The sequence below is a fragment of the Spodoptera frugiperda genome, chromosome 25 (genome assembly GCF_023101765.2).
Source record: "Spodoptera frugiperda isolate SF20-4 chromosome 25, AGI-APGP_CSIRO_Sfru_2.0, whole genome shotgun sequence".
NCBI lineage: Eukaryota > Metazoa > Arthropoda > Insecta > Lepidoptera > Noctuidae > Spodoptera > Spodoptera frugiperda.
The window spans coordinates 16149016-16293194 of NC_064236.1; the positions used below are offsets into that span (position 1 = coordinate 16149016).

At 35.1% G+C, this 144179-nt stretch overlaps 5 protein-coding genes, 6 long non-coding RNA genes and 2 other non-coding genes across 18 annotated transcripts; 2 read left to right on the plus strand and 11 right to left on the minus strand.

Moving 5' to 3' along the window:
- Positions 1-11190: 11190 nt before the first annotated feature.
- On the minus strand, positions 11191-12474 carry LOC118275491 (uncharacterized). The gene is made up of 3 exons (XR_004783605.2): positions 12334-12474; positions 11929-11995; positions 11191-11352 (listed from the first exon to the last, which is right to left on the minus strand). It is a non-coding gene; the product is annotated as an uncharacterized LOC118275491 (long non-coding RNA).
- Positions 12475-18659: 6185 nt separating this feature from the next.
- LOC126912332 (uncharacterized) lies at positions 18660-20081 on the minus strand. Its single transcript, XR_007706964.1, has 3 exons — positions 19843-20081; positions 19435-19501; positions 18660-18861 (listed from the first exon to the last, which is right to left on the minus strand). It is a non-coding gene; the product is annotated as an uncharacterized LOC126912332 (long non-coding RNA).
- A 4990-nt stretch (positions 20082-25071) lies between these two features.
- LOC126912330 (uncharacterized) lies at positions 25072-39775 on the minus strand. The gene is made up of 3 exons (XR_007706956.1): positions 39627-39775; positions 39219-39285; positions 25072-25247 (listed from the first exon to the last, which is right to left on the minus strand). It is a non-coding gene; the product is annotated as an uncharacterized LOC126912330 (long non-coding RNA).
- Positions 39776-44866: 5091 nt separating this feature from the next.
- LOC118275384 (uncharacterized) lies at positions 44867-46281 on the minus strand. The gene is made up of 3 exons (XR_007706962.1): positions 46119-46281; positions 45738-45804; positions 44867-45031 (listed from the first exon to the last, which is right to left on the minus strand). It is a non-coding gene; the product is annotated as an uncharacterized LOC118275384 (long non-coding RNA).
- A 3371-nt stretch (positions 46282-49652) lies between these two features.
- On the minus strand, positions 49653-75509 carry LOC118275442 (uncharacterized). 2 transcript variants are annotated; one of them, XR_007706963.1, is made up of 3 exons: positions 75347-75509; positions 50520-50586; positions 49653-49817 (listed from the first exon to the last, which is right to left on the minus strand). It is a non-coding gene; the product is annotated as an uncharacterized LOC118275442 (long non-coding RNA). The 2 variants fall into 2 exon arrangements; XR_004783604.2 differs by lacking the exon at positions 75347-75509 and adding an exon at positions 50901-51082.
- On the minus strand, positions 55035-69150 carry LOC118275273 (uncharacterized). Of its 3 annotated transcripts, none has more exons than XR_007706953.1 (3): positions 68992-69150; positions 55788-55854; positions 55035-55198 (listed from the first exon to the last, which is right to left on the minus strand). It is a non-coding gene; the product is annotated as an uncharacterized LOC118275273 (long non-coding RNA). The 3 variants fall into 3 exon arrangements; XR_007706954.1 differs by lacking the exon at positions 55788-55854 and adding an exon at positions 68617-68683; XR_004783564.2 differs by lacking the exon at positions 68992-69150 and adding an exon at positions 56163-56321.
- Positions 57208-59860, plus strand: LOC118271329 (uncharacterized). The gene is made up of 2 exons (XM_050704008.1): positions 57208-57559; positions 57851-59860. The coding sequence occupies exons 1-2, from the start codon at positions 57374-57376 to the stop codon at positions 58907-58909; spliced, it is 1245 nt and encodes a 414-aa protein (XP_050559965.1). The 5' UTR covers positions 57208-57373; the 3' UTR covers positions 58910-59860.
- Positions 75510-78120: 2611 nt separating the features above from the next.
- LOC126912466 (uncharacterized) lies at positions 78121-79207 on the minus strand. The gene is made up of 2 exons (XM_050704610.1): positions 79062-79207; positions 78121-78661 (listed from the first exon to the last, which is right to left on the minus strand). Exons 1-2 carry the CDS (start codon positions 79205-79207, stop codon positions 78121-78123), a joined length of 687 nt encoding a protein of 228 aa, XP_050560567.1.
- Positions 79208-84890: 5683 nt separating this feature from the next.
- LOC126912326 (activity-regulated cytoskeleton associated protein 2-like) lies at positions 84891-86415 on the minus strand. 3 transcript variants are annotated; one of them, XM_050704018.1, is made up of 2 exons: positions 85947-86415; positions 84891-85131 (listed from the first exon to the last, which is right to left on the minus strand). In XM_050704018.1, the coding sequence occupies exons 1-2, from the start codon at positions 86084-86086 to the stop codon at positions 84891-84893; spliced, it is 381 nt and encodes a 126-aa protein (XP_050559975.1). In that variant the 5' UTR covers positions 86087-86415. The 3 variants fall into 3 exon arrangements, 1 of the variants encoding a protein (XP_050559975.1); XR_007706944.1 differs by having other exon boundaries at positions 84998-85131; positions 85784-86415; XR_007706943.1 differs by having other exon boundaries at positions 84998-85131; positions 85621-86415.
- An 8969-nt stretch (positions 86416-95384) lies between these two features.
- Positions 95385-95457, plus strand: Trnat-cgu (transfer RNA threonine (anticodon CGU)). The gene has a single exon. It is a non-coding gene; the product is annotated as a tRNA-Thr (tRNA).
- Positions 95458-96659: 1202 nt separating this feature from the next.
- Positions 96660-103894, minus strand: LOC118274533 (uncharacterized). Its single transcript, XM_035592119.2, has 3 exons — positions 103334-103894; positions 99624-99737; positions 96660-98504 (listed from the first exon to the last, which is right to left on the minus strand). Exons 1-3 carry the CDS (start codon positions 103592-103594, stop codon positions 98064-98066), a joined length of 816 nt encoding a protein of 271 aa, XP_035448012.1. The 5' UTR covers positions 103595-103894; the 3' UTR covers positions 96660-98063.
- Positions 103895-111411: 7517 nt separating this feature from the next.
- LOC118274209 (histone-lysine N-methyltransferase 2D) lies at positions 111412-118034 on the minus strand. Its single transcript, XM_035591677.2, has 2 exons — positions 117794-118034; positions 111412-111954 (listed from the first exon to the last, which is right to left on the minus strand). The coding sequence occupies exons 1-2, from the start codon at positions 117944-117946 to the stop codon at positions 111412-111414; spliced, it is 696 nt and encodes a 231-aa protein (XP_035447570.2). The 5' UTR covers positions 117947-118034.
- Positions 118035-130389: 12355 nt separating this feature from the next.
- Trnar-ucu (transfer RNA arginine (anticodon UCU)) lies at positions 130390-130462 on the minus strand. Its single transcript has one exon. It is a non-coding gene; the product is annotated as a tRNA-Arg (tRNA).
- Positions 130463-144179: the final 13717 nt, after the last annotated feature.

Genomic DNA, 144179 nt, shown 5'->3' on the forward strand with positions numbered 1-144179 from the left:
GCCTGATGGTAAGTGATGATGCGGCCTACGGTGGAGCACGTCTGCCTATAAGCAACCTATTCACTCGGGCTTTGAAGACACCCAGGTTGTACCCATCAGGAAACACAGACTCCGGCAAGGAGTTCCACTCCCTAGCAGTTCGCACAAAGAAGCTTGAAGCGAAGCGTTTCGTGCGAGTGGGTGGGATATCCACCATGAAACGGTGACGCCTCGCCGATTGTCTTGTGGTTCGTTGATGGAAAGGACTAGGGGGAATCAAGTTGTGCAGTTCCCCTGCACACTCTCCGAAATGTATCCGGTAAAAAACGGAAAGGCTTGCGACCTTGCGCCTGTGTTCAAGGCTTTGAAGCCGGGCCTCCACAAGCGCATCATCATTGATGAGCTTCTTGGCACGCCTTTCAATGCGCTCGAGCGCATCCAACTGGTGTCTAGCCGAGCCGTCCCAAAGGTGAGAACAGTACTCCATACATGACCGAACCTGCGCCTGGTACAGGCTCAGTAGTTGTTTCGGTGTGAAGTACCGTCTCACCTTCGAGAGGATACCCAACTTCCTACCAGCCAGATGCGCCTTCGACTCTATATAAGAACCGAAGTTTAGCGTTGGCGATAGAGTTACGCCCAGAAGCTCAAGATGATCCGATATTGGAACGGATACATTTCGGAAAGTAGGAGTCAGCGGAAATTGACTCCGTTTGGCAGAGAATAGACACGCCTGGGTTTTGGTAGCGTTGAACTTGACCAAGTTGGCGTCACCCCAATCGGAGACCGCCTTCAAGGACGAGTTCAACCGTTCGACCATTGATTCTCTTAGAGACTGGATCTGTGTTCCGCTAGTCCGCGCATCGGACACATACCTTTCAACAACTGTGCTGTCATCCGCATACCCAAAGATACCGGGCTTAAGCAGGTCGTTGATGTGCAGCAAAAAGAGCGTTGCTGAAAGTACTGACCCCTGAGGGACTCCGGCGTTGATGCCAAATTGGTCAGACGAGCAGCCATCGATGACTACTCGAATTGACCGATCCGTCAGGAAGTCTGCTAATACATATTAATGTTGTTATTTTTTCGTATTAAAATATGTATTTAAATAAAATTAACAGCTAACTACTAAGTGAGTAGAGTGGTGGTCATCCTGTATTCTCCTTCTCGATTCCATAAGTATTAAAAGGACACTTTTTGAAAATGATATTACTCATATGTAGTAAAAGTAATTTTATTTCAAAACCATTTACATCAAATATTATTACATTCAAGGCGCACAAGAGCCATTCAAGAAACTTTTTAAATAATCTACAATAAATTGCTGCCACATGTCGCAGTTGTTATTCCACTCGATCTGGTGCTGCAGGTTTGTTCGAAGGCTCGAGTTGTCGTCCAACCACAACGCCATGATGTCAACTGAAAACAATAATAAGACAGTCAGACGTTGTTCTACAATATGGTAGTCAAAATTAAGAGTGAGCACCAAATATCAGATCGATATATCACTAGTAAGGGGGTGAAATTCAGGGAGGAGGTCGTGATGGATTGTCAGTAATGACTCCATTCCGCCTCCTCCAGGCGAATATCAACCACTGCGCCGCCGCTCAGGACCTTCTACTCCAGAGCATGGCGCAGTGGTCAATAAATGTCGCTGTGGTCTCCGAGCCGTATTTCGTCCCGCCCAGGGATCACTGGGTTGCGGACTTGGACGGCTCGGTGACCATCATCTCGTCGGCCACCGCCGGTACCCCGACTCCCGAGAGCGCTCGGAGAGGCCGGGGTTGTGTCGCAGCACGGTTCGGAGAGATCGCTGTGGTGGGCGTGTATTTCTCTCCGAACCGAACTCTCGTCGAGTTCCACAACTCCCTGAGGGAGTTGGTTGACGTCGTCGTCGGGTTCCGTTCCCTCCCCGTGCTTGTCCTCGGGGACTTCAATGCCAAGAACTTGGCTTGGGGTTCCCGGTTGACCGACGTTCGGGGTAGGATGGTGGAAGACTGGGCTCTGGAGACAGGCCTAGTCGTCCTGAACCGGGGTTCTGTCCCCACGTGTGTGCGGATGCAGGGTGAGTCGGTGGTGGATATCTCGTTCGCCAGCCCCGCTCTGTCACCGCGTGTTGTTGACTGGCGCGTTATGGAGGAGGTGGAGACGTTTTCTGACCACCGGTACATCCGGTTCAACGTCTCCGCCGAGTCCGCGGACCCGCCAGTCAGACAGGCCCCATGTGGCCCGCGTTGGGCGCTAAGACAGCTGGACCGGGAGCTTTTCCTGGAAGCCGCAATCGTGCAGGCCTGGGTGATACCACCAGACAGGCCTGCCGACGTCGATGAGGAAGCAAGATGGCTCCAGGACGCCATGTCCAAAATATGTGACGTGGCGATGCCCCGGGTCCGGCCAGGTCAGCGCAAGCGCCAGGTGTACTGGTGGTCGCAAGAGTTGGCTGCTCTACGCAGTACGTGCGTTACTGCGCGACGCCGGTACACCAGGCACCGCAGGCTCCGTATCCGCGCTCCAGACGCGGAGATAAGAGAGGCGGAGTTGTACGAGGGGTACAAGGCGGCAAAGGCCGCCCTAAAAGCGGAGATTTGGCGGGCTAAAGAGGAAGCCCGCCGGGAGATGCTGGAGACTCTGAACAGAGATCCATGGGGGCGCCCCTATCGGATGGTGCGCGATAAGCTCCGCACCTGGGCTCCCCCGCTGACTCAGAGTCTCCGGCCAGAAATCGTGGAAGAGGTGGTCGGCGCCTTGTTCCCCCGACTATGGAGGGGCTTTACCCCTCCATCCATGACTCCGCCCCCTGCGGTGCCCAATGCGGGCCACAGCGACGACGACGACGACATCGTTCCGGAGGTGACCGAGGCAGAAATGAGAGCGGCGGTGCGCCGGATGGGCGCCAAGAACACCGCCCCAGGACCCGATGGCCTGCATGGCAAGGCGTGGGTCCTGGCCTCAGAGGCTCTCGGGCCTCGATTATTAGGTCTCTACAGCGCATGCTTGGAGAGGGGCCAGTTCCCACTTCAGTGGAAGACGGGAAAACTGGTCCTCGTGAAGAAGCCGGGGCGCCCTGCGGACTCTCCGTCTGCATACCGGCCCATTGTGCTGCTCGACGAGGTGGGAAAAGTCTTCGAAAGGATCATTTCAAACCGCCTCGTCGCGCACCTGTCTGGATTCGGGCCGGACGTCCTCACCTACCGCCTGACGCAGGTGCTTACCGGACATAGAAGCTTCGGTAGGTTCCTGTTTCTGATTGGGCGGGAGGAAACGCCCGGGTGTCATCACTGCGAAGACCGCCCGGAGGACACGGTGGAACATACGCTTGCGGTCTGCCCTGCGTGGGCTGAGCACCGCCGTGTCCTCAGGGATGTGGTCGGCGACGGCGCCCTCTCGCGTCCGGCACTGATACAAGCCATGGTGCGGAGCGAGGGGGACTGGGATGCCGTCTCCTCCTTCTGCGAAGCAGTCATGCTAGCTAAGGAGGAGGCGGGGCGCGTGAGAGAACGAACCTCCTCACGCCCCAGCCGTCGCGAGAGACACTCCGGGCGTCGGGGATCGCGCGACGATCTCCGGCCACCGTAAGTGCGGGTCTGCGGACGGTGAGCAAGGGTAGCTCGCCGCCCGACCAGAACCAGACCCGTGCGTGCGGCGCGTCGCGTTCTGCGCGCGCCTCAAAGAGCCATCAGACCACCACAGATGGGGCCCAGTAGGGCTGATGCCTAATCCGGAGCTGCGGACTACCTAGCGGGTTTACCGGGGCTCCGGCTCGACGGGCAGGAGTAGGAACGGGGTGGTTTTTAGTCAGTAAGAGTCTGACACTCCCTCTCGCCTCGCCCAAGGCGGGAGAGGCGGGGCGCGTGAGAGAACGAACCTCCTCACGCCCCAGTCATTGGATGATTTTCCACCCTCAAAAAAAAAAAAAAAAAAAAAAAAAAAAAAAAAAAAAATGGGTGAAATTAAATAAATATAAATTTTTCAAAACTTTTTTAGAAACCGTTTAGTAAAAAAAAACCCAGAAGATGGAACGAGTGTTTCAAGATCATAATCATTAACAAAAATACATGTGTCTATTACCTGTATATATTATTACACCCAGTTTCAAAACTCTCTGTAGTTGCTGCTATAATTTGCAGAAAATTTGGGCGCATAATATAAATACATTTAAAATAGTTTCGTAAAAAGTTTATGTTAAGGAGCAAATGTATACATACATGTAGTATAACCGCTACACTGGCCCGTCGCTACTGTGGCAGCCATCTAGGTCACGGACTACGTAAACTGTAAAAAAATACACAATATATGGTCGGTCGGTACCACGCTATATTTCCTTAGAAAATAGATAATTAACTTTATCTTGCTTCGCCTACATTTGTCCCATCAAACTAAAGTGTCATTCTCTCATTCTTCACACCTGATCTCTCCATCAAACACATCCTCTTACGGATGATAGCACAAATCTCTTTTCTGTTGATACCCTTCATAATTCTGATGTCATTCATTCACTTAATAACTTTATACGTATAATTAATTATTTACCTGTATAATCTCCCACCTTGGCTGTACTCGATACTTCGGCGTTAGCAATATTTAAATACAAAGAATAATCAATATCACAATTAATTTTGTCAAACACGTCTGTATCGCGGGCAGTACGTAATGAGACTGGTTAGATGTGCGCGAGACGACGTCTGTGTTGTAGGAATGTACACGAAGCAACATTATCTGGTATGCAGGCAACACATCGACACAACTATCGTTAATTCAATATACATGCGTGGGTAATTTCATAGTAGTATGCATAGATACAGCAGTGTTATCGACAAAGTATTAAAATTTTCTCGTAATTATCTTTAAAATCAAATTATACAAATCTTTATTAAGTACCTAATACGAATATCACTATTAATACAGGTTAAAGGAAAATATCTTCAAGCTGTCTGTCTATACGTATGCATAAAACGAGGCAGACAGTTTACAGCTACATGATTATATAGAGGATAAAAATGCTTGGTGGCAGGCTGGTCCACAGGGTAACGATAAAACGAAAAAAAAAACGAATTCCAATAATGTATTAATATAACCATGTTATTTCAATGTGTTCTGATAAACTTGATACAATCATTGTAAATATGAGAGCCCTGTAATTAGCTAAAACTGAATTAGACTAGTAGAATGCACTTGTGTCAGCTTGGAATAGTCATGCTCACTCAAAGGTCTCATTGGCAGTGGCACGGGCATTGGATCGCTAGATTCCCTGCAATATGGTTGAGTTGGGCGGTGCTGGTGTACGTGTCATGTTCGTGAACGGGCACTGTCAACTGGGACTGGTCAGCTTCAGACTGCATTGATTTTGTTGTCCTCAAGATTATTTTTTTACATGGTTCTCATATGTTGAAGCAATCGAAACAATGTAACCAAGAATTGTATTGTGAATCTGATTGAAAAAGAGTAAACTATTGAGTTTCTTGCTCGTTCTTCTCCATAGGAATCTACACTTTGGAACAAGCAAATAGCTTCACTTGAAGACTGACCGACAGACAGAAGTTGGGTGAATTTCAACAAATGCCATTTTTTTATCATATCGGTGCTTTTTTTGTTTATGTACATATTTTGCTTATTTTTTAGGTTTTATGTAATCTTTAGGATAGTATATATTCCCAAATTTAACATCATCAACATATCATGTAAAACTTAGAAGAAAAATCAGTTTGAATTCTGGTTTCCACCGATATGATAAACCGTCACCGATTTTTTTTATGTACACCGATATGAAAAGGTTATCCACCGATATGATAAATTTATCCACCGAAATGATAAACTTATCCACCGAAATGATAACATATCCAGCGATATGATAATCTATCTATCTTTGAAATATAGTTAGTATAGGTGCCTATACAATGTGATAGGGGCGAGACTTCTAACCCGTTAAGGCTGAATACTACATCTAATTTTAACGACAAAAGTCCTGGGTCGAAGGGGTCGAATCCCCTCCCCCTAAAAATTATGGCCATTTTAATATTTTTTTGACTTTTTTTGATATCAAAGGTTGTATGCGTCGTAGAAACAAAAAAAAGACGACAAACGGTAGCTAATAACCTTGGCTAACTAATTCATTACTTTTTTCATATGTTTGATAATGTTTTGGTGAGAAAAAAAATAATTTGTGAATTATTCTTACCGAAAAAATCACTATTTTCCTATATTTTCAATTAGGGGTTCAACCCCCCATATTATTTTTTTTGTCGATAAAATTAGTTGTAGTACTCAGCCTTAACGGGTTAGAAGTCCCACGCCTATCACATTGTATATTTTTACAAGGGTGAACGAACTGAAGACCTGAACTGTCTGGTCTCATGAAAGAAGAATACATCCAACGAGAATTGATTTAAAAATAAATTATACCTATTTTATTATATTTACTTTCTACTTTTTCTTTTTAATTATTTTACTATAGGTTCTTAGAGTTTTAATAAAGAATATACATTTGTATTACCAATGTCTTTATTAAAATGAAGCACAAAGATAAATAAAAAATCTCTTAAGGGATAAAATTGCAAAATACACATTTATTACTGTGGACGATCCAGCTAATTGTTTTACAATAATAACAATAAAAATAACTGTAAGTCTAAATACCTAATTAATCAGACTTTTCAGTTTAACATTAAACATAACCACACTACAATAATCACAGCTTTAATTATTATTTACCTTAAAAAAAAACTTTGTTTTCAGTACAAATCACAGATTACAGATCGTTTATATCTAACATCAACAATCAACATCTAGTAAACAATCTTAACGCTACTGCTAATAAGCAAATACTCTACATCTAGTCAAATATTTAGTAAAGTTAAGCATACATTAAATCTGCTAGTAAAATTATTTTGTTTTTTATATATAAATCAGCCTTTAAGTTAAACATTAATCACAACATAACTTGAATTGCCATCTTTTGTTTTACGACTTTTAATCATTTATCAGATTTTAATTCATCAAACTTTTATACAGTACACTAAGAATACATACCGAGTGACAGTGAACGGGAGTTGTAGGTACGACAAAACAAATTTAAAATGTGTTAGATAGAACAACGAAAACTTCAAATTTACTTTTTGTTATATTATTATGTATTAACGTTTTGTAAAAAGTCATAAAACAAAAGTTGTTGTTTATGGTGTCACTAATATAGTCCTGAGAGGTTGTTAGTGTTTTACCAATAACCCAATACTAATAAATCATTATTAGTATTATATAGTAAGTTTTTATAATAACCGCAGCCACATCAACATCGCTCCGGCGCTGGCGCCGCGACCGCACCGCACGAAATTACACAGGATCTACCGATATGATAAAAAGACACCGAGATGATAAAACAATCCACCGTTATGATAAAGCAATCCACCGACATGATAAAACAATCCACCGATATGATAAAGCATACACCGATGTGAAAGAAACTGTACGTCCATAACACCGATATGATAACCTAGGACACCGATTGAATTTTCTTATCATTTCGGTGTAAATTATCATATCGGTGGTAAAAAATGCCACCGATTACACCGATATGAGAACACCGACGTGAGAAAAAACACACGTTTTAGAAGATTAAAGAAAATGTATTATATTTAGGATAAATTGAGTAACAGCCAATGTAGTTAATTCACTTGCTGATGCTGTTAGAACCAAACAATAATAATAAAACTACTCATTACACTGAAAAAATGGAACCACCGATAACATAAAATAATTGTCCGGGAGCAACTGAAATGGCATACTTACGTTATTGGCGGGAAAATGCAGCGACTTGACACGCGTCCGTCTTCACTGCGCGCTAGCGCACACTAACGAGGGAAATAATATTGGGGTGGGGACGCTGTCGGACCCGCCGATGTAAAGTTAGGTTTAAATTACTTTTGGCCACCGATATGAGAGCATTTTTCGAGACAAGTATGTTTGTGCCTCTCAGTAATTATAAACGTCGGTTATGTATTAAAATATGCTCTATGTTAATAATAAAACTAATAGTCTATTAAATAAAATTAGTTACATACTTAACTTACTTATTTTTACAAGTGTATAAGCATTTTTGTCAGTAAAAAAAGTAGAGGGACAGCCACCGATATGAGAAAAATTGAGGTTTATGTATTTTTTTCTACCCTTATATATAGTCCTAGGCAAATTATATTTTTGCCACAACCCAATAACTGCCTATTGAATACAAAAAAAAATAATCCAGAACAATATTTCTTTTTTCAAATACGAATTTCACTAAAGACAAAAAAAAAAGTCATTTGGGAAATTCACCCAGTTATTATATTTGCTTTGACGTTCAAAAGTGCCTTCCTGGTCTATTTGAAATAAATAATTTTAACTTTAACTTTTGACTTTACGATTTATAGATTTGCTGTGTACGTTTTAATAGCGCGGTCATGGCATTTTTGTTTTCTGTCGAAAGTATCGACATCATGTCTTCCCTAAGGTTAAGGTGCAGCACCTGGTCTGCACACACATACAATTACGCCGCAATTATGCCGCACACATTCACAACCCAGACAGGTTTTGATCGATAACTTGTATACATAAATGTATAATGTACTTAAATACATGCGTTGCAACCCCAACCCCAAGGTAGCCAACGGCTGTATTGTTGTTTTTTAATTTCCGTTTAGCAAGTTTAAGCGAAAATATATTTTACTATACAAAAAATATTACGACTTTGAGTAACTAACTATTCTAGTAAGTTATTGTTTTGGTAGGTCTGGTTTGTCGGTTCATTAAATGTTTTAAAAAAGAAACCTAATATCGTGAGTAAAACAATAGGTGGTACGTGTATTAACTATGTACGTGTAATTTAAATGAAATCAGTCACGCACTTCTGATCTTAACAACACAGCGTAGTGACGAAGGGCGCCGATATCATAAATAAAAGACCGTATGCTAATACTACAATTGTTTGTGTTAATACAAGAGACAGATTAAAAAACAAACACACATAAATAATAATCACACACTTTTCCGAAGAGACAAGCAAAATCCATAAAATTAAAGTTATAATGCCACTTATCATAAACCTGTGGTGGCACGGAGGTTTAAGACACCCACTTCTCATGCATAGCAGTGCGGGTTCAAAACCTACTAACGGCAAGTACCAATGTTACTTTTCCCGAGTTCTATGTACTTTCTAAGATAATTTGTACATCACTGATAGATGTTGAAGGAAAAACATCGTGAGGAAACATGGGCTTATTATTCTAATTTATAAGTTTGAAATCACTACTCCGCATTGACCAAGCGTGGTGATTATTGCTGTAACTTTCTCCGTGTGAGAAGAGACCTTTCGCCATACTTAAAGACTGTTGATGTATTATGAATGTAACATATTATTATTTTTTAGCTTTCATCACATCTGGTTAGATAAGCGCGCCGGTTTCCGGTAATCTACATTTAGCCTTTTTCAGAAAATAAACAAGAAAAATAGATACAAAAATGCTTTAATAAACTCAAAAAGTGATTTAACTCTATTTTTATTAAATTGTCTTAAACAAAGAATACAAAAAAGGGTCAAATCGGCTACTGCTGTGGTGTTTATGATTCACCAGTAAGGTGAATCACGCGTTTCTTGATTCTGTTTGATTGTGGAAGATCACCGTGGATTTATGTCAAATGACATTCCATCGGTTTACAGAGTAGCCAAGGACCCTCCAAGAGAAGTTCTTCAAATTTACTACCCTATCGGAGTCGCAGGAAAACTTCGCTTGCGCGATGCAGGTTTTTGTGTTTTTCCAGCGTGGTAGATTATTTTTAACAAAAAGTGAAATGACATATTTATTAAATAATTAACGAAGAAACGTTCAGCTGTTTTTATATTTTAATAATTGTCAATATTGTTGTTTAAACTGATTTTTTTAGTATCGACTTTACGTTACGACCAAGAACTGCCATCTGTTGAAAACACCCTTCCCCCTTTTAACAATTAACCGTACTTCGAATGGAAAACGTCGGAGAGCGCTACTCTTATTTGCAATGGTGAAATGCTAATATAGTGACATCTAACAGAGGGTTGGTGAAGTAAGAAGTATTCACGATATAGTTAATTGAATCCTGAGCGTACTATCGTTGTGCCGGACTAGCTGCTTCGAATGGAAATCGTCAGAGAGCGCTGTACTAACACTACAAGTACGAACAAATATAAATCCTCTTCATGATGAAATAAAATCATCTGAAGCCATTTGTTTTTTTATTATTTAATGACTCTGTTCACTTTACTCCATCGATTCATGTTTAAATTATTATATGCAATCTGCAATAATCTCCCAGATTGTCGGTAAATCTATCTAGGTGACTGTGGCGAAAGTGTAACTTTATGCTAAAATGCGCCTAAATTCTTGAAGCTTCCCAACACCTGTTGCACAAGTTATATATAATTTGGTGCTTTAAACTTACCTCAAAAGTTTTTATTACTAACACAAAACCACTCTATTCTTTACGTTCAGCATCAGTCGTAACTTGAGCGAATGTTTTATGATTTTTTCTAAGATGTGTTCGTACATCATTTCTTAAATGTGTGTTAAAATGTTGTACGAGGTGATGTATATGTAACGAGATTGTAAACAACATCTTATTTATAGATTTGCTTGCTGTCTCTTATATAAGCCATAGTTAACCCAATTTACAAGGCGTATAAAAGTGTGTTAAAAGAAATTTCGTTTTAGGTGGCTACACCGTAGCTGGCTACGCCATAGCTGGCTACGCCGTAGCAAATTATTATCATGATGTGTCAACTACGCAAGTGAAGCGACGTTATTATTTCTTAGAGGTTTGTTACAATGTTGTACGAGGTTATGTATATATAACGAGATTGTAAACAATATCTTATTCACAGATTAGCTCATTGTCTCTTTTATAAGCCATGATTTAACCCAACACATAATGTGAAAAAACTTATTACAAATAATTAGATGACATTTGATTCTAATCAAGTTTATTGTCATTATCAACACCTTTATTGTCAAGAATTTATAAAATGCTATATATTTTATTATTTCTTTTTAGCATTAAGACAGCGTAGTTTGATTTTGAACACCATGGCAACTCACTGATTATGTGTGTTTAGTGGTTATTGATTTGACGAGCCTTTTAGAAACTGGGTGTTAATGTAAGGAATTGGTGAGATTTTGACTTACGAAAGCAGTAAATAAAAGCGTATTGTTATTCATTCAAATTGTTTACTTAATTTTCTGGCATTTTTGTGGCTGTAACCCGCTATCAAGAAACTCTTTAAATAATCTACAATAACTCCACTCGATCTGGTACCGCCGGTTTTTTTTTGCAGTCTCGAGTTGTCGACCAACCACACCGCCATCACGTCAACTGAAAACAATAATAAACACATATATTACTATTTTTGAATTCTTTGTTCGACAATGTGGTTGTCAAATAGGGCAAACTATTACTGTTGGGCTTTTTGTTTTATTCTGTAACCGAACTTTTGTAACAAAATGAATTACATAAAAATTATTACATAAACTAAATAATAATAATAACAACTATGGCTAAAATATAAACAACACAACATATAAAAATACAGTGCCCAAACACGGACCGCATTGCCACGTTGTATGGGATAGGTATTTAATAATTAAACAAGTAATATAAATGGAAACATCGCCAATAAAACCTTTTGAGAGTGTATATCAAATATCAGATCAATCTATGTCAAATAAAAACAAACAAACGGGTCAAACTAAATGAAATCGTTTAGTCACAAGTTAATTCCATAAGATCGAACTGGCGTTTTCAAATTCACAATAGTACACAAAAACACATGTTTCTGTTATGTATATTTACTATTTCGCCAACTTTGAATCGGAGAAAATTTAAAGAAATACAATACAAAATACATTTAAAATTATATTTAAGGCAGCAAAGGTATACAACTATACATACATGTAGTATAATCGCTACACCGGCCCGTTGCTACTGTGGCAGCCATCTTGGTGACGCACCACAGGAACTGTAAACAAATACAATTTATATGGTACCACGCTATATTCTTTTGATAAACAGATCATCATCACTAACTTTCTTTATCTTGCTTCACCCACATCAGTCCTATCAAACTAGAGTGTTATATCTTCGGTTCTTACCAAAGATTGCACTAATTTTCTTTGTATTGATATCTCTCATAATTCTGATGTCTTCATTCACTTGACAAAATTATTTTTTATTTATTTAATCTCATCACAAAAATTGTGAATGGCGATATTAATTAAAAACTATTACTTAATATCATCTAATACTATTTTTATTTCACTTATCCATCCTAAACGTATACTTAAATAAATTATTTACCTGTGTAATCTCCCACCTTCGCTGAACTCGATACCTCGGCGTTAGCAATATTTTACCACAAACAACAATCAGTATTACGATTAATTTTGCCAAATATGTCTATACCGCGGGCAGTGCGTAATGAGACTGGTTAGAATTGCGCGAGATGGCGTCTGTTTTATAGGGACCCAGGGATGTGTTGCCTGTATACCAGATAGTGTTGTACCGTGTAGCTACAGCAGTGTTATCGAGAAAGTATAAAATTTTTCTCGTAATTATCTTTAAAATCAAATTGTATTAACCACTCAGTTATAAATATTTATTAAGTAATACGAGTATCACTATTACTACAGGTTAAAGGAAAATGTCTTCAAGCTGTCTGTCTCTACGCATACATCGAGACGCTTACGCTTACGATTTATAGATTCGCTGTGTACGTTTTAATAGCGCGGTCATGGCATTTTTAGGGTTCCGTAGCAAAATGGCAAAAAAACGGAACCCATATAGATTCGTCATGTCTGTCTGGCAGGTATGTCACAGCCATTTATTTCCGAAACTGTTGGGCTACATAGTTAAAACTTTGTATGTTGATGTATTTTGGGAATAAATAAATTTAAAAATTAAAGGGGGTCACATCATACATGAAACTGAGTAATTTTTTTTTTTCAGCTAACCTACCCGTGATTGGTGTCTATAGATAGGATTTTAAAAAGTCCGATTCGCACTTGGCCGGTTTTGTTTTCTGTCGACAGTATCGACATCATGTCTTCCCTAAGGTTAAGGTGTAGCACCTGGTCTGCACACACATACACTTACGCCGCATGCACACATTCACAACCCAGACAGATTTTGATCGATAACTTGTATACATAAATGTATAATGTACGTAGCAACCTAAACCCTACGGTAGCCAACGGCTGTATTATTGTTGTGTAATTTCCGTTTAGCAAGTTTAGGCGAAGATACATATATTTTACTATACAAAAAATATTACGACTTTGAGTAACTAACTGTTCTCGTAAGTTATTGTTTTGGTTGGTCTTGGTTTGTCGATTCGTTAAATGTTTTAAAACAGAAGCCTAATATCGTAATTCAAACAATAGATGTTACGTGCATACGTACTCTTTGAACCTTCTGATCTTAACAATACGTTAGCGTAGCGACGAGGGGCGACGATATCATAAATAAAAGACCGTATGCTAACACTACAATTGTTTGTGTTAATACAATACAGATTGTAAAACAAACACACATAAATAATCACACGCTTTTCCGAGGAGACAAGCAAAATCTATAAAATTAAAAAGCTTGTTTGACACCCATATTAAGGTGACGAGTGCTTTCCTAGTGCGGAAATATAGTAAAATTATCAAGATAGAGAATTTGTATTACTTTGTAACTCTCAGGTTTTTTATACAGAGTCTATCGATACTATCGACATCATGTCTTCCCTAAGATTAAGCACCCTGTCTGCACACATGTACACTTCCGTCGCACGCACACATTCAGAACCCAGACAGAATTTGGATCGATAATTTGTATACAGAAATGTATAATATACTTATAAACATACTAAGTAACCCCAACCCCAATTTAGCGTACCCCTGCACTGTGTTTTATTTTATTTATTAAGTTCTCCTAAACTTTTTGCTGAACTGGTAATGATACCGGTTTAAAGTTGTAGTCCAGTATTCTAGTTTTATGTAAAAGCACGGCGCAGCATTGAAATATAGAATTCGTTTTATGGGGAAGCTGATACCACGTTTCAATAGTTTTTACTCGTTACAGTTACATTAATGAAATTCGTCGCTGCTGTGACTTGGTCGCATAAATAGTATTCATCTAGTTTGCAGCAGATCGGTACGCTATCAAACCGTACCTAAGGCCCTATGGATGGCGCAGCTACTACGTCAAGTTTCTGATATGTGGTAAACTACATTTAAAAGGAACAATTGCATTGCATTCAATTTATTGATACGCTTTTAAAATGTTTTAAAGACGGTTTGGTTGTGAATCACATACTTTACTTTAATTATATACGTGTAATTTATTAATGATTGGGGAAGGGGCTAATTAGGCCTCCGATAACCTCACTCACACGACGAAACACAACCCAATCGTTATTTTTCGCGTCGGTTTTCTGTAAGGCCGTGGTATCACTCTGGTCGAGCCGGCCCATTCGTGCCGAAGCATGGTTCTCCCACACTTGTAGTGTCCGTCCGTACATTCTTTGATACCATAAAAAGCACCCCAATAAACGTGATGGAAGCAGAGCTATTTTTGTTAGACGTCGTTTTTCAGCCGGAATTTTTTTGTTGAAAACTAAGAGTTCTGAGTCCCCTTTAGTTAAGATGATCGACAATTTACATACTCAAAGTAACAATTGTTTCTGGAGAATTAAAAAGTACCACTTCTGATAAATGATAAATGATAAATGATATTTATTTTGCAAATAGGTTATAAAATAACACTTTTACACGTCAATCTCTTAAATAACTAGATGAGGCCGGCTAGTAAGTACACATGATGCCTTGAAGCGAGAACACCATGTACACGAGTGGTAGTAGTCCATTGAAATGTTACATGAGCTTTACATTTTTTAGAGGACGCAATTTTATTTTTTGATCATGTGGGGGTGTCAATAGAAGCTTAACTTGAAGTTTGTGGGATCGCCACCCTTGTCCCCCGGCCGCCATCTTGGGAAAGGGGTGGAAACACTTTTTATGCTATATCTCTGAAACTATACATCGTACAAAAAATGTTTAAAATGATAATTTGTAGAAAATTATTTTGCCTACAAATATGTTTCATAACTTTTTGCTCTAAATTAACAATTAAAGAAGTTATAAGTAAACAAGTGAAAAAAATTATAAAAAATTTCTTTATTGCTCTATAACTTTTTTGTTACATTTTATAAATAAATGACTTCAGACCAATCCTGTAGAATATTTTTCAAGAAAAAATTTTCCCTACAACTTTTTTCAATTTCATTCATTAGAAACTCAGTTACAGCGCTCCGAAGTTAACCGGGTTCGTCAACGCTCATGAGAATCTGGTCAAAACGTTTAATTTTTTTTTACTTTTTTTATTGTTATTCATATTTTTACAAAATTTTCGTTTAATTTTTACAACTATATACATTAACTGTAAGGTAATTCTCGACATCATAATATTTTATATCACTTATTAACTAGTTACTCTAATCGATTCTACATTATCGTCAAATGTGAATCTTTGAGGAATTACAGGACTTAAAATTGGAGTCATAGTTGGAAGTTCATCTTCAAATTCATTTTCTTCTATTAACTTTGATATTTCCATAATGTTACTGCATGTTTCACCAGAACAATGTAGGCAAACTGTCGAGCATTTCAGACCTATGGTAAGTTCTAAGGTAAAGAAAAAAGTTAGAAATGAATAAGTAAAGATGTAAAAATTAAACAAAAATTTTGTAAAAATAATGAATGATAATAAAAAAAGTAAAAAACATAAACGTTTTGACCAGATTCTCATGAGCGTTGACGAACCCGGTTAACTTCGGAGCGCTGTAACTGAGTTTTTAATGAACGAAATTGAAAAAAGTTGTAGGGTAAAAAAATTCTCGAAAAATATTCTACAAGATTGGTCTGCAGGCATTTATTTATAAAATGTAAAAAAAGTTATAGAGCAAAAAATATTTTTTTTATAGTATTTGTTCACTTTTTTACTTATAACTTCTTTAATTGTTAATTTAGGGCAAAACATAGTGAAATCAAAAATATTTATTATTAAAAATATAAATAGATGCTTTCACGTACGTAAAAGTCGGTGAGTGCCGCAACTACAGTAGTAATAGTCGTCGCTATAGCAACTGCTAAATTTGTAACTCATGGTACCAATATTGTTTGAAAAGAATGAACGATCGTAACTAAACTACAGTCTTGTAGTATAGTAAACTATAACATTGATAGTTAGAAATGCTCATAATACCAATGTTGGTACTTAAACTATCCGCTAGAGGCGCTGTTCCAGTTTGCATACACTTTTTCAACTACAGTGTCTGCGGGAATGTTATAAGGCAAACTCATGGTATAGGTACAGCTCATGGTACGAACATTGCAGCCATCTATTGTAGTTGCGTTGTCACATTTACTACTGTACTAAGGGAAGATGTCATAACTACGTCAACTCATGGTAATGGTACTGTTCGCAAACGCATTCCCAGTGCGAAATATAGTAAAATTATCAAGATGGACAATTTCTATTTCTTTATAACTCAAGTTTTTGATACAGAGTCTATCGATATTATCGACATTATGTCATCCCTAAGATTAAGCACCCGTTTGCACACACGTACACTTGCTTCGCACGCACACATTCAAAACCCAGACAGATGTTGATCGATAACTTGTACACATAAATGTATAATGTACTACCCTACGGTAGCCAACGGCTGTATTGTTGTTAATTTCCGTTTAACAAGTTTAGGCTACAATATTTTTATTGTTTAAAAATTACAGACTTTAAGGAAATGTTCTATTTCTTATGCATAACATAAAAAAACCATTTTGTACTTAACAATTTATCCCTGGATGAGTCATACCGGGACAAACATATAATGAAGTACAAACATGTAATCTATATTTAGCCTTTTCCAGATAATAAATAAGAAAAAAAGATACTAAAATGCTTTAAAAAACTCAAAAAGTGATTTAAAACTATTTTCATTGAATTTTCTGAAACAAAAAGTACAAAAAAGGGTCAAATCGGCTACTGCTGTGGTGTTTATGATTCACCAGTAAGGTGAATCACGCGTTTCTTGATTCTGTTTGATTGTGGAAGATCACCGTGGATTTATGTCAAATGACATTCCATCGGTTTACAGAGTAGCCAAGGACCCTCCAAGAGAAGTCCTTCAAATTTACTACCCTATCGGAGTCGCAGGAAAACTTCGCTTGCGCGATGCAGGTTTTTGTGTTTTTCCAGCGTGGTAGATGATTTTTAACAAAAAGTGAAATGACATATTTATTAAATAATTAACGAAGAAACGTTCAGCTGTTTTTATATTTTAATAATTGTCAATATTGTTGTTTAAACTGATTTTTTTAGTATCGACTTTACGTTACAACCAAGAACTGCCATCTGTTGAAAACACCCTTCCCCCTTTTAACAATTTACGTACTTCGTATGGAAAACGTCGGAAAGCGCTACTCTTATTTGCAATGGTGAAATGCTAATATAGTGACATCTAACAGAGGGTTGGTGAATTAAGAAGTATTCACGATGTAGTAAATTGAATCCTGAGCGTACTATCGTTGTGCCGGACTAGCTGCTTCGAATGTAAATCGTCAGAGAGCGCTGTACTAACACTACAAGTACGAACAAATATAAATCCTCTTCATGATGAAATAAAATCATCTGAAGCCATTTGTTTTTTTATTATTTAATGACTCTGTTCACTTTACTCCATCGATTCATGTTTAAATTATTATATGCAATCTGCAATAATCTCCCAGATTGTCGGTAAATCTATCTAGGTGACTGTGGCGAAAGTGTAACTTTATGCTAAAATGCGCCTAAATTCTTGAAGCTTTCCAACACCTGTTGCACAAGTTATATATAATTTGGTGCTTTAAACTTACCTCAAAAGTTTTTATTACTAACACAAAACCACTCTATTCTTTACGTTCAGCATCAGTCGTAACTTGAGCGAATGTTTTATGATTTTTTCTAAGATGTGTTCGTACATCATTTCTTAAATGTGTGTTAAAATGTTGTACGAGGTGATGTATATGTAACGAGATTGTAAACAGTATCTTATTTATAGATTTGCTCGCTGTCTCTTATATAAGCCATAGTTAACCCAATTTACAAGGTGTATAAAAGTGTGTTAAAAGAAATTTCGTCTTAGGTGGCTACACCGTAGCTGGCTACGCCATAGCTGGCTACGCCGTAGCAAATTATTATCTTATGTCAACTACACAAGTGAAGCGACGTTATTATTTCTTAGAGGTTTGTTAAAATTTTGTACGAGGTTATGTATATATAACGAGATTGTAAACAATATCTTATTCATAGATTTGCTCATTGTCTCTTTTATAAGCCATGATTTAACCCAATACATAATGTGAAAAAAACTTAGTACAAATATTTAGATGACATTTGATTCTAATCAAGTTCATTGTCATTATCAACACCTTTATTGTAATGAATTTATAAAATGCTGTATATTTTATTATTTCTTTTTAGCATTAAGACAGCGTAGTGATTTTGAACACCATGGGAACTCACTGATTATGTGTGTTTATTGGTTATCGATTTGACGAGCCTTTGAGAAACTGGGTGTTAATGTAAGGAATTGGTAAGATTTGACTCATGAAAGCAGTAAATAAAAGCGTATTGTTATTCATTCAAATTGTTTACTTAATTTTCTGGCATTTTTGTGGCTGTAACCCGCTATCAAGAAACTCTTTAAATAATCTACAATAACTCCACTCGATCTGGTGCCGCCGGTTTTTTTTTGCAGTCTCGAGTTGTCGACTATCCTCACGTCAACTGCCATCACGTCAACTGAAAACAATAATAAAACACATATATTACTTTGTCTGAATTCTTTGTTCGACAATGTGGTTGTCAAATAGGGCAAACTATTGCTGTTGGGCATTTGTTTTATTCTGTAACCGAACTTTTTTAACAAAATAAATTACATAACAATTAATAAATAAACTATAATTATTTCACTTACAGACATATATAAACTAAATAATAATAATGATAACTATGGCTAAAATATTAACAACACAACATATAAAAATAGGATGCCCAAAAACTGACAACATTGCCACGTTGTATATGATAGGTATTTAATAATTAAACAAGTAATATAAATGGAAACATCACCAATAAAACCTTTTGAGAGTGTATATCAAATATCAGATCAATCAGTCTATGTCAAAAAAAAAAACAAACAAACGGGTCAAACTAAATGAAACCGTTTAGTCACAAATGAATTCCATAAGATCGAACAGGCGTTTTCAAATTCATAATAATACACAAAAGCACATGTTTCTGTTATGTATTTTGCAGAAATACAATACAAAATACGTTTAAAATAATATTTTAAGGCAGCAAAGGTATACATACATGTAGTATAATCGCTACACCGGCCCGTTGCTACTGTGGCAGCCATCTTGGTGACGCACCACAGGAACTGTAAACAAATACAATTTATATGGAACCACGCTATTTTCCCTTGATAAACAGATCATCATCATTAACCTTCTTTATCTTGTTTCACTTACATCAGTCCTATCAAACTAGAGTGTTATATCTTCGGTTCTTACCAAAGATTGCACTAATTTTCTTTGTATTGATATCTCTCATAATTCTGATGTCTTCATTCACTCGACAAAATTATTTTTTATTTATTTAATCTCATCACAAAAATTGTGAATGGCGATATTAATTAAAAACTATTACTTAATATCATCTTCGAATACTATTTTTATTTCACTTATCCATCCTAAACGTATACTTAAATAAATTATTTACCTGTGTAATCTCCCACCTTCGCTGAACTCGATACCTCGGCGTTAGCAATATTTTACCACAAACAACAATCAGTATTACGATTAATTTTGCCAAATATGTCTATACCGCGGGCAGTGCCTAATGAGACTGGTTAGAATTGCGCGAGACGGCGTCTGTTTTATAGGGACCCAGGGTTGTGTTGCCTGTATACCAGATAATGTTGTACCGTGTAGCTACAGCAGTGTTATCGATAAAGTATTAAAATCTTCTCGTAATTATCTTTAAAATCAAATTGTATTAACCACTCAGTTATAAATATTTATTAAGTAATATGAGTATCACTATTACTACAGGTTAAAGGAAAATGTCTTCAAGCTGTCTATCTCTACGCATACATCGAGACAGTCAGCTTACGATTTATAGATTCGCTGTGTGCGTTTTAATAGCGCGGTCATGGCATTTTTAGGGTTCCGTAGCCAAATGGCAAAAAACGGAACCCTTATAGATTCGTCATGTCTGTCTGGCCGTCCGTATGTCACAGCCATTTATTTCCGAAACTGTTGGGCTACATAGTTAAAACTTTGTATGTTGATGTATTTTGGGAATAAATAAATTTAAAAATTAAAGGGGGTCACATCATACATGGAACTGAATTAATTTTTTTTTCAGCTAACCTACCCGTGATTGGTGTCTATAGATAGGATTTTAAAAAGTCCGATTCGCACTTGGCCGGTTTTTTTTTCGACAGTATCGACATCATGTCTTCCCTAAGGTTAAGGTGTAGCACCTGGTCTGCACACACATACACTTACGCCGCATGCACACATTCACAACCCAGACAGATTTTGATCGATAACTTGTATACATAAATGTATAATGTACTTATATACATGCGTAGCAACCCCAACCCCAAGCTAGCCAACGGCTGTATTGTTGTTTTGTAGTTTCCGTTTAGCAAGTTTAGGCGAAAATATATTTTACTATATAAAAAATATTACGACTTTGAGTAACTAACTGTTCTAGTAAGTTATTGTTTTGGTAGGTCTTGGTTTGTCGGTTCGTTAAATGTTTTAAAACAGAAGCCTAATATCGTGATAATAACAAAAGGTGTTACATGCATTAACTACGTGTACTCTTTGAACCTTCTGATCTTAACAATACGTTAGCGTAGCGACGAGGGGCGTCGATATCATAAATAAAAGACCGTATGCTAACACTACAATTGTTTGTGTTAATACAATACAGATTGTAAAACAAACACACATAAATAATCACACACTTTTCCGAGGAGACAAGCAAAATCTATAAAATTAAAAAGCTTGCCAACAGTTTGACATCCATATCAAAAGTGACGAGTGCGTTCCGCGTGCGGAAATATAGTAAATTATCAAGATAGACAATTTCTATAACTCTCAGGTTTTTAATACAGAATCTATCGACACTATCGACATCATGTCTTCCCTAAGATTAAGCAACCGGTCTGCACACAGGGACACTTGCGTCGCACGCACACATTCAAAACCCAGACAGATGTTGATCGATTACTTGTATACACAAATATATAATGTACAGATACAGTTCCTGGCTACTTTAATAGACGCACCAAAATTGTTGTAGTAGGTAATTATTTAGATATTTTGTGGTTCTCATTGGACGTTGCGTAATGTTTACCTCTCACAATCTTTCTTGACTAATGGACTATCCTCGATACAAATGTTTTCAAATGGAACCTGTATTTATGGAGACGAGCGCGTTGGCACAAACAACATTTTAAATTTGACTATATTATGAAGTATAGATATGGGAATTAGTCAACACTGTAATTCTACATTTGTAAATAAGTACAATTCCAAAACACACAATAAAGTTTCAATAAATGTGTTTGACACTCATACGTTTAAACGTAAATGGACTGTAAATAAACATTTAGTACACATCACATCACGTATATATGTATTACAAATTCAAAAAATAAGAGTGCGTCTAATAATGCGGCCAGGGACTGTACATGCTATTCAACCCCAATTTAGCGTATCCCGGCACGGTGCTATAGTTTCATTTATTAAATTCAGACAAAAATTATTTACTGTATAAAAATAATCGACTTTAAGAAACCGTTATCTTGTACTTGTTGCTAAACAAGGAAGACTGATGCCAGTTTGAACTTGTGGTCAAGTGGTTTAATCCGTGTATAAATATAGCACGGCGCGGTAATAAAACATGGAATTATTTTTGTAGGGAAGATTATACCACACTTTTGAACTGTTTACTTACATGAATGAAATCCGTAGCTACTGTGAGTTAGTTACACAGGTAGTATTTATCTTGCTTGCAGCAGAACGGTACGCTACCGTACACAAAAAAATGTACCGTTTCGGTTGCTAAAGTAATATTTATCCCTTATTCCTCATGCCGTTAGGGTAATTTTAAAATAAATATTTTTTCTTTAGATACAATAAAGGAAAATATCTTCAAGTTGTCTGTCTGTTTGCATACATCGAGACTGACAGCTTACGATTTATAAATATGCTATGTACGTTTTAATAGCGCGGTCATGGCATTTTTATTTTCTGTCGACAGTATCGACATCAGGTCTTCCCTAAGGTTAAGGTGTAGCTCCTGGTCTGCACACACCTACACTTGCGTCGCACGCACACTTGCACAACCCAGACAGATTTTGATCGATAACTTATATACATAAATGTATAATGTACTTACATACATGCGTAGCAACTCCAACCCCAAGGTAGTCGACCGCTGTATTGTTGTTAATTTTCCTTTAGTAAGTTTAGACAAATATATATTTTACTGTACTGTAAAAATATTACGACTTTGAGTAACTAGTAAGTTATTGTCTTGATGGGTCTTGGTTTGTCGAATCGTTAAAAGTTTTAAAACAAAAGCCTAATATCGTGATTAAAACAAAATGTGTAACATGCATTAACTACGTGTACTCTTTGAACTTTCTGATCTTAACAACACAACACAGCGTAGCGACGAGGTGCGTCGATATCATAAATAAAAGACCGTATGCTAATACTACAATTGTTTGTGTTAATACAAGAGACATATTATAAAACAAACACACATAATTAATAGTCACACACTTTTTCGAAGAGACAAGCAAAATCTATAAAATTAAAGTTATATAGCCACTTATCATGAACCTGTGGCGGGTTCAAACCCTACTAACGGCAAGTACCAATGTTACTTTTCCCGAGTTCTATGTATTTTCTAAGATTATTTGTATATCACTGATAGATGTTGAAGGAAAAACATTTTGAGAAAACACGGGCTTATTATTCTAATTTATAAGTTTGAAATCACCACTCCGCATTGACCAAGCGTGGTGATTATTGCTGTAACTTTCTCCGTGTGAGAGACTTACTTACTTTTAGCCACACTTGAAGACTGTTGATGTATTATAATGTAACATATTATTATTTTTTAGCTTTCATCACATCTGGTTAGATAACCGCGCCGGTTTCCGATAATCTACATTTAGCCTTTTTCAGAAAATAATCAAGAAAAATAGATACAAAAATGCTTTAAAAAAACACAAAAAGTGATTTTAAACTATTTTCATTGAATTTTCTGAAACAAAAAGTACAAAAAAGGGTCAAATCGGCTACTGCTGTGGTGTTTATGATTCACAAGTAAGGTGAATCACGCGTTTCTTGATTCTGTTTGATTCTGGAAGATCACCGTGGATTTATGTCAAATGACATTCCATCGGTTTACAGAGTAGCCAAGGACCCTCCAAGAGAAGTTCTTCAAATTTACTACCCTATCGGAGTCGCAGGAAAACTTCGCTTGCGCGATGCAGGTTTTTGTGTTTTTCCAGCGTGGTAGATGATTTTTAACAAAAAGTGAAATGACATATTTATTAAATAATTAACGAAAAAACGTTCAACTGTTTTTATATTTTAATAATTGTCAATATTGTTGTTTAAACTGATTTTTTAAGTATCGACTTTACCTTATGACCACGAACTGCCATCTGTTGAAAACACCCTTCCCCCTTTTAACAATTTACGTACTTCGTATGGAAAACGTCGGAGAGCGCTACTCCTATTTGCAATGGTGAAATGCTAATATAGTGGCATCTAACAGAGGGTTGGTGAAGTAAGAAGTATTCACGATGTAGTAAATTGAATCCTGAGCGTACTATCGTTGTGCCGGACTAGCTGCTTCGAATGGAAATCGTCAGAGAGCGCTGTACTAACACTACAAGTACGAACAAATATAAATCCTCTTCATGATGAAATAAAATCATCTGAAGCCATTTGTTTTTTTATTATTTAATGACTCTGTTCACTTTACTCCATCGATTCATGTTTAAATTATTATATGCAATCTGCAATAATCTCCCAGATTGTCGGTAAATCTATCTAGGTGACTGTGGCGAAAGTGTAACTTTATGCTAAAATGCGCCTAAATTCTTGAAGCTTTCCAACATCTGTTGCACAAGTTATATATAATTTGGTGCTTTAAACTTACCTCAAAAGTTTTTATTACTAACACAAAACCACTCTATTCTTTACGTTCAGCATCAGTCGTAACTTGAGCGAATGTTTTATGATTTTTTCTAAGATGTGTTCGTACATCATTTCTTAAATGTGTGTTAAAATGTTGTACGAGGTGATGTATATGTAACGAGATTGTAAACAGTATCTTATTTATAGATTTGCTCGCTGTCTCTTATATAAGCCATAGTTAACCCAATTTACAATGGGTATAAAAGTGTGTTGAAAGAAATTTCGTCTTAGGTGGCTACACCGTAGCTGGCTACGCCATAGCTGGCTACGCCGTAGCAAATTATTATCTTATGTCAACTACGCAAGTGAAGCGACGTTATTATTTCTTAGAGGTTTGTTAAAATGTTGTACGAGGTTATGTATATATAACGAGATTGTAAACAATATCTTATTCATAGATTTGCTCATTGTCTCTTTTATAAGCCATGATTTAACCCAATACATAATGTGAAAAAACTTAGTACAAATATTTAGATGACATTTGATTCTAATCAAGTTCATTGTCATTATCAACACCTTTATTGTAATGAATTTATAAAATGCTGTATATTTTATTATTTCTTTTTAGCATTAAGACAGCGTAGTGATTTTGAACACCATGGGAACTCACTGATTATGTGTGTTTATTGGTTATCGATTTGACGAGCCTTTGAGAAACTGGGTGTTAATGTAAGGAATTGGTAAGATTTGACTCATGAAAGCAGTAAATAAAAGCGTATTGTTATTCATTCAAATTGTTTACTTAATTTTCTGGCATTTTTGTGGCTGTAACCCGCTATCAAGAAACTCTTTAAATAATCTACAATAACTCCACTCGATCTGGTGCCGCCGGTTTTTTTTGCAGTCTCGAGTTGTCGACTATCCTCACGTCAACTGCCATCACGTCAACTGAAAACAATAATAAAACACATATATTACTTTGTCTGAATTCTTTGTTCGACAATGTGGTTGTCAAATAGGGCAAACTATTGCTGTTGGGCATTTGTTTTATTCTGTAACCGAACTTTTTTAACAAAATAAATTACATAACAATTAATAAATAAACTATAATTATTTCACTTACAGACATATATAAACTAAATAATAATAATGATAACTATGGCTAAAATATTAACAACACAACATATAAAAATAGGATGCCCAAAAACTGACAACATTGCCACGTTGTATATGATAGGTATTTAATAATTAAACAAGTAATATAAATGGAAACATCACCAATAAAACCTTTTGAGAGTGTATATCAAATATCAGATCAATCAGTCTATGTCAAAAAAAAAAAACAAACAAACGGGTCAAACTAAATGAAACCGTTTAGTCACAAATGAATTCCATAAGATCGAACAGGCGTTTTCAAATTCATAATAATACACAAAAGCACATGTTTCTGTTATGTATTTTTGCAGAAATACAATACAAAATACGTTTAAAATAATATTTTAAGGCAGCAAAGGTATACATACATGTAGTATAATCGCTACACCGGCCCGTTGCTACTGTGGCAGCCATCTTGGTGACGCACCACGAGAACTGTAAACAAATACAATTTATATGGTACCACGCTATATTCCCTTGATAAACAGATCATCATCATTAACCTTCTTTATCTTGTTTCACTTACATCAGTCCTATCAAACTAGAGTGTTATATCTTCGGTTCTTACCAAAGATAGCACTAATTTTCTTTGTATTGATATCTCTCATAATTCTGATGTCTTCATTCACTCGACAAAATTATTTTTTATTTATTTAATCTCATCACAAAAATTGTGAATGGCGATATTAATTAAAAACTATTACTTAATATCATCTTCGAATACTATTTTTATTTCACTTATCCATCCTAAACGTATACTTAAATAAATTATTTACCTGTGTAATCTCCCACCTTCGCTGAACTCGATACCTCGGCGTTAGCAATATTTTACCACAAACAACAATCAGTATTACGATTAATTTTGCCAAATATGTCTATACCGCGGGCAGTGCCTAATGAGACTGGTTAGAATTGCGCGAGACGGCGTCTGTTTTATAGGGACCCAGGGTTGTGTTGCCTGTATACCAGATAATGTTGTACCGTGTAGCTACAGCAGTGTTATCGATAAAGTATTAAAATCTTCTCGTAATTATCTTTAAAATCAAATTGTATTAACCACTCAGTTATAAATATTTATTAAGTAATATGAGTATCACTATTACTACAGGTTAAAGGAAAATGTCTTCAAGCTGTCTATCTCTACGCATACATCGAGACAGTCAGCTTACGATTTATAGATTCGCTGTGTGCGTTTTAATAGCGCGGTCATGGCATTTTTAGGGTTCCGTAGCCAAATGGCAAAAAACGGAACCCTTATAGATTCGTCATGTCTGTCTGGCCGTCCGTATGTCACAGCCATTTATTTCCGAAACTGTTGGGCTACATAGTTAAAACTTTGTATGTTGATGTATTTTGGGAATAAATAAATTTAAAAATTAAAGGGGGTCACATCATACATGGAACTGAATTAATTTTTTTTTTTCAGCTAACCTACCCGTGATTGGTGTCTATAGATAGGATTTTAAAAAGTCCGATTCGCACTTGGCCGGTTTTTTTTTTCGACAGTATCGACATCATGTCTTCCCTAAGGTTAAGGTGTAGCACCTGGTCTGCACACACATACACTTACGCCGCATGCACACATTCACAACCCAGACAGATTTTGATCGATAACTTGTATACATAAATGTATAATGTACTTATATACATGCGTAGCAACCCCAACCCCAAGATAGCCAACGGCTGTATTGTTGTTTTGTAGTTTCCGTTTAGCAAGTTTAGGCGAAAATATATTTTACTATATAAAAAATATTACGACTTTGAGTAACTAACTGTTCTAGTAAGTTATTGTTTTGGTAGGTCTTGGTTTGTCGGTTCGTTAAATGTTTTAAAACAGAAGCCTAATATCGTGATAATAACAAAAGGTGTTACATGCATTAACTACGTGTACTCTTTGAACCTTCTGATCTTAACAATACGTTAGCGTAGCGACGAGGGGCGTCGATATCATAAATAAAAGACCGTATGCTAACACTACAATTGTTTGTGTTAATACAATACAGATTGTAAAACAAACACACATAAATAATCACACACTTTTCCGAGGAGACAAGCAAAATCTATAAAATTAAAAAGCTTGCCAACAGTTTGACATCCATATCAAAAGTGACGAGTGCGTTCCGCGTGCGGAAATATAGTAAATTATCAAGATAGACAATTTCTATTTCTTTGTAACTCTCAGGTTTTTAATACAGAATCTATCGACACTATCGACATCATGTCTTCCCTAAGATTAAGCAACCGGTCTGCACACAGGGACACTTGCGTCGCACGCACACATTCAAAACCCAGACAGATGTTGATCGATTACTTGTATACACAAATATATAATGTACAGATACAGTTCCTGGCTACTTTAATAGACGCACCAAAATTGTTGTAGTAGGTAATTATTTAGATATTTTGTGGTTCTCATTGGACGTTGCGTAATGTTTACCTCTCACAATCTTTCTTGACTAATGGACTATCCTCGATACAAATGTTTTCAAATGGAACCTGTATTTATGGAGACGAGCGCGTTGGCACAAACAACATTTTAAATTTGACTATATTATGAAGTATAGATATGGGAATTAGTCAACACTGTAATTCTACATTTGTAAATAAGTACAATTCCAAAACACACAATAAAGTTTCAATAAATGTGTTTGACACTCATACGTTTAAACGTAAATGGACTGTAAATAAACATTTAGTACACATCACATCACGTATATATGTATTACAAATTCAAAAAATAAGAGTGCGTCTAATAATGCGGCCAGGGACTGTACATGCTATTCAACCCCAATTTAGCGTATCCCGGCACGGTGCTATAGTTTCATTTATTAAATTCAGACAAAAATTATTTACTGTATAAAAATAATCGACTTTAAGAAACCGTTATCTTGTACTTGTTGCTAAACAAGGAAGACTGATGCCAGTTTGAACTTGTGGTCAAGTGGTTTAATCCGTGTATAAATATAGCACGGCGCGGTAATAAAACATGGAATTATTTTTGTAGGGAAGATTATACCACACTTTTGAACTGTTTACTTACATGAATGAAATCCGTAGCTACTGTGAGTTAGTTACACAGGTAGTATTTATCTTGCTTGCAGCAGAACGGTACGCTACCGTACACAAAAAAATGTACCGTTTCGGTTGCTAAAGTAATATTTATCCCTTATTCCTCATGCCGTTAGGGTAATTTTAAAATAAATATTTTTTCTTTAGATACAATAAAGGAAAATATCTTCAAGTTGTCTGTCTGTTTGCATACATCGAGACTGACAGCTTACGATTTATAAATATGCTATGTACGTTTTAATAGCGCGGTCATGGCATTTTTATTTTCTGTCGACAGTATCGACATCAGGTCTTCCCTAAGGTTAAGGTGTAGCTCCTGGTCTGCACACACCTACACTTGCGTCGCACGCACACTTGCACAACCCAGACAGATTTTGATCGATAACTTATATACATAAATGTATAATGTACTTACATACATGCGTAGCAACTCCAACCCCAAGGTAGTCGACCGCTGTATTGTTGTTAATTTTCCTTTAGTAAGTTTAGACAAATATATATTTTACTGTACTGTAAAAATATTACGACTTTGAGTAACTAGTAAGTTATTGTCTTGATGGGTCTTGGTTTGTCGAATCGTTAAAAGTTTTAAAACAAAAGCCTAATATCGTGATTAAAACAAAATGTGTAACATGCATTAACTACGTGTACTCTTTGAACTTTCTGATCTTAACAACACAACACAGCGTAGCGACGAGGTGCGTCGATATCATAAATAAAAGACCGTATGCTAATACTACAATTGTTTGTGTTAATACAAGAGACAGATTATAAAACAAACACACATAATTAAAAGTCACACACTTTTTCGAAGAGACAAGCAAAATCTATAAAATTAAAGTTATATAGCCACTTATCCACTTACCACTTTAGTTAAAGCTGACCACATAAAATATCTAGGTGTTACGATTGACACGAATCTAAATTTCCGTAAACACATCGAGTTACTATGCAAAAGAGTGCGTAAATTAATGTACATTTTTAAGAACCTACGCCACATAGCCGACTATAAGTTAATTAAACAGGTTTATTTGGCTCTGTGTCAGTCTGTTCTCACCTATTGTATTACATCATGGGGTGGAACTGCAAAGTCTATCTTGCTTCCTCTGGAACGCGCTCAAAGAGCAATTCTAAAGGTTGCTACCTTCCGCCCTTTTAGGTTTCCCACACACCAACTATACACTGCATGTAAAATACTAACAGTGCGCCAACTATTTATATTGCAAACCATACTTTATCAGCACTCTGAGCTTCCTTTCGACCCAGTATCCCAAACCAGGAGGAGGAAAGATTTGGTTTGCTTTGAACCACAGACAAGACATGCATTTGCACATAGATTTTACGTATTTTTAGGACCATTTTTGTACAACAAAGTCAACAAGATACTAAATATATATAGTGTAAATTATTATAAATGTAGTACATTGTTATCAGAGTATCTACTAAATCTTGATTACGCAGACACAGAAAAACTATTGGAAGTTTTAGTATGAATGTAAGATTAGTTTGTAAGTTGTTATTCTATTTCTGTACACATGCACCTAAATTGATAGTCTTGTAAGTGATGACCCGAAACACAGGTTTTTATAAACCTAGCTCGGGCAAGTCGCTAATTATACATAAGTCTAGGTTAAAAAGTAAATTTTCCTATAGTTCCTAAATATTGGTAAGTTACTTATTAAGTTATTCCTAGTGCACTAGCATAATTATTGATTAATACTTATTTGTGGCTGTTTCATGTAAATTATTTTGTGAAATAATGAAATAAAGGATTATTATTTTTTTTTTTTTTTTTTTTTATCATGAACCTGTGGCGGGCTCAAACCCTACTAACGGCAAGTACCAATGTTACTTTTCCCGAGTTCTATGTATTTTCTAAGATTATTTGTATATCACTGATAGATGTTGAAGGAAAAACATTTTGAGAAAACACGGGCTTATTATTCTAATTTATAAGTTTGAAATCACCACTCCGCATTGACCAAGCGTGGTGATTATTGCTGTAACTTTCTCCGTGTGAGAGACTTACTTACTTTTAGCCACACTTGAAGACTGTTGATGTATTATAATGTAACATATTATTATTTTTTAGCTTTCATCACATCTGGTTAGATAACCGCGCCGGTTTCCGATAATCTACATTTAGCCTTTTTCAGAAAATAATCAAGAAAAATAGATACAAAAATGCTTTAAAAAAACACAAAAAGTGATTTTAAACTATTTTCATTGAATTTTCTGAAACAAAAAGTACAAAAAAGGGTCAAATCGGCTACTGCTGTGGTGTTTATGATTCACAAGTAAGGTGAATCACGCGTTTCTTGATTCTGTTTGATTCTGGAAGATCACCGTGGATTTATGTCAAATGACATTCCATCGGTTTACAGAGTAGCCAAGGACCCTCCAAGAGAAGTTCTTCAAATTTACTACCCTATCGGAGTCGCAGGAAAACTTCGCTTGCGCGATGCAGGTTTTTGTGTTTTTCCAGCGTGGTAGATGATTTTTAACAAAAAGTGAAATGACATATTTATTAAATAATTAACGAAAAAACGTTCAACTGTTTTTATATTTTAATAATTGTCAATATTGTTGTTTAAACTGATTTTTTAAGTATCGACTTTACCTTATGACCACGAACTGCCATCTGTTGAAAACACCCTTCCCCCTTTTAACAATTTACGTACTTCGTATGGAAAACGTCGGAGAGCGCTACTCCTATTTGCAATGGTGAAATGCTAATATAGTGGCATCTAACAGAGGGTTGGTGAAGTAAGAAGTATTCACGATGTAGTAAATTGAATCCTGAGCGTACTATCGTTGTGCCGGACTAGCTGCTTCGAATGGAAATCGTCAGAGAGCGCTGTACTAACACTACAAGTACGAACAAATATAAATCCTCTTCATGATGAAATAAAATCATCTGAAGCCATTTGTTTTTTTATTATTTAATGACTCTGTTCACTTTACTCCATCGATTCATGTTTAAATTATTATATGCAATCTGCAATAATCTCCCAGATTGTCGGTAAATCTATCTAGGTGACTGTGGCGAAAGTGTAACTTTATGCTAAAATGCGCCTAAATTCTTGAAGCTTTCCAACACCTGTTGCACAAGTTATATATAATTTGGTGCTTTAAACTTACCTCAAAAGTTTTTATTACTAACACAAAACCACTCTATTCTTTACGTTCAGCATCAGTCGTAACTTGAGCGAATGTTTTATGATTTTTTCTGAGATGTGTTCGTACATCATTTCTTAAATGTGTGTTAAAATGTTGTACGAGGTGATGTATATGTAACGAGATTGTAAACAATATTTTATTTATAGATTTGCTTGCTGTCTCTTATATAAGCCATAGTTAACCCAATTTACAATGGGTATAAAAGTGTGTTGAAAGAAATTTCGTCTTAGGTGGCTACACCGTAGCTGGCTACGCCATAGCTGGCTACGCCGTAGCAAATTATTATCTTATGTCAACTACACAAGTGAAGCGACGTTATTATTTCTTAGAGGTTTGTTAAAATTTTGTACGAGGTTATGTATATATAACGAGATTGTAAACAATATCTTATTCATAGATTTGCTCATTGTCTCTTTTATAAGCCATGATTTAACCCAATACATAATGTGAAAAAAACTTAGTACAAATATTTAGATGACATTTGATTCTAATCAAGTTCATTGTCATTATCAACACCTTTATTGTAATGAATTTATAAAATGCTGTATATTTTATTATTTCTTTTTAGCATTAAGACAGCGTAGTGATTTTGAACACCATGGGAACTCACTGATTATGTGTGTTTATTGGTTATCGATTTGACGAGCCTTTGAGAAACTGGGTGTTAATGTTAGGAATTGGTAAGATTTGACTCATGAAAGCAGTAAATAAAAGCGTATTGTTATTCATTCAAATTGTTTACTTAATTTTCTGGCATTTTTGTGGCTGTAGAGAGAGAGACGAGAGAGCGAGACGCTTACGCTTACGATTTATAGATTCGCTGTGTACGTTTTAATAGCGCGGTCATGGCATTTTTAGGGTTCCGTAGCAAAATGGCAAAAAAACGGAACCCATATAGATTCGTCATGTCTGTCTGGCAGGTATGTCACAGCCATTTATTTCCGAAACTGTTGGGCTACATAGTTAAAACTTTGTATGTTGATGTATTTTGGGAATAAATAAATTTAAAAATTAAAGGGGGTCACATCATACATGAAACTGAGTAATTTTTTTTTTTCAGCTAACCTACCCGTGATTGGTGTCTATAGATAGGATTTTAAAAAGTCCGATTCGCACTTGGCCGGTTTTGTTTTCTGTCGACAGTATCGACATCATGTCTTCCCTAAGGTTAAGGTGTAGCACCTGGTCTGCACACACATACACTTACGCCGCATGCACACATTCACAACCCAGACAGATTTTGATCGATAACTTGTATACATAAATGTATAATGTACGTAGCAACCTAAACCCTACGGTAGCCAACGGCTGTATTATTGTTGTGTAATTTCCGTTTAGCAAGTTTAGGCGAAGATACATATATTTTACTATACAAAAAATATTACGACTTTGAGTAACTAACTGTTCTCGTAAGTTATTGTTTTGGTTGGTCTTGGTTTGTCGATTCGTTAAATGTTTTAAAACAGAAGCCTAATATCGTAATTCAAACAATAGATGTTACGTGCATACGTACTCTTTGAACCTTCTGATCTTAACAATACGTTAGCGTAGCGACGAGGGGCGACGATATCATAAATAAAAGACCGTATGCTAACACTACAATTGTTTGTGTTAATACAATACAGATTGTAAAACAAACACACATAAATAATCACACGCTTTTCCGAGGAGACAAGCAAAATCTATAAAATTAAAAAGCTTGTTTGACACCCATATTAAGGTGACGAGTGCTTTCCTAGTGCGGAAATATAGTAAAATTATCAAGATAGAGAATTTGTATTACTTTGTAACTCTCAGGTTTTTTATACAGAGTCTATCGATACTATCGACATCATGTCTTCCCTAAGATTAAGCGCCCTGTCTGCACACATGTACACTTCCGTCGCACGCACACATTCAGAACCCAGACAGAATTTGGATCGATAATTTGTATACAGAAATGTATAATATACTTATAAACATACTAAGTAACCCCAACCCCAATTTAGCGTACCCCTGCACTGTGTTTTATTTTATTTATTAAGTTCTCCTAAACTTTTTGCTGAACTGGTAATGATACCGGTTTAAAGTTGTAGTCCAGTATTCTAGTTTTATGTAAAAGCACGGCGCAGCATTGAAATATAGAATTCGTTTTATGGGGAAGCTGATACCACGTTTCAATAGTTTTTACTCGTTACAGTTACATTAATGAAATTCGTCGCTGCTGTGACTTGGTCGCATAAATAGTATTCATCTAGTTTGCAGCAGATCGGTACGCTATCAAACCGTACCTAAGGCCCTATGGATGGCGCAGCTACTACGTCAAGTTTCTGATATGTGGTAAACTACATTTAAAAGGAACAATTGCATTGCATTCAATTTATTGATACGCTTTTAAAATGTTTTAAAGACGGTTTGGTTGTGAATCACATACTTTACTTTAATTATATACGTGTAATTTATTAATGATTGGGGAAGGGGCTAATTAGGCCTCCGATAACCTCACTCACACGACGAAACACAACCCAATCGTTATTTTTCGCGTCGGTTTTCTGTAAGGCCGTGGTATCACTCTGGTCGAGCCGGCCCATTCGTGCCGAAGCATGGTTCTCCCACACTTGTAGTGTCCGTCCGTACATTCTTTGATACCATAAAAAGCACCCCAATAAACGTGATGGAAGCAGAGCTATTTTTGTTAGACGTCGTTTTTCAGCCGGAATTTTTTTGTTGAAAACTAAGAGTTCTGAGTCCCCTTTAGTTAAGATGATCGACAATTTACATACTCAAAGTAACAATTGTTTCTGGAGAATTAAAAAGTACCACTTCTGATAAATGATAAATGATAAATGATATTTATTTTGCAAATAGGTTATAAAATAACACTTTTACACGTCAATCTCTTAAATAACTAGATGAGGCCGGCTAGTAAGTACACATGATGCCTTGAAGCGAGAACACCATGTACACGAGTGGTAGTAGTCCATTGAAATGTTACATGAGCTTTACATTTTTTAGAGGACGCAATTTTATTTTTTGATCATGTGGGGGTGTCAATAGAAGCTTAACTTGAAGTTTGTGGGATCGCCACCCTTGTCCCCCGGCCGCCATCTTGGGAAAGGGGGTGGAAACACTTTTTTTGCTATATCTCTGAAACTATACATCGTACAAAAAATGTTTAAAATGATAATTTGTAGAAAATTATTTTGCCTACAAATATGTTTCATAACTTTTTGCTCTAAATTAACAATTAAAGAAGTTATAAGTAAACAAGTGAAAAAAATTATAAAAAATTTCTTTATTGCTCTATAACTTTTTTGTTACATTTTATAAATAAATGACTTCAGACCAATCCTGTAGAATATTTTTCAAGAAAAAATTTTCCCTACAACTTTTTTCAATTTCATTCATTAGAAACTCAGTTACAGCGCTCCGAAGTTAACCGGGTTCGTCAACGCTCATGAGAATCTGGTCAAAACGTTTAATTTTTTTTTACTTTTTTTATTGTTATTCATATTTTTACAAAATTTTCGTTTAATTTTTACAACTATATACATTAACTGTAAGGTAATTCTCGACATCATAATATTTTATATCACTTATTAACTAGTTACTCTAATCGATTCTACATTATCGTCAAATGTGAATCTTTGAGGAATTACAGGACTTAAAATTGGAGTCATAGTTGGAAGTTCATCTTCAAATTCATTTTCTTCTATTAACTTTGATATTTCCATAATGTTACTGCATGTTTCACCAGAACAATGTAGGCAAACTGTCGAGCATTTCAGACCTATGGTAAGTTCTAAGGTAAAGAAAAAAGTTAGAAATGAATAAGTAAAGATGTAAAAATTAAACAAAAATTTTGTAAAAATAATGAATGATAATAAAAAAGTAAAAAACATAAACGTTTTGACCAGATTCTCATGAGCGTTGACGAACCCGGTTAACTTCGGAGCGCTGTAACTGAGTTTTTAATGAACGAAATTGAAAAAAGTTGTAGGGTAAAAAAATTCTCGAAAAATATTCTACAAGATTGGTCTGCAGGCATTTATTTATAAAATGTAAAAAAAAGTTATAGAGCAAAAAATATTTTTTTTATAGTATTTGTTCACTTTTTTACTTATAACTTCTTTAATTGTTAATTTAGGGCAAAACATAGTGAAATCAAAAATATTTATTATTAAAAATATAAATAGATGCTTTCACGTACGTAAAAGTCGGTGAGTGCCGCAACTACAGTAGTAATAGTCGTCGCTATAGCAACTGCTAAATTTGTAACTCATGGTACCAATATTGTTTGAAAAGAATGAACGATCGTAACTAAACTACAGTCTTGTAGTATAGTAAACTATAACATTGATAGTTAGAAATGCTCATAATACCAATGTTGGTACTTAAACTATCCGCTAGAGGCGCTGTTCCAGTTTGCATACACTTTTTCAACTACAGTGTCTGCGGGAATGTTATAAGGCAAACTCATGGTATAGGTACAGCTCATGGTACGAACATTGCAGCCATCTATTGTAGTTGCGTTGTCACATTTACTACTGTACTAAGGGAAGATGTCATAACTACGTCAACTCATGGTAATGGTACTGTTCGCAAACGCATTCCCAGTGCGAAATATAGTAAAATTATCAAGATGGACAATTTCTATTTCTTTATAACTCAAGTTTTTGATACAGAGTCTATCGATATTATCGACATTATGTCATCCCTAAGATTAAGCACCCGTTTGCACACACGTACACTTGCTTCGCACGCACACATTCAAAACCCAGACAGATGTTGATCGATAACTTGTACACATAAATGTATAATGTACTACCCTACGGTAGCCAACGGCTGTATTGTTGTTAATTTCCGTTTAACAAGTTTAGGCTACAATATTTTTATTGTTTAAAAATTACAGACTTTAAGGAAATGTTCTATTTCTTATGCATAACATAAAAAAACCATTTTGTACTTAACAATTTATCCCTGGATGAGTCATACCGGGACAAACATATAATGAAGTACAAACATGTAATCTATATTTAGCCTTTTCCAGATAATAAATAAGAAAAAAAGATACTAAAATGCTTTAAAAAACTCAAAAAGTGATTTAAAACTATTTTCATTGAATTTTCTGAAACAAAAAGTACAAAAAAGGGTCAAATCGGCTACTGCTGTGGTGTTTATGATTCACCAGTAAGGTGAATCACGCGTTTCTTGATTCTGTTTGATTGTGGAAGATCACCGTGGATTTATGTCAAATGACATTCCATCGGTTTACAGAGTAGCCAAGGACCCTCCAAGAGAAGTCCTTCAAATTTACTACCCTATCGGAGTCGCAGGAAAACTTCGCTTGCGCGATGCAGGTTTTTGTGTTTTTCCAGCGTGGTAGATGATTTTTAACAAAAAGTGAAATGACATATTTATTAAATAATTAACGAAGAAACGTTCAGCTGTTTTTATATTTTAATAATTGTCAATATTGTTGTTTAAACTGATTTTTTTAGTATCGACTTTACGTTACAACCAAGAACTGCCATCTGTTGAAAACACCCTTCCCCCTTTTAACAATTTACGTACTTCGTATGGAAAACGTCGGAAAGCGCTACTCTTATTTGCAATGGTGAAATGCTAATATAGTGACATCTAACAGAGGGTTGGTGAATTAAGAAGTATTCACGATGTAGTAAATTGAATCCTGAGCGTACTATCGTTGTGCCGGACTAGCTGCTTCGAATGTAAATCGTCAGAGAGCGCTGTACTAACACTACAAGTACGAACAAATATAAATCCTCTTCATGATGAAATAAAATCATCTGAAGCCATTTGTTTTTTTATTATTTAATGACTCTGTTCACTTTACTCCATCGATTCATGTTTAAATTATTATATGCAATCTGCAATAATCTCCCAGATTGTCGGTAAATCTATCTAGGTGACTGTGGCGAAAGTGTAACTTTATGCTAAAATGCGCCTAAATTCTTGAAGCTTTCCAACATCTGTTGCACAAGTTATATATAATTTGGTGCTTTAAACTTACCTCAAAAGTTTTTATTACTAACACAAAACCACTCTATTCTTTACGTTCAGCATCAGTCGTAACTTGAGCGAATGTTTTATGATTTTTTCTAAGATGTGTTCGTACATCATTTCTTAAATGTGTGTTAAAATGTTGTACGAGGTGATGTATATGTAACGAGATTGTAAACAGTATCTTATTTATAGATTTGCTCGCTGTCTCTTATATAAGCCATAGTTAACCCAATTTACAATGGGTATAAAAGTGTGTTAAAAGAAATTTCGTCTTAGGTGGCTACACCGTAGCTGGCTACGCCATAGCTGGCTACGCCGTAGCAAATTATTATCTTATGTCAACTACACAAGTGAAGCGACGTTATTATTTCTTAGAGGTTTGTTAAAATTTTGTACGAGGTTATGTATATATAACGAGATTGTAAACAATATCTTATTCATAGATTTGCTCATTGTCTCTTTTATAAGCCATGATTTAACCCAATACATAATGTGAAAAAAACTTAGTACAAATATTTAGATGACATTTGATTCTAATCAAGTTCATTGTCATTATCAACACCTTTATTGTAATGAATTTATAAAATGCTGTATATTTTATTATTTCTTTTTAGCATTAAGACAGCGTAGTGATTTTGAACACCATGGGAACTCACTGATTATGTGTGTTTATTGGTTATCGATTTGACGAGCCTTTGAGAAACTGGGTGTTAATGTAAGGAATTGGTAAGATTTGACTCATGAAAGCAGTAAATAAAAGCGTATTGTTATTCATTCAAATTGTTTACTTAATTTTCTGGCATTTTTGTGGCTGTAACCCGCTATCAAGAAACTCTTTAAATAATCTACAATAACTCCACTCGATCTGGTGCCGCCGGTTTTTTTTTGCAGTCTCGAGTTGTCGACTATCCTCACGTCAACTGCCATCACGTCAACTGAAAACAATAATAAAACACATATATTACTTTGTCTGAATTCTTTGTTCGACAATGTGGTTGTCAAATAGGGCAAACTATTGCTGTTGGGCATTTGTTTTATTCTGTAACCGAACTTTTTTAACAAAATAAATTACATAACAATTAATAAATAAACTATAATTATTTCACTTACAGACATATATAAACTAAATAATAATAATGATAACTATGGCTAAAATATTAACAACACAACATATAAAAATAGGATGCCCAAAAACTGACAACATTGCCACGTTGTATATGATAGGTATTTAATAATTAAACAAGTAATATAAATGGAAACATCACCAATAAAACCTTTTGAGAGTGTATATCAAATATCAGATCAATCAGTCTATGTCAAAAAAAAAAACAAACAAACGGGTCAAACTAAATGAAACCGTTTAGTCACAAATGAATTCCATAAGATCGAACAGGCGTTTTCAAATTCATAATAATACACAAAAGCACATGTTTCTGTTATGTATTTTTGCAGAAATACAATACAAAATACGTTTAAAATAATATTTTAAGGCAGCAAAGGTATACATACATGTAGTATAATCGCTACACCGGCCCGTTGCTACTGTGGCAGCCATCTTGGTGACGCACCACAGGAACTGTAAAAAAATACAATTTATATGGAACCACGCTATTTTCCCTTGATAAACAGATCATCATCATTAACCTTCTTTATCTTGTTTCACTTACATCAGTCCTATCAAACTAGAGTGTTATATCTTCGGTTCTTACCAAAGATAGCACTAATTTTCTTTGTATTGATATCTCTCATAATTCTGATGTCTTCATTCACTCGACAAAATTATTTTTTATTTATTTAATCTCATCACAAAAATTGTGAATGGCGATATTAATTAAAAACTATTACTTAATATCATCTTCGAATACTATTTTTATTTCACTTATCCATCCTAAACGTATACTTAAATAAATTATTTACCTGTGTAATCTCCCACCTTCGCTGAACTCGATACCTCGGCGTTAGCAATATTTTACCACAAACAACAATCAGTATTACGATTAATTTTGCCAAATATGTCTATACCGCGGGCAGTGCCTAATGAGACTGGTTAGAATTGCGCGAGACGGCGTCTGTTTTATAGGGACCCAGGGTTGTGTTGCCTGTATACCAGATAATGTTGTACCGTGTAGCTACAGCAGTGTTATCGATAAAGTATTAAAATCTTCTCGTAATTATCTTTAAAATCAAATTGTATTAACCACTCAGTTATAAATATTTATTAAGTAATACGAGTATCACTATTACTACAGGTTAAAGGAAAATGTCTTCAAGCTGTCTGTCTCTATGCATAGATCGAGACAGTCAGCTTACAATTTATAGATTCGCTGTGTACGTTTCAATAGCGCGGTCATAACATTTTTAGAGTTCCGTAGCCAAATGGCAAAAAACGGAACCCTTATAGATTCGTCATGTCTGTCTGTCCGTTCGTCCGTCCGTCCATCCGTATGTTACTGCCATTTATTTCCGAAACTGTTCGGCCTACATAGTTAAAACTTTGTATGGTGATGTATTTTGGTAATAAATAAATTTAAAAATTAAATCACACCATACATAGAACAGATTTTAAAAATAAAAAATTTCAGCTAACCTACCCGTGATTGCATGTCTATGGATAGTGATTTTAAAAAGTCCGATTCGCACTTGGCCGGTTTTTTTTCTGTCGACAGTATCGACATCATGTCTTCCCTAAGGTTAAGGTGTAGCACCTGGTCTGCACACACATACACTTACGCCGCATGCACACATTCACAACCCAGACAGATTTTGATCGATAACTTGTATACATAAATGTATAATGTACTTATATACATGCGTAGCAACCCCAACCCCAAGCTAGCCAACGGCTGTATTGTTGTTTTGTAGTTTCCGTTTAGCAAGTTTAGGCGAAAATATATTTTACTATATAAAAAATATTACGACTTTGAGTAACTAACTGTTCTAGTAAGTTATTGTTTTGGTAGGTCTTGGTTTGTCGGTTCGTTAAATGTTTTAAAACAGAAGCCTAATATCGTGATAATAACAAAAGGTGTTACATGCATTAACTACGTGTACTCTTTGAACCTTCTGATCTTAACAATACGTTAGCGTAGCGACGAGGGGCGTCGATATCATAAATAAAAGACCGTATGCTAACACTACAATTGTTTGTGTTAATACAATACAGATTGTAAAACAAACACACATAAATAATCACACACTTTTCCGAGGAGACAAGCAAAATCTATAAAATTAAAAAGCTTGCCAACAGTTTGACATCCATATCAAAAGTGACGAGTGCGTTCCGCGTGCGGAAATATAGTAAATTATCAAGATAGACAATTTCTATTTCTATCGACACTATCGACATCATGTCTTCCCTAAGATTAAGCAACCGGTCTGCACACAGGGACACTTGCGTCGCACGCACACATTCAAAACCCAGACAGATGTTGATCGATTACTTGTATACACAAATATATAATGTACAGATACAGTTCCTGGCTACTTTAATAGACGCACCAAAATTGTTGTAGTAGGTAATTATTTAGATATTTTGTGGTTCTCATTGGACGTTGCGTAATGTTTACCTCTCACAATCTTTCTTGACTAATGGACTATCCTCGATACAAATGTTTTCAAATGGAACCTGTATTTATGGAGACGAGCGCGTTGGCACAAACAACATTTTAAATTTGACTATATTATGAAGTATAGATATGGGAATTAGTCAACACTGTAATTCTACATTTGTAAATAAGTACAATTCCAAAACACACAATAAAGTTTCAATAAATGTGTTTGACACTCATACGTTTAAACGTAAATGGACTGTAAATAAACATTTAGTACACATCACATCACGTATATATGTATTACAAATTCAAAAAATAAGAGTGCGTCTAATAATGCGGCCAGGGACTGTACATGCTATTCAACCCCAATTTAGCGTATCCCGGCACGGTGCTATAGTTTCATTTATTAAATTCAGACAAAAATTATTTACTGTATAAAAATAATCGACTTTAAGAAACCGTTGTCTTGTACTTGTTGCTAAACAAGGAAGACTGATGCCAGTTTGAACTTGTGGTCAAGTGGTTTAATCCGTGTATAAATATAGCACGGCGCGGTAATAAAACATGGAATTATTTTTGTAGGGAAGATTATACCACACTTTTGAACTGTTTACTTACATGAATGAAATCCGTAGCTACTGTGAGTTAGTTACACAGGTAGTATTTATCTTGCTTGCAGCAGAACGGTACGCTACCGTACACAAAAAAATGTACCGTTTCGGTTGCTAAAGTAATATTTATCCCTTATTCCTCATGCCGTTAGGGTAATTTTAAAATAAATATTTTTTCTTTAGATACAATAAAGGAAAATATCTTCAAGTTGTCTGTCTGTTTGCATACATCGAGACTGACAGCTTACGATTTATAAATATGCTATGTACGTTTTAATAGCGCGGTCATGGCATTTTTATTTTCTGTCGACAGTATCGACATCAGGTCTTCCCTAAGGTTAAGGTGTAGCTCCTGGTCTGCACACACCTACACTTGCGTCGCACGCACACTTGCACAACCCAGACAGATTTTGATCGATAACTTATATACATAAATGTATAATGTACTTACATACATGCGTAGCAACTCCAACCCCAAGGTAGTCGACCGCTGTATTGTTGTTAATTTTCCTTTAGTAAGTTTAGACAAATATATATTTTACTGTACTGTAAAAATATTACGACTTTGAGTAACTAGTAAGTTATTGTCTTGATGGGTCTTGGTTTGTCGAATCGTTAAAAGTTTTAAAACAAAAGCCTAATATCGTGATTAAAACAAAATGTGTAACATGCATTAACTACGTGTACTCTTTGAACTTTCTGATCTTAACAACACAACACAGCGTAGCGACGAGGTGCGTCGATATCATAAATAAAAGACCGTATGCTAATACTACAATTGTTTGTGTTAATACAAGAGACAGATTATAAAACAAACACACATAATTAAAAGTCACACACTTTTTCGAAGAGACAAGCAAAATCTATAAAATTAAAGTTATATAGCCACTTATCATGAACCTGTGGCGGGTTCAAACCCTACTAACGGCAAGTACCAATGTTACTTTTCCCGAGTTCTATGTATTTTCTAAGATTATTTGTATATCACTGATAGATGTTGAAGGAAAAACATTTTGAGAAAACACGGGCTTATTATTCTAATTTATAAGTTTGAAATCACCACTCCGCATTGACCAAGCGTGGTGATTATTGCTGTAACTTTCTCCGTGTGAGAGACTTACTTACTTTTAGCCACACTTGAAGACTGTTGATGTATTATAATGTAACATATTATTATTTTTTAGCTTTCATCACATCTGGTTAGATAACCGCGCCGGTTTCCGATAATCTACATTTAGCCTTTTTCAGAAAATAATCAAGAAAAATAGATACAAAAATGCTTTAAAAAAACACAAAAAGTGATTTTAAACTATTTTCATTGAATTTTCTGAAACAAAAAGTACAAAAAAGGGTCAAATCGGCTACTGCTGTGGTGTTTATGATTCACAAGTAAGGTGAATCACGCGTTTCTTGATTCTGTTTGATTCTGGAAGATCACCGTGGATTTATGTCAAATGACATTCCATCGGTTTACAGAGTAGCCAAGGACCCTCCAAGAGAAGTTCTTCAAATTTACTACCCTATCGGAGTCGCAGGAAAACTTCGCTTGCGCGATGCAGGTTTTTGTGTTTTTCCAGCGTGGTAGATGATTTTTAACAAAAAGTGAAATGACATATTTATTAAATAATTAACGAAGAAACGTTCAACTGTTTTTATATTTTAATAATTGTCAATATTGTTGTTTAAACTGATTTTTTAAGTATCGACTTTACCTTATGACCACGAACTGCCATCTGTTGAAAACACCCTTCCCCCTTTTAACAATTTACGTACTTCGTATGGAAAACGTCGGAGAGCGCTACTCCTATTTGCAATGGTGAAATGCTAATATAGTGGCATCTAACAGAGGGTTGGTGAAGTAAGAAGTATTCACGATGTAGTAAATTGAATCCTGAGCGTGCTATCGTTGTGCCGGACTAGCTGCTTCGAATGGAAATCGTCAGAGAGCGCTGTACTAACACTACAAGTACGAACAAATATAAATCCTCTTCATGATGAAATAAAATCATCTGAAGCCATTTGTTTTTTTATTATTTAAACGATTCTGTTCATTTTAGTCCATCGATTTATGTTTACATTATTATATGCAATCTGCAATAATCTCCCGGATTGTCGGTAAATCTATCTAGGTGACTGTGGCGAAAGTGTAACTTTATGCTAAAATGCGCCTAAATTCTTGAAGCTTTCCAACACCTGTTGCACAAGTTATATATAATTTGGTGCTTTAAACTTACCTCAAAAGTTTTTATTACTAACACAAAACCACTCTATTCTTTACGTTCAGCATCAGTCGTAACTTGAGCGAATGTTTTATGATTTTTTCTAAGATGTGTTCGTACATCATTTCTTAAATGTGTGTTAAAATGTTGTACGAGGTGATTTATATGTAACGAGATTGTAAACAGTATCTTATTTATAGATTTGCTTGCTGTCTCTTATATAAGCCATAGTTAACCCAATTTACAAGGCGTATAAAAGTGTGTTAAAAGAAATTTCGTTTTAGGTGGCTACACCGTAGCTGGCTACGCCATAGCTGGCTACGCCGTAGCAAATTATTATCATGATGTGTCAACTACGCAAGTGAAGCGACGTTATTATTTCTTAGAGGTTAGTTAAAATGTTGTACGAGGTTATGTATATATAACGAGATTGTAAACAATATCTTATTCACAGATTAGCCCATTGTCTCTTTTATAAGCCATGATTTAACCCAACACATAATGTGAAAAAACTTATTACAAATATTTAGATGACATTTGATTCTAATCAAGTTTATTGTCATTATCAACACCTTTATTGTCAAGAATTTATAAAATGCTATATATTTTATTATTTCTTTTTAGCATTAAGACAGCGTAGTTTGATTTTGAACATCATGGCAACTCACTGATTATGTGTGTTTGTTGGTTATTGATTTGACGAGTCTTTTAGAAACTGGGTGTTATTGTAAGGAATTGGTGAGATTTGACTCATGAAAGCAGTAAATAAAAGCGTATTGTTATTCATTCAAATTGTTTACTTAATTTTCTGGCATTTTTGTAGCTGTAACCCGTTATCAAGAAACTCTTTAAATAATCTACAATAACTCCACTCGATCTGGTGCCGCCGGTTTTTTTTCGCAGTCTCGAGTTGTCGACCAACCACACCACCATCACGTCAACTGAAAACAATAATAAAATACATATATTACTTTTTCTGAATTCTTTGTTCGACAATGTGGTTGTCAAATAGGGCAAACTATTGCTGTTGGGCATTTGTTTTATTCTGTAACCGAACTTTTTCAACAAAATGAATTACATAACAATTAATAAATAAACTAAAGATACAGGTATATAAACTAAATAATAATAATGATAACTATGGCTAAAATATTAACAACACAACATATAAAAATAGGGTGCCCAAAAACGGACCGCATTGCCACGTTGTATGTATAAATAAATAATAAATATAATAAATAAATAGTTTATTTCCAAAAACTTAGTCACAATGTACTTAAATATAGCATCTTCCTTAAAATGTGATATATTAATATGTGATAGGTATTTAATATTTTAACAAGTAATATAGTATTAGTAATAGAAACATGACCAATAAAACCTTTGGGAGTGTATATCAAATATCAGATTAATCAGTCTATGTCAAAAAAAAAAAAAAACAAACGGGTCAAACTAAATGAAACCGCTTAGTCACAAATGAATTCCATAAGATCGAACAGGCGTTTTCAAATTCACAATAATACACAAAAACACATGTTTCTGTTATGTATATTTACTATTTCGCCAACTTTGAATCAGAGAACATTTAAAGAAATGCCATACAAAATACATTTAAAATTATATTTAAAGCAGCAAAGGTATACATACATGTAGTATAATCGCTACACCGGCCCGTTGCTACTGTGGCAGCCATCTTGGTGACGCACCACGAGAACTGTAAACAAATACAATTTATATGGTACCACGCTATATTCCCTTGATAAACAGATCATCATCATTAACTTTCTTTATCTTGCTTTACTTGCTTCAATCCTATCAAACTAGAGTGTTATATATTTAGTTCTTACCAAAGATAGCACTAATTTTCTATGTATACCTCTCGTAATTCTGATGTCATTCGTTCATCCGATAAAATTTTCATCACAAAAATTATAGTGAATGGCGGACTTAATTAAAAAATATTAATATCATATTCGAATACTATTTTTATTTCACTTATTCATCGTAAACGTATAATCAATTATTTACCTGTGTAATCTCCCACCTTCGTTGTACTTGATACCTCGGCGTTAGCAATGTTTTAACACAAAGAACAATCAATATTCTATTAATTTAATATACGATTAATTTTGTCGAACACGTCTATATCGCGGGCAGTACGTAATGAGACTGGTTAGATGTGCGCGAGACGGCATCTGTTTTATAGGGACCCTTGTATATCGTATAACGATAGTGCCGATGTGTTGCCTATATACCAAATAATGTTGTACAGTTTTGATACAGCAGTGTTATCGATAAAATATTAAAGAATTCTCGTTATTATCTTTAACATCAAATTTTATTAACCACTCAGTTCTCTTTATCTTTATCAAGAAATACGAGTATAACTACAGGTTAAAGGAAAATATCTTCAAGTTGTCTGTCTCTTTGCATACATCGAGACTGACAGCTTTCGATTCATAAATATGCTGTGTACGATTTAATAGCACGGTCACGGCTTTTTGTGTTTTCTATCGACAGTATCGACATCAGGTCTTCCCTAAGGTCAAGGTGTAGCTCCTAGTCAGCACACACGTACACTTGCGTCGCACGCACACATGCACAACCCAGACAGATTTTGATCAATAACTTGTATACATAAATGTATAATGTACTTATATACATGCGTAGCAACCCCAACCCCAAGCTAGCCAACGGCTGTATTGTTGTTTTGTAATTTCCGTTTAGCAAGTTTAGGCGAAAATATATTTTACTATAAAAAAAATATTACGACTTTGAGTAACTAACTGTTCTAGTAAGTTATTGTTTTGGTAGGTCTTGGTTTGTCGGTTCGTTAAATGTTTTAAAACAGAAGCCTCATATCGTGATTATAACAAAAGGTGTTACATGCATTAACTATGTGTACTCTTTGAACCTTCTGATCTTAACAATACGTTAGCGTAGCGCCGAGGGGCGTCGATATCATAAATAAAAGACCGTATGCTAACACTACAATTGTTTGTGTTAATACAATACAGATTAATATTTTCATTGACAGCAATGCGCCAAGACTGTCTGTGAGTAGCATACCTCTCCCATTCTTTCGAAAGCGTACGAACACCAGTGCTTAGATACGTTAGACGTAAAGCGTCAATTACGTAAAGACCGACCCAAGCCCTCATATATTTACACATACAACGCTGCCGGCCAGCTTTATTGCTCTAATTGTGATCGCATTTTTAAAACCAAGTTCGGTCTGGCCAGTCACATCAGGGCCCACGACAGGAAATAGCTTATCTAAGGTCGCCGTTACCGAAATCGGTAAGGAGGACTATATACAATACAGAATATAAAACAAACATACATATGTAAATAATCTCACCCTTTTCCGAAGAGACAAGCAAAATCAATAAAAATAAACATTATATTGCCACTTATCATGAACCTGTGGTGGGCCGGAGGTTTAAGACGCCCGCTTCTCATGCATGACAGGGCGGGTTCAAACCCAACTAACGGCAAGTACCAATGTTACTTTTCCCGAGTTCAATGTATTTTCTAAGATTATTTGTATAAAACTGATAGATGTTGAAGGAAAAACATCGTGAGGAAACATGGGCTTATAATTCTAATTTATAAGTTTGAAATCACCACTCCGCATTGACCAAGCGTGGTGATTATTGCTGTAACTTTCTCCGTGTGAGAGACTTACTTACTTTTAGCCACACTTGAAGACTGTTGATGTATTATAATGTAACATATTATTATTTTTTAGCTTTCATCACATCTGGTTAGATAACCGCGCCGGTTTCCGGTAATCTACATTTAGCCTTTTTCAGAAAATAATCAAGAAAAATAGATACAAAAATGCTTTAAAAAAACACAAAAAGTGATTTTAAACTATTTTCATTGAATTTTCTGAAACAAAAAGTACAAAAAAGGGTCAAATCGGCTACTGCTGTGGTGTTTATGATTCACAAGTAAGGTGAATCACGCGTTTCTTGATTCTGTTTGATTCTGGAAGATCACCGTGGATTTATGTCAAATGACATTCCATCGGTTTACAGAGTAGCCAAGGACCCTCCAAGAGAAGTTCTTCAAATTTACTACCCTATCGGAGTCGCAGGAAAACTTCGCTTGCGCGATGCAGGTTTTTGTGTTTTTCCAGCGTGGTAGATGATTTTTAACAAAAAGTGAAATGACATATTTATTAAATAATTAACGAAGAAACGTTCAGCTGTTTTTATATTTTAATAATTGTCAATATTGTTGTTTAAACTGATTTTTTAAGTATCGACTTTACCTTATGACCACGAACTGCCATCTGTTGAAAACACCCTTCCCCCTTTTAACAATTTACGTACTTCGTATGGAAAACGTCGGAGAGCGCTACTCCTATTTGCAATGGTGAAATGCTAATATAGTGGCATCTAACAGAGGGTTGGTGAAGTAAGAAGTATTCACGATGTAGTAAATTGAATCCTGAGCGTGCTATCGTTGTGCCGGACTAGCTGCTTCGAATGGAAATCGTCAGAGAGCGCTGTACTAACACTACAAGTACGAACAAATATAAATCCTCTTCATGATGAAATAAAATCATCTGAAGCCATTTGTTTTTTTATTATTTAAACGATTCTGTTCATTTTAGTCCATCGATTTATGTTTACATTATTATATGCAATCTGCAATAATCTCCCGGATTGTCGGTAAATCTATCTAGGTGACTGTGGCGAAAGTGTAACTTTATGCTAAAATGCGCCTAAATTCTTGAAGCTTCCCAACACCTGTTGCACAAGTTATATATAATTTGGTGCTTTAAACTTACCTCAAAAGTTTTTATTACTAACACAAAACCACTCTATTCTTTACGTTCAGCATCAGTCGTAACTTGAGCGAATGTTTTATGATTTTTTCTAAGATGTGTTCGTACATCATTTCTTAAATGTGTGTTAAAATGTTGTACGAGGTGATTTATATGTAACGAGATTGTAAACAGTATCTTATTTATAGATTTGCTTGCTGTCTCTTATATAAGCCATAGTTAACCCAATTTACAAGGCGTATAAAAGTGTGTTAAAAGAAATTTCGTTTTAGGTGGCTACACCGTAGCTGGCTACGCCATAGCTGGCTACGCCGTAGCAAATTATTATCATGATGTGTCAACTACGCAAGTGAAGCGACGTTATTATTTCTTAGAGGTTAGTTAAAATGTTGTACGAGGTTATGTATATATAACGAGATTGTAAACAATATCTTATTCACAGATTAGCCCATTGTCTCTTTTATAAGCCATGATTTAACCCAACACATAATGTGAAAAAACTTATTACAAATATTTAGATGACATTTGATTCTAATCAAGTTTATTGTCATTATCAACACCTTTATTGTCAAGAATTTATAAAATGCTATATATTTTATTATTTCTTTTTAGCATTAAGACAGCGTAGTTTGATTTTGAACATCATGGCAACTCACTGATTATGTGTGTTTGTTGGTTATTGATTTGACGAGTCTTTTAGAAACTGGGTGTTATTGTAAGGAATTGGTGAGATTTGACTCATGAAAGCAGTAAATAAAAGCGTATTGTTATTCATTCAAATTGTTTACTTAATTTTCTGGCATTTTTGTAGCTGTAACCCGTTATCAAGAAACTCTTTAAATAATCTACAATAACTCCACTCGATCTGGTGCCGCCGGTTTTTTTTCGCAGTCTCGAGTTGTCGACCAACCACACCACCATCACGTCAACTGAAAACAATAATAAAATACATATATTACTTTTTCTGAATTCTTTGTTCGACAATGTGGTTGTCAAATAGGGCAAACTATTGCTGTTGGGCATTTGTTTTATTCTGTAACCGAACTTTTTCAACAAAATGAATTACATAACAATTAATAAATAAACTAAAGATACAGGTATATAAACTAAATAATAATAATGATAACTATGGCTAAAATATTAACAACACAACATATAAAAATAGGGTGCCCAAAAACGGACCGCATTGCCACGTTGTATGTATAAATAAATAATAAATATAATAAATAAATAGTTTATTTCCAAAAACTTAGTCACAATGTACTTAAATATAGCATCTTCCTTAAAATGTGATATATTAATATGTGATAGGTATTTAATATTTTAACAAGTAATATAGTATTAGTAATAGAAACATGACCAATAAAACCTTTGGGAGTGTATATCAAATATCAGATTAATCAGTCTATGTCAAAAAAAAAAACAAACGGGTCAAACTAAATGAAACCGCTTAGTCACAAATGAATTCCATAAGATCGAACAGGCGTTTTCAAATTCACAATAATACACAAAAACACATGTTTCTGTTATGTATATTTACTATTTCGCCAACTTTGAATCAGAGAACATTTAAAGAAATGCCATACAAAATACATTTAAAATTATATTTAAGGCAGCAAAGGTATACATACATGTAGTATAATCGCTACACCGGCCCGTTGCTACTGTGGCAGCCATCTTGGTGACGCACCACGAGAACTGTAAACAAATACAATTTATATGGTACCACGCTATATTCCCTTGATAAACAGATCATCATCATTAACTTTCTTTATCTTGCTTTACTTGCTTCAATCCTATCAAACTAGAGTGTTATATATTTAGTTCTTACCAAAGATAGCACTAATTTTCTATGTATACCTCTCGTAATTCTGATGTCATTCGTTCATCCGATAAAATTTTCATCACAAAAATTTTAGTGAATGGCGGACTTAATTAAAAAATATTAATATCATATTCGAATACTATTTTTATTTCACTTATTCATCGTAAACGTATAATCAATTATTTACCTGTGTAATCTCCCACCTTCGTTGTACTTGATACCTCGGCGTTAGCAATGTTTTAACACAAAGAACAATCAATATTCTATTAATTTAATATACGATTAATTTTGTCGAACACGTCTATATCGCGGGCAGTACGTAATGAGACTGGTTAGATGTGCGCGAGACGGCATCTGTTTTATAGGGACCCTTGTATATCGTATAACGATAGTGCCGATGTGTTGCCTATATACCAAATAATGTTGTACAGTTTTGATACAGCAGTGTTATCGATAAAATATTAAAGAATTCTCGTTATTATCTTTAACATCAAATTTTATTAACCACTCAGTTCTCTTTATCTTTATCAAGAAATACGAGTATAACTACAGGTTAAAGGAAAATATCTTCAAGTTGTCTGTCTCTTTGCATACATCGAGACTGACAGCTTTCGATTCATAAATATGCTGTGTACGATTTAATAGCACGGTCACGGCTTTTTGTGTTTTCTATCGACAGTATCGACATCAGGTCTTCCCTAAGGTCAAGGTGTAGCTCCTAGTCAGCACACACGTACACTTGCGTCGCACGCCCAAATTAACACATCCAGGATAATCATAATATGTCACAACAAAATCTTTCACTGGTCCGTGTTAAATAGCCTTTAAATCAGTCACCACTTTGAAAAAAACACATTAATTACATATTAATAGAGTTGACTCTTGTCTACAATAAAGAATCTTCTTTTTCAATGTATACATAAATCAGCTTACAATTTATAATTCGCTGTGTACGTTTCAATAGCGCGGTCATAACATTTTTAGAGTTCCGTAGCCAAATGGCAACGGAACCCATTCGTCATGTCTGTCTGTCCGTCCGTCCGTCCGTCCATCCGTATGTCACAGCCATTTATTTCCGAAACTGTTGGGCCTACATAGTGATAATTGTATGGTGATGTATTTTGGTAATAAATAAATTTCAAAAAAATTAAATACACCATACATAGAACAGATTTTAAAAATCAAAAAATTTCGTTTACCCGTGATGCATGTCTATGGATAGTGCTTTGAAAAATCCGATTCGCCCTTAGCATAAACGGTTTTGTTTTCTGTCGACAGTATCGACATCATGTCTTCCCTAAGGTTAAGGTGTAGCACCTGGTCTGCACACACATACACTTACGCCGCATGCACACATTCACAACCCAGACAGATTTTGATCAATAACTTGTATACATAAATGTATAATGTACTTATATACATGCGTAGCAACCCCAACCCCAAGCTAGCCAACGGCTGTATTGTTGTTTTGTAATTTCCGTTTAGCAAGTTTAGGCGAAAATATATTTTACTATAAAAAAAATATTACGACTTTGAGTAACTAACTGTTCTAGTAAGTTATTGTTTTGGTAGGTCTTGGTTTGTCGGTTCGTTAAATGTTTTAAAACAGAAGCCTCATATCGTGATTATAACAAAAGGTGTTACATGCATTAACTATGTGTACTCTTTGAACCTTCTGATCTTAACAATACGTTAGCGTAGCGCCGAGGGGCGTCGATATCATAAATAAAAGACCGTATGCTAACACTACAATTGTTTGTGTTAATACAATACAGATTAATATTTTCATTGACAGCAATGCGCCAAGACTGTCTGTGAGTAGCATACCTCTCCCATTCTTTCGAAAGCGTACGAACACCAGTGCTTAGATACGTTAGACGTAAAGCGTCAATTACGTAAAGACCGACCCAAGCCCTCCTATATTTACACATACAACGCTGCCGGCCAGCTTTACTGCTCCAATTGTGATCGCATTTTTAAAACCAAGTTCGGTCTGGCCAGTCACATCAGGGCCCACGACAGGAAATAGCTTATCTAAGGTCGCCGTTACCGAAATCGGTAAGGAGGACTATATACAATACAGAATATAAAACAAACATACATATGTAAATAATCTCACCCTTTTCCGAAGAGACAAGCAAAATCAATAAAAATAAACATTATATTGCCACTTATCATGAACCTGTGGTGGGCCGGAGGTTTAAGACGCCCGCTTCTCATGCATGACAGGGCTGGTTCAAACCCAACTAACGGCAAGTACCAATGTTACTTTTCCCGAGTTCAATGTATTTTCTAAGATTATTTGTATAAAACTGATAGATGTTGAAGGAAAAACATCGTGAGGAAACATGGGCTTATAATTCTAATTTATAAGTTTGAAATCACCACTCCGCATTGACCAAGCGTGATGATTATTGCTGTAACTTTCTCCGTGTGAGAGACTTACTTACTTTTAGCCACACTTGAAGACTGTTGATGTATTATAATGTAACATATTATTATTTTTTAGCTTTCATCACATCTGGTTAGATAACCGCGCCGGTTTCCGGTAATCTACATTTAGCCTTTTTCAGAAAATAATCAAGAAAAATAGATACAAAAATGCTTTAAAAAAACACAAAAAGTGATTTTAAACTATTTTCATTGAATTTTCTGAAACAAAAAGTACAAAAAAGGGTCAAATCGGCTACTGCTGTGGTGTTTATGATTCACAAGTAAGGTGAATCACGCGTTTCTTGATTCTGTTTGATTCTGGAAGATCACCGTGGATTTATGTCAAATGACATTCCATCGGTTTACAGAGTAGCCAAGGACCCTCCAAGAGAAGTTCTTCAAATTTACTACCCTATCGGAGTCGCAGGAAAACTTCGCTTGCGCGATGCAGGTTTTTGTGGTTTTCCAGCGTGGTAGATGATTTTTAACAAAAAGTGAAATGACATATTTATTAAATAATTAACGAAGAAACGTTCAGCTGTTTTTATATTTTAATAATTGTCAATATTGTTGTTTAAACTGATTTTTTAAGAATCGACTTTACCTTATGACCACGAACTGCCATCTGTTGAAAACACCCTTCCCCCTTTTAACAATTTACGTACTTCGTATGGAAAACGTCGGAGAGCGCTACTCCTATTTGCAATGGTGAAATGCTAATATAGTGGCATCTAACAGAGGGTTGGTGAAGTAAAAAGTATTCACAATGTAGTAAATTGAATCCTGAGCGTACTATCGTTGTGCCGGACTAGCTGCTTCGAATGGAAATCGTCAGAGAGCGCTGTACTAACACTACAAGTACGAACAAATATAAATCCTCTTCATGATGAAATAAAATCATCTGAAGCCATTTGTTTTTTTATTATTTAATGACTCTGTTCACTTTACTCCATCGATTCATGTTTAAATTATTATATGCAATCTGCAATAATCTCCCAGATTGTCGGTAAATCTATCTAGGTGACTGTGGCGAAAGTGTAACTTTATGCTAAAATGCGCCTAAATTCTTGAAGCTTTCCAACATCTGTTGCACAAGTTATATATAATTTGGTGCTTTAAACTTACCTCAAAAGTTTTTATTACTAACACAAAACCACTCTATTCTTTACGTTCAGCATCAGTCGTAACTTGAGCGAATGTTTTATGATTTTTTCTGAGATGTGTTCGTACATCATTTCTTAAATGTGTGTTAAAATGTTGTACGAGGTGATGTATATGTAACGAGATTGTAAACAATATCTTATTTATAGATTTGCTCGCTGTCTCTTATATAAGCCATAGTTAACCCAATTTACAATGGGTATAAAAGTGTGTTAAAAGAAATTTCGTCTTAGGTGGCTACACCGTAGCTGGCTACGCCATAGCTGGCTACGCCGTAGCAAATTATTATCTTATGTCAACTACGCAAGTGAAGCGACGTTATTATTTCTTAGAGGTTGGTTAAAATGTTGTACGAGGTTATGTATATATAACGAGATTGTAAACAATATCTATCTTATTCACAGATTTGCTCATTGTCTCTTTTATAAGCCATGATTTAACCCAATACATAATGTGAAAAAAACTTAGTACAAATATTTAGATAACATTTGATTCTAATCGAGTTCATTGTCATTATCAACACCTTTATTGTCAAGAATTTATAAAATGCTATATATTTTATTATTTCTTTTTAGCATTAAGACAGCGTAGTTTGAGTTTGAACATCATGGCAACTCACTGATTATGTGTGTTTGTTGGTTATTGATTTGACGAGTCTTTTAGAAACTGGGTGTTATTGTAAGGAATTGGTGAGATTTGACTCATGAAAGCAGTAAATAAAAGCGTATTGTTATTCATTCAAATTGTTTACTTAATTTTCTGGCATTTTTGTAGCTGTAACCCGTTATCAAGAAACTCTTTAAATAATCTACAATAACTCCACTCGATCTGGTGCCGCCGGTTTTTTTCGCAGTCTCGAGTTGTCGACCAACCACACCGCCATTACGTCAACTGAAAACAATAATAAAATACATATATTACTTTTTCTGAATTCTTTGTTCGACAATGTAGTTGTCAAATAGGGCAAACTATTGCTGTTGGGCATTTGTTTTATTCTGTAACCGAACTTTTGTAACAAAATGAATTACATAACAATTAATAAATAAACTAAAGATACAGGTATATAAACTTAATAATAATAATGATAACTATGGCTAAAATATTAACAACACAACATATAAAAATAGAGTGCCCAAAAACTGACAACATTGCCACGTTGTATGGGATAGGTATTTAATAATTAAACAAGTAATATAGATGGAAACATCGCCAATAAAACCTTTTGAGAGTGTATATCAAATATCAGATCAATCTATGTCAAATAAAAACAAACAAACGGGTCAAACTAAATGAAATCGTTTAGTCACAAGTTAATTCCATAAGATCGAACTGGCGTTTTTAAATTCACAAAAATACACAAAAACACATGTTTCTGTTATGTATATTTACTATTTCGCCAACTTTGAATCGGAGAAAATTTAAAGAAATACAATACAAAATACATTTAAAATAATATTTAAGGCAGCAAAGGTATACATACATGTAGTATAATCGCTACACCGGCCCGTTGCTACTGTGGCAGCCATCTTGGTGACGCACTACAGGAACTGTAAAAAAATACAATTTATATGGAACCACGCTATTTTCCCTTGATAAACAGATCATCATCATTAACTTTCTTTATCTTGCTTCACCCACATCAGTCCTATCAAACTAGAGTGTTATATCTTCGGTTCTTACTAAAGATAGCACTAATTTTCTTTGTATTGTTATCTCTCATAATTCTGATGTCTTCATTCACTCGACAAAATTATATTTAATTTATTTAATCTCATCAAAACTATTAATATCATCTTCGAATACTATTTTTATTTCACTTATGCATCCTAAACGTATACTTAAATAAATTATTTACCTGTGTAATCTCCCACCTTCGCTGAACTCGATACCTCGGCGTTAGCAATATTTTACCACAAACAACAATCAGTATTACGATTAATTTTGCCAAATATGTCTATACCGCGGGCAGTGCCTAATGAGACTGGTTAGAATTGCGCGAGACGGCGTCTGTTTTATAGGGACCCAGGGTTGTGTTGCCTGTATACCAGATAATGTTGTACCGTGTAGCTACAGCAGTGTTATCGATAAAGTATTAAAATTTTCTCGTAATTATCTTTAAAATCAAATTGTATTAACCACTCAGTTATAAATATTTATTAAGTAATACGAGTATCACTATTACTACAGGTTAAAGGAAAATGTCTTCAAGCTGTCTGTCTCTATGCATAGATCGAGACAGTCAGCTTACAATTTATAGATTCGCTGTGTACGTTTCAATAGCGCGGTCATAACATTTTTAGAGTTCCGTAGCCAAATGGCAAAAAAACGGAACCCTTATAGATTCGTCATGTCTGTCTGTCCGTCCGTCCGTCCGTCCATCCGTATGTCACAGCCATTTATTTCCGAAACTGTTGGGCCTACATAGTTAATTGTATGGTGATGTATTTTGGTAATAAATAAATTTAAAAATTAAATACACCATACATAGAACAGATTTTAAAAATAAAAAATTTCGTTTACCCGTGATGCATGTCTATGGATAGTGCTTTAAAAAATCCGATTCGCCCTTAGCCGGTTTTGTTTTCTGTCGACAGTATCGACATCATGTCTTCCCTAAGGTTAAGGTGTAGCACCTGGTCTGCACACACATACACTTACGCCGCATGCACACATTCACAACCCAGACAGATTTTGATCAATAACTTGTATACATAAATGTATAATGTACTTATATACATGCGTAGCAACCCCAACCCCAAGCTAGCCAACGGCTGTATTGTTGTTTTGTAATTTCCGTTTAGCAAGTTTAGGCGAAAATATATTTTACTATAAAAAAAATATTACGACTTTGAGTAACTAACTGTTCTAGTAAGTTATTGTTTTGGTAGGTCTTGGTATGCATGCACGATAACTTGAAACGTGACTGCGAGAAAAATATATTACTTAATACAGTCGAACTTCAACTCTTATCGTGGACGTGTAAAATATTTTTTTTGTTTTCTTAGTTAATCATTTCTTATGGTATGTGAGACCTACTAACACCGACTGTTTTGTTTTCAGCTCCCTATGGAAGTTGTAATATGTCATGCATGTTATTTATTCTTACAAAATGCTGATGTAAACACACCTAGAATATTAGGTCATACTAATATCTGTGCTGGCTGTGGCTGTTCTTTGAATGAAGCTAGACTTCATTCTCTCGAAGAAAATGGACCATTATATGATTTTTTTCCATGGATTAGATCAGTACAGGTATTTATCTAAATCCTTAAACACCTATTAAGTACTACTTACATTGAATATGATTAATGGTAATGACACATAATTATAACAATTTGGAAAATAATCCTTATAACTATATCAGTGGTAATAGTTTTTACAATGACAATCATTTTATGCATTTTTTTAATATATTCAAGTATGATAAATGTCAGAGCTCTCTTAATTTGCATTATATTGTTTATTCAACTTAGTAAATCAAGAGATTGTGTATTTTATATTTTTTAACACTGCTTTATTTTTAACAATCATAAATATTTTCAGAATGGAAGAGATAGCTATGCTGTTTGTCATAATTGCTGGCGGCGAGCTAGCCGACAATTTGAACAAGATTCTCAACGAGAAATGGCTATACCACAATTGCCACCTGTACCTGCCCCTGCTCCAGCACCTGCCCCTGCTCCGGCACCTGCCCCTGTCCCGGCACCTGCACCTGCTTCTGCCTCTCAGCTGGGCCAGAGATCAGTTGGAATGGTCAATTTACGTCATTACAAGAGAGCTGCTAGTACATCAAGACACTGCATTTATTCCGACTGCGGTTATGTACCTATGCATTTAATACCAACATTTATTAAAAATATGTTAATTGTAGATTACAACTATTATGTGCCCCGGTATTCACGTGTTTGCCATCACCATTTGTATTCTAATACTTGGCGTGAATTACCAGAACAATCATCTTCAATATCAAGTTTTAGTATAAATCAAATAGAAGATTTAGTTAATATGGCAAAACAAAAAACTGTCACATTTAATTTTGAATGTGTTGAAGAAATGCCCAACCACATATGCCATTATTGGACTGGACTGGAAGTGTCTGAATTCATTATTTTATTTAATGAGTTACCTTTAGCTAATCAGGTACCATCACCAAAATCTGCTTTGGCTATCTTTTTAATTAAAATGAGGACAGGGGACAGTAACAAGAGATTGTCTTCATTATTTAACATACCTCGATCAACTATGGAGAGGCACATGAACATTGTACGCTTATGTTTTATGGAACATTTTGTACCATTACATATTGGATTGCAGCATCTTAATAGAGAAGATGTCATAAGAAGAAATCTGAGTATTCCAAATGCTTTGTTTGGCAATCCAAATGGCTCTGATCAAACCAGACCTGCAATCACAATATGTGATGGCACTTACATATATATTGAAAAGAGTTCCAATTATTTCTATCAAAAGGAAACTTATAGTTTACACAAATATGTGAACCTCGTTAAACCATTTCTTTGTGTGTGTACAGACGGGCACATTATTGATGTGATCGGCCCTTATGCTGCCACTCAAACCGATGCAGAAATAATGAAAGATTAATTTACTGATGAATCTGGACCCATGCGATCATTTTACAGAGAGGGAGATGTATTTATACTCGACCGAGGATTCAGAGATGCGATCCCACTGTTGGAGGCCTGTAATTATAATGTGCAGAAGCCTGAGTCGTTAAACGAGGGAGAACGACAACTAACAACTATTCAGGCAAACAAAAGTCGATTAGTGACATTATGTCGATGGGTAGTGGAAGTAGTCAACGGACGATTTAAAAGGGACTTTAAATTATTTCGCCAGGATTTTTTTAATAGAGCTCATGCACATTTAATGAGTGATTTTAAAATTGCAGCTTCATTAATTAACAGATTTCACCCCACGCTTCAAGATCGGCCAGATGCTTCTCTTATTATAGAAAGAGCCTTGAGGTATCAACATACTCCTAATTACTTAGCAGAATTTGTAACAAATTATAATTTAAACAGGCGATCGGTTATGTTTAGACGCATAGACGGCAGGTTTCCTCAATTAAATATATTTCCCGTATTTAGTTACTCAGAATTGATTATTTTCGCATTGGGCCCATATCAGGTAAAACAAGCACGATCATATTATGGCGAACATGTTCGACAAAATGGCTTGTATGAAATTGAAATATGTCCTGAGCTGGAACACTCTGAAGAAATGGTTGCGGCCGTTGGAGGAAATAGACCTTATTTATTAAGGGGTCGAATCCAGTCGCGCCATGTTGGTCGGCGTAAATATTTTACGTATATTTTAATTGACACTCAGCCCTCGAGTAGTAATTGCTTAGATGCAATATTAGGTTACTGTTGCAACTGTCTCGTGGGTAACAGAACAGTGGGATGCTGTTGCCACGTTATGGCCATAATATGGTATTTGGGTTGGGCTAGACACCAAGACAATATATCGCCGCCAGCATCATTCTTAGACAATATATTACTTGTAATTGAAGAATAAAACATTTAACACTTATACTGCTTTTTTATTTTATTCGAAACTTGTACTCAATCGCCACAAACCTTGAATGCAGCAATAGATCAGTATTTTATCAGTCAGAGAACATTATTTTACCCCATTTAATTGAAACAACCTAAGTATTAGATCTGTTAATAAAATTATTATTGTAAATGCTTACAGATCAGACAGTACCTACCTAATACAAATGTTGGTATTTTTATTTGCCTTTAAGTCAAGCAGTTAATTGATGTCAAATATAAAAATATAGTTTAATACAACCCGTTCTATTTTATCACAATATGCTTTTATAATCTCATCAAAAATACCCATTTGTTGTGAGTCATTAGTCTCTTTCCATATTGAGTTCTGTTTACTCGGGTACAAGTTTTGCATCGAACCTAATCGTTTTCACATTTATATTGACACTATACTATGGAAACAAGACTAGTAGGTAGACGTAGGCCAGATCAGTGTCCTTTTATACTTAAATATAAGTGATGATCATGAAGTTCCTAATAAAAAACTAATAGCATTGCTGTCCGTAAACGATACAATGCATATAAAATATCAGTAGTAAGTTATCATGTTTAATATAGAATTACTTGTGAATCGGTGCTTTAAATGACATAAAATCTAGATATTATAAAAATACTATTAAAAGGCTATCATATGACATAGGGCTGCAATTTGGGCATCGCATGACAGTGCTGACTTTTAGCTCCATACTAATATGGGCATGGTCCTTTGACTATATTATGAAGTATAGATATGGGAATTAGTCAACACTGTAATTCTACATTTGTAAATAAGTACAATTCCAAAACACACAATAAAGTTTCAATAAATGTGTTTGACACTCATACGTTTAAACGTAAATGGACTGTAAATAAACATTTAGTACACATCACATCACGTATATATGTATTACAAATTCAAAAAATAAGAGTGCGTCTAATAATGCGGCCAGGGACTGTACATGCTATTCAACCCCAATTTAGCGTATCCCGGCACGGTGCTATAGTTTCATTTATTAAATTCAGACAAAAATTATTTACTGTATAAAAATAATCGACTTTAAGAAACCGTTGTCTTGTACTTGTTGCTAAACAAGGAAGACTGATGCCTGTTTGAACTTGTGGTCAAGTGGTTTAATCCGTGTATAAATATAGCACGGCGCGGTAATAAAACATGGAATTATTTTTGTAGGGAAGATTATACCACACTTTTGAACTGTTTACTTACATGAATGAAATCCGTAGCTACTGTGAGTTAGTTACACAGGTAGTATTTATCTTGCTTGCAGCAGAACGGTACGCTACCGTACACAAAAAAATGTACCGTTTCGGTTGCTAAAGTAATATTTATCCCTTATTCCTCATGCCGTTAGGGTAATTTTAAAATAAATATTTTTTCTTTAGATACAATAAAGGAAAATATCTTCAAGTTGTCTGTCTGTTTGCATACATCGAGACTGACAGCTTACGATTTATAAATATGCTATGTACGTTTTAATAGCGCGGTCATGGCATTTTTATTTTCTGTCGACAGTATCGACATCAGGTCTTCCCTAAGGTTAAGGTGTAGCTCCTGGTCTGCACACACCTACACTTGCGTCGCACGCACACTTGCACAACCCAGACAGATTTTGATCGATAACTTATATACATAAATGTATAATGTACTTACATACATGCGTAGCAACTCCAACCCCAAGGTAGTCGACCGCTGTATTGTTGTTAATTTTCCTTTAGTAAGTTTAGACAAATATATATTTTACTGTACTGTAAAAATATTACGACTTTGAGTAACTAGTAAGTTATTGTCTTGATGGGTCTTGGTTTGTCGAATCGTTAAAAGTTTTAAAACAAAAGCCTAATATCGTGATTAAAACAAAATGTGTAACATGCATTAACTACGTGTACTCTTTGAACTTTCTGATCTTAACAACACAACACAGCGTAGCGACGAGGTGCGTCGATATCATAAATAAAAGACCGTATGCTAATACTACAATTGTTTGTGTTTTAGATTATAAAACAAACACACATAATTAATAGTCACACACTTTTTCGAAGAGACAAGCAAAATCTATAAAATTAAAGTTATATAGCCACTTATCATGAACCTGTGGCGGGTTCAAACCCTACTAACGGCAAGTACCAATGTTACTTTTCCCGAGTTCTATGTATTTTCTAAGATTATTTGTATATCACTGATAGATGTTGAAGGAAAAACATTTTGAGAAAACACGGGCTTATTATTCTAATTTATAAGTTTGAAATCACCACTCCGCATTGACCAAGCGTGGTGATTATTGCTGTAACTTTCTCCGTGTGAGAGACTTACTTACTTTTAGCCACACTTGAAGACTGTTGATGTATTATAATGTAACATATTATTATTTTTTAGCTTTCATCACATCTGGTTAGACAACCGCGCCGGTTTCCGATAATCTACATTTAGCCTTTTTCAGAAAATAATCAAGAAAAATAGATACAAAAATGCTTTAAAAAAACACAAAAAGTGATTTTAAACTATTTTCATTGAATTTTCTGAAACAAAAAGTACAAAAAAGGGTCAAATCGGCTACTGCTGTGGTGTTTATGATTCACAAGTAAGGTGAATCACGCGTTTCTTGATTCTGTTTGATTCTGGAAGATCACCGTGGATTTATGTCAAATGACATTCCATCGGTTTACAGAGTAGCCAAGGACCCTCCAAGAGAAGTTCTTCAAATTTACTACCCTATCGGAGTCGCAGGAAAACTTCGCTTGCGCGATGCAGGTTTTTGTGTTTTTCCAGCGTGGTAGATGATTTTTAACAAAAAGTGAAATGACATATTTATTAAATAATTAACGAAGAAACGTTCAACTGTTTTTATATTTTAATAATTGTCAATATTGTTGTTTAAACTGATTTTTTAAGTATCGACTTTACCTTATGACCACGAACTGCCATCTGTTGAAAACACCCTTCCCCCTTTTAACAATTTACGTACTTCGTATGGAAAACGTCGGAGAGCGCTACTCCTATTTGCAATGGTGAAATGCTAATATAGTGGCATCTAACAGAGGGTTGGTGAAGTAAGAAGTATTCACGATGTAGTAAATTGAATCCTGAGCGTGCTATCGTTGTGCCGGACTAGCTGCTTCGAATGGAAATCGTCAGAGAGCGCTGTACTAACACTACAAGTACGAACAAATATAAATCCTCTTCATGATGAAATAAAATCATCTGAAGCCATTTGTTTTTTTTTATTATTTAAACGATTCTGTTCATTTTAGTCCATCGATTTATGTTTACATTATTATATGCAATCTGCAATAATCTCCCGGATTGTCGGTAAATCTATCTAGGTGACTGTGGCGAAAGTGTAACTTTATGCTAAAATGCGCCTAAATTCTTGAAGCTTCCCAACACCTGTTGCACAAGTTATATATAATTTGGTGCTTTAAACTTACCTCAAAAGTTTTTATTACTAACACAAAACCACTCTATTCTTTACGTTCAGCATCAGTCGTAACTTGAGCGAATGTTTTATGATTTTTTCTAAGATGTGTTCGTACATCATTTCTTAAATGTGTGTTAAAATGTTGTACGAGGTGATGTATATGTAACGAGATTGTAAACAGTATCTTATTTATAGATTTGCTTGCTGTCTCTTATATAAGCCATAGTTAACCCAATTTACAAGGCGTATAAAAGTGTGTTAAAAGAAATTTCGTTTTAGGTGGCTACACCGTAGCTGGCTACGCCATAGCTGGCTACGCCGTAGCAAATTATTATCATGATGTGTCAACTACGCAAGTGAAGCGACGTTATTATTTCTTAGAGGTTAGTTAAAATGTTGTACGAGGTTATGTACAGCCTTGGCCAAAAGTATTGAGCACCCATGAAATCTTTGAGTTTTATGCGAAATATCAAATAGAAACAAAACAAAATGTTTTTTATGTGTTTATTTTACTATTTATTAATTGAAAATGAATATTTTGTAAGTCCACCCTTTGCCTTAATTACGGCAGAATTTTTTTTGGTATAGAGCTAACAAGATTTTTACAGTCTTTAGCAGTAATCGCGTTCTATTCTAGGCATAGGTGGCGTTTCAAATCTTCTCTGTTGTTAATTGTGTGGCGCTTACCTCTGCGCTTTACTAAAACCCATAAATATTCTATGGGGTTTAGATCTGGCGACTAGGCAGGCCAGTCAAGAAGCTCTACGTTATTTTCCCGGAATCATGCCATAGTGCGGGCAGATTTGTGGCAAGGTGCGTTATCCTGCTGGAATTTACCAATATCCATGTTCCTGTCGCCGAAAAGTTTCGTGAATGAAGGCAGGAACGCAGTTTCTAGTAAATTTATGTACTTAGAAGAGTCCATGCGGCCCTCTCACACGAACAATTCGCCAACTCCAGAATCGGTCATGCAACCCCAGACCATTATGCTACCGCCACCATGTTTTACGGTTGGTACCACACACTCTGGATTAAAATCTTCGCCCACCCGGCGTCGTACAGAGGTCACAACAGGGGTAACAAAAATTTGCTATAAAGCGACAAATATTGAGTTCCAGAAAACAAAAGAACTTCATCTATGCGTTTGGATTTTAAACCATTTTATATTATTTTATTAGGGCATTAAATATAGTTACTTACCTTTAAGTTGTATTCGTCTGACCACACAAAATTTGACCACTCTGAATTGGTGAAAGTTCGATGTTGTAAGGCCCATTTATACCGAGTTTTTTTGTTTTTGTCGGGAGCCATGGTTTCTTCCTAGCGTCACAACCTTTTGGATCAGCTTCCTAAAGTCTTCTACAAGTAGTTCGAGCAGAAATTGATACCTTATTTTGTTCTGACAACTCAGCAGCGAGCTCTGAAGATCATTTTTTCCTATATTTTAACGACTCTCTCGGTAACTGATGATCCTGACGGTCTGTGGTGATGCGTTTGCGCCCTGTTTTTGGTATATTTTGATGTGAGCATAGAATCGCTGAATAACAAATTGCAAGGATCGGCGCGAACATTTCACAGTTTTGGAAATCTCTACTTGTGATTTCCCTTGCTCATGCAGAAGCTGTACCTCCACTCGATTTTCTGAAGAAAGTTCGTTTCGTTTTGGCATATTACAACGATAATACTTATAACTTTGAGATAAAATACCAAAAACGCACTTGGATCACGGGATGTTGTCAAAACGAGCGATGGTAGCGAACTGATAAATAAATACAAACTTTGCAAAAATCTCATTTTATTACACCTAGGCGTTTTATTCCTAGCTACGGCATAAATCATTGTTTTTAAATCTTTGTAGATAGCCGACAAACAAATACTTCAACAGTAGATTTAGTTTTCTGCCATACTTACCGTGATCGAGCGAAATTTGTAAGGTGCTCAATACTTTTGGCCAAGGCTGTATATATAACGAGATTGTAAACAATATCTTATTCACAGATTAGCCCATTGTCTCTTTTATAAGCCATGATTTAACCCAACACATAATGTGAAAAAACTTATTACAAATATTTAGATGACATTTGATTCTAATCAAGTTTATTGTCATTATCAACACCTTTATTGTCAAGAATTTATATAATGCTATATATTTTACTATTTCTTTTTAGCATTAAGACAGCGTAGTTTGATTTTGAACATCATGGCAACTCACTGATTATGTGTGTTTGTTGGTTATTGATTTGACGAGTCTTTTAGAAACTGGGTGTTATTGTAAGGAATTGGTGAGATTTGACTCATGAAAGCAGTAAATAAAAGCGTATTGTTATTCATTCAAATTGTTTACTTAATTTTCTGGCATTTTTGTAGCTGTAACCCGTTATCAAGAAACTCTTTAAATAATCTACAATAACTCCACTCGATCTGGTGCCGCCGGTTTTTTTTTCGCAGTCTCGAGTTGTCGACCAACCACACCACCATCACGTCAACTGAAAACAATAATAAAATACATAGGGTAAACTACCCAATTATCAGCACTTTAAGAGTTAGTCCTAATTTAAGTCAATTTATTATTGTGAAAAAAAGGCTTTCACCCGTTAAGGTAAATTTTATAGTTATAATATTTAATAAGGAAGACAATAATAAAAGAAAAACATGATTGACCTCTATCCAAGATTATTTAGACAAGTAAGAATAAAAAATGGGTCTGTCACCATTTACTGGCACCATCTCCACGAATTACTAGCATAGAGCAACCCAATTATCAGCACCTAACTATCACTGTTAGTAATTGCATTAAAAAAAAACAGTTTCATTATTAAAACCTGTTTTAATTTATTTTTTACATAGTTAGTAAGTAGGTAACAAAATAATTACTTATAATCTAATAATACTTTTATCTGTATAAGTCGAGCAAAAAAAAGCGTCTCGGCCGTACCATCCTTTTCTCGAAGCCATTCAGGCCAATTTCGACCGCCTATAACTTCATTGTGGATAAAACAAGAAGCCTGAATTTTCAAATACTAAGCAGGCATTATACAAACATGGTATATTTGAATTTTCATTAAATTTTAACCATTACTTTAAGAATTATAACATGTAAAAGTTTCGAAATTTTGTCACTGACTGACAGATCATCAAAAGTATAAAGCACTTTTAACAGACATAGAAGCTTTGCATAAAATTAGTATTTAGTACCTAAATCAGGGGAAAAATTAAATATTTTGTAAATTCAGTCCAGTTTTTTAAATACATCAACTGCATCAATAACTTTGTAATCCTATAAAAATGTATGGGGTTACAAAGTTATTGATACAGTTACAATTTCATCACACCAATAACTTTGTAAACCCATATAAATGTATGAGATTACAAAGTTATTGATGCAGTTACATTTTATTGTTTAATGAAATAATTGAATCTACATAAGTGAGATACCATCAAAAACATTCTGTAAAAAAATCCAAGTCGCGCACCTCATCAGTTTATTATGTACCGTAAAAAAATGTGAGATCCATGTAAGTAATACCAAGTCGGTTATTTTATTTAGTCCCTACTTAAGAGACCTTCTGTCTTAAGTTATAATGTAAATTGTTATCATATCAATATTACACTAATTTTACGTTTTAAATAAAATAGATTGACTTGGCCATCGCATGAAAACACAAGTATACCTATTTTTGTTGACATTGCTCGTATTAAATTGTTTAGTCTATTTCATGACAATGAATTACGATGGTCTATTGCACGATTACCTACGTACGATGGCCAAGTAAATCTCTTTTTTTTAACACCTTTCCGTTCAGATGGTTTTTCAGTAATCAAAATGTCCTGTAATCTGTAATTGTTAGTAAATATTGTTGATTATCAAGACATACCAATTACGCACTACTAAAATAATCTCTAAAGTTGTCGTAGCTTGCATACCATCTACAAAATCTCTGCTAATAATACTGGTAATAAAACAAAAAATAAGAAGAGAAAAAATAAATAGAAAGAAATAAGAAGAGATGATGATATTCTAGGGAAACCAATTTATCAGCATGCTTCTGATCCAATTATCAGCACCATGCTAACATTTGGATTTTGATGGTATAAACTAGTTTTACAAAGCAAAATCAATTCTTTGCATAAAATAAACATAATTTACATTAAAAAATATGAAATTAGTATTTATGTACTTTTTTCCATTTATCATCACCAGTGCTGATAATTTAGAATTTACAAAATATTCGATCCATTTATCAGCACTACCTATTTTACCAATTAATCACCAAAACCTCAAATTCTACTATTCAGATTATCATCAAAAATTATCACAAATATCAGAGAAATCAGTAGTTTCAATATTAAATTTATAAAAGATACGATATATCATAAAATGTAAACACGTGACCTTAACGGCGATCACAAGAAACAGGCAAAAACAAAAGAAACTGCAAGACACAAATGTTCGTTTACATAATTTCCATCAATTTGAGGTCTCAAAGTATGATTTTCCCAATAGCAGGATTCCAAAAACATACATTTATTTATTTATAAGTGCGGAAACCCAAATTAGTAAGTGAAAACCTTAGAATTGGCCGATTTATTCAGAGTGCTGATAATTTGGTGCAGTGCTAGCAATTGGGTAGTTGCCCCTATATTACTTTTTCTGAATTCTTTGTTCGACAATGTGGCTGTCAAATAGGGCAAACTATTGCTGTTGGGCATTTGTTTTATTCTGTAACCGAACTTTTTCAACAAAATGAATTACATAACAATTAATAAATAAACTAAAGATACAGGTATATAAACTATATAATAATAATGATAACTATGGCTAAAATATTAACAACACAACATATAAAAATAGGGTGCCCAAAAACGGACCGCATTGCCACGTTGTATGTATAAATAAATAATAAATATAATAAATAAATAGTTTATTTCCAAAAACTTAGTCACAATGTACTTAAATATAGCATCTTCCTTAAAATGTGATATATTAATATGTGATAGGTATTTAATATTTTAACAAGTAATATAGTATTAGTAATAGAAACATGACCAATAAAACCTTTGGGAGTGTATATCAAATATCAGATTAATCAGTCTATGTCAAAAAAAAAAAAAACAAACGGGTCAAACTAAATGAAACCGCTTAGTCACAAATGAATTCCATAAGATCGAACAGGCGTTTTCAAATTCACAATAATACACAAAACACATGTTTCTGTTATGTATATTTACTATTTCGCCAACTTTGAATCAGAGAACATTTAAAGAAATGCCATACAAAATACATTTCAAATTATATTTAAGGCAGCAAAGGTATACATACATGTAGTATAATCGCTACACCGGCCCGTTGCTACTGTGGCAGCCATCTTGGTGACGCACTACAGGAACTGTAAAAAAATACAATTTATATGGAACCACGCTATTTTCCCTTGATAAACAGATCATCATCATTAACTTTCTTTATCTTGCTTCACCCACATCAGTCCTATCAAACTAGAGTGTTATATCTTCGGTTCTTACTAAAGATAGCACTAATTTTCTTTGTATTGTTATCTCTCATAATTCTGATGTCTTCATTCACTCGACAAAATTATATTTAATTTATTTAATCTCATCAAAACTATTAATATCATCTTCGAATACTATTTTTATTTCACTTATGCATCCTAAACGTATACTTAAATAAATTATTTACCTGTGTAATCTCCCACCTTCGCTGAACTCGATACCTCGGCGTTAGCAATATTTTACCACAAACAACAATCAGTATTACGATTAATTTTGCCAAATATGTCTATACCGCGGGCAGTGCCTAATGAGACTGGTTAGAATTGCGCGAGACGGCGTCTGTTTTATAGGGACCCAGGGTTGTGTTGCCTGTATACCAGATAATGTTGTACCGTGTAGCTACAGCAGTGTTATCGATAAAGTATTAAAATTTTCTCGTAATTATCTTTAAAATCAAATTGTATTAACCACTCAGTTATAAATATTTATTAAGTAATACGAGTATCACTATTACTACAGGTTAAAGGAAAATGTCTTCAAGCTGTCTGTCTCTATGCATAGATCGAGACAGTCAGCTTACAATTTATAGATTCGCTGTGTACGTTTCAATAGCGCGGTCATAACATTTTTAGAGTTCCGTAGCCAAATGGCAAAAAAACGGAACCCTTATAGATTCGTCATGTCTGTCTGTCCGTCCGTCCGTCCGTCCATCCGTATGTCACAGCCATTTATTTCCGAAACTGTTGGGCCTACATAGTTAATTGTATGGTGATGTATTTTGGTAATAAATAAATTTAAAAATTAAATACACCATACATAGAACAGATTTTAAAAATAAAAAATTTCGTTTACCCGTGATGCATGTCTATGGATAGTGCTTTAAAAAATCCGATTCGCCCTTAGCCGGTTTTGTTTTCTGTCGACAGTATCGACATCATGTCTTCCCTAAGGTTAAGGTGTAGCACCTGGTCTGCACACACATACACTTACGCCGCATGCACACATTCACAACCCAGACAGATTTTGATCGATAACTTGTATACATAAATGTATAATGTACTTATATACATGCGTAGCAACCCCAACCCCAAGGTAGCCAACAACGGCTGTATTGTTGTTTTGTAATTTCCGTTTAGCAAGTTTAGGCGAAAATATATTTTACTATACAAAAAATATTACGACTTTGAGTAACTAACTGTTCTAGTAAGTTATTGTTTTGGTAGGTCTTGGTTTGTCGGTTCGTTAAATGTTTTAAAACAGAAGCCTAATATCGTGATAATAACAAAAGGTGTTACATGCATTAACTACGTGTACTCTTTGAACCTTCTGATCTTAACAATACGTTAGCGTAGCGACGAGGGGCGTCGATATCATAAATAAAAGACCGTATGCTAACACTACAATTGTTTGTGTTAATACAATACAGATTGTAAAACAAACACACATAAATAATCACACACTTTTCCGAGGAGACAAGCAAAATCTATAAAATTAAAAAGCTTGCCAACAGTTTGACATCCATATCAAAAGTGACGAGTGCGTTCCGCGTGCGGAAATATAGTAAATTATCAAGATAGACAATTTCTATTTCTATCGACACTATCGACATCATGTCTTCCCTAAGATTAAGCAACCGGTCTGCACACAGGGACACTTGCGTCGCACGCACACATTCAAAACCCAGACAGATGTTGATCGATTACTTGTATACACAAATATATAATGTACAGATACAGTTCCTGGCTACTTTAATAGACGCACCAAAATTGTTGTAGTAGGTAATTATTTAGATATTTTGTGGTTCTCATTGGACGTTGCGTAATGTTTACCTCTCACAATCTTTCTTGACTAATGGACTATCCTCGATACAAATGTTTTCAAATGGAACCTGTATTTATGGAGACGAGCGCGTTGGCACAAACAACATTTTAAATTTGACTATATTATGAAGTATAGATATGGGAATTAGTCAACACTGTAATTCTACATTTGTAAATAAGTACAATTCCAAAACACACAATAAAGTTTCAATAAATGTGTTTGACACTCATACGTTTAAACGTAAATGGACTGTAAATAAACATTTAGTACACATCACATCACGTATATATGTATTACAAATTCAAAAAATAAGAGTGCGTCTAATAATGTGGCCAGGGACTGTACATGCTATTCAACCCCAATTTAGCGTATCCCGGCACGGTGCTATAGTTTCATTTATTAAATTCAGATAAAAATTATTTACTGTATAAAAATAATCGACTTTAAGAAACCGTTGTCTTGTACTTGTTGCTAAACAAGGAAGACTGATGCCAGTTTGAACTTGTGGTCAAGTGGTTTAATCCGTGTATAAATATAGCACGGCGCGGTAATAAAACATGGAATTATTTTTGTAGGGAAGATTATACCACACTTTTGAACTGTTTACTTACATGAATGAAATCCGTAGCTACTGTGAGTTAGTTACACAGGTAGTATTTATCTTGCTTGCAGCAGAACGGTACGCTACCGTACACAAAAAAATGTACCGTTTCGGTTGCTAAAGTAATATTTATCCCTTATTCCTCATGCCGTTAGGGTAATTTTAAAATAAATATTTTTTCTTTAGATACAATAAAGGAAAATATCTTCAAGTTGTCTGTCTGTTTGCATACATCGAGACTGACAGCTTACGATTTATAAATATGCTATGTACGTTTTAATAGCGCGGTCATGGCATTTTTATTTTCTGTCGACAGTATCGACATCAGGTCTTCCCTAAGGTTAAGGTGTAGCTCCTGGTCTGCACACACCTACACTTGCGTCGCACGCACACTTGCACAACCCAGACAGATTTTGATCGATAACTTATATACATAAATGTATAATGTACTTACATACATGCGTAGCAACTCCAACCCCAAGGTAGTCGACCGCTGTATTGTTGTTAATTTTCCTTTAGTAAGTTTAGACAAATATATATTTTACTGTACTGTAAAAATATTACGACTTTGAGTAACTAGTAAGTTATTGTCTTGATGGGTCTTGGTTTGTCGAATCGTTAAAAGTTTTAAAACAAAAGCCTAATATCGTGATTAAAACAAAATGTGTAACATGCATTAACTACGTGTACTCTTTGAACTTTCTGATCTTAACAACACAACACAGCGTAGCGACGAGGTGCGTCGATATCATAAATAAAAGACCGTATGCTAATACTACAATTGTTTGTGTTAATAGATTATAAAACAAACACACATAATTAAAAGTCACACACTTTTTCGAAGAGACAAGCAAAATCTATAAAATTAAAGTTATATAGCCACTTATCATGAACCTGTGGCGGGTTCAAACCCTACTAACGGCAAGTACCAATGTTACTTTTCCCGAGTTCTATGTATTTTCTAAGATTATTTGTATATCACTGATAGATGTTGAAGGAAAAACATTTTGAGAAAACACGGGCTTATTATTCTAATTTATAAGTTTGAAATCACCACTCCGCATTGACCAAGCGTGGTGATTATTGCTGTAACTTTCTCCGTGTGAGAGACTTACTTACTTTTAGCCACACTTGAAGACTGTTGATGTATTATAATGTAACATATTATTATTTTTTAGCTTTCATCACATCTGGTTAGATAACCGCGCCGGTTTCCGGTAATCTACATTTAGCCTTTTTCAGAAAATAATCAAGAAAAATAGATACAAAAATGCTTTAAAAAAACACAAAAAGTGATTTTAAACTATTTTCATTGAATTTTCTGAAACAAAAAGTACAAAAAAGGGTCAAATCGGCTACTGCTGTGGTGTTTATGATTCACAAGTAAGGTGAATCACGCGTTTCTTGATTCTGTTTGATTCTGGAAGATCACCGTGGATTTATGTCAAATGACATTCCATCGGTTTACAGAGTAGCCAAGGACCCTCCAAGAGAAGTTCTTCAAATTTACTACCCTATCGGAGTCGCAGGAAAACTTCGCTTGCGCGATGCAGGTTTTTGTGTTTTTCCAGCGTGGTAGATGATTTTTAACAAAAAGTGAAATGACATATTTATTAAATAATTAACGAAGAAACGTTCAACTGTTTTTATATTTTAATAATTGTCAATATTGTTGTTTAAACTGATTTTTTAAGTATCGACTTTACCTTATGACCACGAACTGCCATCTGTTGAAAACACCCTTCCCCCTTTTAACAATTTACGTACTTCGTATGGAAAACGTCGGAGAGCGCTACTCCTATTTGCAATGGTGAAATGCTAATATAGTGGCATCTAACAGAGGGTTGGTGAAGTAAGAAGTATTCACGATGTAGTAAATTGAATCCTGAGCGTGCTATCGTTGTGCCGGACTAGCTGCTTCGAATGGAAATCGTCAGAGAGCGCTGTACTAACACTACAAGTACGAACAAATATAAATCCTCTTCATGATGAAATAAAATCATCTGAAGCCATTTGTTTTTTTATTATTTAAACGATTCTGTTCATTTTAGTCCATCGATTTATGTTTACATTATTATATGCAATCTGCAATAATCTCCCGGATTGTCGGTAAATCTATCTAGGTGACTGTGGCGAAAGTGTAACTTTATGCTAAAATGCGCCTAAATTCTTGAAGCTTCCCAACACCTGTTGCACAAGTTATATATAATTTGGTGCTTTAAACTTACCTCAAAAGTTTTTATTACTAACACAAAACCACTCTATTCTTTACGTTCAGCATCAGTCGTAACTTGAGCGAATGTTTTATGATTTTTTCTAAGATGTGTTCGTACATCATTTCTTAAATGTGTGTTAAAATGTTGTACGAGGTGATTTATATGTAACGAGATTGTAAACAGTATCTTATTTATAGATTTGCTTGCTGTCTCTTATATAAGCCATAGTTAACCCAATTTACAAGGCGTATAAAAGTGTGTTAAAAGAAATTTCGTTTTAGGTGGCTACACCGTAGCTGGCTACGCCATAGCTGGCTACGCCGTAGCAAATTATTATCATGATGTGTCAACTACGCAAGTGAAGCGACGTTATTATTTCTTAGAGGTTAGTTAAAATGTTGTACGAGGTTATGTATATATAACGAGATTGTAAACAATATCTTATTCACAGATTAGCCCATTGTCTCTTTTATAAGCCATGATTTAACCCAACACATAATGTGAAAAAACTTATTACAAATATTTAGATGACATTTGATTCTAATCAAGTTTATTGTCATTATCAACACCTTTATTGTCAAGAATTTATAAAATGCTATATATTTTATTATTTCTTTTTAGCATTAAGACAGCGTAGTTTGATTTTGAACATCATGGCAACTCACTGATTATGTGTGTTTGTTGGTTATTGATTTGACGAGTCTTTTAGAAACTGGGTGTTATTGTAAGGAATTGGTGAGATTTGACTCATGAAAGCAGTAAATAAAAGCGTATTGTTATTCATTCAAATTGTTTACTTAATTTTCTGGCATTTTTGTAGCTGTAACCCGTTATCAAGAAACTCTTTAAATAATCTACAATAACTCCACTCGATCTGGTGCCGCCGGTTTTTTTCGCAGTCTCGAGTTGTCGACCAACCACACCACCATCACGTCAACTGAAAACAATAATAAAATACATATATTACTTTTTCTGAATTCTTTGTTCGACAATGTGGTTGTCAAATAGGGCAAACTATTGCTGTTGGGCATTTGTTTTATTCTGTAACCGAACTTTTGTAACAAAATGAATTACATAACAATTAATAAATAAACTAAAGATACAGGTATATAAACAATAATAATAATGATAACTATGGCTAAAATATTAACAACACAACATATAAAAATAGAGTGCCCAAAAACTGACAACATTGCCACGTTGTATGGGATAGGTATTTAATATTAAACAAGTAATATAGATGGAAACATCGCCAATAAAACCTTTTGAGAGTGTATATCAAATATCAGATCAATCTATGTCAAATAAAAACAAACAAACGGGTCAAACTAAATGAAACCGTTTAGTCACAAATGAATTCCATAAGATCGAACAGGCGTTTTCAAATTCACAATAATACACAAAAACACATGTTTCTGTTATGTATATTTACTATTTCGCCAACTTTGAATCAGAGAAAATTTAAAGAAATGCAATACAAAATACATTTAAAATAATATTTAAGGCAGCAAAGGTATACATACATGTAGTATAATCGCTACACCGGCCCGTTGCTACTGTGGCAGCCATCTTGGTGACGCACTACAGGAACTGTAAAAAAATACAATTTATATGGAACCACGCTATTTTCCCTTGATAAACAGATCATCATCATTAACTTTCTTTATCTTGCTTTACTTGCTTCAATCCTATCAAACTAGAGTGTTATATATTTAGTTCTTACCAAAGATAGCACTAATTTTCTATGTATACCTCTCGTAATTCTGATGTCATTCGTTCATCCGATAAAATTTTCATCACAAAAATTATAGTGAATGGCGGACTTAATTAAAAAATATTAATATCATATTCGAATACTATTTTTATTTCACTTATTCATCGTAAACGTATAATCAATTATTTACCTGTGTAATCTCCCACCTTCGTTGTACTTGATACCTCGGCGTTAGCAATGTTTTAACACAAAGAACAATCAATATTCTATTAATTTAATATACGATTAATTTTGTCGAACACGTCTATATCGCGGGCAGTACGTAATGAGACTGGTTAGATGTGCGCGAGACGGCATCTGTTTTATAGGGACCCTTGTATATCGTATAACGATAGTGCCGATGTGTTGCCTATATACCAAATAATGTTGTACAGTTTTGATACAGCAGTGTTATCGATAAAATATTAAAGAATTCTCGTTATTATCTTTAACATCAAATTTTATTAACCACTCAGTTCTCTTTATCTTTATCAAGAAATACGAGTATAACTACAGGTTAAAGGAAAATATCTTCAAGTTGTCTGTCTCTTTGCATACATCGAGACTGACAGCTTTCGATTCATAAATATGCTGTGTACGATTTAATAGCACGGTCACGGCTTTTTGCCCTGTTTTCTATCGACAGTATCGACATCAGGTCTTCCCTAAGGTCAAGGTGTAGCTCCTAGTCAGCACACACGTACACTTGCGTCGCACGCACACATGCACAACCCAGACAGATTTTGATCAATAACTTGTATACATAAATGTATAATGTACTTATATACATGCGTAGCAACCCCAACCCCAAGCTAGCCAACGGCTGTATTGTTGTTTTGTAGTTTCCGTTTAGCAAGTTTAGGCGAAAATATATTTTACTATACAAAAAATATTACGACTTTGAGTAACTAACTGTTCTAGTAAGTTATTGTTTTGGTAGGTCTTGGTTTGTCGGTTCGTTAAATGTTTTAAAACAGAAGCCTCATATCGTGATTATAACAAAAGGTGTTACATGCATTAACTACGTGTACTCTTTGAACCTTCTGATCTTAACAATACGTTAGCGTAGCGACGAGGGGCGTCGATATCATAAATAAAAGACCGTATGCTAACACTACAATTGTTTGTGTTAATACAATACAGATTAATATTTTCATTGACAGCAATGCGCCAAGACTGTCTGTGAGTAGCAAGCCTCTCCCATTCTTTCGAAAGCGTACGAACACCAGCGCTTAGCTACGTTAGACGTAAAGCGTCAATTACGTAAAGACCGACCCAAGCCCTCATATATTTCCGGAGCTGCGGACAACCTAGCGGGTTTACCGGGGCTCCGGCTCGAAAGGCAGAAGAAGGAACGGGGTGGTTTTTAGTCAGTAAGAGTCTGACACTCCCTCTCGCCTCGCCCAAGGCGAGAAAAGTCATTGGATGATTTTCCCCCCTCAAAAAAAAAAAAAAAAGCCCTCATATATTTACACATACAACGCTGCCGGCCAGCTTTATTGCTCTAATTGTGATCGCATTTTTAAAACCAAGTTCGGTCTGGCCAGTCACATCAGGGCCCACGACAGGAAATAGCTTATCTAAGGTCGCCGTTACCGAAATCGGTAAGGAGGACTATATACAATACAGAATATAAAACAAACATACATATGTAAATAATCTCACCCTTTTCCGAAGAGACAAGCAAAATCAATAAAAATAAACATTATATTGCCACTTATCATGAACCTGTGGTGGGCCGGAGGTTTAAGACGCCCGCTTCTCATGCATGACAGGGCGGGTTCAAACCCAACTAACGGCAAGTACCAATGTTACTTTTCCCGAGTTCAATGTATTTTCTAAGATTATTTGTATAAAACTGATAGATGTTGAAGGAAAAACATCGTGAGGAAACATGGGCTTATAATTCTAATTTATAAGTTTGAAATCACCACTCCGCATTGACCAAGCGTCGTGATTATTGCTGTAACTTTCTCCGTGTGAGAGACTTACTTACTTTTAGCCACACTTGAAGACTGTTGATGTATTATAATGTAACATATTATTATTTTTTAGCTTTCATCACATCTGGTTAGATAACCGCGCCGGTTTCCGGTAATCTACATTTAGCCTTTTTCAGAAAATAAACAAGAAAAATAAATACAAAATGGCTTTAAAAAACACAAAAAGTGATTTAAAACTATTTTTATTGAATTGTCTTAAACAAAAAGTACAAAAGAGGGTCAAATCGGCCACTGCTGTGGTGTTTATGATTCACCAGTAAGGTGAATCACGCGTTTCTTGATTCTGTTTGATTCTGGAAGATCACCGTGGATTTATGTCAAATGACATTCCATCGGTTTACAGAGTAGCCAAGGACCCTCCAAGAGAAGTTCTTCAAATTTACTACCCTATCGGAGTCGCAGGAAAACTTCGCTTGCGCGATGCAGGTTTTTGTGGTTTTCCAGCGTGGTAGATGATTTTTAACAAAAAGTGAAATGACATATTTATTAAATAATTAACGAAGAAACGTTCAGCTGTTTTTATATTTTAATAATTGTCAATGTTAAGTATTTGCGCGGGAAATCGGGAAATGACATTCGTCAATCAAACTCGCTAGTTTGTTGCACACTGCTTTAATATTTTTAAAATCGAATAGAATGCGCGGGACGCAGCCCGCGCAGTAATGCCAACATAAGGGCGCGCGGTAATACCAAGCGCGCATGCGCGACAGGAATACCAATATAACATCTCTCCCCCCTAAGATGGGGAATATACTTATACTAACTAATATCTACCTACTGTGGCTGGGTATGCAATAAGGGGTTAATCTATTTAATCAATCTAATGGTAAGGTCGACTGAGGAGTCGAAAAGATTGGGCTAATTGCTCTTCGCCTGTGGGGCGTAACGGGCCGGGCGGCGCGTGGTGAGGTCCCCGGCGTGGCTAATGGTCGGTCTCTGGCGTGCCCGGCGGCGTCGCCGCAGCTGGTTCCAGAACTGTTGTCGCCTCTCCTTCCCCCTCTCGATGTGTGGCAGGTTCGGGGTGAGTGGTAGCAGGCGACGCCACATCCGGAATCACGTCAGGATCCCAGTCCTGGTCTTCACCAGTTGCCGATGATATTGGCGAAGACAATCTTTTCCTTATTTGGTCCATGTGTCTAGTGACCTCACCATTTAATTGTGGCACGTATACGCTGTACATAAGATTTCCGATCTTCTTTGTGATTATACCCTCCAGCCAATTCACTTTGTTATTGTTAGTGTTTTTAGTTATCCAGACAAGGTCGTTATCTTTAAATTCTGGTCTTAGTACACCACGGAAGTGTTTAGCCTGTAAGGACTGTTTACGCGCGACGGTTTGAGTTAGATCTGTGGACGTCGATGACGACGGTGCGTTAGGGTTCAATAAATCTAGCCGTGAGCGCAGCGAACGCCCAAACACTAACTCCGCGGGTGACTTGTCGGTGGTACTATTTTTAGAGTTCCTGTAATCGAATAAATATTTCGCAATTTTATCATGTATTGTTAATTTGTTACAACCCTGTAAAATTATTGCCTTCAGCCCCTTTTTTTACAATTTTGACAAAACTTTCGGCCTGCCCGTTACTAGCCGGGTGATAAGCCGGCGATAACAAGTGTTTGATACCGTTAAGGTTACAGAACTCTTTGAATTCCAATGATGTAAACGACGTACCATTGTCACTCACCAAAGTATGTGGAATACCAAACCGTGACATAAAATCGTGCATTTTACTTATAACTGTCTTTGAATTATGAGTTGAAGGCATGTTATAACACTCGACCCATTTACTGTAAGCATCCACGATAATTAAAAACATGTAATTATGAAATGGACCCAAGAAATCTAAATGAATTCGGTAAAACGGATGCGGTGGCAGCGGCCAAGGTGCAAGAGGGGCGTGTGGCGGCGCGGGCCGCAATGCCGCGCACACCGTGCAGGCGCCCGCCACTCGATCCAGCGCAGCGTCCACGCCGGGGAACCATAACCGTTTGCGAGCCTCTGCCTTCATCTTTACGATGCCGAAATGCGAACTATGCAATTCCCTGCAAACATTTTCTTGCAAAGTTGTAGGAATAACTACTTTATGTCCCAGCATTAATATACCGCTTTCGTAAGATAACTGAGTTCGACAATTGAAAAATGGTTTTAACTCGGCGTCACTAACCTTCCTAGGCCAACCGTTTAACACAAAATCCTTTACAGTACTCAGGTTAGTGTCGCGAGTCGTTTCCCGGCGCAAATCGTTTAACGTGACAGTCAGATCGCCGTCCGTTACGAAATTCACGTAAGCCGCGCGATCCTCGCATTCCGTGAGCTCGTCCGTTGTTTCCGTCTCATTGTCGCCGCTGTACGCGCGAGATAAATAATCCGCACTATTTTGTTTATACTACTAATATATTCAATCACGTAATTATACGCGGCTAAAAATATGGCGTATCTTTGTAGGCGATTTGCGAATATCTCGGGAATACCTTTGTAACCACTCTAACCTCCTAAATCCCGACACCAAAAAAGTCCAAGGATAAAATTGAACCTTATTGACACCGAGATACAAAAATATATAGGAGGCTACGATGCTCCATTGGTGGAACATCCTGGCCTACAGAGGGTAGACCGTGTATAATTGATCAAAATGTTCTTCGCTGCGTTGGTGTCACGGTCAAACTCGCTGTTGCAGTTTGGGCAAACTCCCCAGCGTAGTCGATGATTCATGACAATCTTCTGAAACTGTCCAGTTGTAGCGTTGCACGAAGAACACGCCTGTGAGGTATACTGTTCATCTACGACCACTACATCAATGTTGGGCTTACTCCGTAGACGTTTGATGAGCGAGTCATGTTTGAATTTACGACCGCTGAAAGAAGCCTTGTTCATAAATTTACTTCCAGCACCATACAACACTAGAGTATTGGAGCCATCATCGAATATTTCCTTGATTATTTTTTCTTCACATTTAGCGGTACGGATATACTTGTCTAGTTTCAAACGTGAGAGCTTAGCATGTTTCTCATACGGTTCCTGACGAACGTTGAACCAGTGCATTCTAAAAACCGTGTATTCCACGACATGGCTCATGTTTTTAGAAGAAACGGGAAAATCCAACTTTTCACGAGCCTTTTGTTCAGCCTCCTCACTGACTCGACACAACTTGTCTTTGACTCGTGCACGCTTCCACTCCAATGTATGTGAGCGCACATATTTTTTTGTCACACGCTGAAACTTGAACCTGCGCGATTCCACCACAGCAACGGGAATCCTGGAACCGGGATCAACAGCGATGATACGATCATAGCTCTTCTTTGATCGTTTCTGTGGTTGTGACGTACTAGGCTCCCTTTTGATGCGACTCATTGATAGACTCACGCTAAAGCCATCTGTTTGTAGGGTACACCCAAATTTTATCATGTTAATATCTAACCAAGGAGCCCATAATTCTCGTCGATGATCAATGATCTTGGGCCAATTGCCCGTAATAGATTTTGGATCTACACGGCGCAGTAATTCATGCCAACCCCTGGATGTGTAGGTAATGTGTTTGAGTCCATGTGATGGTTGTGGAAATAGTCGAAAGTCTTCAAGTTTTGCCTGAATTTTGAGCCATTCTGGAATAGTAGACCACCACTTGGCGCCTCCGACAGTGTCCACGTTGATAATAGAACAAACTCGACGCATCTCTTCATTATCGTCGGGTAGCACTTTCTTGAAGAAAGCCGAAAACAACGCTGGATCATTACGCTTCACGTTGAAATAGCGGGCCAGTCTAGAGTAGGCGTGTGTGCTGATGTTTGTGTGTAGTATAGTCTCGTACTGTTTCGCCATCTCTTGAACCACAAATGAGCGAAGTTTATCGTCAAATTTTCTCTCACTAAACATGGTAGAATATACGTTATTATAGGGTCCTTTTCCCTTCATGGCATAGATGAAATTCAACACGTCTGGTTTAGGTGGAAGTTCGGTGCTTGTCTTCATATAATAATTATACCAAACACCCAGTTCGATATAGACTCGTGAGAGATCGCGAACATCCCGTCGAATTTCTGTCAAAAGTTTGAGTTTTTTCTCTGGATCCAAGAGCGGACAAAGACAGGAAGCAAGTCCTCGTTTGACGGTATAAATCTCTAGTTGGGTAGATTCACTCAGATTCCTTTTTCTTATGGGTGGTAAATAGTTTTTACATTTTTTTGAACTTGTTCGAGTATGGTCCGAACCACCACACGTCTTACATGCCGCCATGCTACTAATTGAAACAAGGGAAGAAAGAGGGTTATATAGGGACGAGTGTACCCTGGCTCTAAAGGTTAAAAAAAACAATAAAGTTCAAAATTCTTTATGTTAAATGTTCCATACATAGGACATCGGGATTTAGGAGGTTAACGTCCGGCCCGCGCGACCGTTTATCTCTCTAACGTCCAGCCGCGCACGGCATCCGAGCCGCGCGCGACTCGCAAGTTCGTCGTAACAAAAAACCTATATAGCTACTGAACCGTAATGCCTAGAATAAAGAAAAGAATACCAAAAAAAAGATTGAAGAATACTGATCAATCTTAACGATTTTTTTAAATCTTTAGTTAATCTTTAAAATACAATAAAACGGGTTAAACATGAAACACAGAAAAAAAAACAGAATTATTTCTACCTTTTTAGAATATACGGCACAACTATTGCATATTTTATCAATAAAATATTTTTACAACAAACTAGACTCATTACCCTTTCTTTTGATGTATATATGATTATATTCGGTTAACTCTAAGTATTGTAATTAAATCGAAAGAAAACACTACTCGTAATTTTACACATCAAAAAACCTGAGGAACACATTGACATTATTATGGAATCTTCAATGAATTTAGTATATTTCTCTTTGAAAAATTTATTATTTTGCTTATTACGAAATGTATTTCGATATTTTATATACTATTGTAATGCAAAGTATGTAAAATATGTATAAACAAAACTAAAAGTGGCCAACACCAGACCGGCCATTCACAACCCAGACAGATTTTGATCGATAACTTGTATACATAAATGTATAATGTACTTATACAACGTGTAACAAAATACCCATATACATCAAGAAGCCCTGATGAATACAGGTTGAAAAGAGTCTCTACACGAAGTTTCAGCTTAAAATACGTTTAAAAAATTTTTTGTACCAAATAACTGATATCGCATAGTTTTTGATTTTAAATCATAAAAACGTGTCACAACACTACAGGGATCACTCGCTAATATTACGAAACATTTATTCTCTCAATCTGATCGCCTAATACCTGTCTACCAAATTTTGAATCACGCGGCGGCGCGAATTGAAAAATTCATAACTTGGTACCATGAAAAAATGAGTTTAAAATACCCTTACCGTATCGTTTCTTATGTTATCTAGAAGCCGTGTACTTGATATGTATACCCCCTTTTTGTTACACGTTGTATACATGCGTAGCAACTCCAACCCCAAGGTAGTCGACCGCTGTATTGTTGTTAATTTTCCTTTAGTATGTTTAGACAAAAATATACTTTACTGTACAAAAAATATTACGGCTTTGAGTAACTAGTAAGTTATTGTCTTGGTGGGTCTTGGTTTGTCGGTTCGTTAAATGTTTTAAAACAGATATCGTGATTCAAACAATAGATTTTACGTGCATTAACTACGTGTACTCTTTGAACTTTCTGATCTTAACAATACGTTAGCGTAACGACGAGGGGCGTCGATATCATAAATAAAAGACCGTATGCTAATACTACAATTGTTTGTGTTAATACATTACAGATTATAAAACAAACACACATAAATAATCACACATAAATAATCACACATTTTTACGAAGAGACAAGCAAAATCAAAAAAATAAAAATTATATTGCCACTTATCATCAACCTGTGGTGGCCCGGAGGTTTAAGACGCCCGCTTCTCATGCATGACAGTGCGGGTTCAAAACCTACTAACGGCAAGTACCAATGTGACTTTTCCCGAGTTCTATGTATTTTCTAAGATAATTTGTATATCACTGATAGATGTTGAAGAAAAAACATCGTGAGGAGACGTTGGCTTATTATTCTAATTTATAAGTTTGAAATCACCACTCCGCATTGACCAAGCGTGGTGGTTATTGCTCTAATCTTCTCCGTGTGAGAAGAGACCTTTCGCCATAGGTACTTAAAGACTGTTGATGTATTATGAACGTAACATATTATTCTTTTTTAGCTTTCATCACATCTGGTTAGATAAGCGCGCCGGTTTCCGGTAATCTACATTTAGCCTTTGCCAGATAATAAACAAGAAAAATAGATACAAAAATGCTGTAAAAAACACAAAAAGTGATTTTAAACTATTTTTATTGAATTTTCTGAAACAAAAAGTACAAAAAAGAGTCAAATCGGCTACTGCTGTGGTGTTTATGATTCACCAGTAAGGTGAATCACGCGTTTCTTGATTCTGTTTGATTCTGGAAGATCACCGTGGATTTATGTCAAATGACGTTCCATCGGTTTACAGAGTTGGGCTCGCTGTCATCGCAGCGGTAAGTCCCCTCTTTGAGGAGTGGCTAGAGAGGCGCCACGGCGTCCTCACCTACCGCCTGACGCAGGTGCTTACCGGACATGGGAGTTTCGGTAGGTTCCTGTTCTTTTTGGGCGGGAGGAAACGCCCGGGTGTCATCACTGCGAGGACCGCCCGGAGGACACGGTAGAACATACAGTGGCGGTGTGCCCTGCGTGGGATGAGCACCGCCAAGTCCTCAGGGATGTGGTCGGCGACGGCGACCTCTCGCGCCCGGCTCTGGTTCAAGCCATGGTGCGGAGCGAGAGGGACTGGGATGCCGTCTCCTCCTTCTGCGAAGCAGTTATGCTAGCTAAGGAGGAGGCGGGGCGCGTGAGGGAACAAACCTCCTCACGCCCCAGCCGTCGCGAGAGACACTCTGATCTCCGGCCACCGTAAGTGCGGGCCTGCGGACGGCGAGCAAGGGTAACTCATCGCCCGAACAGAACCAGACCCGTGCGTGCCAAAGAGCCATCAGACCACCACAGATGGGGCCCAGTTGGGCTGATGCCTGATCCGGAGCTGCGGACTACCTAGCGGGTTTACCGGGGCTCCGGCTCGAAAAGCAGGAGAAGGGACGGGGTGGTTTTTAGTCAGTAAGAATCTGACACTCCCTCTCGCCTCGCCCAAGACGGGAGAAGTCATTGGATGATTTTCCACCTCAAAAAAAAAAAATCGGTTTACAGAGTAGCCAAGGAAGCCCTCCAAGAGAAGTTCTTCAAATTTACTACCCTATCGGAATCGCAGGAAAACTTCGCTTGCGCGGTACAGGTTTCTGTGTTTTTCCAGCGTGGTAAATGATTTTTAACAAAAAGTGAAATGACATATTTAGCATGTGTTGTGTTTTACACGAAAGCTAAAATTCTTCTGATCATAAAATTTTCTGATCGTTGACAACCTAGTCAAATTCAAAACGTTCAATTCTTCTCCCGTGTCACAACGCAGCCTGCCAGTGTGTGTCAACATCTAGCCTGCCAGGTGCATGTTATCACATGCACCTGGCAGGCTAGATGTTGACATAGTGCTAGCTAGGTGCATGTGATAAGACCTCATTGCTACAGTCTCCCCCTCTAACCTGAGCGAACGTCCCCGCGATCAGGTTAGTTCTTGCGTGGTCTCCCCCTAAATGGATCGTCAGATTCCATTGCGTCTATTATCTTGTGTGCCGGCTTCGGCGTCCCGTACATGGAGCGAAGTCGGAGCACGGCGCGGCGTCCTTCCAGGTGGCGACGTTGTTGCGGGTGCCGCGCCTCCACACGGTGGCGTCGCCCTCTAACAGCATCGGGAGTCCCCGCAGCGCGTGATCGTCACTCACGTCCGCACACTCCTTGTATACCTGGACCGCGTCGATGAAGGTTTCTAGTACCTCCGGTTCTTGAGAAGTACCGGTGAATCTCGTGGTACACTTTGCGAAATTCCCGGACGAACTCGTAGTGATGTTCAGCGACGTTGACGATGGTGACTGCCACGAGGCGCCGGCGTTTGGCAACGACCGCAGCGTCTCTATTGGGCACCTATTCGTATCCGCCTGCATTTTCTTGAGAAGTACCGGTGAACCTCGCGGTACACTTTGCGAAGTTCCCGGACGAACTCGTAGTGATGTTCAGCGACGGTGACGATGGTGACTGCCATGAGGAGCCGGCGTTTGGCAACGACCGCAGCGTCTCTATTGGGCACCTATTCGTATCCGCCTGCATTTTCTTGAGAAGTACCGGTGAACCTCGCGGTACACTTTGCGAAGTTCCCGGACGAACTCGTAGTGATGTTCAGCGACGGTGACGATGGTGACTGCCATGAGGCGCCGGCGTTTGGCAACGACCGCAGCGTCTCTATTGGGCACCTATTCGTATCCGCCTGCATTTTCTTGAGAAGTACCGGTGAACCTCGCGGTACACTTTGCGAAGTTCCAGGACGAACTCGTAGTGATGTTCAGCGACGGTGACGATGGTGACTGCCATGAGGCGCCGGCGTTTGGCAACGACCGCAGCGTCTCTATTGGGCACCTATTCGTATCCGCCTGCATTTTCTTGAGAAGTACCGGTGAACCTCGCGGTACACTTTGCGAAGTTCCAGGACGAACTCGTAGTGATGTTCAGCGACGGTGACGATGGTGACTGCCATGAGGAGCCGGCGTTTGGCAACGACCGCAGCGTCTCTATTGGGCACCTATTCGTATCCGCCTGCATTTTCTTGAGAAGTACCGGTGAACCTCGCGGTACACTTTGCGAAGTTCCAGGACGAACTCGTAGTGATGTTCAGCGACGGTGACGATGGTGACTGCCATGAGGCGCCGGCAATTGGCAACGACCGCAGCGTCTCTATTGGGCACCTATTCGTATCCGCCTGCATTATGCCGGCACGGTCAGACGAGGCGCTGTGACAAGTTCGGGGGCCCGTACAGGACTCTGCTCCGTAGCCTCATTGTCTGCGTCCATGGCAGCTCTTGCAGCGTGCCTAGTTCGCGGTATGGTCGGAGCCCCACGTTGGGCGCCAATTTAGCATGTGTTGTGTTTTACACGAAAGCTAAAATTCTTCTGATCATAAAATTTTCTGATCGTTGACAACCTAGTCAAATTCAAAACGTTCAATTCTTCTGCCGTGTCACAACGCAGCCTGCCAGTGTGTGTCAACATCTAGCCTGCCAGGTGCATGTGATAAAACCTCATTGCTACACATATTTATTAAATAATTAACAAAGAAACGTTTAGCTGTTTTTATATTTTTATTATTGTCAATATTATTGTTTAAACTGTTTTTTTAAGTATCGACTTTACCTTATGGGAATTCACGTAAGATCGACAAGGAGCGACAATGAGATTTGTCGAACCAAAAGGGTGACCAGTTTGAGAGCACTGGTTTTCTCGACATTTTTTAACACCCATCAAATAAGTTTGTTTAGCGAATAACGTGCCCTTTGCAAATTAATTTGTAATATAGATTTTTTCATGATTTTTTATCTACCGCAATAATAAAAACCAAATAGGATAAGTACATTTGTATATGTATCTTTATCTACATTTAAAATTATATATAACAACTTCGAACCCTTTTTATGTATTAAAAATATTCGTATATTATATTGCACCAAGTATTTTGGCTACTATTTACTTCCGCTGTATTTATTCATTATTAAGAAGTTTCGTTACTTGGTATCACTGTCTTATACTCCATACTAGCTAGGATTTCACGAGCTGCCATCTGTTGAAAACACTTTTAACAATTATCGTTTCGTTGTAGTTACCATAGAATATCTCATCTATACAACATTATGAGTAAATATTGACCGCCACCACCAGACGATTCTGTTTTGTTGGTGTTCAAAGGATAAGTTTCATCGGTCAATAAGTTTGAAAGTTAGCTCAAAATTAGCGACCTGCTTTGTTATGAAAAAGTATTGGCATTTATGCTAGTGACATCTAACAGAGGGTCGATGCAGTAAGAAGTATCACGATGTAGTAAATTGAATCCTGAGCGTACTATCGTTGTGCCGGACTAGCTGCTTCAAATGGAAAACGTCAGAGAGCGCTGTACTAACACTCAAAGAATTTGAAAAATAAGAAATAACATATATTAATCACATGATGAAATAAAATCGTCCGAAACCGTTTGTTTTTTTTTTATTAGTTAAACGATCGCGTTCATTTTGCTCCATCGATTTATATTAAAATTATTGTGTCCCAGGAAAGTCATTATAGTTTTCAACCAAAATAGTTTTCAACTAAGGGCCCTTAGTTGAAAACTATTTTGGCTTATCATCCGCTATTCGTCGCAAAGCGAGTTATGCCTAATGATTTTGTTATTACGTCATGATAGTGAGTTAGAAAATTTCACAAAACATTTCCCAAACTGACAAATATTTTGGTATAAGTCTATGGTTAGCGCTGATAATAAAATCTAATAATATACATATTTTTAACACACGTTTATAAATGCAAACTTTAACAGCACATCCTCGGTGGTATTGCGGTTAATAAGTATAGCCGCCTGACACGTGGTTGACCAGGCTTAGATTCTCCGCCGAGAAGTATTTTTACCCGACTGCGCCAGAAGGAGGGTTATGTTTTTCGAGTGTATGTATGTATGTATGTATGTATGTATGTATGTATGTATGTATGTATGTATGTATGTATAATTGTTTGGCACGCTCTGCAGCCTATACGGCTTGATGGATTTTGACTTGAGAGGTGTCGTTAGATTCGTATTTACTGTGAGAGTGACACTGGATATATCAAAATAATAAAAAAAACAAAATGGCGGATTTTTGGCGCCAAATTCGAATATTTCTCACTCTCTAACCTAAACGGCTTGATGGATTTTGACTTGAGAGGTGTCGTTAGATTCGTATTTACTGTGAGAGTGACACTGGATATATCAAAATAATAAAAAAAAACAAAATGGCGGATTTTTGGCGCCAAATTCGAATATTTCTCACTCTCTAACCTAAACGGCTTGATGGATTTTGACTTGAGAGGTGTCGTTGGATTCGTATTTACTGTGAGAGTGACATTGGATATATCAAAATAATAAAAAAACAAAATGGCGGATTTTTGGCGCCAAATTCGAATATTTCTCACTCTCTAGCCTGAACGACTCGATGGATTTCCGCTCGATAGGGGTCGTTTGATTCGTATTTACTGTGAGAGTGACCCTAGATATATCAAAATAAAAAAATAATAAAACTAAAAAAAATAAAATAAAAAAAGTAATTTAAAAAACTAAAAAACCCGACTGCGTTTCTTTATAATATTAAAATGAAAAAACCCTAAAACAAGAAAGTCATCGTAAAATTTAAGCAGTCGGGACCCATTCTAAATATAAAGACTTTGTGAGGGCACATACGGCTGGCTTTCTAGAATGGGTCCCGACTGCTTAAATTTTACGATGACTTTCTTGTTTTAGGGTTTTTTCATTTAAATATTATAAAGAAACGCAGTCGGGTTTTTTAGTTTTTTAAATTACTTTTTTTTTGTAACAGGATTGAATTTGGAAATTAAATTTACCTAACAATATTATTTATTGTTGGTTAATTATAATTGATTTCCACTTGTTTAATAGTGTAAACGCAATTGAACCGACAAAATTGTTAGATCGTTCGTACAACAATTACGATGACCTGATTTTACTTTACACGAGTAAGTCAACATTAATAACTTAATAAATTAGCAGCCAGTCCGTAACTAAAGTTCGGAGTTGTTATTATACCTATGTATATAGCAATGTTCTGTCACACAGAAAAACTTTTAAATTAAGACCGTTAACGAAAAAATATTTTCCTCATGTAAATTAAGCGCCGATTATGAAAAGAAAATATGTATTATTTTGTTTGATGTATCTATACAAATACATATTATAGCTGAAGAATTGATTTGTTTGAACGCTGTAATTTCCGGAACCACTGGTCCGATTTGAATAACTCTTTTTGTGTTGGACAGGGCATTTATGGGAAGGCTATAAGCTATAAAACATCACGCTACGATCAATAGGAGCCGAGTAGAGTGAGTGAAAGCCCGCCCCAGTCGCTAATTATTAAATATGGAGTGGACGATTAAAAAGGACCATGACACGGTAATCGTACAGCATCGATGTGGTTACGCGTCAACTCAGATTTTATTTATTTATTTAATCTTCTGCCCACATATAGCAGTGAATGACGGACCATGGGGTAGTGTAAATGTGTATTATTTTCAGTTTCTTTTACTAAGCTCGGCTACTTAAGTGCCGGATTTGAGGACTTATTATGTTTTTTCTTTTCCTTGCATGGGACCACAGGGTCCCAAACCTTTGGAAGGACAATGTCGGGTTGATGCAGGACTATTGTGAGATATGGTAAATTGTGGCTATGGAATAGTAAACCGTTTAACTATGGAATACTATGGCCCTTGCCCCAGACCAATATTGATACATATACGGACAAACAGGCAGTGAGTTGTCTAAACTCAATCAAAGGGCCCCGGGAAAAAATCTCTATCATGTAGCACCAAGCATAAGCAACATACGTTTAGCTGCTTGGGGTAGGAGAGGTATTGGTTCAAATTGAAGCAATTCTGAATTCTAGACCTCTCACTCCAATTTCATCTGATCCAACAGATTTAATATCTGCCAGCTCCCCAGGTTGACCAGGCTCCACTACATACGCTCTCCAGATACAGAAGGCTACAATCTTTAAATGCACATTTTTGGAATAGATATTACAATGAGTACGTATCACAATTACAGGTCAGAAACAAATGGCGCACGGCTAAAGGACAATCACAGCCAGAAGAGATGGCCTTTATCAAGGACGACCGATTGCCTCCCAACAGATGACTGTTGGGCCGTGTCACTACAGTCTACCCTGGCATTGATATAGCAACCGCGCCGGACTTCAATGTTCCGGTGTTTTCATGGTTGTATCTACTGTAGATCCTAGCTTACAGGAATTGCAGCGGTTTGGATGGTTGTGGCGACCTTGTAAAAAAACAGATTTAATGGATTATTTTTTCAATAAGTTTTGTTATTTTTGTTCTCAAAATAGATATAAGAAGTTTATAGACCGTCGGTTGGTATAAACATGTAATTGGTCTATAACTTTTGGGTTCAGGGAAACTACCTGATGTATGGAGCAGATGGGTAACGCCTGTTGTTAGAAATTGGGGCAACGATCCAGCCTCTGAAACTGCCTGGTACTACGAATTAGTGAACCATTTAAGCTATAAGTTGTGCAGCCCGGCCCCGGTAATTTCCAAGAGGCTGCACTGCTCACCTCAGTGGAGGTGATTATCACCTCCTCCATCTCTGGCACAATTTCACACCTCCGCTCAACATCACATATCCAGTCATCCTCCGTGTGATTAACAGGCACCGACCAGATGTTGCGCCAAAATGTGTTAGTGGCATTATCATCCGGACGCCGCCCGTCAGACACGTCTTGGTTGGATCTTTCCTAATTTCTATATACCCACCGCTGATCTCTGAAAGTGTGAAGACTGGTTTCAGTCCCCACAAATGCGCGTCTTACAAAGCGCATCACTCTAGGACGAGTATTGCTCTCCCTGAAGCAGTATAGTTTGTCATAAACAACATGCGCATTGTGAATTCCCACGTTGAGTAGTTATCTACACCTTTTAGTTTCTCAACGTCCGTTTGTCCAATCGCAAACGCCGTTAATGTCATCCCTCTTGGGTCCCGAGTCACGCCGCGTGGCGTCTGTAATTCCAACTATGATAAATCTTGCCTCCTAATTACTTTATATATTAATTACTTCCACTCTCTCCTTACTCACTTAAACCAATTAAATATAAAAAAAATATGAAAAAATAATAACATGATATGTGGTTGGAGTAACAAACAGTGGACAATCGCAAAAATGAAAGTGTGTTAGAAGATACAAATCTGCACACGTTTTGAAATATCAGTGTTTGATTGTAATGCAATATAAGTTGTCTTATAAAATTGTACTTTATGAAAATAAATGACTTTTTCAGATTCTGCCCCACCCAAATTTCATCAATGTACAAGAAATGTAAAATAATCACAATTTATGCAATGAAAATAGGATCCCTTCGATACTTAACTATTATTCTGATAAAGTTGCGGATAAAAATAAGGGAATAAAAAGAATTTAAAAAACCCAAGGCCTATTTCCTGTTGTTATCGCGACCATCTGCGTTTCTTAATACGCTTGTATTAAGAAATGCAGATGGTCGCGATAACGAGGAACAAAACGAGTCATTCAATAAAAAAAAAATATTAATGTAATGTGTACGGATTTTAATATGAAATCGTATTTTTTTTTATAATATAAATTATAATGAATGCATATTCTAATTATTATTTCGTGTTTGAACGTTAGTGATTAGATGTAACGAAACGTTATTGGCGTGCGTGCGTCAGTTGTGTCAAAAAGTCATTATTTGACATTCCCTCTGTCGGTTCTGTTTACATTGTTGTTTTGTTATGACTATGAATTAAAAGTAGGATTACTAATGTTAATATTGGTGTTGACATTCCTTCCTCTCATAGCTAAACACCCTATGATAGCATTGTAATAATATAAAGCACTTAATGTAATTATTTCTACCATTATAACTGCAATTAATCTAAACTGGTACCGTACGTTCAAACACGAAATAATAATTAGAATATGCATTCATTATAATATATATTATAATATATAAGTACTGGTACGGTACCTAACCTAACCTAAATATAATATTTTGTTCTTAGATTTATATAGAAACCGCAAGTTCTAAAGGCTTTTAATCATGTTTTTAGTTATCACTAATAGAGCAGCAATAGAGTGCTACATTTAGCATGCCTATGCACTATATTTTTTGGTGGGGCAAAGCTCTATAGAGATTGAGGCACTGTCATTTTACGACAAATAAAACTCCAAATACTTTCTATTTCATTTATTAGTAATAAGTCGGGTTAGTAGACACACAATCACATATTAGACATTTATGATATAGAGAGATACAAGATGGTAAAATTGTATTATTTTCACTACTAATACACACATTTATTTGTTACAATAAAACATCGCCTTATTAGTTCAGCAAATGCAAAATGCTTTTGAATTTATGAGTCGGTAAATTGAAATTCTTACACTAGGAATATTACTTGATCTTTGTGCAAAGATATCTCTCCTGCCAGCCACTGCGTAGGTATGTTATATGGGATAGAATATCCTTTGCTCTACAGTACATCATTAAAACAAATTAATATATACAGGGTTAATTTAACTAGGATAGAACTGTACTAGTTAACGCGTAGATTTTTTTATATATAATTTAATGGATATTGATTTCGTTCGCGACATGCATTTTTTCCTTTAGCCAAACATTAATTTTTTATATTTAATTGTAATGTACGTTTTCTTTACATGAAAGTCAGTCGCAGTACAATATATTTTAAATATAACATTTTCAGAGATTGTTAAGTATTACAAAAATATTTCATTGTTACAATATAAAATCACTTAAATTCGCCAACATTTGAACAATTTTGAAAATGCATAATAATTTCCTTTGATGAAAAACTGCAGAAAAGTATTCGTTTTTAACTAATATTTCTTTCGCTAGCACACACAAAAGTATAGTACATAACCATAAAAATACATAAACATAAAAATAAGTTTAATTAAAAGTCTGTACGTAGTACAAATCTTTACACTTTGGTTAATAATGATGTTTCACCTCACTTTTTATCACTGTGATGTAAATGGCTTGTGATGAAAATGCGCTTCTATAGCCATATTTCGCCAGCTGCAGTTGATATTTTGCTTATTCTTACTCCTCCTTTGGTTGCTGCTTCAATGTCTGCTGCGGCATATCTAAGTTTAAGACCTCATACCCATTGGCACAATCGTTATCTGAATCGATATTGTCAAATTCTATTTCTATTTGATGTAGTTTATTGGCCAAGTTATTTTGGTTGCACTGAGTTTGAGTAATGTGCATGAACCAGCTGTCACAAAGTAGTGTGAGCTGCTGTTTAGTCATCGCACGGAGTGCAGGTGGTAGAACTTCAGGATCCATGTCCAGAGGTGGTGCAGCCGGCGTGGCCGATACTGCGGCACAGCTTGCGTTCTCCATCAAGTTGGGTTGCTCTTTGTCTGGCTCTTCATAATTATTTGACTGGGTCGCCATTTGCAATGGCTCGTGTTCTTGGTAATCCATTTCAATGCAGGACGAAGATGATTTCATTTCTTCTTGCTGTGTGATATCCAACATTGACAGGCTCCTTGATAATTGAGCTTCATTATTGTCTGACTTTTCACTACAAGACATTTTTAATACAGTTATCTGTACTTATCACAACTTTGACACGGCGTTTGTACTCAGTAACGAGATGATTGCGCAATACACGCAATACTGCAGTAACTTTCCCCCGGCCCCCTTTGATATTGATTTACTACAACGATGTATTTAAGCAACGTAACAAATCAAGCTATCATTTATCTCTTCTTGTCGTATGAACGTGTTTGTAAACATGAAAGGGATGGATTCCTCGTTGCCAGCACTAAAATATTCAGTATTAGTAAGTACTTAATTTATCGAAAGTTATTTTTTATAAACAACAGTAATTACCGCATATTTTTGACAAAATATTATAATATATCTGATTGATTTTTCAGGGATATATTATTTTAACGAGCGGTGCCACCTATTGTAGGGATAGTAAAGGCTAGTTCATCCTATCGGCGAAAGATGTCGCTTGCATGCATATTTTCAATTCTAAACTAAGTATTTTTTATTTAGTAATAAACAATTCATATTGTTTTTGAAAAAAAAAGCGAATGATTACAGATCATAGATTTATTATTAATGACTGCCAGTAACGCAATTATACTATATTAATAATTATATTAATTAATATTTACTGCAATTTGAATATTCAATATTTCACATATTCCTGTCCTATCTGAATCGAAACATATATTTTGGAAACTTTTTAAATGAGTTTAAACGTTGAGCCTCGAATTCTAAAAGCAACCTTGTAAATATACGATGATGTTTATAAACTATCTTGCAGTGCTTAAGTTAAATACTAAGTTTAAATAAATATCCAAAAGGTTTTGTTCAAAACACTTCATTTTCAGATATAGGTATAGAAATATTTTTGTACTTTGTTTATTAATATCAGTTTTCAAGTGCCCTGCAAGTACAAAGAGCCAAGTTGTTATTCAAGTAATAAAATTGAGATAGATACAATGACGAACGAAATGAATTGTGTCTTCCTACCCCCATGAGAGACAAGCGTGAGGTGATGTATGTAGAGACATTTTGAGGCAATTCCAAGGAATAGGAAACCGCATTAAAGTCCTAAAAAAGATGTCTGCGAGCTATATGCAGACTTCACAATATAGGGGGTTCAGAATGCAACCCTATAAAATATGAACGGCACCGTGTTTGTACATATTAGAGATCGTTGTGTTAAGTCGAACTCGCATTAATACAAGCGTACATCTGACGCATTTCCACGCAACAGACGTGACAACATTCAAATTTGTCTGCAATCCGCTAGGACGACACAAATACGTTAAAGTGTATAATGCGTGGCACAAGTCATATACAACAATTTACCAGTTAGTTTGAGGGAACTACCTCAATTAATGTGTACAAATAGTGTTTATCGACTGTAGATCACCGGCTATCAATCCAGGATAGTAGTGTTCTACCGGTGAACTGGAACTCGTACGCTCGATTCGAACCCACCCCCAGCTCAACCGACTACCTACCTACTTAAAATAAAACTTCTAACCTACCCAACTAATAAACTTATTCTTTTCATTTCTAATTCTACCCACCAACCCCAAAACATTACAAGTTGACTTTTCGTAATCTGTGGATATTATTATTTTACAACCTAAGTATCTACCTTACTTGAATGAAGTACACACATGCGAACATTACTTTGTGTGTAAACATATCAGAACACAACCGTTTAGCCTTGTCTGTCACACATAAATTTCGATTATTTGCATCTCATGTACATTTAAGATGTCTGCCTATGATGGGCGGAGAAAACATCAACCCCCGCTGCATATTTCGATCCTTGTTGCACTTATGACTTGAACATAATATCTGTCACGCTCTTTTGAAGTAAGCGTCATATTTTAGGGTCAGGACAAAAGATATCCTGTATTTCAGCTACTTGATCACAAGGCACATTAGCGTAGTTGGTAGCGCGTCGAGCTCGTAACTCGAAGGTCGTGGGTTCGAGTCCCTCATGTGCCTAAAATTCCTTTTTACATTTCCTTTATGATTAATCCAGTAATTTTCATATATATCTGATTAGTTTCCCTATTTTATTGTCATTTATTTGTCTATTGAGCAGGATTCGAAACTCAGCAAGTAGGAATGTGACTTCTTCTGAGTTTTATGTGAGTACTTTGCAAGAGTATTTAGACACCAGTAACATTTAAGGAAAACATCGTGAGGAAACCTGGGCTTATAATTTTTGTAACTATGTTTGAAATCGCCAATCTCTGCAGAGGGCCCTTATAAGATAATGGTTGATAATGATGTGAAAGTGTAGTGATCTTAAAGAATAATTTAGTATAAATCAAGATGTGTATTCAGCAAAGCACCAATTTCTACATTACTTTAATTCTGATTAAATGTATACAGATCCGATACGTATTATAGTGATCATTATCTTTACTGCAACCCAACTCAAACCACAATTGTTATCCATAAACAATTGCTCACTTCCACCCATCAGCAAAACTGGGTCACTTTTTCATATTATATATTATTATATGTATGTACTTACAACTTTCGCCTTTTATGTAAAATGGTAACCAGTATATCTGCTAAACTTTAAAAAAATAACAAGCTAAGTCACCCTCGAAGTGTATTTTGTTTTTTTACTGGAATCGTATACAAGTTGACCCTGAAAGTCTGAATCAAATCAAACAGGGACAAAAACAAGGCGAACGCAGCTGCATAAATTTGCGTACCCCCTTAACAACTTATCTACGTTTTATTAGCGGTATATCTATGCATAGATTATTAAAACTGAAAGAGCAAAAAGCTGATCGTAATACAAGCGCAAGTTTTGATAAGAATAATTTATGTGTAATAATTTTGCAAAAAAGAATACTTAACTATTACTTTACCAACAAAATTTGAATATCTAGCAACCCCACGCACTCCGTTTCGTCACCAATGGTTTTCCCTGTTATCCTGATTTTCTTTTAAATTCATCCAGAGTTTTCTTTCCTATAAACCTCACGGAGCCCGAGACCTTTCCAACGAATGTAAAACCGTGGAAATCAGTTCGTGCGTTTTGGAGTTATAGCGTCAGGAAGGAAAAAACGACTTATTTTTATATTATGGACAAAAATTTTGCAATGCTTAGATTAAGACTCATTATGGCATTAGTTATAAAGAATATTAATAAATTAATTAAGGTTGAATTAATTGAAACAAGCCACTTAAGTCACATTAAATTTTATTTTGAATCACATAAGTTATTACACATTATTACAACATCAAAAGTTTAAATATTTTGGCTTCAACATTCAGTTATTAAAAACACTACACTAAACAAGAATTCATTGAATAGCCAATAAAATTTGTCGTTGTTTTTAGTAACGTTATTTACATATAGCTCGGTAGTATTAATTTATCAACAAAAGAAATAAATACTTACAATTAAATAAAAACCTTTGTTTTATTTACAAATAGTTTACCTAGCCAAATATTTTTTTATGGAAATAAGTCGGTAAACGAGCAGACGGATCACTGTGTATGATAAGCAAACGGCACATAAACACCAGAAATACCAGAGGTGCTACGATGCCGTTGCCGTTCTTTTAGGGGTTAGGAATTTGGAGAATGTTGAAGATTCGGAAATTGGGGGAAGTGGGTAATTGGGGTCATTGGGTCACCGGTAACCTCACTCAAACGAAACACAAGACGAGCGTTGTTTCACGTCTGTTTTCTGTGAGGCTGTGGTAACACTCCGGTCGAGCCGGCCTAATCATGCCCAAGCATGCCACTCCCACATTGAAATTAATCTTAAACATACCTGAAACTTCAAACATTAAACATTCGAGTAATAAGAAGAATATAATTGTCAATTTTACATGAGTGGTGAAGTGATCATACATTTTCTCGAATAACATAATAAAACGTAAATATTAAGAATTACTTTGGCTGGTTCATATTACCGTAGTTATTACAAACTATTTTACCTGGGTATACCAAACAATGGGTATATCTTACGTTTTACAAGCATTTATTCAAATAATTATTAATTTCCAAATTAAAGTTTCGATAATTATTGAATAAGTGTAATATTAAACTACATTATGTCTATTACATCAATATTTAAAACTGAATATTATACAGTATGGGAAACTTCTTATGTCTTAATTTCAAAAAATTGCGTTTTCTCTTTAAGCTAATTCTTTATAAATACGGCATTGCAACTGCAGCAATTACAGCTCTTCTGTGATCAAGGAACATATAGCTGTTTATACAGAATTTAATTTAATTATTTATTTTATTTATTCAATTTAATTTTAATTTTTGTTGAAATGATTAGTTGTATTAGTTGCTTGTGTAGACTAGTAATACTTGTAGTTTCATTTAAATAATAATATTACTGATCTGCATACTGTATGTATAGTGTAATTATACAAGGTGACTTGTAATTCGACGTATTCCTCTCGGGAGGTTAATATTGAATTAAATAATATCATTACATCAGTGAAATGTGTCTCTAGTGGAATACGTCGAATAAAAATATAAGTTAGTCACCCTATATACAAAACAAGTCACAAACTAAATCATCAGTCTCTTTGTTTTATGTAATTTTGATAATATATACATTTTCACTCAAAACTGATCGGACTCAGTCCATTTACAATATTTTCTAATTCTTTCTTATCGAAAGAGAAATCAAATATGGAACGGGGTAGCTCCGTAACTTCTTCATTCTCAATTACATAACTAGACAATAACTTATGAAATTGGTTATTGTCATTTTCATTCACTGTCGTTCTTAAAAATAGGACAGTACGTTCTTGTTTTATTTCTGGTCGTAAAAGTGTAGTATAACTTCCCAATGGGGAAAATGTTTGCGGTGTCATTCGTTTCATCCTTTCGCATTGTTCAATTGTGTAACCGTCGTGAATACAACACGTATGTTGCAAATTCACGCCACGTAATTCACGCCCCTTCGCCACGGAGCCTTTGGAAGCGGCTGCGACCACCCGGCGGCGTGTGAAAATTTTATTCTGTTTCTCTTCGAGTTTTTGAGCGAATTTAACCTCCTGAAATAAAATAATGACACCCGTAAATACATTTTACATAACAAACAGAATCTACGAGATATGCTTCAATACACGCATATTTTTAAAGATTTAATTCCACCAAAACATTTCATGTAAAACGTTGCCAAAACGAACACATGAGGTTGGCTTGGCATTGGCATAAGGTTTTTACAAAGCCAACCTTATGTGTACATGAGAATGTAGAGCCAAATTTCTGAATCTACACGGCTTAACTATACCGCACCCTAACTACACAAATTCTACATACATATAAGTAAAAATATATGGTTTCGCCGTTACTCTACCGTCACTTCCTGGAGTTGATGCGAATATTTAGTACCTGAAGTAAATAACGAAACAGCCAAACAAGTTTACAGCCTATCAGTGCATATGACTAATATAGTTACTTTTTCCTTTTTAATTTTAACCTTGTTTTTAGTTCTTGGTTTTTGAAGTCGCCAGTTACTAGTTGTTTGCGTTTTGGTCACTACAAAATAGTAAACCTCATTTTTACTATATAATGAATAATACCTATGTCATGTAGCTTAACTGTTAAAAAAATGGGTAAAAAATAGAACAATGTTCAAAAATTATTTTACTTATTTAGTTTGGAAGTTGAAATATTTTAGACGTGTAATTGATCTTTAGAAGCTTGTAAGAATTTTTTTGATACCATTTGTACCAAACAACGATGAATTTAGGTTTAAAAGACCACTATACCCACAAAGAAAAATATTAATTTTAGTTAAAGATGTCAATAAAATATGGGTAAAAAGGCTAGCTCCTAAATCCTCAAAAAATATGCTGGTCCATACATTGTGCATGTCCGGGCATTTTGAAAATTTAAATGATTATATATGATGACATTTTCCGAGTAAATGACAACTATAAATAAAAGTTTTAATATCAAACAGAAAATTATCTGTCAAATGACTGATATAAATTAGTATCTCCATTTATGTTTACATATCTTCGAAGAATATTAGCTATGTACCGAAGAGTTTACTGATATGTCATCACAGTTGCTTTCTTAAAACGGGTAAGGTAATGACTTTAAATGGGTAGGAATGAGGTATAACTACATTTAGTACCCATGCGTTATTCATAAAGATAGCTTACGTCAATGTCATCAGCGTGACTCGTGTTGAATGGATCCCCGACAAAGCTCATTAAATCATAGTACCAAAGCTTAGGCTTGTATCTTATTCCGTGTAGTAACCATTGGGATTCAACCTGAAAAGAAAAATATTCTATTATTAGACTTAAGACTTTAGGATCTAAAACTGGGTACCTATATGTTAACATACACACCACTAAAATCTCGTATTGAAGTTTGGAAATTTAATTACGATATCGCATGACTTTGTTGGGAGGGGGGATTTCTCCCTTTGATTTATACAATATTCGTTACGCGGTTAAAAACAGCTTTCTTTTGTTTATTCTTTTTTTAATTAAGAAAATCATCCAATGGCTCCTCCCGTGTTGTGTGAGGGTGTGAAGAAGTGTCAGATTCTTACTAAAGACCACATTATTCCTACTCCTGCATCGAGCCAGAGCTCCGACGACCCGTTAAGTCTTCCGCGGCCCTGGATCGGGCGTTAGCCTTACTGGGTCCCATCTGTGAAGGTCTGATGACTCTTTGAGGTGCGTGTGGCTCCCGAACCAAAACCGGATGCGAAAGGTCGCTGTCGCCGATTACATCCCTGAGGACACGGCGGTGCTCAGCTTCGGTTTCAGCTCTCGGGAGGTGATAATACAACAAATTTTCTACCAAATTAGCCCTAAGATCCCTGGTTCGAAAGTGGCTAGTTTCGGAGATATTCAACATTTTTGGATTTGGTCAAAAAATCTCGAACTGACTACAAAAACATCAATAAATAAAAAATACTGCTGTGATTTAAGTTGTTTTAGTTTTTTAGTTGCCAATACATCAATAAACATTGATTAATACTAATAATGGCAGAAATATCATTAGTTTTAAAATAGCAAGTACAGTAGAGTCCGTTTATAATGACATCGAAAGGAATTGACAAACACGTCATAATAAGCGGACGTCATACAAAGCGTTATGTATAAATGAAAATCTTTTTTATGTAAATATGTATGTATTAAGTATTTTAATACAGAAACATAGTATATTTGCATATGTGTAAGACCATATTAAATCAAAATCAAAATTGCACGTAATCAGCAGATTATTATAATAACACATCTGTAATTTTTGTCTGCTTTTGTTTCTTCATTTTATTGTAAAAACAGACTCTCACACTATTGTGTATAGAAGACATAGCTATGGTCAAATTATCATTTTCAATATTGCTGTGGACAAATCGTGATAATAATTCTGCAGCTTTTAATGCCTCTTCCGCGGTAGGTAATGGGGCTTCCTCAACTGTCTTCAACTGTCAATTACTCACTGAGATTCAAAACAAAAACTAGGCACGTGCCGAACGTCGTCGGGAATTAACGAACATTATTGAAGGTAAAGAATCGTGCCGGTCATTATAACCGGACATAATTTATTAAAAATGGGTCATATAAAGCGGCATGTCACTGTAAGGGAAGTCATTATATCCGACTTTTTTATAAAGAATTTTATATGAAAACCAAACTTCGTCATGCAATTACGTTATAATAACCGGTTGGTCAATATAGGCGGAGTCATAATAAACGGATTCTTCTGTAAATTCTTATTATTTACAAAATTCTCAAAAACTAATTAATAACTTGATAATAGTTTTTTTTACACTCGTAAAAAGAAAAGGGTTTCAAAAACATCTTTATTTGCAAAATTTTATTCAAAGTGATCTCACCTACAATTAATAAATACCCACGCACGCTTTGTTATGTCTGTAACGGTTACTTTTAAACTGAGTATTTCTTCATTATTCTCTTGGTTTCTCGTTTGTACTTTCGTATGAATCAAACGTATTGACCAGCTCATTAGTAAAATTTGTATAAAATAATTCGTGACCTATATTAACAATACATAAATACTTGACAAGTCAGTTCCTCTGGTAAGTCTAGTAATATTGCCGACGAATGCTGCAAGCGAAATCACGGGTAAACAGACAGTGTTGTTTGACAAGAGATCCTCGCTGATTTTCAACATGATGATAACAAATCGCGTGCAATGTGTTGTCTAGTGCATACGAGGTTATAACGTATGATTTGAGTACACTTGAAGAATTTTTAGTAAGTTTAAATAAATTCATCGAAACGGAGTTTCGTTGAAAAATCTTTTTTTGTGTCGAATTTAAGAAATAATGTGCAAAGTGCTATACCATTTTATAATCCTTATTGAATGCGCCAACTTTGGTGAAATTTGCCACTACTAGCGCCATACATAATTTATTCAGTACAGTCGCTTAAAGTAAGGTGAAAATTTTATTCAGAGTATTTGGTTCCTCTAAAACTAACAATGTTTTCCAATCTAAAGCAGTTGGCTAAGAATTTATGATTTCATATTACTGAAGCACTATTCAGGAAAATGTAAGGAAGACTGCAGACGAAAAAATAAAGATTTGTAGCAACAAGAGTCAAAAGACTGGCACAGGGTGTACTTTTCGTGGATAAAACAAAAGTCCCTGTAATTTAAAAATTGTAAGACTTAGAATTTTTTTTATATTTTTCTGATAACATTTGGAACCTTGCCAATCATCTGGTGCCTGTTGGACGTTGATTTCAGGGACACCCTGTATAATGACTATTATTTGGTTTTTGAGCTGAGCAAGGTACCAGGAAAATATTACATATGTTACATATGAATCGGATTAATAATGCATTTTAATAGAAACAAAATGTTTTATTTCATGCATAACCAGTTTCAATAAAATGTAAAAAAATATCTAAATATAATTAAATCATGATACAAAACTAAGTTTGAATCTTCATTTTTACTGATATGAATTATTAAATCAAACATATGTTATTAGCTGAACTGCTTGTTTAAAAATAGCCAAAATCCCATATAAGTTGGTTAATGGCCGATTGCCGATCGCCGGTTGGGGGCAGATTTCTTACTATTTGTCCACATACTAAATTTTAGCTTTCTATCTTGAAAATTATGGAATGTTCCATACAAACTTCAAACCCCTCATTTTTTTTAAGAAGCCGTTATAAGTCTGTTGATGTAATGTGACTAACGGCGCATTCCATTCACCGACCGATCGGTAGATTTGCCTACCAGCGGTAGACTTTTGACATAATTTGTATGGAGCTTATGTCAAAATTCTACCTCTGGTAGGCAAATCTACCGATAGGTAGGTTATTGGAATGCGCCGTAAGAAATTGACAAAACACAAATTAAAGAAACTTGACATAACTGTTGGCGCGGTGGCTGGGCAACCGTCTGCCGTACCGCGTGTAGCGGGTTCGATTCCCGCACGGAGCCACTTTTTGTGTGATCCACAAATTGTTATTTCTTTTCTGGGTCTCATATATACGTGAACTTGTATGTTTGGAAACGCGTGGGTGCGTTTATGTTTGGAAACGCACCCACGACTTATGAGGAAGTATTATGGTGGAGCAACGATTAAAAAAATTTAAAATTTATTCAAGTGCCGTACAAGATATTTTAAAATATAAAATATGGCGTTTTAACCCTTTTGCAGTTAGAGGGAATATTTTTCCCACCAATAAAAACCAATAAAAAAGGAACAAAATTTCTATTTGCAAATTTTTCGACCTGAAACCAAATCTTTCTATCTCATCATCCTTATAACCGTTAAAGGGAAGCTATTTCTCATCACGAAAAAGAATGTATGAGATATCTTATTCTAAGATTCAAACTAAGTAAAACTTGATACTTGATCATTTTTATTACTTACCTTCTTTCTCTGTCGCGTGTAATTTGACCGCATATGCGAAATCCTGTTTTTGACGTATTTTAAAGTAATTTTTTTGTAATATTTTCTCCAAACATTCATGACCTCTTCCCAAGCTGCGAGACGCCATTTTTGGCAGTAGTACTTGGGGTGCGTCGTGTCCCACAGGAATCTGTGAGCTTTATACTTTTTGATGCCCTTTTTAATGACTTTTATGTTTGTATAGAGTTTTTCATACTTGTAAATTCCTTTTTTACCGGGCATTCTAAGAACGCTCTGTAGCTACACAAGTTATGATCGATATCAATTGTTACGACTCACGATGACGTTTAACGTTTTGATGCTTATGTTAAGTACTTATTTTTGTTAGCGCAAAGCTTTCACTTACTCATCGTTTTGAATATTTGCTTATTCGATTTATAAAAATATTTGAATTGCTTACAAATTTTTAATGAGACTGTAGCCTAATAGATAATGATATATAGGTCTATATTATGAACTTCCGGGCGAGAAAGGGACAGGCTCTTTCATGTAAACACACATGTTCATGCTACAAAATAAGAAAAGCACCACGATTCGAGCGGGAATATTTTGGACATTTCACTTGATTTGATTAATATAAACTTGTGAAGGTAAAGTGAACGTATTTGAAGTTTAAATAGGATGAATATATTACTATTAATTATATACGGCGTATATTTTAAAAATAAGTATGGTCCATATTTATTTTCTGGTTTCTTTCATTGGTTTAGGAAAATGACAACCTAATAATAAGTTCGTATTCGTGTTCAACTTGAAACTGAAACGTGAATTACATATGAATACTTATTATTTATAAATTGTCCTATTCAAAGAAATATAATAATAAAATGTAATTAGTAAGTAATGTTTAAAAATATATTTTTAGTGTATTTTAATTTTTGTTATAAAATTGGTTTTTATAAGAGATACTAATATAAGGAAATAAAATACATTCAGATTTGGTTGCTTTTGAAAATTATTAATTATTAAAAGTATTAATGACAAAATTGAATTTATATGAATTTATTTTTACCTCTGCTTTATGTTAATATCATCTTAAAATAAACAGGTAAAAAGTAATTGCCTTTATTATGCACACGGATTGTATAATTATATTATTTCAGGATTGTTTTGAGCATAAGAAAACGCTATCTGAATCTCGCAATTTATAATTAAGTTAGGCATGGTTCACAATGTTTCGTAGTTTAAATTTAGTTATTGTTAAATAAATCAAGTTTGAAATAATCTTCGTGAAATTGAATGAATGAGTAGAATGAAACTCTTTGCGAACGCATCCATACAGTATAATAATTGATTGCCATTTTCCTTTACATTCGTTCTGAAATCATGTCGATAACAACGATGAATTTTGTAAAGGCATGACCAATTATTTTATTATAATAATATACCATTCATACATACATACTCATTTGTCAGCTATATTTATAATTAATTTGTTTATAATGCTATATTTATAATGAATTTATCAATGTAATCTAACAAGCCACGGAGTATACGGTATATCATATGTTGATATCGAACATTTTTACTGTTACCATAGACAATATGATACAGTGATAAAAGTTTTATTTTTCACTAATAAAACTGAAAAACTTTGTTTAAATGCAAAGCAAATATTTTAAATATAACCCTCCCCAAAAATAAGACATCTCTTTTATTAATCCAGCTTTATGAATACTAAGATCACCAAAACCGAACTAAACGCGTTATATTAGCATTGCGTTTGGTTCTTGGTTGGTTCAATGATTCTTACTTTTGTTATTCATAAATACTTGTTTCAATGAAATGCTTTTATTCTTGAACAAATGAATCGTCTTTTTTAAAAGGGCACCCTTTCTGTACACGTGCACCTGGTGTATACGATCCATAGTGTCTTATTTCAGCAGTTTGCTTTACAGATGTTTATTTAAATACATAAAATTACAATTCATTTCTAAATATTAAATTGTATATAGTTCCATTAAAAATTACCCTATAATGACATATAAAAAAACGTTATTGAAATTAAATAGTCACCATTAATTGAAAACTCCTAATTTAAGTTAACATGATCGATGATAAATCAGATCTACCTCTCCCCTTCCAAACGTAGACACCTAAAATTCATCACAATATTGTTTTTAATTTATTGGCACCATTGGCAGTCCATTTGATTTTTTATTAGTCTAAGCGAATATACAAACCAATAGTCAAACATCACACGCTAGCGCCACCCATAAAAAGCAAGTATTGAAGTTTTAGTTCGAAGTCCCCAGATGTCGCTATACCGTCCTTGAAAAATCTGAATCGCGCTATCATTGCTTGCGAGGGCCAGTATAAAAGCACTGAGATTTTTTCTGCAGCCTCAGTTTAGTTTGTGTGTGTTAGCTGTAAGTTAGCTTTAATTTAGCTTTAAGTTAGCTTTAGGGCGATCATATACAAGAACAAACCAGAACAGTGCGACAAGCACATATTTTTGAAAAGTCCGAAAGGACTTAAGAATCCTTTGTTATGCATGAAGTTTTTTAGAATGAAACATTACACAAAGTTGTGATGTTAATTGATTAATGAAAAGACAATGTTTACTTTATAACTCTTAATATCGATAATGAATAACCCTTAGTCAACTAAAATGAATTATTTTATACATTCCTATTTCACAATTTTTTATTTTGATTAAATATTTTTTTTTTTATTTTAATAATTTCCTATCAATTAATTTTTATTTTATTGTTTGGGTAATGCTAAATGTTTTGTACACCTCAGATAACAAAACATGTAGTTTCTTAATTTATCTAACACCTATAATCGGTACCAATGTTTTACAAACGCGTTTTGGCCAAAATCATAACCGTCATAACCGGTCAGCATCTTGCAGTATACTTGTATTACAATTATGTATAGCATGGCGCATAAATATCCGACATATTGTTTTGTTACTGTGTTTGCTGAAGAATACAAACATGGTAATTACATTTATGAATTTTTTTAAGCAAATTGTCACACCATGATGTGATTTATTTTTAAACAACCTGAATTAAAATAATTGTTAAATTTACGAAAAGATTTTTGAGCATTGTCGTTTCTACTGATAACATTTTTATTTAGCATATGACGTAGTAGTTTAAAAGATTACTCTGGTGGTGCAGACAACCACGGACCGATGCAGGTGTAGGAACGGAGTAATTTTTGGCCAGTAATACTCCCCCCTTCCGCCTCACGCAAGATGGGAGAGCAAGATTTACCCTCTTAAAAAACACAGTGACTTAAAAACGCTTTAACTTGTTAAAATATACAATAGATAAGTAGCATAAAATATTGATGATTTTTATAGAGCATAACAATAGGTATGCTGACAGAGAATTAAATTTCAATTTAGTCGTTAGGTAATAAAAACACATTAAACAATACTTAGATGAAAATAATTAATAGACAAAACAAATAAAAAGGATATAACAATAATAGATGAAAAAAAAAACAATATATGGAGGAAGCTAGAGATATGAGCATCGCTCTGACTTTGCTAATCAACATGCAAGGAGAGGTGTTGAGCAGGTTAGCCACCATGGACGCCAAGGCAACCTCAGACAGGCAAAGTATCCAGAATATGGAGTCCAAATTCAGTAGCTCGCAATTTCATCTGTTCCCTAAAACATATTTGTATTTGTATAAAATAATTAACCTTAATACAAAATCCATATAATCTCATAAACTCTTATTTTGTCAGTTAAGTAATATTTGTAAAATTCCTGCAACACGTACTAATTGTTTGTTTTACATCATGCCGAAATACAAAACTTATTTTCAAAATGACGAACTTTTATACAAACTATCATCCCTGGTTTTGCCTTCTTATTGATGGATTTTTTTAAAAATGCCTCCTTGGTTTGTACCTACGTAATAAAATAAATATAAAGTCCGAATTTTCTTTGTAGCATAGGCATCTAACTTTATTAAGTCTGCATATTTGGTATTTTACTCTTTTATGTCATTATTAAATAAAGACTAAAGTTTGCTCGGCGATGATGTCGTGTAATTAGTATTCAATTTGATACTTAAAACTGAGTGACAAGTGTATTAACATCTTCTAATAGATATCTTTTTTTTTTGTTTTTAGGAGACGAATAGACGGGCCTGATAATAAGCAGTCAGCGGCACCCATGGACCGTAAGGCCTTCAACATGCGAGCAGATACTAGTGCGCTGTCGGCCTTTTAATAAGGCGTACGATAATTTATAGAAGGTGACTTTACTGTATACTGATATATTACTTATTTACTTCGAAGCTTCTTTAGAGCTTGAAACCGTACTTAGAATAGAACCGTCTAGAAATGGAACACAAATTTTTAATCATCATCATCATGACGTTTCCGCCCACTGCTGGACATAGGCGCTCTGTGGAATGCTATTAGAGAGTTAATAGCATGCCACAGAGCTCGATCTTCAGCTCCTCTGATCCAACCATTGGCCCTTGCGAATCGAAATCGAAGCTCGACTGCACGGTTGGTGCGGTAGCTGGGCAACTGGCTGCCGCGCGACGGGTAGCGGGTTCGATTCCCGCACGGAGCAACTCTTCGTGTGATCCACAAATAGTTGTTTCGGGTCTGGGTGTCATGTGTATGTAAACTTGTATGTTTGTAAACGCACCCACGACACAGGAGAAAATCCTAATGTGGGGCAAAGTTTTTTTTAAAAAAGAAAAAAAGAAGAAGCTTGAAATCGATTTTCGAAAGTTTCTCAATTATGAAACGGATGTTATATAGTGAATTAAAATTATACGTTTTCCGAAAAAAGCTTTCTAATCAATTGGTAAAAAGAAGGAGAAGAAATTTAAAAAACTGTGATAAAGTTGTTTAAATATAGATTTTAGGAAATTGTACCTAGTTTAACTTTGTAGTCAATGACTTTTTTTTCAAAAAATGCACCGCATTGAGTATGTAAAAAATATAGAGCACATAATACGTAGCAAATGGTAATTCGGAAAGAGCACAGTAAAATCTATAAAATTGACAATTTGTGAACACCAGGAAAACTATCCAGACAAAACTACCAAATGACTGAACTATACATATTAATTCTGTGTAAACCAGGTGAAGTTGAAGTACCTAAAAATCTGGTTATTTATTGCGATAAATACTAATTTTATAGTAAACAAATGTCTATAAGTTTTACTTTTCAGAAAGAGGTCAACTATGACTGAAACATTTATTATTTTGTTTTTAATTTATTAATTTTATGAAGAACAAACACTTACAGTAGTAGAAATACATTTTCAATAGATTACAACAACTTAGCGATTTTACGCAAGAAGGTATCTTAATTAACAATTAAGCTCAAAACAAAGCCTTTTGACGGCACTAAAATATAAATTGACATTAAATAACTTTTTAAAACATCAAAATATTTAATAACACAGTCTATTAAGTCTATACATCTATTACATATCAATGCATTAAATGATTTAAATTTGAGTTTGATATTATTACTAGCTGCTTCACAACATTTACAGATTAATAAAGATTTAAGTTCGTTACATTTTTAAGTTTGAATCGAGTTTTGAAGATTTTTTTTCCTTTCTTTCTTACTCCCTCATTTTTCTAATCTGTTAAGTCATCTTTTAAAGTTAGTTTTTTTTTGTTTTTTTAACTTTAAACAAGCACCTTAAAGGCATTATCTAGCTATCATCGCAGCAAGTGATCTTGTTAAATTTCTTGCTGACCTGTTACCATCGGCTCGTCATACATTTACCATTTACAATATACTTAACATGATGACTGTTTTGGTCGAGATACTACGTGTCTTAAGTAATAGATTTCTCTCCAGTCTTAGTACTCATTACCTAAGCTACATAATTTTAATTAGGTTAGCGACATTTTACAAAACTCAGCATGAGTTTAATTAGACGTAGCTCCCTGACTTGCCAATAGACATTCATAACAAACTGGAGATTATCTAAATTTACCTTGTATATACATTAAACATTCAGAATCGACATATATAAATATCACATCGAAAATACTTTTAGCTCACAATTTACACAGGAAAATTGAAAATTGATATATACTAAAGAGTAAGGAACGGTTGGATAACGATTGACTTCGATAACGTGGTACACTATTTTTTCCACTATCTACATGATATTCAGGGTTATTAGCTTACCATGTTTACGATCTTAAACTGTAAATTTAATTTAGTAACTTTTGATAATAATTTATCTGATTTTAGGCCAAGCATACAAAGACGAACTTCAGTAGAATATCACTATTATTAGTTTTTGTATATAAATGTGAACTAATAAAATCGGACGACTTGTTGAAACCCGTGAAAAAAAGCTTTTGTTTATGTATATTTATTAGGAATACATTTCAATCAATATTTCACCAATAACCCTGCACGTTTGGGGAGAACACACACATTTAATTTTAGAAATGTTGAAAAGTAGATTGCTCTAGACTACCCTGTCACCAACAAACATAATATACATCTTAAAAACAATAACTTAAAGAGGACACTGTTTAGTTCTTGACATCTTTGCTTTTTTAATAAAAACTTAATTTATTAAAAATACACATTTACTAAATAACTACATACAAGATAATAATATTACATAAATATAAATAAAAAGAATAAGGCTACTAATAACTAATATGTTTAAGGCTATTTAGCTCTGGTCTGGTCGCAATATGTGGGTAGCAATAGGACTCATATCAACTGCATAATAAAACAAATTGATTTAATCATATTCTAAATTCTGTTCGGTACGAATATATTATATTATTGAAAAAATATACATTTAGAGATATTCAAATGTTTACATATTTTCAACTGAGGGTCTGCGTAGAGTGCAGTGTACAATACTTCTTGTAGGACTGGCTTGGTTTAATGTTAAAATTATTAATAATTATTTCTTGGTTTGGTATAATTATTAACTTAGGTTATTAAGTAATCCTCAACCAAGAAACTATCAAGTAATACCTATTAACTATCTGAAAGGTATTATATAACTGTAATTACAGTAAGTTTCTACTGTATTAGCAGTTTAAAGTTTCGTAGATACTTAGAAATAGCTATTTTAGAAGTACTTTTAAAAGTTTTCTTTTATTATAAATAACCTCAAAATATTTTCTTTTTGTTAAAATAAATCTGTTCTAATTATTGTCCGTCAAGAAAATTTGTTCTTATGAGCTACCAAGGACAATTTATAAATATTTTTTTCTACGCTGTTGGCTTCGGGGCAAGCAATGTATGGACGTAGAGCAATCTCCTTTGATCAAAAATACAGGGTGACTTGTTAACTTGTAGCTCGGCCTATTCCCATTAGGGAGCATTAGGCATTAGCGTAAAAGCAATCGAGTTGTCAATTTCTGGCCAAAAATTAACAATTTTCGAAATATTGTGTAATATTATATATTTTTTTATAAATACACATTTTTATTCCTTCACCCAAAAATTACCCATTGTATGCGATCAAACGTGTTTTTTATTGATATAAGACTGAATACTTAATCCCATAATAGCTATGACTAAAACTGTTTTTTTTTTATCATTTAATGAGAAATGTTTGCATTACTCGACTTAGAGCATGAAGTCAAGCTTACAAATTATGTACTAATAAAAACTTACTCAGCTAATCTAAAAAGTTATAAAAAACAGTATTTTACCGTATAAAAATAATAAAAAATCCCAAGATGAGATTAACTTAATGAAATTATTTTTATACATTCTACCATATGCAAAACCTCACTAATTTCTATCTATTCAATTTTACCAGTTATGGCCTTGTCATTAAGTCGATAACTGCAACTATGAATACCTGACATTTAAAAAAATCACAAAGCTGCACAAATTATTTTTATCAAATTAAATCTATTTACCGTAAAAAAGCAAAATTGGACAACTAAAATTTACAATATCTCGGGAATCGTTAACTTTCGGCCAGAGGTACATGTAGTCAAATCAGTGGCATTCTAACTCGTTCTGACAGGTTTAGTAAAGTTAATACGTAGAGTTCCAAGTCACCCCGTATAATTAAATTTAATCTATGAACTAGTTTGATTGTACTTAATTGTCGCTATACGCTAGCTTAAGGTGTGCCACAGCATTTTTATCCAATTCATATGCAACAAATTGCATGGTTGTTTGGTCTCGCTCGATTACAAGTAAGTAGTCTGAAACCGAAAGATTTTGGTAGCTGTTTGGTTCTTCTGCTATCAGGTCTGGCTCGTTGGTGCTGGCCATCAGGTCTGGCTCGTTGGTGCTGGCCATCAGGTCTGGCTCGTTGGTGCTGGCCATCAGGTCTGGCTCGTTGGGGCTGGCCATCAGGTCTGGCTCGTTGGTGCTGGCCATCAGGTCTGGCTCGTTGGTGCTGGCCATCAGGTCTGGCTCGTTGGGGCTGGCCATCAGGTCTGGCTCGTTGGTGCTGGCCTCCAGGTCCAATTGTGCAGTGGTATCTGTTTCGACTAGTCCGTTTGTAGTGGTTATCTGGGCTGTTTCATACTGCGGTAATTGTTTCAATTCAGGTTGTTCACCAATATTATTTACTGCCCTGGGTTTAGAACTAGCTTCATTTGCATCTGGTTGATTTGGAGCGGCAATCGGTATAACCTGAAATTGTATAACAGCGCCATTAGCAAATTGTAGTATGGGTAAACACCTATTGATAATTATGACTCTGTAAAAAAAAGTGTGAAACTTCGTGTCGACATTTCGATTTTGATCAGTAGCCAAGTAAATTGATAGCCAATAAGATGTATAATATTATTAGTCTTTCTCTAAATTATCTTGGTTACCTGAAAGTAATTGCTATTGGTACTCGTAATAAGGACAAACATTGTATATAATTCCTTTTGGTTGTAATTATTTTAATTTTTTGGTATAATAAAGCATTTTTTAACCTACCATGAGGCAAGCAAAACAATTATGCCCAATCTCAATAGCATAGACTCAACAGTTTATTATTTCAATAAGACAAAAAAGGCACTTTTGGAAAAATCTTAAAGTGTCAACCTGTCGATCAGCCCTTTAGTGAAGCTATTTGCCCGTAAGCCATGAAATTCACGGTTTAACCTCGGAATGTGAAATATTCGACCAAAAAAAACTTGTCCATAATCTTTATTTCGACCACATAATGTCTTAAAACTATCGCTGGGCGTTGGCGTCTATAGATATTTGAAATCAAAGATCAAAGATAAAAAGAACTATATTGTAGCGCGCCTTCTTATTTATTTTATATGATCTATGTATGATCTAAGATCTAAGTTTTATATATTAAATATAAATATATTTAATCAAATACAAAATATAGATAAATTGAGTAAAGAATGTGATTAGCTCTGAACACTCACAACTGTCTTAGTTTACTAGTAACTACGAGTATGTGGTTAAATATTATATTCAATTGATTTTGTAGTGTTCTTTTAACTATATGAAAAAAATCAAACCAATGACGATAATTCAATATTAAAAAAAAATCGATTTCTTTCGGAGCGAATCACCATCCTTACTGACAATTTAGATGTAATCTTAATAGTTGATTCGTTACAATGCCGGCTTTGGAGTCAGTTAAATAAGTGTTAAGGCGCTGTGCATAGTCAAAATAGGATTGATTTAACAGTGTTTTTGCCCAATGTTTACATGTTAGAGCAACAAAAAAAATATATGTTAATCTTGATCATTTTTATAAATGGACCACCTTCTTCAAAACACGTTTTCTATAAATTTTCTCGATAGAAAAAAATCATAAACTAACCATTTAAATTGAAATTCTAGCCATTAGAACTAGCTTATTTATGAACATATCTTAATAAAATTAATTGACGTAATAAAATTAAAAGGATCTGCCGCATTTATTTATCGATTGAAATGAGATAAGGATTAATATAATTCATGATAAATAACTCAGAACGAAAACAAAATTCGTATCATGACATCTATTCGTTTCTCTTTCATTCCTACGCGGACCGGCAGTGAGCAAATGAGGCGCGCTGCTTGTAGACCTGTAGTTTGTGGCAATCGCCGTCAGAAAATAATCATTCACTAACATATCTTTTTGCTGTTTGTAATATTTTATTTTGTAATTAGCATTTTCTAAGTTGGGTTATCAGTATATTTTTTTGTACGAAATCGATTTGAATTATAAGTTGTGTAAATACAATTAATTTTTTCTTATACTAACCGCGTAGCATTGCAGATGACACATTCAGTAACGTATCATTCTTAAAAGGAGAAGGGGACTTTTGGGCCCATCAGTTAACTAGTTGAAATGTATATTACCGTCATATTTTTCTAAGGGAAATCACAAAATATGGTACCTTGTTTCTATCTAGGAAGCGAGAAAACTTAAATTAAGTTGTGTAATAATGTATGTAAAATAATGTATGTATAACGTACTCTTTGATTTAAACTTCTTAAAAATTCTGTCTGACTTCAGTCAGTTACCGATTGAAGATGTAATTTCCCTATACTTATTATACTCTTTGGATGACACTCGTCGTTAAGTTTCGTTCTAAGTGCAACGTATTTTCCATGTTTTATTGTTTAACCCCACGATATCTTGAATCTATAAATTACCTGACTCTAATTTTGGACAACTGCAACAAGCCTATCAATCACTGACGACAAGATCGCTGTGTAAATTGTACGATTGCGACTGTCCCAATTCATAGGAGTCTTGGAAGATGAGGCGACTTTATCAGTTAGCATCAGTGGACTGTATAATATGGTACATTTATACCCCGAACCCCTACACAATTAATGACATTCTCCTAATTATTCAAGAAGATTAATATACATATTTTATACTAATATTGGTGTTTTATTTATATATCCTCCTGTCCCTTTTTTAGTTTTTAAAAGGTTAGTGCCTACCTACTGCTTCTAAGGGCCTATGCACACCACGTTTTTTAAACGCGCTGGGGCCGCGCATTTGTATCTACAAACGACAACAAACTGCTCTGTAGGAGAAAAACCACCGTCGACGCGTGTTTGTCGATCAGATGCAAACGCGCGTGTGTAGCGATACAGACACGCGTGTGTAGCAATGCAAACGCGCGTGTTATCGATCCACACGCGCTAGTGCCGCGCGTTTGTATCGATACAAACGACAACAAACTGCACTGCAGGAGAAGAGAACGGCCGGCAACGCGCGTTTCCAAAACGCGCGTCGACGGCGCGTTTAAAAAACGTGTTGTGCATAAGCCCTAAGTGCAGAATATTGAATGTAAAAACTTGTCTTCGACTGTAGCGACTGTTCGGGCGCTGAAGAGCCAAACGTGTCAGAACTTCGACACGTCACACACGCTCCTTGCTTACAACCATAACACAACCAAAATTATTCAAAAGTATTTCGTAAAAAACACAAAAAACTGCAATGATATAATATAACCTCACTTTTACTACATTAGGTACATATCTTGATTTAACTAACACATATTGGCGCAACATCTGGTTGCCTGTTAGCCACACAGAGGTGTGAATAATGAAAATGGGAAAAGGATTTGAAAGTTGTATTCCCCCGCACACTCTCCAAATGTATCCGGTAAAAAACGGAAAGGCTTGCGACCTTGCGCCTGTGTTCAAGGCTTTGAAGCCGGGCCTCCACAAGCGCATCATCATTGATAGCTTCTTGGCACGCCTTTCAATGTGTTCGAGCGCATTAGCTATTTAGCCGAGCCGTCCCAAAAGTGAGAATGTACTCCATACATGACCGAACCTGCGCTTGGTACAGGCTAGTTGTTTCTATCTATCTTTCTATCTATCATCACTGAAGGACTATTGTAGCCAATAAACCTGATATAGTGGTGATAATCGGCAAGCGCGCCACACGATGATAATCGATATCACCATTTCATCGAGAATGAAACTGAAAAAGATAAACAGATAAAAATCTTGACTTGGCTCAAGGTTGTCGACATGTGGATGTGGAGCTATCATTGTGAAGTCGTGTCGGCCAACGGATTAATACCCAACAGCCTGACAATCACCTTAGGCTGGGGTTTGGATCAAGGGCCTGATGCAGAAGGCAGTACTTCTCGAAACGGCACGTATTGTGAGAAGGTTTCTGTTTCTGGAGCCCTAACCACCGGTAGCTTGGACCATATCCTGCTAATGGTCGGCTCCTATTTTTATATTTTTAAATATTATTTTATTTTGTATGTTGTAGTTTTAACTATGTAAATTTAGATAATTTTAAATAAATAGATAAGAAATTAATGAGAATTCAATGTACGCTGCGAGTAATAGCGATAAAAAAGATCTTTCTAATGTCCATCCCTAATCATGTGGTACTGTGAGACGTCAACGTCATACAGGCAACTGTCACTAGCGCAAAAACTATAGTAGTAGTAAGTTTATGTAAATTATTGTTCGATTTCGGTTTTAGTCATAAAAAAACAAAATAAAAAAATAAAATAAAAATGTATACAACATAATATTGAAAAAATAAGAAAACAAAAACTAATACGAGTAATGAGATTCGATCTTAAGGATCACGGAACGCGATTCTAGACAGCAACGCATTGGGCCAATCGTCCATGAAAATTGGAAGCGAAATTACGCTCCTAAATAAAATGGAATACGCGTATCAATGCATTTGCGCGGTGCACCCCTGGAGTCAGTTAAATAAGTGTTAACTAACATACCAATAAATGCCACACCTTTTTGCTAAACACACATGAAATTATATTTTATATAAACCGTATTTTAATAAATAAATTCTTAAGACGCTACGTGGCCGAGTTTTGGTCATCCTCCTTAAGGGACCGTTCACAGAGACCGGTTCGGAGAGCATCAGCGCGCATTTTTCTTTTCACAAAGACCAGATCGGGAGACTTGGAGGTGGTCGTAACGGAGTCGCGCTTACAATTTTATATAGATCGGCTGGTAGCGGAAGCGCTCGGAGCCGTTCGGCTGCGCGAGCAAGAAAAAGCACGCGATAGGAGCCGGTCGGCTCCTTTTATTATTTCACACCAAGCGCCGTCAAGCATTTTTAATGAGAAAAACAGTGAACATTAAAAAATAAACCTTAATACAAATACGTAAAACTCTGTTTGGTGAGATAAAAATTTGCTCTCCCCTCCTAGCCGGTCTGTGTGAACGGACCCTTAGGACGGTATCACGTCTCTCACTTAATATCTCTTTATTATTATCCCGAGGTCCTTGAACCAGTTCAACCCCGCCATCTGCGAACGCGTAAAACTCGCTAGGTTTAGGTGCTAAGTTGCTCTCGAGGACGAGTACGTGTCTTGGGGGAGGAGGATGTAGCGCGTCTCCAATTTATTTTAATTGATCTATGGCAAGGGCCAAACATTAAAAATTGTATTAGTGTTCAGGAATTGGTATGCCTGTGCACGGGTGGCACACCTTTCGTGTTATTGTCAAATCACGTCGCTTCCCACCCTGAATTTCAACCGATGCCTGCACAACGAGCCAATAGCCACTCACCTCCTCCTCCCCTTGCACCACTTTTGCCTCAACGACGGAATTTCTGTTAGCATCTGGATAGAGAGTTTCAAAAAGGTTTTTATTTCAACTCTACAATATAAAGATTTTTCACAAGTTTTCAGCCGACTATGTCACAAACCGAGATCTGTCTAATTTAATATTAATTATCTCCTATAACTTAATCATTAAAAAATGTAACCAAAAATGTAAATGTTGTAAAATGTAACAATATACCGTATGGGAAAACCTCCTATGACTTAATTTAAACTATATATTTGTTATCGTCTTGGCTGACGATATAAGAAAAATGAGCAAAATAGACCCAATAGTTAGCCACAAAGTGCATTAGTCTCTTTGAGCTAATTTGTTTTTTTTACAAATACGGCATTATAACAACAGCGCCGCATGTCCGTAACATTCCTAGACAACCTACAACATTAAAGCTCTTCTGGGGTCAAGGAAAATGGAGTTGTACACACGGAATTTAATACTTGATAATGATTATGATTCTGGGGACTAGTAATACTTGTAGTTTAATTTAAGTCCTATGAGTGATCTCCATGCTGTATATTTAACGTGGTTGTAATATAATATGATTAAAATTCAATTTAATATCAAAGTTTTTTCATGTATATTATCCTGTGGAGCTGGACTAGCTTGCCTCCAAGCATTCTTATCCTCTATAATAATAACTATTAGGCTTGTAGTATAAGCCTAATAGTTATTATTATAGAGGTCGATTGCTTCATAACGTTTTTTTTTAAATACTGGTACATAATTTGAATAATCTTCCAGAGCTTTTATTTCCCCTAAAATTTCACACAAAATACCATTAACGACTTATTAGTACTTTTGTCATTCTAAATACCAAAGGACATATCGACTATCTTTAGGCTCTCCTAGAAATGTCACATTTTCTATAATATAAAGCACACGCTCTATATTTTTGTAATGCATTACATTAAAATTATATAAAGCGTATGCTTAAAAACATAGTACTTACTACGAATCCTAGGTGGTCGTTATATCTAGGCATTTTTTTAGGAGTAGGGATAAAATCAAAATGGTGATAATACCACGCTGTCGGTTTGTACGCAATATTTCTTGCTTTACTCTCCTCATACTGAAAAGAAAAAATAATACATAAATACATCATTATGACATACCAACCTGATAGTTTTAACCCATTCCATATTTATTTCTTCATGAATAGAAAAACAATAAAAAAGTAAATGTAGTTAGCATGCTAAATCTTTTACTAAGAAACTTTAGACAATACTATCATAAAAAATATGTAACCAAGTATACAAATACAAAAATCCTTTAAAATGGAGTGCATAATAAAAGTACCTATGTATACTAAAATGTCATCTGTTGGAAACGAATGAAAAGTAACATTAAAATAAATGTTTCTTACTGCCGTACTCAGAGTTTAATGATTACTTAAATTATAAACGATTTTGTTCCGAAAACAATGACCAAGGACTGAGTTAAGTTAGCATTAAATATCTCTGAATGCGGCAGTTAGGGCATAAAAATAAATTACATTTTAATGCAAAATAATAATTAAAATATCACTCAGAATATTAATGATAAGATAAAATAGGTTTTATAACTATACACAATAATTAGAGATTGGTTAATAAGTGAATTCGCCACCGAAATATTTTTTAAGTTGCAAAGTTACTTCGCTAAACGCATTTAGCAACGGATCAATGTCGCACAAAATTATCACAATCATTCCTGTTCCTCAAAAGGATTTCAACAAAAAGAACATGATCACAATTCTAATAACATTGATAGCAGAGAGCAACTTACCATTTGCCGTTGTATAATAGATCGGGACCTCATTTGTGCTACCTTTACTTTCACATATATTTCGTTGGCATAAGGTTCAAACTCACGCCATATTTTCACTACTTCATCCCAAGCTGAGGATTTCACTGCACTATGACGGTAAAACATATGGTGCACGTTCCAAAGGCAGGGATTATACTTATATTTAATTAAAGCTTTTGCGATGGTTAAAGACGATTTGCTTAATATTTTTCTTAGTCTTAGCGTCCTTTTGCGAGCGTCATGAATTTGTTTCGCCAGCGACATATTTAACGACCTTTGCAATCTATTTTATTCTTGAATATTTTCACTTTAATACACCTACTACTGCTTTTTATAATCGGAAGTAAAATATGCACACCATTTTGCACTACTATGTTAACAGGGTGACTAGATTAGCATATACCTTGCTAGCTACAAAGAAATGTTCGTTCCCTTTCATGTTTATAAACATATCACACCATGAAAAGAGATGACGAATGATCCGTGAACACTTTCCTAGTTCGACAAGGACGTAAATGATTGCAGCCGATCAATACTTATAGGGTTGGCGGGGATACATTGTTTTTAAGAAACAAAATAAATTGATTGGATGTTTGTGTAATTGGGTTTAGTTACAAGTTTATTTATGCTATTTTAAATTAATAACATATGTATCTTTACTACAAAATTAAATTATGTTATTGTTATTTTAGAGCTATGTCTGTGAAAAGTATTTTAAAGCGACTTGTATCCAAACATCAAAACGTTCATCAGAAAGGTTAAAAAAATAGCGCGAAGTTCAAACTTTAGTTACAAAATAGCTATGTAATTAATTTAAAATTTATTTTAGGTAGCTAATATTGCAAATTGTATGTCTTTCAAGGTCAGTAAAGTATTAAAGCAATATGCATCCTAAAATGAAAAGGTTTACTAGAAGGGTTATAAAATTGCGCGAATTTCAAATTTTATTTACGGTTTACAGACAGGATATCCTTAAAGTCGACATCCAAAGGTCGTTGGCAAAGTTCCAACAATAATCAGAAAAACATTAAAAATAATCTAAGTCATACATGATTTAAATTACAGTGATTTATGTGTTACCTACGAAAAAGTACACTCTGTGCCATTTTTTTACTTTTTTTACTCTCGTTGCCACAAATCTTTATTTTATTCGTCTATATTTTTGCTTACTTTATCTTGAATAGTGCTTCAGTGATATAAAACCACAATTCTGAGCCAACTGCTTTAGTTTGGAAAAGGATATCATCTTCTGACGAACTAAGCATTATAAATAAAGGAGATGGCCCGAAATCTTAAAAAAAATATAAAAATAAAAGTACTAATAAAAGTAAAATCTCAAAAATAAGCTCATTTTTATCAATTTAGGTAGTTTTTTACCAGGATACATAAAAATCTCTAAGTCTCCTGGATCTTGGAGACCGGAGGCCTGACTTTATGTCCGTAGGACTACCTCAGAGATATGTACACTTTCAAACAAAAAAAAAGATTTATTTCATAAGAACGCCTGAACTATTTTAATAGCAGTTTTTTCATATGAAGGTGTAAAAAATAAAGTTAGGGGGAGTTTTTCATACCTTTTTATAAACATTTATCTTTTTTGAGATATGTCATTTTATTATAGGAAGTGGGAATTTTGTATGAATTGTGATTAGGGATTGCAATCTCGCAAATCGATATCCAGCATTCCCGCGGGATCCCGCACCACTTAATAATGTGGTGGATCCCGCACCTTTAAAACGCGGATCCGCGGATGGCGCTAATGACAATTGTCCACTAAAACTGTTTCCGATATCGAATTAAAACGATTTCAGTTTTTTTTCACTATTATTAACATAACTGGTAAACAAAACAATGATGTCGAACATTTAAAAGCTAAGATTAGTAATACTACCCGTTGTTATTTTGTTCGAAAACTTGCTTATTTAAATAAAAGCCTGTAGTTTCAATTCGATTTTATACCATAATTTTAACGATCGCATCTTTGTATATATATATCCGGAGATTCTTATTATATAAATTATAAATGGACAGATTTAATAAAATAATTAATGGGGAGGTTTATATGACTTTAGAGTTATCAAGGAAATGGGAGAAAAAAATCGAAACTGGCACAAAATGAGTTGGAGAGAACGAGAGTTATTACTGTTACACATCCACTTATGTATACTAATGTGTAATAAAGAGTTGTTTACAAGAAAGAGGAAAATAAGGATTGAGGACAAAGAGAAAGAAGCAGATCCCGGCCCAAGTAAAGTAAGTCGCAAGGAAGGGCAAGAAGATGAAGAACAATCCATGGTCAAAGACAATCTGGACGCAACTACATCGACTTCGGGTGCAACAAGCTCCTACGAATCAGACTGGTCAAGAGAAGAGGATCTGTTAATAGAGCTGACGTCTATGGAATCTAACAAAGAATATAAGTTTAGTATGCTCAACTACATGCCTTTGATGGAGATAACAACAAATCGTGTAGCTCAGGAATGGGGTATAAAACCTCCAACAAAGATATGAGATATAATAGACAGAAAGACAAAAAAGTTTATAATGATAAGACATGCTAGAAGTAAAAACAGGGCTCTAGAGAGATATTACCAAGCAATAGCTGAAATTCAAATTATACCTAAGTTAGCCAATGTAACGAGGATTCTAAAATGATATATACCACTTCATAAAGGTCATTGGACGTAATCCGACTCGCTCGCGGACTCCAATGAAAATGACATAAAATAAAAGAGTAGTAGTTAAATTAAATAAGGTTATTTTATTTTTAATCCATGGGACAGCAAAGTTAGAACCAAAAATAGACGAAATTAAGTCGCAACATTGACATAATTCGCATATAGCCTAATGGAGCTGTAAATTGGCATAGATATTAACTTCATGATTATATTATATTATGACTATTTATATATAAGTTATAGTAGGGAGCTATTGTGTAGAGCTGACTATGAATACACATTAAAGAGAACCAATAAAGATGGGACGAAACTATGGCGATATGCAAAAAAAATCTGTAATGCTACAATCAAAACCAAATATGTTCCTATGTTGATTTTGAATGAAACGACTCATTGTCACAACCCCAAAGTTGTTTAAAACAGCAAATGCAAATATGTTCAAAAGCAGTACAAAAAGCCTAAATACTTTAGTAATTCAAATATTTGATGAAAACATGCAAGTTCTTAAAGATAAAGGACTACATCTTGTGATACCTTATATTTAAGACTATAAAGAAAAACGAAAACGAATTTTAATATTTGCTAGCGAAAAAATGAGAGAATATTTAAAACAAAGTAAACGATTTTTCATAGATGGAACATGTAAAATCTGTCCACGACATATTATTAGCTCTACACAATACATGCCGACATAGCTAGTAAATGAACATTTTGTAAATATTGTTCCAATCATTTACGCGCTACCTGACAAGACAACATCTACATATGAAGATCTTTTTGAAATTATTAAAAATCAAATGCTAGAATGGGAACTTACTATAGTCACTATGGATTTTGAAATGCCAGCAATGACAGCGTTACTAAACGTTTTTTCACGTGTGAAAATAGTAGGCTTGCATCGCAAGGCGTAAAAGAATTACATCTAATGTATATGAATTTGTATCTTGTCAAATAAGCATCGGTCACTGTTTGGAATAACTGCGAGTTTAATAAATAAATAAATTGTATTGCACAATTGCATGTCTTGTTTGAACACTTATAACTCAGGTTTACAGTTATTGTAAATAACTGTGATTATCCAATGATTTTTAAAGGTTTTTTTTTTATTTCTTAATAGTGACAGTACTTTATTTATAGAGTATTTTGAAATTCCTAACGTAAAAACTTAAGAGATACTTTCAAATTGATTTCTAAATGTGGACTTAGATGTGATGATTTACTAGTTAAGTAGGCATAAGACCCAATGTGATTTTGGAAGCATAATTAAGGCTGTTATACTGTTTTTGCAGTAAAAAACATAAATTAAAATAATTAATAACTTTGTTTTATTCGTGACACTTTTGTACTAACTGTGCAAAATCTTGTACATCAACAATGGATTTGTAGATAAAGTTAAGGGTGGGCCCACTAGGCTGACAAAATAAACAATTAAAAACTAATATGGTCAGGAGATGAAGGATTTGGAGAAATTAGCGGCCGTAGCAGATAAAATATTGGAAACTAACCTTTAAACGAAATAGCGGATATGCAAGCAACGACACGTCATTTATATTACCTGAAATATCCAAGTTGAGTCTTCAAGAGAATGAAATACATAGAGCAAGGTCAAGGTTCAGAAATAAATCGCGTATGCAATCGGTATCGTTCCATATCTCAAGGTACAAATTCTACAAAGCGCACGCCAGAAAGTGCTGATTGGCTCTGTTACTATCATTACAAGTTTCGTAATAGAGCACAAATATTATAGAGCCCTGTGCGGGGAAGAAAAACAGCTAACAGGGAAACTATATAGCGTGGTGCAACCGCCGACGGTGGTTAGCACGATAACACTGTATACACAAGATTCATCAAAAAGCTAGTTCCACAGTCGCCACAGCTTAAATATTATTTATTCGATTGACACTGCCTCAGATAATACCTATATTACGTCGTCGTCGTTTTTTTAAGGGGGTAAAATCATCTAAAGACTTCTCTCGCCTTGGGGGAGGCGAGAGGGAGCGCCAGAGGTCAATTTGTTAAAAGGTTTAGGAGATATCAGCAATTCGCTAGAAGCAAGTTGTTAAATTGTACATTTGTTTCATTTTGATTTGTACAAAAATATATAAGAACTAAATTTAACGTGGTTTGGATCCATACAATAAAATTTCCATTGGCTACTTAGTTTTATTTATTCAGAAAAATTAAGAAAAGTAAATTACATCACATAAAAGTAAGTTAACTCAATCAGGATATATAATACGTATAACATTATGTATATAGTTAGGTTACATAATTTATATTTTTTATTGAAACTAACATAAATACAATACACGCTATACTTCTTAGAGTTGCCTTTATTACTGCTTGTTTTTTTGTTTATTAATACAAAATTAAGTCATTTCTTTTTTATATAATTTTAATTACAATCATAGTGCGCAATACACATTATAATTACATTTTCAATGTCGAAATATTAATTTTGTTGTGTGTTTCTAACAATAATTCTGGATTATGGACAACTCTCCTTTTTACGATGAAATATATAACATGATGGAATATAGAAGAGGGTTAAGAATATAGTCATTACATTTTACCGAACTATTCGAGACATAACTAGCAGAAATGTTGAATATACTAACAAATTTTATTACATATATATTTTATGTATGTAATCGAAAAGACACAGAACTACTACAATATCATCAATAGTAAATTACAAATAGTAATACAATATGAGAATTTAATTAATGTGTATTAAATTATATAGTGAGTCAGATGGATAAGAAATTCCGTTATTTGCCTATATTAAGGGGATTAAGTCCTGATTTTATTTATACATCCCATGCACTATTACAACCACAGTATCGAGCATCCACATTACTTTCTGAATCATCAATTGAAAAAGGACAAAACAAAAGTATTACTAAATTGTGCATTAACTTGTTATTTTACTGTAGGATAAATAATATTCACATTTCATGGTTATCCAGTTTCAAAAATTATATACTCAACTGATGAAAACAAGTTTACAAGGTTTGTGAAAGGTTGTTTAGGGATAGAAATTATACCAGCTATTGAGAAACCATCAATAAAATTTTATCCTAAGCATAGTAAGTTGTTTGAATTCTTAACACTTTAACCACATATTCACCAAAACTGACGCTTTGGTTGGTAAATTCATAATTAATCTCCGTCTAATATTGCAGCAGGTTGTTCTTCAGTGGATAAAATGTTGAATTTATATTATATCTGGTTCATGTAGATCAACGCGTGTGTATTTTCCGTTGTTTTAAATTGATGTTTCATTAAGATTCACTGTTTGTTCTCTTGGACACTTGCTGGTTGGTAATACTTGCCGGAAAAACTAGTTGAATAGGTTCAGTTAAGTATAAAATAAGCCGTTAAACTCTACTGCTGACAGACTGAGGAATCTTCTTATATGAACTTAGATGGCTTTGCGTTTTGGAGCAGGCAAAAGTTCACAACTTGAACGGGTAGGGCGAGCTCCACCACTAGATTCAACAATATCAGGCATGTTGCTGCGAGTATAAGCTTTAGCTCTACCAGGTTGCATTGTGTGGAAACTTGGTAGTGGGCGATAGCTTCGAGGAAATTCCGTCGGCTGGGACAACGAGGCATTTGCCGCAGCAGTAGGTACAGTAGGTGTCTGAGCAGGCTGGTTGGTTGGAGGATTTTGGTCTGTTTTGTTGTTTGACGTTTCACTTGACATTTTAGCACTTTTTATTTTAATTTTTACAAGGTTTTATACCAAAAGGTTACTGCGCTGACAACGACACTAAATGACAAAGTAACGCTAATGTCGGATAGTGGCTTTCCTATACTATAGTCGCTTCGATCCGATGCTGTAAGTTTCTATAAACTTATATTTATGGTCCTTTAAATCTGTACGACATGATGTGATTGAATGTCATCGGATATCTCTTTTTGTCGAATGAATGTGTTTACATGTTCGAAAGAGACGGAAAAACTAGTTTAGCACTAGTTGCCAACATCAAAAATTAACCCTAACTATTATCAAACTACTAGAACTAAATTATTATTAATCTAAAACCCACCCAAACTGAAACGTTTATTACGCATTTATAACAAAGATAAGTGAATCGAGAAATGTGTATGAAGCAAATATTATTTCTATTCTGTGCCCTTCGTTTGATAGTGACATCTGTTGTAAGGAGATGAAATGCATTTTAGTTCGTATCCCTGTTTAAAAACTGGGTGTCGCTGCTAACCTTAAATTAGTGAGCAACTAAATTGTAGCAATCAGTTAAAATAGGAATCAATCTTAAAATTATAAATAAGTTACTAACAAACAAACAATAATTAAACCGTGTAAGGCGTAATACATACAATAATATCTCACATTCATTTTTACAATGAATTGTTGTTTACCCTAAATAATTTTGAAGAATAAATACTTATGAAAATACACTTGTGCTGTATAAGTTTCAAATACAAACACAAATATAAATTTGAATGATTATGATTATTATATTACTCTCGATTTAAATAATTTTACTTTTTCTCTGTAACTTATGATGATCAATAACGTCAAGTTTTACTAAAATGTAGTGTACATTGTAGAACTACTCTAAGAACTCAAACTCAAACTCAAAATATTTATTTGCACGTTAAGGTAGGTATTACATACAGGTCTTAATTTAAATGTTAAGTACATCTTAACTGCCTTTTTCAGGCGTTGCAAATTTGAGGGCTAACTTATCCTAGATTGCATTTACTTAACCTAGGACTTAATATAAACTTAATAGTAGTGTTAATTTCTTATGTGTATATATTGTAGTATATTATGTAGTGAGCATGTAAGGAGAGAAGTTCTATAGATATATATTTATAAATTAATATATTTATATATTGTTAGAAAACATTAATACTTAATAATCATCATAGATTGTACCTGAAGTCTGATATTAGAAATTCATCCACATCAGATTTTTGAACATTAGAAGGCCAGGAAAATTATTAGTACAACAAGTATAACGAAACCTTAGACTTTTATTGTTATCTTCCAAATCAAATTACACCATCAGAACTAGCTAAACCGAACATTAAAATTTGAATGAGAAACAACAACAATACAAAGTTCAGCAAATTGACCCACAAAACAGATTTAAATTCTCCATACAAAAAATACGCCATCTCAATAACTGTTGGGTTCCCGCCATCCCGTTTTCTGTCCCATCCTGTCTTCTAATCTAAAATGTCACCACATTCTTCTTTATAGTTATCGAGCTGTAAAATGCAAAACACTTGAGACAATTTAAAATTCGCGGGCTACCATAGAGCATTTGATGTAATTGGAAACCGGAACCGGAAAACTAATATTAATACTACTCTGTCTCTTACAATATTCTTTGCATTGAGAAACACAAACATACATTCACCAAAATATAAGCGATTATTAAACTGACAAATAAAATTGACACTCAGTTATGTACTTTATTGAGATACCATAAACTAAACGTTGGATTTTAAAGTCTCTCAGTATTTCATTCAGTGTTCGGGTCATACAGACTAACTAACGACATCAGATCAATACTCAGGTGGAGGAGGGAAAGGGGGCTCAGACAAAACCTACGTAGTATCGCGCTGACGTTCGTGGGACTTTGCGGACTTATCAGACGCAAAACTTTTATTTTAAAAACAATATACGAAACAAATTCTCGTAATACTGAAAATGTCTCGTATTACTAAACCTAAATTTAAACGTGATTTTGATCATGTGCGCTTTTGCCACATAATGAGCAAAGCAAAAGCTATGACAAGAGATGTGGGAAATATAGAAGATAAACCGGAACTCTATATAAAAAAAGTCGATGAAATATTGACATTATGCGAACCAGTTGAGCGCCTGTACATTATACTGCGTATGAAGCAAGAAATGTTTAAAAGCGGAATAATTTCCTACAACCACAATGATGCAGTTGCAGTGAAACTAAACGAGATTGTAACACGAAAATTACGAAGTTCATTAGACACTGATAGCGGTTAGAAAAACTGCACGTATTTTTTCGCTTACTCAATATACCCTCGACATAATATCTCTAATCTCGAACATCCTGCATATTACATTAGTAATGAATCTAATGAAGGAGTGAAGCCAGCTACTGCAGATAAACATGCTGATTGATGGTGAAGTGACAAGTTACATTGTGAACTTTGATGTGAAAATGTGTGTTAAGTGCTTGTTTGAAGTATAACCTGTTTATAATATAATAATAATTATTGATATTTTTATAAACGTACACTACACTCGCCTGTTTTGTGAGACTTCGTATAAAACAGAAAATTCTCGGTTAAATCATACTTTCATAAGCTCTTTAAAATTGTGAGTGTATCCAATTAAATGTTTATAAAAGAATATTGCAAATTATAATTAAGCATGTCAAATACACTGCAAAGTGGTGTCTAGACATACATATTGTGAGATGAGACCTCGGATCAGTACCTACTAAAACGCATTATAATTTTTCTATAAGATGTTACGGTTTACTAGTTTATACCGTTTGTTTTCTGAAAAATCTAAAAATCTCTTACCTCCTCGGTACAAATTATTTAGTATTATATTATCTAGGTGTAAAAACTTGGTGCAAATTATCAACTTTCAGTGTGTATGTCGTACTATCAATTGATAAACCCGTATACTATATAAGTAAAAACAATGTTTGAAAGATAAATATACATAATTGTGTAGCATAAGTACGTAAAGATAAAGTCAATCAAGATGTTCGAGTTAAAGGAAAGCTTCAGTCACATTATTTTGAATATAAGCAGGTAATTTTAGTTAAGAGGGATAACAACAATCTCAAGAACAGCAGTTCACTCAAATGTCTGTTACATTTTATCTTTAATCAGAATTTCTGATATGTAACTTTTTTACAATAATGATCATAAATAATGTACTAGTACCCTAAATATACATCCTCCTTGGTTATTCATAGCTTTATAAGATAGACATGACGTAAGATTTCTTGTCAGCATTATTCTTCTATTCGTCTGTCTGAATAACATACCAAATTCGTCGTATACAATAAATTATACTAATATATCATCTTTAAACTGGTGGCTTGAATCAATAATTTTCAATTGATCTCTATATACTGCATTAATACTACTAAAAACTTTTTAATGTCATTCGAGGATGTTGTAGCTTTCTACAAGTCTGGTACTGAATATTTTCTTACTTTTAGAAAAATTGAGATCAAGGTTATGACATGGAGATAGCTCAAAGACAAATTAAAAAAGTTTAAGATAATAAAATTGTTTATATGTTTACCTCGTTTCTAATCTGACTTACCCAATCATGGGTAACTTTTATTAATTTGCAAAACTAAAGCAACGGTGTCGCTACCACTCAGTTCACAGGTAAGTTGATGGGTCTGTACTTAATGTGACATGTGTTGTAAAATATAACTATTCTTTACAAATGTGCCATGTATACTGTCATATGGCGTTGTATTATGTTTATTTCAAATAAATAAATTTAGAACATAACTGTTGTTTTACTGCTGTTGTAACTAGCTTTAGCATATATGTTTTTGTCACAAGATTTGAAACGGATTACTGTTTTTTTTTTTTTTGAGAATTGGTAGTCATCCCATGCGTTGTTAACTAAAAACCACCCTGTTCCTACTCCTGATTTTGGACCCGGAGCCCTGGTAACCCGTTGAGTTGTCCGTAGCTCCGGGATTAAAATACTAGAGAAAAACAATAGTCAAATTCAGTTCTTTCAATCTTATCAACAAGTATAGTCGAACTTCTTTGCTAAGTATCACATAGGTTTGGGTCATTAAATTAAAAACTAAGTACCTAAAGGTTAAAATGTAAAAATAAATACCTTATCCTCGCCTTAATTTTATTACTATATGCTTTTATGCCTTTGGTATATACGGTAAAAATATATCATTGGCTCAAGTCACATGGGTTATTAAAACATATTTTCTGCACATGATTTCTGTGGAGATAGTGAGTATAAGATATTTTTTACTTGGTCAGCAAAGTGGATACACCAAAGCAAAGATTTTTTATTTTTATAGTAAGTTCACTGGGAACAAAGTGTTTGTTTTGAAAAATCCATAACTTTTGGTGTAGCCAATATAATAAATGAGCCTCTGTTATATAGCGAAATGAAACAGCTTGTCAAAGCGGAAAATGTTTTAAAAATATTTGTAAAACATTTTCTAAGCTGAATGTTGAAAAGTTAAAAGTTAGCATTCGATGCTTATCAAACAAATTTTGCTAAAGTTACGACTGATGCCGAAAGTGAAGCAAGCAAGCAAGGGGTTTTGAGTTTGTAATAAAAAACTTTTTAGGTAACTATAAAGCTCCAAATTATATAGAACTTGTGCAACAGATGTTGGAAAGCTTCATGAATGTAGGCACAAATCTGAGCATAAAACTACACTTTCTCCACAGTCACCTGAATAGATTTCCCGAAAATCTGGGAGAATACAGTGAAGGATAGAAAGTTGGCTTCACCAAGACCTAAAAGTCATGGAAAATAGGTGTCAGGGTAGTTGGGATCGTCACATGATGGTGGATTGCTGCTGGTCCTTGAAAAGACATTGTCTATTCTGAGTTTGTAATCAAATAGGAAAATTATAGCATAAAAAATATTCTAAAATCATTCAGTTCTATAAATTATATACATTAAATTATTCGTAACCACTTACACGCCAAGGGTAACGAGGTAAGCTAATTCACACTCTACATCAGTATAATTTATAATTCATGTAAATCTTTAATAAATAGAGAACATGCAGAATTAACTGCGTACCAGACCATACCGGACCACACAGTCTGTGGAGAACTAATATAAATAGAAAAAAAAACTGTATACTGGACAGACAACAACCAGTAAAAAAATATATGTATAATTGTATATATATCTATGAAAATTGATTTAAATCTATAACAGAAAATGAATCAAAATTGCAATAGCAATGTCAAATTAACTGAAGTACCTATTCACCTTTCTACACCAATCATATCATATGCCTTATCTTCATTCCATCCACATAATTATCCTCAAAAAACAAAACTATAAAATAAAATAGCAAATATATCGTATCCCTGGTGGGGATCGAACCCACGACCTTTGGATTAGAAGTCCAATGCGCTATCCTCTGCGCCACAGGGACAGTTGATAAACTATGTGAAATACTGGTTCTTAAGAAACACTGAATTTCAACAACTAAGCAATAAAACAAATTAGCTACATTAAAATTATACAGGTTATTTGGCGTATAGACCGATGCAACTTTTTCAGGGATTTGGAAGGTTTATTTAAAGGTTACCTACCTTTTTTATATATATCCCAGAAAACGAAAAGCATTATTCTTCATGGTAAAATATTATCTCAGGCATTCTTTGTCAATACAAGTGATTCATCGACTCATGTTGTTTAATAAAATATTTTCATTCATGGTTACCTTATACATCAGTAAGTTCATGTCTTGTCGACACAGAGAGAAGAACACTTTTTTAACGGATATTGATAGGCAATTTTAATGGATCTTAACATTAATGGTTTAACTTGTGCCAATTTTAAATAAGTTAATTGGATTAATATATACCTATGAATAAAATACATTTTATTTTGTTACAGATAAGACTGACAGCGCTTTGGTGCAAAAATATAGCATAAAATTGTGACAGGTTTGTAACAAACGAATTCTAATTAAAAGAGTATGATACAAAATGCTTCATATTGTGTACGGATTACAAACTAGAAGCTAGACAAAAAAAAAGTCGTCGGTTTTTTCCGACTCTTGCAAATATAAAATATGATACTAGCTTCTACTCACAACTTGGTCCGTGTAGAATAGTGACTTTAGATTTACTTTTCAAAATCATTTCAGAAACCTTAGACTTAGACCCTAATAACTATAAAAGCCGATCGATCTGTTAAGAAATTAAGATTGAATACGCGCAAGCGTTTTACTTGGTGACCTCTGTTTTTTTGCTTACAGAAACCACACACGAGACGACGTTGAAATATCATGATAGGCCTGTGGGAGCGTAAACCAGATCTCTCTTTGGTGCTTTTGTTGCAACAGTAACATCATTCTGTTGTTATTATTAAATTGGAAATCAATTAACGACGTACCCCTTTAAGGCAACTAAAAATTTGCAGTTCCTAAATAAAAACGCATTGGACTTACATTTTTTTGGAGTAAAATAGTGACAAAGTCACACCTTTTATCCCCGAAGGGATAGGTAGAGGTACACATTATGGCGCGTAATGCCGCTATACAATGTACACCCACTTTTCACCATTTTTTTGTTATAAGTCCCATTAAGTTGTATAAGAATTTGTCGAAATCACATTTTGAAATCCCTTTGTTCTTGGGTGTTTTTGTTGAATAAGTGTGATGTGTGAATGTTTGTTTTAATTTATAATAAATGAACTGATTGATAATTCATAATAACATATGCACGTTTTATTTATCCTTACTAGAGTCAGATGTTTTATTTGTAAAATATTAAATTTTAAATAGTAAAGTAATACAAATTTCGTACGATCTAGACGGTCATAGATATAAAATAGAATTGCAATAGTCTTGCGATGCAATTCAATTAAAATAAATTAAACGTAATATGGCAGATTGAAGTGTAATATAGCAAATGAAAAGCTAAGTATATTATTTGTAATCTCAGGGTAGCAAAAAATAATTTCCCCTATTTCGTCTACTTTCTCTATAGGGGTGTTAAATAAAATTAGTTTTTTCGTAAAATGTGACGAAGATATTGTAAAAAAATAAAATTAGGAAAAGACACATCATCATAATCTATCTGGACTCTTTGTTAGTAGTGCAAGGCTCTATGACATTACAAGGCAATAATCTTTGCTTGAATTATAGTACATGAGGTTCTTGGTAGTTGTTTTCAGATTGAAACAAGTTTATTTGTGTATCAACTATATGGCGATTTTTGTAATATTCATTCAAAATCTACAACGTCAGAATCAGACTTAATGCTCATAGAACTTTCTTCGAACCACATTTGCATATCTCATTTACTTGTTATTGTGTTGTATGTGTGAATATATTACTACTGGTACACACATAGAGTTTGAAGTTGGCTGAATATATTAAATGTTGAAGTTAGCAACAAGGAGTCAATCCTTGCCCCGTCCCTTTCGTCTTTGCAAAAATATTCATATAGCAACAAGAGATGGCTGATGGTAACCTTGATATATTCAGATGTCACTCAATGACATCACCGGGAGATTACAAAGACCATCAACGCTTACGTTCGGGTTATACGAAGTCACTGCATTAGATCGATACGATGCGAGTGGAAGGGGTGGCACTTTTTCGACATTTACGTAGTTTCCTCGTCACGCAGTGTGATTGTTAAAGGAAAACTTAGAATATAAATTAAAGTTCAGTGCAAAAAAACACCCAAGTGTTTCATCGTTATACAACAGTTGAAAACAAAAAGAAAATCATCTAAGAAGTTCGCTTCGGCAATAAAGCCTGCTGATTTTAAAAACGGGCGTCAAGCAACTGACCTGTTGCAGCCATCAACTTCATTACAATGCAGTTTAACAAAAGTAATGCTGATAGAAATTTACCCGATATTGTTGAATCTACTAATGAAACGCAATCAAATGCATCAAGCAGTGTAAAATCGAGTGATCCAACAGAGCGTCCCAAACTGGACCATGAAGTCATTGTGCATCGGTACCACGAGTGGTATACACAGTATATGATAAATTGTTCCAAACGCACTTATATCATCAACGAACTCCAGAAACGATTCGCTAACGCTGCGAGAAACAACAACGAGCGCGCACCTGCAATTTCAACAAAAGAAGTGCAATTTTGCAGTGAGCCTGTAACTTAATTTGTATAAAGAATATTAGGTTTACTAGAAAAGTGAAAACGTTTATAATTTAACTTCTAATTCAAATTAATTATAACCTCACTCAAAACAAAATAAGGGCTTCTCGTATGTAACTAAGACTCTTACTATTCTTTTCTTAAGGAGGCTTCATGAATGTTTATATATTATTATAAATAAATTATTGATGTGGGCCGTTTGAAATGTATTTATTTTTTATTTTTGCTTAATTTGATGTTACTAGGAAACAATGCTGTTGTGGTGTTAACTTATGGTTAATGTTTCTTTAGGGACTGGTACTGCCTGTTAATATTATTTTTTAAATTGCACTATTACACGTGTTCGATGACATATGGACGCATTTACAGCGACTAGAGTCCGAACCAAAACGGCTCATGAAGATCGGTATATCCGTTTAACATCAAGATGAGAGCGAGCTGCCACTGTACGCTCCTTACAAAATACATTACGACGATCTACAGGCACGCGTGAGAGTGGCCAAACCATACGGAATCGTCTTCATGAAGACCAACAATCTTCAAGAAGACGCGAAGTGCGTATAGAATTAACCGAAGCGCATCGGAATTGGACTGTACAAGACTGGGCTGCAATGCTTTTTACTGATGAAAGCAAGATTAAGTTATACAGCGATGATCGACGCATTAGAGTATGGAGAAGAGGAGGTGAAAGAGTTTCACGTCCTTGTATACATGAAATAGATCGTTTTGAAGGACCTAGTGAATGTTTGAGGTGGGATAAGCTTAGGACGAAAAACTGAGCTCATACCTTTTACAGAAAATACTGTAACTGCTCAAAGTTACATTTCTCGTGTGGTCCAGCCCCACATCATCCCATTCGCACAGCAAGCTGGACCAGGGTTCATCTTGATGCAATGCCCACGTTAGCACGGGTTAGGGAATGCGTAGCTAAACGAGGTGGTCACACAAAGTATTAAACAGGATAAAAAAATGTTAAACTTAGTAATACTTTTATTTTTCTGTATAATTCTTTAATATCGGTTAATTCAGCAATGTTATTGTTTAATTTAACTTAATTTCTATGTTTTCTATATTCAGCAAAAATTTTGGTGGCCCTTGTTTTGCTTTGAGTAATATGCACATGTTTATCATTAATTTTATTTTTGCTTAAGTAACTGTAGTTAACTAGAAACCGTTACCTCTGGAGTTTTGTGGAAGATACCTTCACCCACAACACGTCAAGGAGATTCCAACCTCTTTTTTACTCAACCTCTTTTTTACTCAACTTTTTATTATTGTTATTACAGAAGCATGAAATAAAAGGTTTTTTATTTATGATACTTCTTTACATTATCAGACAGGTTCGTTCAATAATATTGTCACAGCATTATCATATTATTGATTTTGTTATATAGTATAAGAAATTCATTTAAATAGAAATTATAGATTAAATAAATAGTAATGTAATTTAAAAATAAATGTTTCTCTAAAAGTAGTTAAATGTCATCAAGTCAGTGTATTTATAATTACATATTATAAATGTGATAATGAATATAAATAAATATGCATTATTTGAAGCTACATGTGGTTTTAATCAACATAAGAGACACTGAATATTTCAATTAAAACCGTAAATGAAAAATATCAAAGAAAATAAATTTCTGTGTTAACAGCTCCCTGCTTGTACCTAAACCCTGCGGTTTAGGTACAAGAGTTGCAAGTTGTGTCTTCGTCTCGGTTCGAGAAGTCGCAGAATTTTACCTGCTTTCTATGCAATTTTGCAGACTCGTTAAAAGTATTTTTAATTAAAAGTTAATGATTAAACAAACTTACATGTACGTGAAATTATATCATAATTATACGAAGGCTTCGTACGAATAGATTAGTAGCCGCTTGCAATAATTTGGGGTGACACAAAAAGAAAACAAGGCAGCAATTTTTATTGTTTTTTTTTTTTTTAATAAGTTATCGTTTGAAATACCTTAAATAACTAAACTCGTACACTCGTGTAACCATGAGCTTCACCAGTGGCGGCGAGGAGCCGCTAGATCTGGGTGAGAACATTATTCATAAAAAGCGCAAATGACTTCAGTAGCGTAAGGTATTCGATATTGGATCAAAACTTAAACCAAACCGATTAAACAAAAAACCTGTTTATAGAGACCAATATATTGTTTGTGTGAAGTCAACGGAACAAGAAAAGATATAGAATAAAAACTAAATGTGAAAGGAGTATTAGGAGTACATCGAATCAAACCGCATAAAATGGGAGTCACGTTCAAAAAGGCGACTTGACTTAAAGTCCTATGTCCCCTAGATTGGGTAGAGGGCGTCCACAGAGGGCCTCCATCTCGGTCGGTCTTGAGCTTCCCACTTCACCTCGCTCACGTCATTTCGATGCCCGCCGCTCCTGCTATCACTGTACGCACAGTGATTCATCCTAAACATGCTAGCTGGACAAAATTATTTATTGATGTTTTTGTCATATACGGCTTTCATGTGACGGTTTATTGCGTAATTCGCGCAAAACACCCAAATAAAAGGCGATAGGTAGGTAACTAGGGGTAGGGGGTAAGGGTTCGATTTTTAAGAATACAAAGATTATGAAATAAAGTGTGTAATTAAGACACATAAATATAAATTCAATAGTATAAAAGGGTTTACAACATATAATATGGTTCAATTACTAATATCATAGCTACTAATTACACAATGTTGTATAAAATTACCTTAAAGTACTTACATTCTTAAAATTATAATTAGTAAATAGTAATTTAAGTATAGTTATATATTTTACAGTTCTTTTCCATATTCTACATAACTATATTCTACTGAGGAAGAATCTCCAATATTATAGACAGGACTAATAATATTTAGACTAAAACTACTCATATTTACTTAGATGTATACATAATATGTGTATATACAACGTGTAACAAAAAGGGGGTATACATATCAAGTGCACGGTTTCTAGATAACATAACAAACGATACGGGAAGGGTTTTTTAAACTCATGTTTTCATGGTACCAAGTTATGAAATTTCCAATCGCGCCGCGAATCAAAATTAGGTAGACAGGTACTAGGCGATCAAATTGACAGAAGAAATGTTTCGTAATATTAGCGAGTGACCCCTGTAGTGTTGTGACACGTTTGTATGATTTGAAACCAAGAACCATGCGATACCAAGTATTTGATACAAATTGTTTTTTAAACGTATTTTAAGCTGAAACTTTGAGTAGATTTTTTTTTTTTTGGGTCTTGCCGGTAATCGAGCAGACGTATTACCTGATGGTAAGCAATCACCGCCGCCCATGGACACTTGAAACACCAGAGGCTTTACAAGTGCGTTACCGGCTCTTTGGTAGTTAGGAATTTAAGGGTTTTAGAGTTTTTTTTAGTTTTAGATTCTATTCAACCTGTATTTATCAGGGCTTCTTGATGTATGTGGGTATTTTGTTACACGTTGTATAATATTTAATTATATCACATTATAATTATAATAAATTGTAAAACTTAAACATTAGAAAAACATTTAAACCTAAATAATATCTGAAGCTAGTTCAGGATTCCCAAGAAAACGAGTGGAAGTATTTCCATTATTAGTATTCCCGAATCCAGGTTCTGGTTTATCGACTATTAAACTCATTTCCGACTTAAACATATTTTGGATTCGAGCTGTTTCACATTTGCTTTGTGATTTTCATAAAAGTTGACATTATTTAACTTTGTTGAAATAATTTTAAATTTGGCATTCCATATATTTTTGTTTTTTGACAATGTCAACTATGTAATAAAATAAAAGCAGTCTATGATTCTGTGGTACAAATATATAGTGTGTTTCTTATTTAAATTCCTTTAATTAATATTAAAGTCATCAGGTTATGGGCCCAGTAAAGCCAAAGTCAGCCAAGATAAGTACAAATCGTTAAGTTGTAGAAAATACTAACAATCATGGCTAGTAGCAGTTCTCTTGCACTAATAGAGAAACTAACAGGCCGAGAAAACTACAATACCTAGCGGTTTGCTGTTAAAACATACCTTCAACATGAAGAACTTTGGGAATGTATCGAAAATTCCAATAACGAACCATTCGACGTGAAAAATGACACAAAAGCCAAATCTAAAATAATATTACTTGTCGATAGTATAAACTACGTACACATCCAAGAGGCAAAAACAGCGAAAGAAGTATGGGAAAACTTATCTCGTGCTTTCGACGACTCGGGGCTTACACGCAGAGTTGGCCTATTGCGTGACCTCTGTACTACTACACTTTCTGGTTGCCAAAATATAGACGAATATGTAAGCAAGATAATGTCTACAGCACATAAACTCCGAAATATAGGATTCCAAGTTGATGTTGAATGGTTCGGGACACTTTTACTCTCCGGGTTACCTGAACATTATAAACCAATGATCCTTGCCATTGAGAGCTCTGGGATGAAAATAAGTGCGGACTCTGTTAAATCTAAACTACTTCAAGAAGTAAAATCTGAAAACAATGCTGCTTTTACATCTGGTCTTGGTTATCAAACTAAGAATATGAAAAAGAAGAACAAAGGTCCTAGATGTTTTCAATGCAATAAATATGGACATAAGAGTTCAGACTGCGGGACGAAACCAAAAGAAAAGTTTCCCAAATCAAATAGTTCATATGCTGCTGCATTCATCATTCCAATTAACAATGTTGCAGTGGAAGCGTGGTTCATTGATTCCGGGGCAACTATGCATATGACTACACATCAGAATCTTCTTCAAAATAAACACACACCACCTGTAAAAGAAATTAAAGTTGCCAACAATAAAACACTTACAGTGAACAGCTCTGGTGATGTGACACTGAATACATTGAACGGAGAAAATCAGTCAAATGCAATCTTATTTACAAATGTCTTGTATGTACCAGAACTTGCAGTGAATCTAATATCTGTACATCAAATAACAGAAAAGGGTGGTCAAGTTAAATTTGATTCCAAAGGCTGTACTATACTGAACAGACAAAATGTTATTGTAACAACAGCAACAAAAGAAAACAACATGTACCGGCTTAACATAAATACTGATTATGCATACATGTCTGATGATAAACAAGATGATAAATTTTTATGGCACCAAAGGATGGGCCATCTGAATTTAGACACCATGAAGAAATTAAAAAATAATTCTGAAGGATTCACAATGTCTGATAAACAAGTAAATAATATAACTTGTATAACATGTATAGAGGCCAAGCAAACAAGAATGCCTTTCAAGAGTCAAGGATCACATTCCTCGCAGTTATTGGAACTGGTGCATTCTGACTTATGTGGTCCTATGGAAACACAATCACTAGAAGGTGGTAAATACTTCTTAACATTTTTGGACGATTATTCCAAAAAGGTATTTGTGTATATTTTGAACAATAAAACTGAGGTATTGTCAAAATTCAAAGAGTTTAAAACAGAAGTTGAAAATAAAACTGAATGTAAACTCAAATGTATTCGGACTGACAATGGGCTGGAATATGTCAACAAACCATTCTCTGAATTCCTTAAAACTGCTGGAATAATACATCAAACATCAACTCCTTATACTCCTGAGCAAAATGGAGCTGCAGAGAGGTTAAATAGGACTCTAGTGGAGAGAGCAAAGTGTATGATTCTGAATGCTGGCTTGTCAAAGTTTTTCTGGGCTGAGGCTATAAAAACTGTTACATATATCATAAATAGATCTCCAACTAGATCCTTATTGTTCAAAACACCTGAAGAAGTTTGGACTGGACATAAACCTAATATAAGTAATATGAAACTGTTTGGATGTGAAGCCATGGTCCATTTACCTAAAGAGAGGCGCAAGAAATGGGATCCAAAAGCACAGAAAATGATTTTTATTGGATATTGTGAAAACACAAAAGGATATAGGTTCATATTACCAAATACTAAAACTATAATAAAGAGCAGGGATGCTGTATTTCTGGAATGTACTGTGAAGAGGAACCATGTCACTCTGGAATTATCTGGAACAGAAAACAAACCATTAGATACACATTGTAACAGTACTGAAGAAACCCTAATAATAATGTCAAATAAGTCTAATGAAGAAAGCAGGGAAGAATCTTATAACTCTGAAAGCTCAGATGAGTACTTACCAGAAAATAATATTGGTACTCCTCCCCGAAGCAACATAACATTGAGACCTAGAAATAGAAATAAAGAACACACACCTTTGCTATGATGAATGCTCAGTGCCTGAGCAAGTCTCTGAAACATACAAAGAAGCTATTAAATGTGAAAAATGGAAAAAGTCTATTGAAGAGGAATTTGAAGCCCATGAAAGAAATGGTACATTGATATTGGTAAACAAGCCTGAAAATACAAACATCATCGGCTGTAAATGGGTCTTTAGAATAAAAGATCAACCAACGGGTCCTCGCTTCAAATCAAGGCTCTGTGCAAAGGGCTATGCACAGGCAGAAGGTATTGACTATAAGGAAACATACTCACCCACTGTCAGGTATGATTCAATACCTTTATTATCTCTAGCTGCTCAAAATGGTTATGAAATTCTTCAACTTGATGTAAAGACTGCTTTTCTGTATGGGGAACTAGAAGAAAACATATACATGTATCCCCCTGAAGGTCTAGTACATGAACCAAATAAGGTATGTAAATTGATAAAGTCACTGCATGGTCTTAAACAAAGCACCACGGTGCTGGAATACTACATTCAATTCTGTACTTCAGAAATTTGGCTTCATAAACAGTAAAGCAGATCAATCTGTATATATTGCAAATATTAAAGGTACAATGTGTTATCTCTGTATTTATGTGGATGATGGGCTTTTATTTTCTAAATCAAAGTCTGTTCTGCAATCTGTAACAAATGATTTGAAAACAGCATTTGATATGACAATATGCCCACCTGGAAATTTTGTCGGAATGGGTATTCAAGTTCCTAACAAGTACATTTTCATACATCAATCCAAGTATATCAAACAGTTGCTAAATAAATTTGATATGAATAATGCTAACCCCAACCAGTGTTCCAGCTGATCCTCATTCAAAGCTAGAGAAAAGTGAGCACCCACCTGTGAAGAATCTTCCTTATAGAGAAGCTGTTCGGAAACTTCTCCGAACCGAACATAAAAACTTACGTAAATACTTTTTGTTTGCTGGCTGGCGACGGCATCAGAATTTGAAAAGTGACGGCATCAGAGGGAGGATCGCGACTCGCACTTTTCGCCCGAGCAGCTGTAAGCATCACATGTACGCGACGCGCGCATCAAAATTATTCTTTTGTTTTTTTTTCTCATATTTTTCTCATACCGTTTTGTAATCCGTTGTACATAAATAAACCAGTACCTATTATATTTTTATATTATTATACAGCCCAAGTATTCTCTTCTTAACAAATTGATCCTTCGAGCCGGATTCTCGTGATACTCAAGAATGTTGGTCGTCATTCGTCACTACATTATCGTGTTTGAATAATTTAAATATACCACGGCATGCATTTAATTTTAATCATAAATCAATTGAGTTGCACATTTTTACAGATGCATCCGAGTCTGCCTATGGGGCATGTGTGTATGTTCGTTGCCTAAATAATGATGGTACAACGACCGTTCACCTTTTAACTTCAAAAAATAAAGTCGCTCCCATTAAACATTTAACCATACCTCGTCTTGAACTGTGCGGGGCTTTGTTGGGAGCAAGACTGTGTGCAAAGGTAGTAGCCTCATTAGCTATTAAAATAAATAAGGTTTATTATTGGTGTGATTCGACGATAGTTGTTTGTTGGTTATCTGTTTCACCGAATAAATTACAGCCTTTTGTCCGTAACCGTGTCAGTGAGATACAAGAAAGTACCGGGGAAAATTCTTGGAGATACGTGTCGTCTAAAGAGAACCCGGCGGATTTAGTATCTCGCGGGCTGAGGGCCGATCAAATCGGCACCTGTACATTGTGGTGGTCGGGCCCAGAGTTTTTAAAATTAGGTGAAGATCGTTGGCCTAAAATGCCAAATACAGGTTCTAATTCCGACATACCTGAATTTAAAGTTCATTTAGTAGATAACTGTCAATAAACTCAATCAGCTATTAGTCGTTTGATTAGTAATAAATCTAACATAAACAAATTAAAACGTATAATCGCTTATATACTTAGGTTCATTTTTAATTTTAAAAATCCTAACAGTAGATTGTGTGGTCATTTATCCTGTGTTGAATTAGATGAAGCATTTACTGTCATGTTACATATTAGTCAAATGGAAATGTTTCCTGACGAATACAAAACACTTAGTTCAAAACAACCATTATCTAAGAAAAATAGGCTTGTTTCATTGTCTCCATTCTTGGATGATCGAGGTGTCATTCGCGTAGGCGGTAGGTTAGACAACGCTAACTACAGTTACGATACAAAACATCCAATATTGCTAGATAGTAAACATCACATTACGAAAATATTATTTCGTTGTGAACATTTTAAGCTTATGCATGCAGGGCCACAACTTCTTTTATCACACATTCGTCAAACTTACTGGCCTTTAGGAGGCAGAAACTTATCTTAAGGTATATTCAGAGAATGTGTCAAATGTTTCAGATTTAGGTCTCAGACGGTGCAACCAGTCATGGGTCAGCTACCACGCACGAGGACACAGCTTGAATTTCCGTTTTATAATTGTAGTGTAGATTACGCCGGACGAATACTGATAGCTGACCGTAAAGGCAGAGGTACCAGACTCATTAAATCCTATATCTGTGTGTTTGTCTGTTTGGCAGTAAAGGCTGTCCATCTGGAGCTTGTGACGGATCTCACCAAAGACGCCTATCTTGCCGCGTTAAAGAGATTCGTTGCTCGGCGGGGTAAACCATACAGTATCCTCTCTGATAACGGCACTTTAACTAACGGCCTTTGTGGGTGTATTTAATGAGCTTGCACAATTTTTAACTAATTCAAATTTAGAAACCCATCTTGCTCAAGAAGGGATAAAGTTTAGCTTTATTCCTCCTTATAGTCCACACTTCAATGGTATAACAGAGGCCGCCGTTAAGTCCACAAAAAGGCATTTGAAAACCATTGTTCAGTCTTCTCATTTAACATATGAAGAGATGAACACATACTTAGTCCAAATTGAGGCTATATTGAATTCCCGTCCCCTTGTTGCTCTTTCTTCGTCTCCTGGCGACCGTCTCTCTGCGAGGGAGTGAGAGCGGTAACGCTCTCACTCCCTAACGCTCTCACTCCCTCGCATTTCTTAATTGGACGACCGCTAATATCCGTTTCTCAGCCGTAGGTACACTCCGTCAACATCCGTCGATTGGACCGCTACAAAAGAATTGAGCATCTACGGCAACACTTTTGGAACCGATTCAGTCATGAATATGTTGTCATGTTACAGCAGAGAACCAGATGGCATGCGTCCACAGGTGAACTTAAACTGAATCAGTTAGTTCTGATCAAAGAGAAGACGCAACCACCACTACATTGGCTATTAGGCTGTTAAGGTGTTTCCTGGTGCTGACGGCGTCACGAGGGTGGCGGAAATCAAAACCAAGAAGGGCAACGTCACAAGGGCTTTCAACAACATATGTCCTTTACCTATTGAAGACGATGTTTCAACCCGGGCAGGATGTTCGGAAACTTCTCCGAACCGAACATAAAAACTTACGTAAATACTTTTTGTTTGCTGGCTGGCGACGGCATCAGAATTTGAAAAGTGACGGCATCAGAGGGAGGAGCGCGACTCGCACTTTTCGCCCGAGCAGCTGTAAGCATCACATGTACGCGTCGCGCGCATCAAAATTATTCTTTTGTTTTTTTTTCTCATATTTTTCTCATACCTTTTTGTAATCCGTTGTACATAAATAAACCAGTACCTATTATATTTTTATATTATTATACAGCCCAAGTATTCTCTTCTTAACAGAAGCTGTTGGTTCTCTGATGCATCTAGCCATTGTAAGCAGACCAGACATAATGTTTGCTGTGAGTCTGGTAAGTAGATTTTTGAATTGCTACAATGAAACTCACTGGACAGCTGTTAAGAAGATTTTAAAGTATCTCAAAGATACCATCAACTATGGCCTGTGCTAACGATCAGCAAAATCTCCTGAATTAGTAGGCTATAGTGATGCTGACTATGCTAATGACATCACCATGGATAAAAGAAAGAGACTGGATTGGCCTTGTGGGCGGGCCACGCGCGCCGAGGTTGCGAGCGAACGTACATAACGCTCAAATGTTCATACTTACCGGCTAGCAATCGCTGTCATGTTTTGACAGCGTACGTATCTCCGCAAAAATATTATATTATGCCGTCTTGCGCTATTATAACGTGTCGGAAAAGAAGCCAGGTGTGTAGCATAGCACGAGAAGGAATTTCTTTTCACCGGTAAGTCTAAAAACATAAAAATACTTGTGATATTTGTAATTATAACATTAGCATTATGAAATTTATAGACAAAAACGATATAATCGAAAGCAGACTAATAGTAATACATTGCTTGCGATAGATGAGTACAATCTTGCACTACGTGAGCAATCGCGCAATGTATGCGAGAGTCCCGAGTACCGAAACAAAAGTTCATTTCCACAAAATCTATGACATCGATAGTGTTGGGCAAATTTGTAATCAATGTCGATTGTTACACAGTATATTATAATCAATAGCACACTTTATAATTAAAATAATAAGTATTATTTATTACGACTAATTAGTAATATAGATTTTGAGTGAGTTTTATGTTTTTTTTTTTTATAGAATGTGACATATGATTTATTTTAATATTATGTTTTAGGTTTCCAACAGATCCAGGTGTAAGAAAATTGTGGATTGACACAACTGGTAGAATTAATTGGATTCCTACTAAATGTAGCATATTTCGTTCGCAACATTTCGATGTTGATAATTACATAATAACAAAGTCAGGGAAAAGAAACTTAAAATTAGGCGTTTATCCGCACAATATCGCAATGTGTAATTCAGTAAGTAAACTGATTTTATTTTAAAAAAATTTTAATTAGTCTCTTTAAATCAGTTTTTTTGTCAAAA

Coding starts and splice junctions, on each gene's coding strand:
- LOC118271329 (XM_050704008.1), top strand. CDS start 57,374: ATGGAAGTTGTAATATGTCATGCATGTTATTTATTCTTACAAAATGCT. Junction 57,560..57,850: donor CATGGATTAGATCAGTACAG/GTATTTATCTAA, acceptor AAATATTTTCAG/AATGGAAGAGATAGCTATGC.
- LOC126912466 (XM_050704610.1), bottom strand. CDS start 79,207: ATGAAGGCAGAGGCTCGCAAACGGTTATGGTTCCCCGGCGTGGACGCT. Junction 78,662..79,061: donor TGGCCGCTGCCACCGCATCC/GTTTTACCGAAT, acceptor ATTCGATTACAG/GAACTCTAAAAATAGTACCA.
- LOC126912326 (XM_050704018.1), bottom strand. CDS start 86,086: ATGCAGGCGGATACGAATAGGTGCCCAATAGAGACGCTGCGGTCGTTG. Junction 85,132..85,946: donor TTCGCAAAGTGTACCGCGAG/GTTCACCGGTAC, acceptor GTGTACCACGAG/ATTCACCGGTACTTCTCAAG.
- LOC118274533 (XM_035592119.2), bottom strand. CDS start 103,594: ATGCCCGGTAAAAAAGGAATTTACAAGTATGAAAAACTCTATACAAAC. Junction 99,738..103,333: donor ACACGCGACAGAGAAAGAAG/GTAAGTAATAAA, acceptor TTTTCTTTTCAG/GTTGAATCCCAATGGTTACT. Junction 98,505..99,623: donor GTCACGCTGATGACATTGAC/GTAAGCTATCTT, acceptor ATTTTATTTCAG/GAGGTTAAATTCGCTCAAAA.
- LOC118274209 (XM_035591677.2), bottom strand. CDS start 117,946: ATGATGTATTTATGTATTATTTTTTCTTTTCAGTATGAGGAGAGTAAA. Junction 111,955..117,793: donor ACGACCACCTAGGATTCGTA/GTAAGTACTATG, acceptor ATACAATTTCAG/GTTATACCGATTGCCGCTCC.